Here is a 144179-nt window from a genome sequence, read left to right on the forward strand (position 1 = left end):
AGCAGCTGTTCCTCCGCCCATATCGAACTGAAATCCCTGCCTTACAGTTGGTGCCCAGATGGACTCCTCCAATGCCCCTTAAATCTCTGGTACATCCCCGTGTACTTCATACTGTGTGTCTCAGATCTGCCAGCTCACAGTCAATGGGCACAGCGTGTAATAAAGTTAGAGTGAGGGGGAGGGGGAGGGAGAGGGTTAAGGTTAGAGTTACAGTTAGGGTTAGGGTTAGGGTTAGTGCTAGCGTTAGGGTTAGTGTAAGGGTTAGACTCAGGGTTAGGGGTAGGTTAGGTTTAGGGTTAGTGTTAGTGTTAGGGTTAGGTTTAGAGTTAGAGACAGGTTTATGGTTAGGGTTAGGGATAGAAGGGTTAGCTTAGTGTTTGGATTAAGGTTAGGGTTAGGTTTAGAGTTTGTGTCAGGGTTAGTTTTTGGTTTAGCATTCGGATTAGGGTTAGGGTGATGGTTAGATGCCTGGTGCACAACGTTGAGGTTAGGGTTAGGGTTCGGGTCAGTTTTTAGGTTAGGGTTAGGGTTAGGGTCAGTGTTAGGGTTAGAGTTAGGGTTAGGGTTTGTGTTATGGTCCGTTTTTGGGTTAGGGTCAGTTTTTGGGTTAAGGTTAGGCTTAGGGTTAGTGTTAGAAGCCTGGGTTAGGGTTAGGGTTACGGTTAGGGTAAGAAGGGTTAGGGTTAAGGTTAGGGTTTTGGTTAGGGTTCGTATTAGAAGCCTGGGGCCCAGCATTGTGGTTGTCTGACGCACGCCACTGAGTGCCAGATACCTGTTCCCAACCAGCAGCTGGAAATAACTAGCAACATGTCATTTGTGGGGAAGATAACAAGAAACATGAAAGATAACCCTATCCTTAACTCTAACCCTACCCCTAATCCAGAACCGAACCCTAAACCGATACCAAATCCCAGCACTAACCCTAAACCTACCCCAAGCTTAGCCCTAGGTCTAACACTAGCCTGAATTAGCACCCTAGCCCTAACCCTAACCCTAAACCTAACCCTAGTGCTAACCCAAAACCCATGCCTCTCCCTTACCCTCGCCCTAACTCCAACCCTATCCCTAACCCTAGCCCTAATTCTAACCCTAACCCTGTCCCTAAACCTAACCTTAGCCCGAACACAAACCATAACTCTAACCCAACTCCTTACTCTAACCCTAGCCATAACCATAACCCTACACCTAACACAAGCCATAACAGAACCCCTGATTCTAAACCTCGTCCTAAATCTAATCTGAGCCATAAATCTAACCCTAGCACTAACCCTAAACCTAACTCTAACCCGAGGCCTGACCCTAGCCCTAGCCCTAACCCTAGCCCTAACCCTATATCAAACACTAGCCATAACTATAACCCTAGCCCTAACACTAAGCCTAGCCCAAACCGGAAACCTAACCCTAAACTGATCCCCGACCCTCGCCTTCACCCTAACCCTAAACCTATCCCAACTCTAAACCTCATCCTAGACCTAAACCTAACCCTAACCTGAACCCGAGCCCGAACCCTGAGACTGACATTAACCCTCACCCTAACCCTTACCCGAGACCTAACCCTTACCCTAGCACTAACCCTTACCCTAGCCTTAATCCCAACCCTAAGTCTAACCCTAGCCCTAAACCAAACACGAACACATGCACTAACCCTAACACTAATACTATCCCTAAACCTATCCCTAAACCTAACCCTAAAACCAGTCCAAAACCTTGCCCTTACTCTAAACCTCGCTCGAACCCTAACCCTAGCCGTAACCCTAACCGTAACCTTAACCCTATAACAAGCCTAATCCTAACCCTAACCCTAACCCTAACCCTAACACTAACCCTAGCCCTAACCATAACCTTAACCCAGCCCCAGCCCTAACCCTAACTCTAACCCTAACCAGAGCCCATTTCCTAAACCCAGCCCTAACTCTAACCCTAATCCTAACCCTCTCCCTTCGCCTAACCCTACCCCTAAAACTAAGCATAGCCCTAGCCCTAATTCTATATTTAGCCCTAATTCTAACCCAAACACTATCCCTAACTCGAGCCCTAACTCTATACATAACCCTAACCCTAAACCTAATCCTAACCCGATCCCTAAGCCTAGGCACAACCCGAACCCTACCGCTAAATCTAACCTTCACCCTAACCATCACCCTAAACCTGCACCGAGATCTAACACTCACCCTAGACCTAACCCTTACCCTAGATCTAACACACTCCCTCACCCTAACGCTCGCCTTAGCCCTAATCCTAACCCTAACCCTAACCCTAACCCTAACCCAAACCCTAATCCTGGCCCTAACCCTAATCCTAACGCTAACACTGGCACTAACCCTTACCCTAACCCTATTCCTAACCCTAAAGCTAACCCTGGCCCTAACTCTAACCCTAACGCTAACACTGACCCTAACCCTATCCTGAACCCTCGCTCTAACCCTAACCCTAACCCTAATCCTGAGCCAGACACTAAACCTCATCCTAACCCCCACCCATTACCGAACCCTCACCCTATGCCTAACCCTTATCCTAGTCTAGATCCTAACCCTTAATCTATCTGTAACCTTAAAGCTTGCACGTACACTATCTCTAACCCTAACATTAACCCTAGCCGTAACCTACCCCTAACCCTATCACTAACCCTCGCGCTAATCCTAATCTTAGCCTAAACCCTAAACCTAAGACTCACCTGAGCCCAAACACTAAACATAACACTAACCTTAGCACTATCCCTAACCCTACCCCTAACTCTAACCGTTGGCCTAACTCGACCTCAGCACTAACATTATCCCAAACCCTAAGCCTAACCCAAGCCCTAACTCGAAACCTAGCCCTAGCCCTAACCCTAACCCTGACCACATCCCTATACCTAAACCAAACCCTAGCTTTCAAACTAACCTTATCCCTAATCGTAACCCTAACCCTAACCCTATTCCAAAGCCTAACCCTAGCAATAACCTGAACTTTAACGCTAACCATAACCCTAAACCTAACCCTCGCCCTACTCCTAATGTTACCCTAACCCTAACCCTAACCCTAACCTCAACCCTAATGCGAACTCCAGCCATAATCCTAAACCTAGCCCTAACACTAACACTCACCCTAACCCTAACCCTATCCCTAAACCTAGCCCCAACCCTAACCCTAACTCTAACACCAACTTTATCCCTAAAGCAAGACCCAACCATAACCCTAACTCTAACACAAACCCTAACTCTAACCCTAACCCTAATTCGAACCCTAGCTCTAACCCTAACCCTACCCGCCCCTAAACATACCCCTGGCTCTAACCCTAACTCTATCCTTAATCCTAACCCTGATCCTATCCCTATCCCTAAGTCTAACCCTCACCCGAACTCTAACCATAACTCCAACTCTAGCCCTTACTCTAACCTTAACCCTATCTGTAACCCGAGCCCTAACTCTAACTTAAGGCCTAACTCCATCCTAAGCCCATCCCCTAATCCTAACCCTAACCATAACCCTAATCCTAACCCTAGCCATAAACCTAAACCTAACCCTAACTTTAGCCCTAACACTAACCCAAGCCCTAATCCTAACCTGAATTCAAACCATATTCCTAAACCTAACCCTAGCCCTAAACCTAAAATTAAATCTAACCCAAGTCCCAGCTCTAACCGTAACCCTAACCTGCGTCCTAACACTCTACCTAATCCTAGCCCTAACTCTAACCCTAACCCAGATCCCTAACCCTCGTCTGAACACGAAACCTAAACTTAATCCTTGCCCTACCCCTATACCTATCAGTAATCCTATACCTAAACCGCACCCTAATCCTAGCCCTAACCATTACTGAGACCGTTCCCTAACTGTCACCCTCGCACTAAACCTAACCCTATCCATCGCTCGAACTCGAGCCCTAACTCTAACCCTAGCCCGAACACTAAATCTTTCCCTAACCCTAACCATAGCCATAACCCTAGCCCTAACTCTCACCCTGGGTCACCTCCATTGCAAGCCCAAAACCTAGCCCGAAACCTAACCCTAACCCTAGCCTGAACCCTATCCCTAACAATAAACCTAACCCTAGTCCTAACTCTAACCCTAACACTCAGACTAATCCTAACCTTAGCCCTAACACAAAGTCTCACCCTAGCCCTAACCCTAATCCAAATTCTAACACTAACCGCATTCCTACCCCTAAACCTAACCCTAGACCTAACTCTAAACCTAGAACTAACCCTAACCCTAACTCTAATCCTAACCTGATCCCTAACCATAGCCCTAACCCTAACCCTAACTCTAGCCCTAATTCTGACCCTAACCAGATCCCTAAACCTAACCCTAGCCCTAAAACTAACCATTACTCTAACCCATGTCCCAACTCCAACTCTAGCCATAACCCACACCCTCACACTTGCCCTAGCTCTGAACCTAGCCCTAATTTGTACATTAGCCCTAAGCCTAACGTGAACCCTAAGCCTAATTCCAACTCTGACCCCATCCCTAAACCCAACGCTAGCCTTAATCCTAAAACTATCCCTAATACTAACCCTAAACCTATTCCTAATACAAACCCTAACACAAACCCTATCTCTAACCCCAGTCCTAAACCTAAGCCTAAACTAACACTGCCCCTAACACTAACCCTAGCCCTAGCCCTAACCCTTCCGCTAACCCGAGCCCTAACTCGAACCCTAGCCCTAAGCCAAAGTCTAACCCCAATTCTAACTGTAATCCATCCCTTGTCCTAACTCTAAGCCTAGCCCTAACCCTAACTCGAACCTGAGTCCGACCCTAAGCCTTTCACTAACCCTCATCCTAACCCTCACCCTCACCCTAGCCCTAACCCTTACCCTAGCATTAACCCTTACCCTAAAACCTATCCCGAACCCAAGCCCTATCACTAACGCTAACACAAACCCTCACCTTAACCCTATTCCTGAACCGAAACAATAACCCTAACCCTAGGCTTAACTCTAACCTAGCCCTTACCAAACCTTCACCCTTGCAATTTCAGAGGGAGAGGGTACAAACGGAAGTGACAATATTTCTGTTGAATACAGGGAACTGTGGAGCTATAAGGAAGGAGCTGGCCAAAGTTTAATGGTGCAATACTTTAGCAGGGATGACAGTGGAGGAGCAATGGCAGATATTTATGTATATAATGCAGAAGATGCAGGATCAGTTCATTCCAAAAAGGAAGAAAGATCCTAGGAGGAGGCAGGGGTGGCTGTGGCTGACGACGGAAGTTAAGAAACATATAAAGTTAAAAGAGAAAAAGTACAACGCAGCAAAGCTAAGTGGGAAAACGGAGGACTGGGAAGCTTTTAAAGAACATCAGAGGGTTACTAAGAAGGTAATACGCAGAGAAAAAATGAAGTATGAAGTTAAACTGGCCAAAAATATAAAGGAGGATAGTAAAAGCTTTTTTAGGTATGTGATAGGCAAAAAAATGGTTAAGACTAAAATTGGGCCCTTGAAGACAGAAACAGGGGAATATATTATGGGGAACAAAGAAATGGCAGAAAAATTGAATTGATACTTCAGATCTGTGTTCACTGGGGAAGACACAAGCAATTTCCCTGAGGTTACAGTGGCTGAAGGATCAGAACTGAAGGGAATTTATATTTGCCAGGAATTGGTGTTGGAGAGACTGTTAGGTCTGAAGGTTGATAAGTCCCTGGGGCCTGATGGTCTGCATCCCAGGGTACTGAAGGAGGTGGCTCAAGAAATCATGGATGCGTTGGTGATTATTTTCCAGAGTTCGATAGATTCGGGATCAATTCCTGCGGATTGGTGGCTAATGTTATACCACTTTTTAAGAAAGGTGGGAGAGAGAAAGCAGGAAATTATAGACCAGTTAGTCTAACCTCGGTGGTGAGAAAGATGCTGGAGTCTATTATAAAGGATGAAATTACGACACACCTGGATAGTAGTAACAGGATAGGTCAGAGTCAGCGTGGATTTATAAAGGGGAAATCATGCTTGACGAATATTCTGGATTTTTTGAGGATGTAACTCTGAAGATGGATGAGGGAGATCCAGTAGATGTAGTGTACCTGGACTTTCAGAAAGCTTTTGATAAAGTCCCACATAGGAGGTTAGTGAGCAAAATTAGGGTGCATGGTATTGGGGGCAAAGTACTAACTTGGATTGAAAGTTGGTTGGCTGACAGGAAACAAAGAGTAGTGATAAACGGCTCCATTTCGGAATGGCAGGCAGTGACCAGTGGGGTACCGCAGGGATCAGTGCTGGGACCGCAGCTTTTTACAATATATATTAATGATATAGAAGATGGTATTAGTAATAACATTAGCAAATTTGCTGATGGGACTAAGCTGGGTGGCAGGGTGAAATGTGAGGAGAATGTTAGGAGATTACAGGGTGACCTGGACAGGTTAGGTGAGTGGTCAGATGCATGGCAGATGCAGTTTAATGTAGATAAATGTATTGTTATCCACTTTGGTGGCAAGAACAGGAAGGCAGATTACTACCTAAATGGAATCAATTTAGGTAAAAGGGCAGTACAAAAAGATCTGGGTGTTCTTGTACACCAGTCAATGAAGGTAAGCATGCAGGTACAGCAGGTAGTGAAGAAGGCTAATAGCATGCTGGCCTTCATAACAAGAGGGATTGAGTATAGAAGCAAAGAGGTTCTTCTGCAGCTGTACAGGGCACTGGTGAGACCACACCTGGAGTATTGTGTGCAATTCTGGACTCCAAATTTGAGAAAAGACATTCTAGCTATTGAGGGAGTGCAGTGTAGGTTCACGAGGTCAATTCCTGAAATGGCGGGACTATCTTATGCTGAAAGACTGGAGCGACTGGGCTTGTATACCCTTGAGTTTAGAAGACTGAGAGGGGATCTGATTGAGACATATAAGATTATTAAAGGATTGGACACTCTGGAGGCAGGAAACATGTTTCCGCTGATGGGTGAGCACCGAACCAGAGGACACAGTTTAAAATACGGGCTATACCATTTAGGACAGAGATGAGGAGAAACATCTTCACCCAGAGAGTGGTGGCTGTGTGGAATGCTCTGCCCCAGAGGGCAGTGGAGGCCCAATCTCTGGATTCATTTAAGAAAGAGTTGGATAGAGCTCTCAAGGATTGTGGAATCAAGGGTTATGGAGATAAGGCGGGAACAGGATACTGATTAAGGATGATCAGCCATGATCATATTGAATGGTGGCGCAGGCTCGAAGGGCAGAATGGCCTAATCCTGCACCTATTGTCTATTCCATGTGTGTTTAAAGTGATACAATGCTAATGGCCATGTTGATGTGTATTTCTATGTGTGTCTCTGTGTTTGTGTGTGTGGGTGTGTGTCCACCTCTGCCTGCATTGGGACACACTTTGTCCTGGAGGAAGTTTGAATGAATGAAAGAAAAAGTGATGATCAAAAACTTTGAGTCTCTCTCTCTCTCCCTCTCCTGTCTGTCCATCTTCTGTTAAAGTGATACAATGCTACCCTCTGCTGGTCGACATGTGCCACTGCAGAAGTGGCAGATATTCTTTTGCAAAGCACCAGTTCCTGTGAATCTCTCAAGTTGCACAGTTGTTTCATTCTTCAAACAATGTCTTTGGGGAAACAGGGCAGTTCTGTCCAAACTCATGTGATGCTGCCCTGAGATATGAGCAGAAGGAAATGAGCAGACCCAATGCTAGTCTCACCCACTCCACTCTGTGTGTCTCTGTGTGTTTGTGTGTGGAGACAAAGAAACTGCAGATGTTGGAATCCAAGGTAGACAAGCAGGAAGCTGGAAGAACACAGCAAGCCAGGCAGCCTCAGGAGGTGGGGAAGGCAATGTTTTGGGTGTAACCTTTCTTCACAACTGGATGTGGGGGTAGGGGGAGTGGCAGAAAAAGGGGGTGCGGAGGATGGGGGATGGGGGATGTTTTGGATGGGGAGAGGGGGCGGAGTGGTGAGGTAGTGGTGGGTGAACACAAGTAGAGGGTACAGCTTGGTTGGATGAATGAACCCTGTTGGTAGTTGGAAGGAAGATTCTTACTTTGATTCATTTTGGTTCTTTCATTGTCAAAAATGCAAAAAGAAAACAAGAAAAGTGCATTATTTTTCAAACAGAGTTGTACTTTTGGAGATTTCGGAGAGGACTACACATGCACGTTTAAGCTTTTTTTTCTCAATAATTCACTAAAAAATGATACACGTGGAAGTAGAGCTTTAGTTTAACAGTTCGAAAGAGATTTCTTTTAACTCACTGAAGAGAGTTGTTATTTTGAACAGAGTTCTGTTTACAGAGTTTGTGCAGTGGTCTGCACGTGGATGGCTCTGGAGTGAGTTTTGTTTTTAATCAGAGGATTGAAAGCTGTCCGCTGGACGACTTGAAAAGGATTCGTTTTTAATTCATTTGATCAGCTAAGCTAAATAAAATCAGAAGATTTATATGTTTGATTTATTTTATTGTTTGCATGCTTAATAGGTCAGGAAAGTAAGTTTATTTTATATATAAGGTGCTACTGAAAGCGACTTCATTTTCAGCTTGATGTCATTGAGGGCATACACGAGACAGAGAGTCAGATGTCTGGTAGAATTGGGACATTTGTTGCACACCAGGATCAGTCAGGTAGATCGGTGAATCTCAGGAAAGGTAAGAAGTGAGTTCAAAAGTCTCCTGGAGCTTTTCTTCTCTCAAGCAGACATTCCGTTGTGGGTCCTGTTGAAAGGGATAGTCTCCCAGAAGAAAACAGAAGAGACAGTCAGAACTTGAGCATGAAGAGTGGATCGTATGTGAGACAGGGTTTGACAAAATTTAAAAGAGCAATTGTTATCGGGGACTCTCCTATCAGGGGCACAGACAGAAGATTCCACGGCAGTGAGCATGAATCAAGGACAGTATGTTGCTTTCCTGGTGCCAGAACTAAGGTCATCTCAAAACATTTGGAGCATATTGTTCAAAGGGAGAGTGAAAAGCCAGAAGTTATTGTAGTAGCGACATACTTATGGAAAAGCTTAAGGCCCTAGAGAGTGTATATAAGAGGTTTGGTAGAAGATTTAAAAATAAAGAAATTCAAAAGTAGCAATCTCTGGTGTCAAACTCAAATGAGGGAAGGAATAAAAGAATAAAGGAGGTAAATCAATGGCTGAAGAGGTGGGGTGATGTTCAGGGATTGAGGTTCTTGGATCTTTGGGATCTCTTCTGGGGCAGAAAAGACTTGTTCAAAAAGGATGAGTTTCAACTGAACTGGAAAGGGACTAATATCTGAGTGGGGAGATTTGCTCGTTTTATTCAGGGACAATGTAAACTATTGGTGGTGGCGGGGTGGGTTGGGGGTGGTGATGGTGGGGAATGGAGGGATCCTCATTAGCAGAGTAAATAGAAAGATAGATGAGGATAGCTCTGAATCTGAAAAGAACAATTTAATTAGAAAATTACACACAAGAGCAAGTCAGAGAATGAATGAACACTGAAGAATTAAATTGCATTTATTTCAGTGCAAGAGGTGTTACAGGTAAGGACGGTGAAGTCAGGGCATATTTGAAAACAGGGATTGGAATGTCATATCTATTACAGAAACTTGGCTGAGGGATGGGCAGGATTGGCAGCTTAATGTCCCAGGTTTCAGATGCTGTAGGGAGGATAAGAAAAAGGGGCAAAATAGGTCAGGGAGTTGTGTTTTTGATGAAGAAAAACATTACTGCTGTAACGATAGAAGACATTTCTTAAAAATGGTCCCGTGAAAATACATGAATTGAAAGTAGAAATAAGAAAGGAATGCTTACCTTGCTGGGATTGTACTATACAGCCCAGAAATCACCTCTCAGAGGCCTGTATCCTGTCACCAAGTCACCCTTTATTTACTCATGTACAGTACACTGGCTGTGGCTACCCAGCTCGGAGGCAGCCCCCTGAACTGAGGAGATTCTCATCTCCTGGTTATAGTTTTTTTCCCTTAAACCCCAACACTACCGCCTAACTGCAGTAGTGCTTATTTTTTTCCCCAGCACCCATGGTGTGTGTGTGCAGGTGTGAGACACAGTGAGAGACACAAAGTGCACGAATCTTTATTCAATTTCCACCACCAGGAAGATAGGAAATCTCCTGGTTATATTAGTCAGCAAGGACTTTCCTGATTGGCCCAGATGAACAACCCCAAACAAAGATCTCATAGTCAATGAGGTCAACCTGGTTCCAATCACTACAACCCTTCAATCATCAGGGGGAACTGAGGAACAAATATGTGGAGGGGTCTCATATATGTGTTAGTATAATAAGGTTGTGATAGTGGTGATTTTAATTTTCCAACATTGACTGGGACTACCATAGTGTTAATGGTCATTATTTTCCTGTTAGAGTGAAAGGTAAGGCTGGTAGGATTAGAGAACAATGAGTGAATAAAGATATTAAGGTTCTAGTCAAAAATTTAAAAAATCATAAATTAGATAAAGACAACTGGGTTTAAATGAATCTCCTGGACAGTATGAAGAGTGTAGGGGTATTGTTAAGAGATTAGGAAGGCAAAGAGGGGATATGAGGTAGCCCTGGCTGTTCTGATATAACGTGAGAGTTCCGTTCCCGTGTGATCCCACGTTATTTGAAAATCAGGTAATAGCCGCATCATTTAAACTAATGGGGCCAGAATCACCATTATAGCCAACACAGGTAAGGAAAGTTCCTGTTCTACAAATGATGGTTCAAATTCTTCAATCGCGTTATCACCAATTTGAGTTGAAGAGACCCCCATTATAGCAGAACCGGCTGTACATTAGAAAAGGAGGGCAGCTGTAGAGAGAGTTGGGCTCCCTTAAAGATCAAAGAGGTTATCTTTGTGTCCAACCTCAGGAGATGGGAGACATATTAGATGAATATTTCATGTCATTTCTTTACTGTGGAGAAAGTGATGGGAGCTACAGAACTCAGGGAAATCAATATTGATGTTTTGAAAAAATTCATATTACAGAAAAGGAGGTGTCTTAGAGACATAGAGACGTAGAGCACGGGTACAGACCCTTCAGTCAAACCTGTCCATGCCAACCAGATATCCCAACCGAATCTAGTCGGCCAGCACCTGGCCCATATCCCTCCAAACCCTTCCTATTTATATATCCATCCAGATGCCTTTTAAATGTTGCAATCGTACTAACCTGCACCACTTCATTGGGCAGCTTATTCCATACACATACCACCCTCTGAGTGAAAAGGTTGCCCCTTTAGTCTCTTTTATATCTTTCGCCTCTCACCCTCAACCTATGCCCTCTAGTTCTGGACTTCCCCACCCCAGAGAAGAGACTTTGTCTATTTATCCTATACATGCCCTTCATGATTTAGTAAATCTCTATAAGGTCACTCCTCAGCCTCCGACGCTCCAGGAAAAACAGCCTCAGCCTATCCAACTGAAATCCTCCAACCCTCGCAACATCCTTGTAAATCTTTTCTTAACCCTTTCAAGTTTTACAACATCTTTCCAATAAAAAGGAGAACACAATTGCACGTAATATTCCAAAAGTCGCCAAATCAATGTCCTGCACAGCCACAACATGACCTCCCACCTCCTGTACTCAATACTCTGACCAATAAAAGAGAGCACACTAAATGCCTTCTTCACTATCCTATCTACCTGCGACTCCACTTTCAAGGAGCTGTGAACCTGCACTCCAAAGTCTCTTTGTTCAGCAGCACTCCCTAGGACCACACCATCAAGTATATAAGTCCTGCTAAGATTTGCTTCCCAAAGTGCAGCACCTTGCATTTATCTAAATTAAACTCCATCTGGCACTTCTCAGCCCATTGGCCCATCTGATCAAGGTCCTGTTGTAATCTGAGGTAACTTTCTTCGCTGTCTACTACACCTCCAATTTTGGTGTCAAAGTAGGACTCTTTTCTTTAGAATGTAGGAGACTGAGTGGGGGACCTTATAGAGGTGCATAGGATCTTGAGAGGCATGGATAGGGTGAATGCACTAAGTGTTTTCATCAGGGTTGGGGAATTGAGGACTAGAGGGCATCAGTTTAAGGTTAGAGGGAAAGAATAAAATAGAACTTGAGCGTCAACATTTTTACCAAGTGGGTGGTACCCATATGGATTTGTTGAGGTGGTTACATTAATACCATCTAAAAGGCATTTGGACAAATACATGAATAGGAAAGGATTAGAAGGCTATGGGTCAAGGGCAGGGAAATAGTTAGTGTGGATGGACATTTTGGTCGGCATGGTCCAGTTTGGGCCAAAGGGTCTGTCTCCCGGCTGCGGGATTCTAGAACAGTAAGTGCAAAGTCAACAAGGCACAAACGAAGCACAGTTGGGATGGGGTTCATGGCTTGATCAAGGTGGATGTCAGAGGTCATTCTCTGAAGTGTTTAAACTCAGTGAGTTGGATTGGCTGTAAGGTACCTAAGCAGAAATTGAGGTGCTGTTCCTCCAGGTTGTATTGAAATTGAGTTCTATAGAGTCATGGAGTTATACAGCATGTCCAACTCATCCATGTTGCCCATTATCTCAAAATAAACTTTTCCCACCTGCCTGCTCTTGGTCCATGTCCCTCCAAACATTTCTTATACACGTCCTTATCCAAATGTCTTTTCAATGTTGTAACTGTGTCCATGTCCACCACTTCCTCTGGAAGTTCATTCCACACATAAATCACCTTCTCCATGTAAAACTACATTGCCCCTTGTGTCCTTTTTAAATCTTTCTCCACTCATTTTCAAAATAAGCCCCCTCGTCTTGAAACCCACCACCTCAGAAAACAACACCTGCTGTTCACCTTATCTATACCCCTCATGATTTATAAATCTTTATAAGGTCGCCCCTCAACCCCTTATACTCCAGTGAACAAAGTCGCAGCCTATCCAACTTCTCCTTGTCATTCAAACCATGCATTCCCAGCAACATCCTGGTAAAACCTCCTTGAACTCTCTCCAGGTTCATAACATCCTTCCTTTAACAGGGGGAGCAGAACTGACCACAGTACTCTAGAAGAGGCCTCACTCGTGTCATGTACAACATTGACATGATGTTCCAACTTTTAAACTCAAAGATCTGAACAATGAAGGTAAGCATGCTAAACACTTCCTTAACCACCCTGTCCACATGTGATGCAACCTTCAAAGAATCGTGTACCTGAAGCCATTGGTCTCCCTTTTCTACAACACTACCCATGGCCCGACTTTTAATTGTATGTGTCTTGTCCTTGTTTGTTTTACCAAAATGTAATATCTCGCATTTATCCAAATTAAACTCCATCTCCCACTCCTCAGTCCATTGACCCACTTGATCAAGATCCTTTTGTAATCTTAGATAACGTTCTTCACTGTCCACTAAACAACAAATTTTGTTATCATCAACAAACTTATTAACTATGTCTTCTATATTCTCATATTTTCTAAGACATCCAGCAGTGATGGAAAAGGATAGACCAGATCTAAAAGTTGAAGTTCTAAATTGGAGGAAGTCTAATTTTGATGGTATTAGGCTCAGTGGTTAGCACTGCTGTCTCTCAGCGCCAGGGACCCAGGTTTGAATCCAGCCTCGGGTGACTGTCTGTATGGTGTTTGCACATTCTCCCTGTGTCTGCATGGGTTTCCTCCGGGTACTCCGGCTTCCTCCCACAATCCAAAGACGTGCAGGTCAGGTGAATTGGCCAAGCTAAATTGCCCACAGTGATAGGTGCATTAATAGGGGAATGGGTCATGGGTGGATTACTCTTCGGAGGGTCAGTGTGGACTTGTTGGGCCAAAGGGCCTGTTTCCACATTGTAAGGGATCTAATCTAAAAAACAAACTTTCAGAAGTTGACTAGGGTCAGATATATGCAGGTAAAGGGATGGCCTGGAAATGGGAAGCCCTTAGAAATGAGATAACGAGAATCCAGAGACAATATATTCCTGTTAGGGTGAAAGGAAAGGTTGGTAGATGGAGGGAATGCTGGATGACTAAAGAAATTGAGGGTTTGGTTCAGAAAAAGAAGGAAACATATGTCAGGTATAGACAAGATAGATCGAATGAATCCTTGGAAGAGTATAAAGGCAGCAGGAGTATACTTAAGAGGGAAATCCGGAGGGCAAAAAGAGGACATGAGATAGCTTTGGCAACTAGAATTAAGGAGAATCCAAATAGTTTTTTACAAATACATTAAGGACTAAAAGGTAAGTAGGGAGAGAATAGGGCCCCTCAAAGATCAGCAAGGCGGCCTTTATGTGGAGCGACAGGAGATGGGGAAATACTAAATGAGTATTTTGCATCGGTTTTTACTATGGAAAAGGACATGGAAGACATAGTTGGTGAAATCTTGAAAAATGTCCATATTAAACAGGAGGAAGTTCTGGATGTCTTGAAACACAGAAAGTGAATAAATCCCCAGGACCTGGTCATGTGTACCCGAGAACTCTGTGGAAAGCTAGAGAAGTGATTGCTGGGCCCCTTGCTGAGATATTTGTATCATCGATAGTCACAGATGAGGTGCTGGAAGACTGGAGGTTGGCTAACGTGGTGCCACTGTTTAAGAAGGGTGGTAAGGACAAGCCAGGGAACTATAGACCAGTGAGCCTGATGTCGGTGGTGGGCAAGTTGTTGGAGGGAATCCTGAGGGACAGGATGCCCCTCAGGTTCTGTTTTATTCTTTCCCTCTGACCTTAAACTGCTGCCCTCGAGTCCTCAATTCTCCAACTCTGATAAAAACACTGAGTGCATTCACCCTATCCATGCCTATCAAGATCCTACGCACCTCTATTAGGTCCCCAACTCAGTTTCCTACACTCTTAAAAAAAATGAGTCCTAGCTTGACACCAAAATTGGAGGTGTAGTGGACAGCAAAGAATGTTACCTCAGATTACAGCAAGATCTTCATCAGATGGGCTAATAGACTGAGAAGTGACAGCTGGAGTTTAATTTAGATAAATGCAAAGTGCTGCATTTTGGGAAGCAAATCTTAGCAGGGCTGATACATTTAATGGTAAGGTCCTAGGGGGTGTTGCTGAACAAAGAGACTTTGGAGTGCAAGTTCATAGCTCCTTGAAAGTGGAGCTGCAGGTAAATAGGATAGTGAAGAAGGCGTTTGGTATGCTCTCCTTTATTGGTCAGAGTATTGAGTACAGGAGTTGGGAGGGCATATTGCGGCTGTACAGGACATTGATTAGGCCACATTTGGAATATTGCATGCAATTCTGGTCTCCTTCCTTTCGGAACAATGTTGTGAAACTTGAAAGAGTTGAAAAAAGATTTACAAGGATGTTGCGAAGGTTGGAGGATTTGAGCTAAAAGGAGAGGCTGAACAGGCTGGCGCCATTTTCCCTGGAGCGTCGGAGGCTGAGGTGTCACCTTATAGAGGTTTACAAATTCATGAAGGGTATGGATCGGATAAATAGACAAAGTCTCTTCCCTGGGTTGGGGGAGTCCAGAAGTGCAGGGCATAGGTTTAGGGTGAGAGGTGAAAGATATAAAAGAGACCTAAGGGGCAACTTTTTTACTCAGAGGGTGGTACGTGTATGGAATGAGGTGCCACAGGAAGTGGTGGAGGCTGGTACAATTGGAACATTTAAAAGGCATCTGGATCGGTTTATGAATAGGAAGGGTTTGGAGGGATAAGGGCCAGGTGCTAGCAGGTGTGACTAGATTGGGTTGGGATATCTAGTTGGCATGGACGAATTAGACTGAAGGGTCTGTTTCTGTGCTGTACATCTCTATGACTCTTTGAATATATTGTCTAACCTCTCCCTATAACTCAGACATCGAGTTCAAGCAACATCTTTGTAAATTTCTTCCGTACTTTTTCCAGTTTAATAACATCCTTCCTATAACAAGGTGACCAAAACTGAACACAATACTCTCAGTGCGGCCTCACCAACGTCCTGTACAACTGCAACATAACTTCCCAACTTCTATACTCAGTGCCCTAACTGATGAAGGCTGGTATGCCAAAAGCCTTCTTCACTGTCCTGTCTACCTGTGACTTAATTTTCAGATAACTGTGAACCTGATCTCCAAGATCCTTCTATTCCACTACACTCCTTAAGGCTCCACTCTTAAACATGAAACTCCTATCTTGATTTGACTTTCCAAAATGCACATTTATCTATATTAAACAGCATTTGTCATTTCTCAGCCCACTTCCCCAGCTGGTCAAGGTCCTGCTGCAATTTCTGATAACCTTCCTCACCGTCCACGATGCTGCCTATTTTACTGCCATCAGCAAACTTACTAATGATGCCTTATATATTCTCATTCAAGTCATTGATATCGATAAGAAACAGTCATAGGTCCAGCACCGACTCCTGAGGCACTCCACTAGTCACAGGCCTCCAGTCCAACAAGCATCCTCCCACTTAATAAAGCAGACCTAGTTTCTCCTTTCCATCCCGAATACTTATAGCTCTTTATCATCTCTATTGTTCCATTGTCATATTAGCACTCCCTTTGTCTTTTGTTCTTGCCCCCCCTCACTAACTGTTACACTCTTTCCTCCTCACCCTCTGTCACAGCACAAAAGATTCATTTATCTGACATGAAAATATTTCTCAAGTTGGTTTTCAGAGAAATACTGAGCAAAATTATCACCAAGTTAAAAAGATTATTCTGAAGGATATCAATTTTTTTTTCAGGAAGGTTAGGGTTGGTGTTATTTAAATGAGGGAAGGATCTTTGTACAAATGACAGAGTCAGAGATAATGATAATCCGGGGTGGCTGTAGTCATTGCAGGAATAGTAACATATTAAACTGCCAAGGAATTTAAGCATGGGTATATCATTCGAACTTAATTGATGGGAAGAGGAGAGAACAATGTAAATGATCAGGGGTGGGGAGAATGGTATAAGGGCCCTCTGGCAGGATTGAATATAGGCTGTAGATTTCCAGATCAGCTGAAATCTGTTCAATATTGAAATCAGCAACCTGCCAGGGAAAGCACATGAAAATTTCAACCTGCAAGTGATAAATCTAATAGACCATTTTAGATTACTTACAGTGTGGAAACAGGCCCTCCGGCCCAACAAGTCCACACCGACCCTCCAAAGAGCAACCCACCCAGACCCATTCCCCTATCACTATGGGCAATTTAGCATGGCCAATTCGCCTAATCTGCACATTGTTTGGACTGTGGGAGGAAACCCACGCAGACACAGGGAGAATGTGCAAACTCCACACAGACAGTCACCCAAGGTAGGAATTGGACCCAGGTCTCTGGTACTGTGAGGCAGTAGTGCTAACCACTGTGCCACCATGTTTACAATACATAGGAGTATTATTCCTTTCACTCTTTCCATGTCAAGTACACCAGCCAACACATTAGAAATGGCTTAAAATTGTCTGGAGATTAATGTTGAGCAGAAAGGACGTAGTTCATTATATAAAGTCAGAACCATTGATTATGTATTGGTTGAAATATGTCTGTCACAAAGTAATATTTCTCTGTAGTATAATATGTATTCTGTAAATAAATCCAAACCTTGTTTAACACTGACAGAGATTCGTACAAAATGCCTCCCAGAAGTCACATGACTAACCTTGTGGATTTCAGCTGGCGTTAGCAGCAGACTGTACTTACCTCAGGAAGGAATCATAAGAGACTTTTTGAAATTCAATGAACAATTCCAAGAGTCATCAGAAACTCCCTGATTATGATCCCCTAAGGACGTGAATTATACTTCATAGCTCACCGTGACTGACAATGGGAATCAACCAAGTCAAAGGCTAAGCCAGTTCATAAACGGCAAATTACCTTGACAACAAGGTGATGTAGGCCAACTCAATTCCAATGTCAGAGGTCAGACAACGTCAGTTTACAGCCCAATAGGTTTATTTGAAATCACAAGCTTTCAGAGCATAGCCTCTTCATCAGGTGAAGCGCTGACTTCACCTGACAAAAGGACTACATTCAGAAAGATTTTTATTTCAAATAAATCTGTTGACTATAACCTGGTGTCGAGTGACTTCTGATTTTGTCCACCACAGTCCAATACCGATACCTCCACATCAACCCAATTCCAAACAGAGAAACGTGGTCCACCTATTTCTGGAAAGCTGCCATTTTAAGTCTTGTAAGGACAGGTTGTGACCAATCATTTTGAGTAAAATCCTCCAAAGGAACTCTCTGTCACTCCATTAAGGAGAGGGATCTCAACCAAAGGGTGGACATGGAAGAAGACCGTAGAAACCAACGGTTGTTCTCCTGGGAGTGTCCAGGCAACCTGCAAATATCTTAGCCATAGAACTAGTGATGAACAGAAACCTCCCATTATTCCAAACTCTGTTACCCTGCTCAGTGCCTCTGAACAGGCAAAGACTAATTCTTCAACTGCAGAATCCAGCACAACTGCTGAAGCAGCTGACCTCAAGTTTTCATCCCCTTCAATTCAGAAAGAGACTCTTTAAGGAAGCAGAAGTTCTGCAACAATCTTAAAGACTGATCTTCCTCTCATTTTCAAGGGTCATGTTTTATCCCAAACCTGTGTGTCTGTACTGGTATTAACTTTAGAGTGTCTACTCTAGTAACCTATGACAATGTTGGTGCAATAAACTAATCTTTATTTGGTTTCAGACAAATCCTTTGTTGTTAGTTATGTAGAAATGAAAATACTGGAAACCTGAAAGGGTGCTGAATGAGTAATACAAATGCATCGTTCATAGGTCACCCTGAGGACTCAGTGTGGGCATGACCCAGTGTCCTATTCAATTATAATTCCTATGGAATATCTTGCTTTATGATGCAGGAGGCAACAGTTAATTATATTTCATCACATCGTTCCCACATCAGTTCCGCATGATTTCATTTGTTTGTTCACTTAATAAACATTAATAACTATGTAAATGACATGTCACTGGAGATTTACCTCCTGTATAAATACAGGAATCCTCTCAATGTATCAACTGGGAGAAGCTGTTGCCTGTCACACCAGCAGAAACTGTCACATCTCACAGAAAATGCATGAACCAACAATAATCCATTGGATAGAAGATATTTACTACCCTGTTCTTGCAGTTGTTGGAGTCCTTGGTAAGCATCTTAATCACTTCACTGAAGCAATCACTAGTGATGGGAGTGAATGTGGAAGGTGGGAGATTGGGTGGTAATCAAGTGCACTGCTTTGTCTTGAGTGGTGTTGAGCTTCTTGAGCATTTTTGGAGTTACCCTCATCCAGGAAACTAGATGCTGGTGATGTGGTTGATATAGACTTCTGAAAGTCAATTAATAAAATTCCCGGACAAGCTTATGAGCAAAGATGTAACAACGTGGAATAAGAGATACAGCAGCAAAATGGATACAAAACTGGCTGAGCCAGAGAACAAATGAGCAGTGTTTACTGAAGCATTTCAGGACAGAAGAAAAATATATGAGCACCCGAGAGGTCAGTGTTACTTATTTACAATACATTAGACATATTAGCAAGTTTTGAGAAGATTTGTAGCTCAGGTTGATGATTAAGTATGTAAGTTAGCTCGGTTTCATCACCATACTGGGTAACATCATCAGGGAGAGTCTCCGGTGAAGTGCTGGTGGTGTGTCCTGTCTCTCTATTTATAGGTCTTGGTTTCTTAAGGTGGGCGATGTCATTTTTTAGATTTAGATTAGACTTAGATTACTTACAGCGTGGAAACAGGCCCTTCGGCCCAACAAGTCCACACCGACCCTCCGAAGAGCAACCCACCCAGACCCATTCTTCACCTAACAGTACCGGCAATTTAGCATGGCTAATTCACCTAACCTGCACATTTTTGGACTGTGGGAAGAAACCGGAGCACCTGAAGGAAATCCACGCAGACACGGGGAGAATGTGCAAACTCCACACAGACAAGTTGCCTGAGACGGGAATTGAACTCGGGTCCCTGGCGCTGTGAGGCAGCAGTGCTGACCACTGTTTCTGGTTCTTTTTTCAAGGGAAGGTAGATAGGGTCTAAATCGATGTTTTTATTGATGGAGTTCCGGTTAGAATGCCATGCCTCTAAGAATTCTCCTGCGTGTCTTTGTTACGTCTGTCCTAGGATGTGTGTGTTGTCCCAGGCAAAGTTGGGTCCTTCTTTATCTGTACATAAAGAAACTAGTGATTATGGGTAGTGTCTTTTGGTGACCAGTTGGCATTCATGTATCCTGGTGGCAAGTTTCCTGCTAGTCTGTCCAAGGTAGTGTTTTTTTACAGTTCTTGCATGGTATCTTGTAAATGGCATTAGGTTTGCGGGTAGTATCTAATGGATCCTTAGGTGTGTTGGTAGGTTTGTGGGCTACCATGATGCCAAGTCTGGAAGTCATTTCTGATATGTCTTTGATGTAAGGTAATGTGGCTGTAGTTTTATTATTATTATTATCAGACATATAAATATTCTTTTAAATATTAATGACTGAGATCTTGGCATTCAGACCCCATTTCAAAATCTGTGATTGATGCACAACTTGAGAATGTTGTGAACTGTGAGAAGGATAGTGTAGAAGTTCAGAAGAACATAGATTGGTTACTGTGATGGGTAGTCAAGTTCCAAATGAAATTGAATGTAGGAAAGTGTGAAAGAATACAATTTGCTCGCAAGAACATGGCAAGACAGTGTAAAATAAAGGCTTCAGCCTGTACTGGATTATTACATCCAGTTCAGCACACGATCGGAAAAATGTTAAGGCATCGGAGAGAATGCAGGCTAGTCCCAGGGATGTGAAAATTCTGTTGCATGGATACATTGGAAATGTAGTGACATTTTACAAAATAAAAGAGTTTTTAGAGGAGATTTGACAGAGGTACTCCAAATCATGAGGGATCCAAACACAATGCAAAATGACAAACTATTCCAATTAGTGGGATGATTGAGAATATGAGGGCACATATTTAAGGTAATGAGCAAAATAATCTGGAATGTGCTGACTGACCACATGATGGAGGCAGCTTCAGTTGAGGTGTTCAAAAAAGAGTTGCCTTGTTATCTGGAAAGGAATAATGTGCAGGACTTTGGGACTCGGCAAATTGCTCTTTTAAAGAGCTGCAATAGACACAACAGACTGTGACCTTTTCTGTAACAATTCTGCGATTATGTGGCTCTGTAACTGTTGTTAACCAAAGCTTTGAAGATTGGGGATCTAGTGCAAATAAACCAAGTTCAACCAGAGATCAGGAGTGATCGAGCTGAATAAGATCAATGGGTTGCATCCCTTGTGTGATGATGTTATTCTTAAAACCTCTAACATTCTCATCTTTAACCATTTCTTTCTCTACATATTCCAGTTAACTCAGTGGCTATTATCATCTTGTCACGTGGAATTTGTGGACTCTCCAGATGTATCACCCACTACCTGGTCGCCATGGCAGTGGCAGATCTATTGGTCGTTTTCACTGATGTGATACTGCTTACAGTGATTCCATTTTACTTCCCAGGGACTTACCTGGACACTACACCAGCACATTCTCTTCTACTTGTTCTGCTTTATGCAGCCACAGATATTTCTGTCTGGTTCACAGTCTCCTTCACATTTGACCGGTTTGTGGCAATTTGCTGCCAGAAGATGAAAGCAAAATATTGCACTGAGAAAACTGCGGCTGTGGTTATAAAAACAGTGAGTGTGCTGTTTTGCTTGGAAAACATTCCTTGGTACTTTCTGTATGAACCTGAATACATAATTGACAATGTACCTTGGGGCTACATCCTACCAGTGAATTTCTTCAGTGCAGCTGCTTGGGTAGCATTTGATACCCTCAATATCATAATTACCCCTGTCCTCCCATTCATTCTGATTTTACTGCTCAATTCTCTGACAGTCAGACACATTTTAGTGACCAGCAGAATCCGCAGGAAGCTACTGGATCACAGCAAGAGAGAGAATCACACTGACCCAGAGATGGAGAACCGCAGGAAATCCATCATTTTACTCTTCACCATCTCAGGTAGTTTTATATTGTTATGGATGACAAATGTTGTGTATTTCCTTTATTGGCGAATTGCAAAAAATTCTTACTACACAGGTCCCCATGATCCTGCATATATCACTGAACGATCTGCCTACATGCTGCAGCTTTTGAGTACCTGCACCAACACCTGTATTTATACAGTGACCCAGACTAAATTCAGAGAGCAGCTGAAGAATGCAGTCAAATACCCATTCACTGTAATTGGGAAATTACTGAAATGATAGATACAGTTCATCTTAAAGCTATATTTCTATCACTGTCTTCGCCGACAGTGCTTCTCACTTATTTCATCTCCACACATTTCATCAGAGCATTGACATGATTTTAACCTCTAGAAATGACCATCTCCTTTGGAGATTATCCACCTATGACCATCAGGCTTGTGGCTCTCAAACCTGCAGAGCCACATTTCAGTCCAAACCAGATAGCCCTGACTGATCATCAACTGAAATTGTCCTTATTACATCAACCGTAATTCCTGCTGTACTGAAAATATTTTACCTCTCCCTGCCCATTCTCCTCCATAACATATTCAAGGCTGATCCAACCCCTTTGGTTACTGCAGGGAGTGGAACAAGGTCAGTCTGGTGGACATCATAGAATATGAGTTCCCTCACTGGAGTTGTTAACATGCTCCAAACAGGGAGTCCTGGCTGACAAATATAAGGAGGAGTGTCAGGGGTTCTGTTCACTCTAGGAGTTGGCTCTGAGATAGCTGGGGCAGTGTCATGTACTTTGCACGTGTAAATAAAGATGATTTGGTGATGGGACACCCGTGTAGTTATTTCAGTTATTTTCACTTGTTCCAGTTTCAAAGACTTTGCTTCAAAATCCTCTTTTCACTTTCGATGAGGTTGGAAAGATATTTTCAAGAGATTTTAAACCATGAGATAAGAAAACATAGGAGCAGTGGAGGCCATTCAGCTCATCGAACCTGCTCTGTCTTGAAACGAGATCTTGGCTGATCTGATGATCCTCAACTCCACCTTCCTGCTTTTCCATATAAGCCTCGATTCTCTTCCTGATTAAAACTCCAGCTATCCCAGCCTTGAATACATCATGAGCAAAGCTGAACAGCCCTCTGCAGTAAAGAATTCCACAAATTGTCTACACTCCAGAGAGTAGTTTAATGTTGTAACAGAGACTAGACCAGCATCAGTACATGATCTTCAGGAATGTTCATCTTCTGCTGGTGTCATTGGCTGGGAATTCAGAAACAATATTGTTCCCTTTGAAGTAATCCCTTCTCTTTCTCCTCGTCCAATATTCCTCTTTACTGCTGCCATTGCAGTGAGAGGTTTGTTTAACTGCTGCTGTCCTGGCATTTTGTTTTCCCCATACTGTCATGGAGAGTAAGGGCTGGGCACCTGCTGGCTTACCCATAGGAGATAGTACAACAGCTATAAAGCCTAACAGAGGATTTACATTGACAGGTCACACAGCTCAACCTCAGGATGTCCCGAATCCTTCTTCATCCACACAGTACATTTGAGGTGCAGTCAGTGTTGGACCGTAGAATGTAAAAGAGTCACTTTCTACACAGCAAGCTCTTCCAGACAGCCATTAGTTAATGGGTATCAAACCTGTCTTAATTTTTGTTGCTTGAGTGTGTTACAGACAAGTGTCAGCATTAGGACTGTGTTAAATTCCTAGTGTGGATTTTACACTGATTTGAGAGGTGAAGACACATAAAATATGAGGCATCACCATCTTCATGCCCACCCTGAGCTGTTCCTTATTAGGTGGATGGGTGTTGCGTACTGACAGTGGTCATTTCAGCTTCTTAAACCTCTTCTGGCTCTGAGTCCCCTCATCCCAGATGCTGAGTTCAAGGAGGAATTGTTCAGAGAGGTAACCAAAGTCTTTGGTTAGAGGTGGGTTTTAAGAAAAGGTGTTTAAAATGGAAATGGTGGCAGAAAGACCAAGAGATTGAGGAAGGAAATTGTAACAGTCCCAGTGTAGGTGAACGATGGCTCAGCTGCCAAAGGTGGGTCAAAGGGACCAGGGGTGGGGGTGGGGTGGGAGGGGTATGGTGCACGAAAGATCTAAGTCACACCAAAGGGACATTTTGGACTGAAGTGTAAGGTATGAGGTGACAGAGATAGGTACATTAAAACTGCACAGAGCATGTAGATGTCTAGTTTCAGTTTGAAGCATTGCTGGACCAAAGTCCAGTGTAGGTCAGCTGGATAGTAGTCAGAAGAGCGAAGGACAAGGTTTGAGGGTATTAGATTAGAATACTTACAGTGTGGAAACAGGCCCGTTGGCCCAACAAGTCTACACCGACCTGCTGAAATGCAACCCACCCATACATTTACCCCTTTACCTAACACTACGGGCAATTTAGCATGGCCAATTCACCTGACCTGCACATCTTTGGACTGTGGGAGGAAACCGGAGAACCCGGAAGAAACCCACGCAGACACGGGGAGAAGGTGCGAACTCCATACAGTCAGTCGCCTGAGTCGGGAATTGAACCCGGGTCTCTGGCGCTGCGAGGCAGCAGTGCTAACCACTGTGCCACCGTGCCACCCGTATGGGCTGGACAGCTGCTGCTGGGAAGCATTGCACTAAACGAGCTCAAATGCTCAAAGCCAATGGAAAAAGGTTTCAGTCATCATTAGATTGAGGCAAGAGAAAAGGCAAGAGGTTCCCCAGAGCTGAAAGCAAATACCCCAATGGTGGAAATGATAAGGGATTAGTGGCATAACTCAGATAGAGTGGCAGAGTTGGGAACAGACTCCATGAGTGACCAGGGTGGAGAATGGTGCTTGTGGTAAAGGTTTTGCTCTTCTCAATGTTTATCTGGAGGATATTTTATATCATCCCAGACAAAGACACATTGGCATCATAGGCACAGGACACCTGTCATTGTATCTGTCTGACTGAGGTGAAATTGGGAACGTTGGACATGGGAGCAGAGGTAGGCTATTCTGCCCTTTGACCCTGCTCCACCATTCCATAAGATCATGGCCTATCTGGTGATGGTCTTAACCCCACTTTCCTGTCTGCTCCTATAACACTTCACTCTTCTGTCCATCAATAATCCATCTCCCTCTGTGCTTGAATAAATGCAATGGTGCTGTTTCCACTGCTTTCTGGTGACTTTCTGGGCACCTGCTGTCTTACCCACAGGAGTTAGTACAACAGCTACACAGGCCAACAGAGGATTTACATTGACGTGTCATACAGCTCAACCTCAGGATGTCCCGAAATCCTTCTTCATCCCCACAGAACATTTGAGGTGTACTCAGTGTTGGACTGTAGAATGTAAAGGAGTCACTTTCGACACAGCAAGCTATTCCAGACAGCCATTAGTTAATGATTCTTACTATCTCTGTTTTAGAGGATTACCTGTACAGATCCGATTGGGGTTAGTTCCTTAGATGTCCCTATATAATCTTCTGGTATTGGGATGGTCTTCTGCAGAGCCAAAAGTGCTACGTTTCTTTCTGGGAGTCTGCTCTCTAAAGATGGTATCATATACTAAGTAGGTATCCTCCAGTCCTGTCTGGTAGCTGATATGCTCCCATTGTGAATGGGTCAGTCACCTACACACAGAAGCTGTTGTTACTTGCACAGTCCAGGGTACCACAGTAAAACTGCCTCTCGCTGGTCAGGAAACACCATTGAGTCAATGACACCAAGAATGATTTGAAGGCATCCTTTAATTACAAGACCCAGAATGTGATTTTGTTCATATTTGTCAATACAAGAGCGAACTATACAGTTTCTTGACTCCACACAGTAAGACCTAACTACTCACATGGGAGGGATCATTGCATGACACAATGGACACAATTTTTCCTAAGAACCTCAAGGGTGGTTCAGTGTCTCACAGTGCCAGGGACCCATGTTCGATTCCGCCCTCGGACGACTGTGTGTGTGGAGTTTTCACACTCTCCCTGTGTCTGTGTGGGTTTCCTCCGAGTACTCCAGTTTCCTCCCACTGTCCAAAGATGTGCAAATTAGGTGGATGGGCCATATTAAATTGCCCATAGTGGTTCCGGGCAGGCTGTGCTTTCGATGGTCGGTTTGGATTCAATGGGATGAATGGCCTGCTTCCTTGCTGTAGGATTCTACTCTTGGCTATTTGGAAAGATCCCATTTGGACAGTGTTCTATGGAATGATTGTGAAGAATCTGATCACCATTTTGCTTCCCCCTTTCTCTGGGTTGGGTCATTGTCAACTCTCCCCTCTCCTTGTGTAAGGTTATGAGGTTCAGTCAATAAAGTGACTCTAATATTGGTTCAGGAACTGTCCCAACTGACATTATTACTATTTATTATTGTGGCATTTTTATTAAAAGCAATTGATGAAATTCATAGTTTTGACACTATTTTGTTCCTAAAATTTGAAAAATGACACTACAAAATATTTCAACTTAAATAACTTGGAATGTGCAGTCAAAGTAAACTTCCCTCGACATCACAAACAAAATCCCTCTGATTGGACATCCTCCTCAGAGAAGTGTAAACTTTAGGACCACATCTTTTCTCTTCCATGATCACAAAGTGAGCTTTCGGATGATTGTCTTCATTTCTTTGTTCAGTTAACTGTAACTGATATGAATGATGATGTAACTGGCATCTCACTGATGCTGTCCCACCTTTATCAATGTGTGACTGCTCTCAATGGATCTGAGAATCAGGTGGAGTCTCTGGCATCAATAAAACCCAGAAAACATGTGAACCAACAATACTCCATCAGAGTGAAGACATTTACTATCCTTTTCTTGCTGTTAGTCGGTAAGGCAATTAACCATTTAATATCAGTGAAGAAGTCTTCACATAAAAATTTAATCATATTATTTTGAAATTCATTTCCTTTTTTAAAAGTTCTGTTTTAAAACTTCAAGTGGTGATCACAGATTTCAATAGCTGGTCCATGAGGACCAAATCTCTTCAACTGTTCAGTCCTCTCCAGTTTTAAACCCAACATTCATCAATCATCAACTCCCTTCTTCCATCATCTCACCTTCCTGCTGCTGTGTCTTCCAACTTTATTGAGGTTCAGTCAATTGGAGTTTTAAAAATCAAACCTGCTTCAGTAAGCATTTGTTCCCTGATCTACTCTTCCCCACAACCTAGCACTCTGCAGAAGAGTTACACCCAAAACGTCGACTCATTCACCTCCTGATGCTGCCTGGCTTGCTGTGTTCTTCCAGCTTCCTGTCTGTGTAGTTCAGGTAATGATAGCAGATTTCCATCTCTAAAGGATAATAATGAGCAAGATGTGTTTTTAAAACATTCAGTAATAGTTGTCATGGTCATCATGACTGAGACTCACTCGTGTTATGCATTTTAGATTAGATTAGATTCCCTTCGGCCCAACCAGTCCACACCGACCCTCCGAAGAGTAACCCACTCAGACCCATTTCACTCTAACCAATGCAGCTAACACTATAGGCAATTTAGCATGGCCAATTCACCTGACCTGTACATCTTTGGACTGGGGGAGGAAACCAGAGCACCCGGAGGAAACCCATGCAGACACAGGGAGAATGTGCAAACTCCACACAGACAGTCACCCAAGGCTGGAATCAAACCTGGGACCCTGCTACTATGAGGCTGCAGTGCTAATCACTGAGCCACTGTGTGTTAAAAGCAATCTAGATTTCACCAGCTAAAACTTCTCATCGATCAGCAAAACCCTCTTTTCCCCTTTTCCTCAGGTACGTATTTAATTCCACTGAAACTCATCCATACTATGTTGCTGGTTCCCACAATGAGAAAGTCACTCCCTCTCCCTGTCTACTCCACAAAGCCCACAATAATATTAACACAGTATTGTGAGAGACATTTGTGGGGAATGTTGCAAACATGAAATGGGATCTGGATAGGTCATGATCAAATTGATACCATCAGGTCTGAACAGCCAAGACCTCCCCTTTACCATCGTCCTCTGACCCATTTTAACATACAGTGGCTCAGTGATTAGCACTGCTGCCTCACAGCACCAGGGTCCCAGGTTTGATTCCAGCCTTGGGTGACTGCCTGTGTGAAGTTTGCACATTCTCTCCGTGTCTGCATGAGTTTGCTCCGGCTTCCTCCCACAATCCAAAGATGTGCAGGTCAGGTGAATTGGCCATGCTAAATTGCCCATAGTGTTAGGTGCATTAGTCTGAGGGAAATAGGTCTGGATGGGTTACTCTTCGGAGGGTTGTTGTGGACTTCTTGGGCCGAAGGGCCTGTTTCCACACTGTAAGGAATCTAATCTAATCTAATTATATGTAGGACTAAGAGGTGCTTGATTTAATGTGATGAAGCAATTCAATGATATGGCAGCTTAGAGGAGCGAACCTATTTTCATCAAAGTGACAATCCAGAAAAGTTTAAATATTTAGACTATCAAAACTGCCCTTGAAGGGCTTTTTATGAACAGCAAGGATATTGTGTCTTCGAGAGTGAATACAGGGAAATGACTGACAATGTAGATTATCTATCAGGTGTAAGAATAGGGGGACAGCTCAGAAGGCTGAATTATTTATAACTCTGCATTCTTATATTGTTTTCTGAGACGTCTGTCTTTCAATGCTGATGCATAATCCTATTGGTGTAATTGCATTTGTTTCAGTTAACTTAGTGGCCATTCTCATCCTGACACGTGACAGGTGTGGACTCTGCAAATGTATCACCCACCACCTGGTGGCAATGGCAGTTGCAAATCTACTGGTCGTTTTATGTGATACTGTTCACAATGATCCCATTTAATTTCCCAGGGATTTACCTGGACACCACTCCTGCAGTTTCCCTTTCACATGTCCTGCTTTCTGCAGCCACGGACATCTCCGTCTGGATCACTGTCAGTTTCACCTTTGATCGATTTGTTGCAATTTCTTGTCAGAAACTGAAGACAAAATATTGCACAAAGAGAACTGCAACTGTGGTTATTACAACAGTGAGTGGGGTTCTGCTCGAAAAATATTCCTTGGTATTTTATATATGAACCTGAATATGTCATTGATGATGTGTCCTGGGGGGGTATTGAGTCAGAGAGATTTTTCACAGAAACTGCCTGGATAACCTTTCATACTCTGAGTATTATTTTAACTCCTTTCCTCCCATTCATTCTGATTTTACTGCTCAATGCTCTGACAGTCAGACACATTTTAGTGACCAGCAGGATCCGTAGAAAGCTACTGGATCACAGCAAGAGAGAGAATCACACTGACCCAGAGATGGAGAGCCGCAGGAAATCCGTCATTTTACTCTTCACCATCTCAGGCAGTTTCATATTGTTATGGATGACAAATGTAGGCTTTTTCTGTTATGGATGAATTTCATACATTTCAGGTTACACCGGTCCCCATGATCCTCCGTATATCACTGAACAATCAGGCTACATGCTGCAGCTTTTGAGTACCTGCACCAACACCTGTATTTATGCAGTGACCCAGACTAAATTCAGAGAGCAGCTGAAGATTGTAGCCAATACCCATTCACTGATTTTACTGCTCAATGCTCTGACTGTCAGACACATTTTAGTGACCAGCAGAATCCGCAGGAAGCTACTGGATCACAGCAAGAGTGAGAATCACACTGACCCAGAGATGGAGAGCCGCAGGAAATCCATCAGTTTACTGCTCAAGGATGCCTTTATAAAAACAGGGTACAATGCTCAACTCATCAACCGCCAGTTCCAACGTGCCACAGCGAGAAACCATAACGACCTCCTCGGGAGACAGACACAGGCTGCAACTGACAGGGTACCCTTCACTGTCCAGTACTTCACAGGAACCAAACGACTACGTCATATTCTTTGCTGCCTAAAACACATTATCGATGAGGGTGATCACCTCACCAAGACCTTCCCCATGCCTCCACTTCTCACCTTGAAACAACCACCAAACCTTCAATAGACCATTGTGCGCAGCAAACTGCCCAGCGTTCAGGATAACACCATACAACCCTGTTCCAGCAGCTGCTGTAAGATGTGTCAGAGTATCGATATGGATAACTCCATTACACATGGGGACACCTCCCACCATGTACCGCAGCGAGAACTCCTGTGACTCGACAGCATTGTCTGTCTCATACGCTGCAAGCAAGGATGCCCTGTGTCATGCTACATTGGTGAGACCAAGCAGAGGCTACGGCAATCGATGAATGGGCACTGCACAACAATCACCAGGCAGGATTGTTCCTTCCCAGCTGGGGAACACTTCAGCGGTCTGGGACATTCAGCCTCAGAACTTCAGGTGACCATCCTCCAAGACGGATTTCGGGACAAACAACAATGCAGAGTGGCTGAGCAGAAGCTAATCGCAAAGTTTGGTACCCATGGGGATGGCCTCAACCAGGACCTTGGATCCATGTCACACAATAGGTGACCGCACTGCCCAATAAACACACACACGCGCGCACACACATGCGCACATACACACAAACGCAGACCCTCTCTCATACACAAGGTCTCCCTCTCTCATGTGCACAGTCATCCCTCACACGCACCCACATACGCACCCTCTCACAGACACATGCCCCATCATACTGACACACACACTTAACCAAGCTAATACACACACATATGCACACACACTCTGTCATATGCACTCACATCCATACACACACACTCACATGCACACTCACTCTGTCGTTCCTACACATGCCCAAATATAAGTGTCTGGGGTGAATTTGTTTTTGCAAAATTGCATTTTATTTTGTTCAAAAACTGCATGAATCCATGTAAAACTCTGTAAAACTATGCAGAGGGCTTGTCAGCCCTTCCTGATGAAGGCCTTATGCCCAAAACATCGATTCTCCTGCTCCTTGGATGCTGCCTGTCCTGCTGTACTTTTCCAGCACCACACTCTCGACTCTGATCTCCAACATCTGAAATCCTCACTTTCTCCGAGAGGGCTCGATAATGGGTGGCATGGTGGCACAGTGGTTAGCACTGCTGCCTCAGCGCCAGAGACTCGGGTTCAATTCCTGCCTCAGGCGGCTGTCTGTGTGGAGTTTGCACATTCTCCCCGTGTCTGCATGGGTTTCCTCCGGGTGCGCCGATTTCCTTCCGGAGTCCAAAAATGTGCAGGTTAGGTGAATTGGCCATGCTAAATTGCCTGTAGTGTTAGGTGTAGGGGAATGGGTCTGGGTGGTTGCACTTCTGGTGGGTCGGTTTGGACTTGTTGGGCTGAAGGGCCTGTTTCCACGCTGTAATCTAATCTAATCTGACTCAACATTGAGGCACAGAAAAGCTATCTTGCAAATGTAATTTAAAAGAAGTTCTGGAATTTACAACTCAAAGAACAGAAACTAGCATGTCCCATTTTAAAAGATGCAAGATTTAATCTAAAGTTGTTTAATGTATCACATCTCTGTGACACTGGACTCCTTTGGCGATATATTCTGTGATCATGATCTTATCCTCCACAATCACCTGATGAAGGAACAGCGCTCCGAAAGCTAGTGCTTCCAAATAAACCTGTTGGACTATAACCTGGTATTGTGTGATTTTTAACCTTGTCCACCCCAGTCCAATACTGGCACCTCAGAGTCACATCTTCACCATCTTAGGCAGTTTTATCCCGTTATGGATGATAATGTTGTGTATTTCTTTTATTGGTGACTTACAAACACTTATTACGACACAGGTCCCCATGATCCTGCGTATATCACTGAACGATCTGGCTACATGCTGCAGCTTTTGAGTACCTGCACCAATACCTGTATTTATGCAGTGACCCAGACTAAATTCAGAGAGCAGCTGAAGAATGCAGTCAAATACCCATTCAGTGTAATCGGTAAATTACTGAAATTATTGAAACATTATAAAGTACTTTCTATTCAATATTAACTATTCTTTAGCAATCTATTTATTTAGAAAAAACTTTATAACAGCTCCCTGCATCTGTATTTTCCCATGTTCTGCAAATGGAACTGTCCTCCACTTAGCACAAGGAACATCTTCACAGCTCAGTTAATTTTATTTGGATCCTAATTGCCCAATATTTTCCCACCTTCGTCTCGAGCTCTTCCCATGCTTCCTGCCCCCTTTACACTTTCTCGTTTCTCGGTGCACATTGTCACTGCCTTGCCATGTCACTGGGGGCTGAGAACCAGGAGGGTTATCATTGCTGACAGCAGGGTCTCAGTCTCATCAATGGAGGGGGGCAGCCTTTGTTCAGGGCGTCCTGGCTCCATCAATGTAGGGTACTCTCCGATACCTGTCCTGGTCCCGCTCGGGTCAGTCTGAGGTACAGAAAGGGGGAGTTGCTGAATGGCCAGCAGCCCTCCACCCATCTTGACTCTTTCTGTCCTGTTTTCCTCCCTGGGATGATAGAGCAGAGGGTAACGTGGTGGGTGACAGTGTGTGGCACCACAGTCACTGTCGGTGTAAGGGGGGATGTTTCCCGAGCGACTGAGTGGGCACCACAGAGGGCAGACAGGCTTCATGGTGTCGGGGAGATTGGGGCGAGTGAGGGGGAATGGAGATGATGTTACAGGCAACAGTGAGGCCCTGGTACAACATGAGCCTGGGAGGGAGGTGGGTTCAGGAGCAGAGCTAGAGTGGGGGTGGGGGGGGAGGAGTCGGAGAGATGATAGTGACACCCCCACTAGCGGAGTGGAGAAGGGACCTTCCTTTCTTCCGACAGACGGCTGAGACTGGACTGACCCGGGGTAAGGGCTGCGGGAACAGCCTGGGACCATAGCTGAGCCTAGGAAAGGAGGGAATTCGGTGTCTGAGAGATTTACTCTGACACGCACGCATACGCACACACACACAAGTAAACACACAGGCAAACACAACCACAATACACACAAACAAACGTACATACAACAATCAAATCCCCCAAAACTTCTGGATCTCATTTCAACCTGTAACTCACTCTCAGGCATCAGTTATTTTAAATATAAATAATGTCAAAATGCCCCTGAGATATTATTCTGGATATAAATTTCCTCGATTCCTACGAATAGATTCCAATCTGTAACTCACTCCTGGGAATCCGATACTCTGTACAGACCACTCTGAACTCATCAATTAGATTCCAGTCTGTAGCTCATTCCCGGATATCCAATAATTTGTGCATAAACCATACTGACCCTCTTGATTAAATTCCCATTTGTAATTTGTCTCACATTATATGTTATTTTATACATATCCCCGATCACCTCAATTACATTCCAGCCTCTAACTCACTCCCTGCGATGTACTATGCTGTATATGAACCGACTGAGACCATCAATGAGGTTCTAGTGTCTAACTCAGTAGTTATGGTTAAATGTTCAACCAGGAGCTGTAGCAAAGAAAACTGCTGTTTCATTTCTGCTCCATTCCGTTTCTCCAAAATAAAAATCAGACTCTGAAATTCTGTCAGTTTTATGCAGTGTAACAGCTCAATAAGACAGCTCACGACCACCTTCTTAAGGACTTTGCTCTGTAACTAAGCCCATGCTGTCCCTGTCCTGGGAGTGTTTGATGGGGACAGAGTTGAGAGTGATTTATTCAATATCTGACTCCATGATGAACATGGCCTGAGAGTTCCAAACGGCTTTCAGAGTATTGTTAGATTGTTAGATGATGATCCCAGCTCTAGACTCCAGAAGCAGCAAGAAATCTATCTCTTCATCTAACACAGCACTTTCCATTATTATGTTGAAAATTTCAACCATCTCAGATCCATCTAAATTCCAGGGACAACCCTGAGTTTGTGCCATTTCACTCCCTCACCACTAAACCCTTGCTGTCCAACTAGCATTCTGGGGAATCCACACTGCACTCAAATGGACATGCACTCCCACCTCTCCACTCTCCCTTACCTTTCCCTATTTGGAAAATCAACGTCATTGCCATGCTAACATGAAATGGCTGCCTTCAACAAACCTAAAATGGCTGCTGACTGACTGACACATTCAGAATCATTCGTCTTAGTTTTGCTATTAACCATAAATGCATCCTGGACAATAGTGTTTTATAATTGTCCACCAATTTATACAGAAACGTTCTGTTTCTCGCTTTTTTTCCTGACGAACATGAATGACATCACCCCATTTGTCTTTATGTTCTATCTGCCGATGTTTTAAACGTACTGCACATGATATAAACAGTAAAATATATGATATGGTTTTATGTAACAAATTCTATCACACTCAGTATCTTCATGTTGCAATGTTAATATATCCTGTCAGAAAATTGCTCCTCACACAGGGGAACTATGTCCTTGGGTCTGGAAGTATGGACTGGCCTGGGAACAGGGAGTTTGATATGTCACTGAGTTTGTTTGCAAATCTCTGCCACAAACAGACGGAACATAGAACATTACAGCACAGTACAAGCCCTCAGACCTCAACGTTGCGTTGACCAGTGGAACCAAGCTGAAGCCTAACTATCCGACACTATTCCATTTTCATACATATTTTTATCCATATTATACCTCTCCACACTATATTCCATCTGCCAATTACTTGCCCCACTCAGTGAAACTGCCCATATCTATTTACAGCCCCCTTGGCTGTCCCCATCGCCATTTCTCCCACCCAACATGGTCTTGTCACAGAACCTGGAGACACCACATGTGTTCCCTTTGTCTAACCCATTGATATCGATTGTAACTGGCTGCAGTGTTAGCTGTAACCGTCTGGCACTGCCCACTAGTACCACTCACCAAACTGGAAATGACCCTGCTTACCGTCCACCAGACAATCCTCTACCCTCTGGGCCACTGCAAACACTGTTACACTCGGTACACAGTCTGCCTTAGCATGACAATGTTATATATACAGTCAGAGAGCTGTCAAAGATGGGAATGGTGAGAGGCACAGAGAGGAGCACAGAGGCAAGCAGAAACAGAGAGAGATAGACAGGGACAGAGGGAGACAGGAAATAACAGACAGAGACTGAGCTGGAGAACTGTGAGGGCTCACGGAGCCAAAAAGCTCCCTGAATGATGACACCATATTCAGATTAAAATACAATGCACAATTGTTCAGGTTGTGAAATGTCTGTATTACTGATAAATTCTCAGAGTCAAACTGGCTTTTAAGCATTCAACAACAAGATGAAAGCCCAGGTCTCCCTGGCAATGTGCTTGTTTTAACATCGGTTCTGTTCAGTTTATACGGCCCCTCCTCAGACTTTTCCAGCTCCACATTCTTGATGTACAGCATTTGTAATCCTCACTTTCTCCTCAATAACATTCATGCCATACAAGTGCAAAGCCATAAAAATCTCCAAAAAGGGACGATCTAACCAACTGTCCCTGACACTCGGTGCATGATTATTCCTAAACACATACTATCAGTAGCCTGAGGGCAGCCAGAGACTAGATCAGCTATGTAAACTCTGTGAGTAAACTCCTGTAAAACCTCTCTTTTACAGGAAAGGTTATGAACCGCGGTGATTCTCCAATATTTGTATTGGGCCTTTGCTGATACACAAGTCAAGCGTGCCTTTTATACTGGGAGAAAGCAGACTTACATGGGACATTTTCTGCTCTTCCTGAAACTGGCAACAGCTCTGTGATTCCATGCATGAGAAGTAAGTGCAATTACAGTTCACCTTTTAGTTCATTCTTAAAGCTTACTTCCAAAGCAATCGATGTTCTGCATGGCTTCATTTTTATTGCCCTAACTAATGGGTCTAAGTCAGGTGAATCGTAAAAATGTTGAAAACCTGAAAGAGTTTGGTTCTAATTTTAACGGAAAGTGTCAGGACAGGCACACAATGTGTTCACAGGAGGCAGGTTGACGATTTAATTGTCATAGTGCTATAAAGAAGTGGGATATCTCAGAATTATGTAACTATTTCAAACTCAATCTTATCCAAAGTTGATTCCCAGACTTTGGAAAACCTGGCAGGTGAAATGATAAGGTCTGCTGGTTTGGATCAGTGCATTTTCACAATCCTGCAGTTTAACTGCTTCATTTACTTTCCCCACCATTAGGCAAACCATAATTCACTCATGGGATATGTTGTCACTGGCTGGACCGTCTCCAGTTGCTCTCGAGAAGGTGTTAGCGAGCTGCCTTCTTGAACCGCTGCAGTCCATGACTTGCAATGTCATTACAAAGGGTGTTGACTCTGAAGGAACGGTGATATCCTTCCAAGTCTCTGCCAGGATGATTCAATGTCTTTAGTTGTATCCCACCAGTTGTCAATATCCTGCACTTGGTTCCAGGGCTGTGACACAATGTGACAACCCACCAGGAGACTCAGAGACAGTCAATTCAAACATTTACAAAGAAAGTCTGCCTTAGACTGTTTAAGTCAATGCTCGAAAAAGGCAACAAATGCTTATTCCTAATGCTGATAGTTCTCGTATAAAGGGTGTTTCAGCAGCTATAACATCACTGGAGAATTAGGGAAGGGTACTTTTGAGAATGTTTACTTCTGTTCACAAAGTGCGAATCCAGTGGTGATCATTTTGCATGCTTTGTCCTGCCCCATGCCCCAATGTCAGCTGCTGTAAGTACTGTATAATTCCTGCAGGACTGCATCACTCTCATACATACCATTTGCATTTCTAATTTGTTCTTGTACCTGCATATCACACAATCTACTCTTAGATTATCATTGTTTTTGCAAAAATGGAGGGGCATAGTGACAAGAATGTCAGCAAGAACCTGGTCCTGATGATAAAATTGCAATGTCTTTTTTAAAGTGCCCCCCCCTCAAGAAACAGGCAAAAGACAATCAACCACAGCCCCCTCTTCTGCAACTACGACTGTGCCTGAATCTGTCCCTGCATTAACAATATTTTTCAACGTAATGTGTTAATGTTTTTAATAACTATGATTTAAACCTTCATGAATGGTGTGCTATACTTTGTGTTAGGCTTTTGGGTGATCTTTGAGTGATCGTGAGTGCCCTAACCCCACTTTTCCCATTGGCTCCATTATTTCTATTAAGCAAGGTTTCACTGGAACGCAACTCCGGCGTTATAGGAGAACTACCTGTGGACCCATTCGGTCACAAACCCAATTTTCACTCTGGAGGATTGTCTGCCTTAAAGGCCAAAGTGCTGCTAAATGTGGCCAGCTGACAAAAAAATAGATCAACAGACAGAAACGCAAATGGACAGGTCACGTAGAACAAAAAGTAAACAGACTTTTAAAACAAAACAATATTTACCCTGTCAAATGCAGTGTAAAGGTGACCTTCTGTGCGATAAGGTTGGTGCACACTGTAGGGCCTCATCAATGTTTAATACAAGAGCACGTAGCATTGATTCTTGGAGTACAGGAGGCCATTCTGCCCACACGTCCTGTGCCAGCTGCTTACAAAGCTATCCCAATTAGTTATAGTGTTGGTCTCTGCCTGATGTTATGATTACAATCTTAACCTTCTTGATATTTTCACCATCCTCTCAGAATCCGCTACCTCTGACTCATGGATTGGAAACTGTGCTACTTCTGGCTCGTGTCTTTTTCACTGGTGTGGGAGATCCCAGCTCCTGGGAACAATAATGAAGGTGATCATTACAAAGTCCATGTTTGTCTTTTACTGAAATGCAGTTTGATCCAAAAACAGCCCCACATTCAGGTGACAATGTTTAACTCATGTAACCTTGGACACTAGAATAATGTGAAGAGTTCAAAGCTAGAATTCATGTGAACTGAGGAATCGGCTCCTTAGTATGAAATATCTCAGCTGGACTTCTAATCCATACTCTTCAGCATGTGGGGACATCAGCAGTATTTAATGTTGTTGCAATTGTTTTATTGCATTACCGTGCCTGGGAGATCTAATCAAAAAACCTTAGCTGTGTGGACAGCATTGTAAAACATTACTGAGTAGTGACTGGTTATATTCTGGAAGTACCTGGGACAATGAAGGAAACTGATTCAATGATAACCATCAAAATGAAATGAGTATAGATGTGAAAAGGACAGGGCATCTGAGGATAGAGCAGAGAAATAAGACAACAGTAATAGAATTATTCTTTCAAAGAGCTAGCACAGTTAGGAGGAGCCTGATGGCCTCCTGCTGAGCAGTACATTTCTAAATTTCTGGTACATAAATCTGAATATTAAGAATAATGTCTAGGCTTGCTTTCATTTCAAAATAAAAAACATCTTTGTGTAAATGTAAGATGTAATACATGGAAAACACGGAGAACAGGCTATTTGGATGCAGAACTGGCTCAATGGTAGAAGACAGAGGGTAGTGGTGGAGGGTTGCTTTTCAGACTGGAGGCCTGTGACCAGTGGTGTGCCACAAGGATCGGTGCTGGGTCCACTGCCTTTTGACATTTACATAAATGATTTGGATGTGAACATAGGAGGTATAGTTAGTAAGTTTGCAGATGACTCCAAAATTGGAGGTGTCGTGGACAATGAAGAAGGTTACCTCAGATTCCAATGCGATCTTGATCAGATGGACCAGTTGGCTGAGGAGTGGCAGATAGAGTTTAATTTAGATAAATGTGAGGTGCCGCATTATGGAAAAGCAAACCTTAGCAGGAGTTATATACTCTAAATGGACTTTAGCAAGGAGCTCAACAAGGTCACATGGTAAACTGGTTAGCAAGTTAGATCATGTGGAATCCAGGGAGAGCTAGCCATTTGGACACAAAATTGGCTTGAAGAGAGGAGACAGAGGGTGATGGTGAAAGGTTGTTTTTCAGACTGGAGGACTGTGATCAATGGTGTGAAGCAAGGCTCAATGCTGTGTCCACAGTTTTTTACCAAATAGAATCGGTCGGCAGGAACTCAGGCACCTCGTTGTTTCGATTTACCTCATTGTTTCAATTCTCTGAGAGTAGCCAGCTTCAGGTGGAAATACTTTCAGACCAGCTTTATGTGGAAATTTGAATTACAGAGAATCTAACCAACACTTGAGCTTCTGCAATGTTTATGTACTGATTCAGCCAAATTCACCTGGCTGATACAAAGCTAACCCTGTGATAGCCCCTTAAGGATTTTAGGAGTTTCTTTGGTCAGAGGGTTTTAGGATTGTGCTACATGTTGTTCTGAGAAAGGAGTAAAGTCAATCACATTTAAACAGGGAGACATGGTGCACGTAGAAGAGTATGCAGGGATAAGGTGTAAAGAGCTGATCAGTATGATAAAATGTATACATGGTGCATAAACACTGATACAGACCTGCAGGCAAGATGGTATGGAGCTCAGCTACAGATTCTCAGGCCTCCCAATAAACATACATCGAAACCTCACAACTGCTTGGGAGAACAGAGTTGCAACTTACTTTGGAATGCAGTTGCCTGGAGGAATCCACAGTAAACTAACCTACTGCGCATACTGTCCTTTCTCACCCCTAGTTGCAACCATAAAGCCATATTGTCAACCATTGCTCTGATTCCCAACCTAACAAGTCAAACTCAGAGTGAGGTGGACATAACATATCAGCAGATTAGCACAACGAGTGCCAACAGTGGTTTTAGACATAATTGTTTGTGAAATATTTAGTTCAATGACCACAATCCATTTAACTGGCTTATGACAATTCTGCATGGATTCAGAATTGGCTTGCCTATAGAAGACAGAGGATAGTGGTGGAAGGGTGTTTTTCAGGCTGGACATCCATGACCAGTGGTGTTCCGTAGGGATCCGTACTGGGGCCTCTGCTGTTTGTTGTAAATGACTAGGATGAAATTGTAAATGGGTGGGTTAGTAAGTTTGCAGACAATACAAAGCTGGGTGGGATTCTGGATAGTGTAGAAGGTTGTGAAATTATACAATGAGACGTAGATTAGTTGTAGATATGGGCAGAGAAATGGCAGGCGGAGTTTAACCTGGGTAAGTATGAGGTGCTGCACTTTGGGAGAGCAAATGTTAAAGAAAAGTATAACAGGGCCCTTAACAGCATTGATGTCCAGCGGGATCTTGGGGTTCAAGTCCATCGCTCCCTGAAAGTGGCCATGAATGTAGATTGGATGATAAAGAAGGTGTAAGGCATGTTTGTCTTTCTAGTTCGGGGAACTGTATACAAGAGTCAGGATGTCATCTTGCAGCTTTATAAGACTTTGATGAGGCCACACTTAGAGTATTGCATTCAGTTCTGGTCAGCACAATACAGGAAGGATGGGGAGGCTTTGGAGAGGGTGCAGAAGAGATTTACTAGGATGCTGCCTAGATTAGAGAGAATGAGCCATTAGGAAAGGCGAGAAAACTTTGGGTTGTTTTCTCTGGAGCAACAGAGGTTGAAGGGAGACTTGATGAAAGTCTATAAAATTATGAGATGCATTAGATAGAGTTGACGGTCAGAATCTTTTTTTTCCAGAGGTGAAGTGTCTAATACAAGGGGGCATACATTTAAGGGGAGACAGGCTACGTTCAAAGGAGATGGGAGGGGCACTTTTTTCGCACAGAACACAGTAGGTGCCTGGAACACACTGCCAGGGCTGGTAGTGGAGGCAGACACGGTAAAAAATCATAGACTCATAGAATCACTACAGCGTGAAATCAGGCCCTTTTGCACACCTACCCTCCAAAGAGTAACCCATCTAGACCTATTCCCCTACCCCATTATCGTATATTTACCCCTAACTAATGCACCTAACATACAGATCTCAGAATGCTGTGGGCAATTTAGCATGGCCAATTCACCTAACCTGCATATCTTTGAATTTACGGGACTTTTGGTTAAGCATATGAATGTGCAAGGAATGAAGGGATTTGGACTAATGATAGGCAGAAAGGATTTGTTTCATTTGGCGTCACGTTTGTTACAATACTGTAGGCAGAAGGGCCTGTTCCTGTGCTGTACTGTTCCATGTTCTGTGTTCACAATATGACACTGTTAACAAGTGTACCTTGAGGGTTGTACTTATAGCCCGTTATTTATTTCAGCAACTTGTGATAAACCATGGTTATCAAATAAATGCCCTCTGCATGTAGGATCCTGATGATTATGTGGGACGCTGCAGTCGTTTAAAATATAATTTTCTTCATCAGGAGTTCCAGACAATTTCCGATTCATTTTTGAACAGAGTAACAACATTGAAGATTCAGAATGGCTGGTGGAAGAACAAAAGTGAGTAGTCAACAGTATTTGCATCTTGCACAAACTGGTTTCAAATCCATTTCCACACATAATAGAAAGAATTTTGACAAGTTGGCTGATCTATCTAACAAAACAGGAGTATGTACGTGCATGCATCCTTACCTGCCCAGGATGGAGATAAATGACAGTGAAAATATGGGCCGGTGCTCATGTTATTGTGGGTGAATGTCAGTCACAGAGCCATACAGCAGAGAAACAGAAAGATCAGTCCAACTCATCGGTCCAACATATCCAACCAGATATCCTAAACCGATTTGGTCCCATTTGACAGCACTAGGCCCATATCTCTTGAAACCCTTTCTATTCATATACCCATCCAGACATATTTTTAAACTTGTAATTGTACCAATCTCCTCCACTTCCTCTGGCAGCTCATTCCATGCACAATTCACCCTCTGCATGTAAAAATTGCCCTTCTGGTCCCTCACCTTAAACCTATGTCCCCTAGATTTGGACTCCTCTACTCTGGGGGTAAGATCTTGGTTATTCACCTTATCTATGCTCCTGTTGATTTTATAAATCTCAATGAGATTACCCCTAAGCCTCCAACGCTCTATGGAAAACGTCACAGTTGTATTGAGATGATTGGAGGAATTTCACATCACCCCTCAATCTTAAAGTTGTCCTCTCACCTAAACATGGCACCATCTTATCACCTGATATTCCCGGAAGGACTTGCCACTCACCAGATGCCCATTCCAAAGGCTGACATTCCGGCAGCTAAGGTCACTGTGTTCCTGGTCGGGCACTGGCATTCCGAAGCTGCCCAGTGTGTCAAAGGACAGTTTTCCTGAAGATGCCTGAGAAGAGGAAGATGGGATTGTGATTCTCTGACAGGGACCTGAATTCAGCCTGGTCTGAGTTCATCATCCCACCAAGGCTTATACTATCCTACTCTCAAGGCTACATGCAGCATCTTCGCAACTCACTCTGGTTTGACCCCTCAAATACCAACATCACTGACTCCATGTGGTCCCTGTGATGCCTACTCAGTTGCCAGGGACACCTCACCACACCTCACCAGCAGCACTATCAGTGGTTTCCCTCAGCCATTTACAGCTTTCACCTCAGTTAGCCCCATCCTTCTCTCCCCATTGCACATAGCTATAAAAATGATGTTGTGAAACGTGAAAGGGTTCAGCAAAGATTTACAAGGATGTTGCCAGGATTGGAGGCTTTGAGCTATAGGGAGACGCTAAATAGGATAGAATTGTTTTCCCTGGAGCGTCAAGGCTGAGGGGTGATTTTACCTGAGGGGTGATTTTATACAGGTTTATAAAGAGAAACATGTAAAGGGTAAATAACCAAGGTCTTTTCCTCAGGGTTGGGGAGCCCAGAACTAGAGAGCATTGGTTTAAAGTGGGAGGGAAAGATTTAAAAGAGATCGAAGGGACAACTTTTTTAATGCAGAGGGTGTTGCATGTATGAAATGAGCTACTAGAGGAAATGGGGGAGGCTGGTACAATTATAACATTTAAAAGGCCTCTGGATGAGCACATGAATAGGAAGAGTTTAGAGGGATATGGACCAACTGCTGTCAAATAGGACTATGATTTATTTAAGATATCTGGCCAGCATGGACAATTTGGACCAAAGGATCTGGTTTCTGTGCTGTACATCTCTATGACTCAATGAGAATGCACTTCAAGGTCCTTTTTGCCTGTCCAAATCTATTCTCCCCATCTCTCCCAAAAGGGTCTTTTCCACATTTAACCCTCCCCAAACACTGGTCTCTCAAGATTGGTCCTACACCTTCCTGGTGACTAGATAGATGGTTCCCTCCTTTTATAGATCCAGCTGGTGTATTAAGGTAGACTAAATTTGGGATCATGAAAAAATCTGGGAAAAATATAGGAAAATCCTAAATTAGTTCTCATGTATGTGAATGACCAGGGGGCACAGTTTTAACAGAAGGGGAAGGAGGTTTAGAGTAGATGTGAGGAAAAGTCTTCATTCATCCAGAATGTGGTGGGAATCTGGAACACAATGCTTTCACAGAATGGTCAAATCAAACACCTTCACAACCAAAAAAAAGTATTTAAATGTACATTTGCAATGCCAAGTGCTGGAAAATGGGATTAGAATAGTTAGGTGGCTATATATGGTCAGCATATACTTGATGGGCCAAAGGGCCTGTTTACTGTGCTAGAGATCTCTATGATTTTATACTGAATGGCATGAGGATTGAAGTTGCTCCTAGTAGACTGAATGAATCTCAATAGGAAAAATAGGGATTGTCCGTTCCAGTCTAAGTACCTTGTTATGGACCAGGCTGACCCCCCCCCCCCCTCAAAACACATCAAGAAGATAGCCCAGACCCTAACTTTCCTAGTTGTTATAAGCAGGTGTGAAGTGGATATTCCAGGAATGATGCCCAACCACTCTGTTTTAAACAAAACTGAATTTAGTTTACAGATGAACAAAACCAAACTTAGAACATAACTATTTGAAAATCAGTCGACTCTCTCACAACTTAATGATGATGTTCCAAATACTTGCACCAATCCCCATGAACACCCCCTAGCACAAAAAGGTAAAATCAAACACAGGTTCTTACAGGAGGGATCTCAGAGAGAGAGAGAGAGAGAGAGAGGGTCGACATGGAGCTGTTTCTTTGACCAGCAGCCTCAAAAACTGACTGCTTTCTAAAACCAAACCAAACCAAACCAGAGTAAAGCTGAGCTGGGAAAGCTGGCCACTTCTGTGGAGGTGCTGGTGTTGGACTGGGGTGGACAAAGTTAAAAATCACAAAACACCAGGTTATAGCCCAACAGGTTTATTTGGAAGTACAGAGGAACCTCAATTATCCGAACGAGATGGGCGGGCACTATTTCGTTCTGATGATTGATTATTCAGTTAATTGATTTCCTCTGGGGCTTGGAGTTTTCTGTGAAATCTGCTCCCCGTTCAGGAGACTTGGCAAAAGCACACTGCACACAAGCCCCCGGCCACCCGCCCACCCCCAACACCATTCAATACCGCCCCACGTGCGCGCCCCCCCCCCCAACCCTGCACCGCAGTCCTTCACCACTGTCCAACCTCGTCCGTGACCCCACTCCCCCATCTGACCCTCCCCACCCTTCTGATGGTGGTGGGGGGGAGGGGGGGGGTAGTTGGGCAGCTGGATTGTACACCAACAGTAAGACTGCTGCTGCCGTTGTGCGGTATGTCTCCAAATAGAACGTACACACACACACACACACACACACACACACACACACACACACACACACACACACACACACACACACACACACACACACACACACACACACACACACACACACACACACACACACACACACACACACAACATTTTGACAGTTTCCACCTTTGCCCTGTACAGGACGATGTAGGAGAGATTATCTGTGGAAGGAGTCTTCAGGGTACATGCCTGTGTAGAACTCCAGAGAAAGTGTGCGGGGACAGACAGTGGGCGGGACAACAGTCATTTGGAGACGGTGCCTAAACTCTCCGAGACTGTTCTCAGCAGCATTTCAGAGAACCAAGTTCATTTATAATTATTGTACCTGTAAACAAAAGATGTGATCAGGGTTGAAACAGCTCTTTGACATAATATTTCTATCGGGACCTTGAGATCCCCTTCGGATAATCCAATATTCAGATAATTGATATTCGGATAATCGAGTTTCCTCTGTACTAGCTTTCGGAGCACTGCTCCTTCATCAGGTTGCTGTGGAATAGGATAATAAGACACAGAACTTATAGCACAAGATCACAGTGTCATACATGCAACTGATATGATATATGGAAGAAACTTGGATTGCTGTTTCATCTTTCATCTTTTAGAACGGGTTGCAAGTTTCAGTTCATTAATATGTAAATCCCAGAAATTTTTTCGAATCACGTTCTCAAGATAACGTAAGGTTTTATAAAAAAAAGTTACATCTCCACTCAGACAATACATTAAAGGTGCAAGGTTAGAGTCTCTCTGTATCCCAATCTTGAGGCATGCTGGTTCTATTTCCAGAGAAGAAATTTATAAAATGTTACATGGATTGACTGCCTGCAGATTATGTGCTTTTTGAACAAAATAGAATATATCTGAAATTATAATTCTGCAAATGCAAATTCACCTATGGACTTATATGTGTTTGTGCATGCATGTGAGGGAGAGAGAGAGAGTGTGAGAGAGAGAGAGAGTGTATGTGTGTGTGCATGTTTGTGTGTTTGCGGTGTGAGAGACAGTGAGTGTGTGCATGTGAGTGTGCATGTGAGAGTGGGTGTTTGCTTGTGTTGTCTCCCAGAGAGAGAGCGTCTGACAGAGAGTGTAGTATATGAGAGAGGGTCTGCATGAGTGTGTGAGCATGTAAGAATATGCATGTGTGTGAGTGTGTGTGTGTGAGAAAGTGTATAGTGTAGTGGGGTTACTTGTAATGTAACATGAACCCAAGGTCCCAGTTAAAGTCATGCTCATGGGTTCCAGACTTGGCTATCAGTCTCTGCTCAGCCAATTAAAAGTAATCTAGGTTTATGGAATCTATTGTATTAGTCGTATGCATGACCCTGTGATCTTGTGTTATACATTCTGTATCTTATGATCCTGCTCCACAGTTACCTAATGAAGGAGCAGTGTTCCAAAACCTAGTATTTTCAAATAAACCTGTTGGACAAAAACCTGGTGTTGTATGATTTTTAATCCTTTTCATTTTACGTTTGTTTTTTATTTGAAAGCCTTTTATCTGAGGTAGTATCTGTTAGCTATAATCAAATTGCTTTTAAACCCCATCCAAACCAGACACATTGGGATCTATGCATTTACGATCCCTTTGAAAAAACAACCAAGGACAACTTATCCTTGTTAAAGGAGCAACATCATCACATGTTCCCCCTTTAAAGCAAAATGAACCATCAATATCCAAAGATGGCTTCATTTCCCACAATCCAAAGATGTGTAGATTAGGTGAATTGGCTATGCTAAATTGAGTGTTTAGGGATGTGTAAGTTAAGAGCGTTAGTCAGGGGTAACTGTAGAGTAAGAAGGTAGGGGAATGGATCTGACACAGTTACTCTTCAGAGGGTCAGTGTGGATTTTTTGGGCCATTGGCCTGTTTCCACACTTTAGGGATTCCATGACTCTACACTGTCAGTATACTGCAAAACCCCATATACATTACATTGACCATAAATATGTAAACATGTATGACTACATTCTATTTCAGTCCGTTTAGTCCTACCACCAAACGCCTCAGTTTCTCATCCACGTCTCGACAATGCATCAGCAATCACATTTTCCCATCCTGCCACATGCACAATTTTCACAATAAATGGCTATAACAGCAAGCTCCATCTAAACAGTCGAGAATTTTGTCATTAGATTTCTCCACAAGCTTCAATGGGTTATGATCAGTGTATATGATCGTCTCAAATACATTACTGGTAACATAAACATTGAAATGTTGTAATGCTTACACCAAGCTGGAAGGTTCCTGTCAAATATTTGTTGATGCATGTTCAATTTCCTGGAAAAATATCTGATAGGTCTTTCTATCTTTTCATCATCTTCATGTAAGAGGACAGCACCGACACCAACATCACTTGCATCTATAGCCACTTTGAATGGCTTTCCACTGGGGCAGTGGTTAACACAGTTTTCAGTCTATCAAATGTCTTCTGACAGTCCACTATCCACTGAAACATCTTACCTTTCTTTAGCAATTCAATGAGTGGAGTAGCCACACTGCTAAAATTTGGTGCGAATGTCCAATAAACTCCATTCAATCCCAGAAATTGTAATACTGCTCTTTTCAGTGATGGTATGGGAAACTCCCCAGTTACCTTTGTTTTTGCAATCCATAGGGCCATTTGTCCATGACCAATAACATGGCCCAGGAAGGTGACTTGGACTTGGGCAAATTCACTTTTAGCCAGGTTTAACAACAAGCCTGCCTCCCAAAGTTGATCAAACAATTCTGATAAATGTTGCAAATGTTCCTTCCATGTGTGAGTAAAATTCATCAGGTTATCTATGTTTACAACAAAATTAGTTAATCCGGAACTGACCTTCTTGGTTAGTCTTTGAAATGTGGCTGACGCATTTTCCATACCAAAGGCATGACTTTAAACTGATACAGTCTATTTGGCATTATGAAAGCTGAAACTATATTCGCTCTTTCAGACAAAGGTACCTGCTGGTATCCTCTGAGCAAGTCCAATGTAGAAATATAAGTTGTTTTTCCCAGCTTATCAGCACAGTCTTCCAAACATGGAATTGGATATGTATCAGTCTTTGTAACTGCATTGACTTTGTGATAGTCCACACATAGCCAATGGCTACCATCTGGTTTTGGTTTAGCATGTGTGAGCTCCAGTCACTGTAACTCACTTTATTTATGTCGTTTTGGAGCATGTGTTCAATCTCCTTTTGAACCTTGCCAACTTTAGAGGGATATGCCTATAAGAATGTCGCTTAATCTGAATAGCATCTCCTATATCTGCATCATACTTAATCAGGTTAGCACTTCCCAGCTTATTTCCGTGTTTCAGTATGTAAGTTAATTCGCTGAGCTTGAAGGTTTGTTTTCAGATGTTTTGTCACCATACTAGGTGACATCATCAGTGAGAATCGCCTGTGAAGTGCTGGTGGTATGTCCTCCCTCTCTACTTATAGGTCTTGGTTTCTTAAGGTGGGTGGTGTCATTTCCGGTTCTTTTTTTCAAGGGAAGGTAGATAGGATCTAAGTCGATGTGATTATTGATGGAGTTCTGGTTTGAATGCCATGCCTCTGAGAATTCTTGTTTGTATCTTTGTTTCACCTGCCCTAGGATGTGTGTGTTGTCCCAGTCAAAGTGGTATCCTTCCTTGCCTGTATGTATGTATGGTAGCCACTAAAAGACTCGACCCACTATCACTATTTTCTATATATGCAGACAAAGAAGCACATCACTTTGACTGGGACAACACACACATCCTGGGGCAGGTGAAACAAAGACACACAGAAGAATTCTTAGAGGCATCGCATTCTAACCAGAACTCCACCAATAAACACATCGCTTTAGACCCTATCTACATTCCCTTGTAAAAAAGAACTGGAAATGACATCACCCAATTGAAGAAACCAAGACCTATAAATAAAGAGGAGGAACATACCACCAGCACCTCACGAGAGACTGTAATTGATTATGTTACTTAGTCATGGTGACGAAACATCTGAAAACAAACCTTCCACCTCAGCGAGCTAACTTACAGACTTATCATCAACCTGAGCTACAAATCTTCTCAAAAATTGCTATTTTCACATAGTTCCCCATGTGATAGTAATAACTCTTTCAAGTCATTTCGATTTTCCTTTGGAAGTAAACTCAATAATGTATCCCAATTTTTGTCAACTTCCTCATTGTCCAATTTAATTTGAGGAATGTCCAATTCAGAATCCTCTGAATTTGGTTCTTCACTCTGTGCTGTAACTGGTAACACAATTTCCTTTTTGCTTTCCTTCCCTGTCAAAATGTTGTTTGAGCATATACACATGACACACTCAATGAGATTTTTTTCTGTCTGAAATCTTTTTTAAATAGTTGACCTAACCCATCCTCGTTTCAAATTGATAAGATGCACTAAACCTTGCTCTTAAAGGTTCATCTATCACTTGAAGTAACACAGACTCCTTATCTCTGATAACAAAATTGCAAGTTTTTGATTTTTTTGTCTGCTTCCCGTTTTATTGAATACTGTGATACTTTTAAATGTGTCTTGCCAATTCCCTCATCCTATTTAATGATTTCCTAAAATTTGACACAAAGTCCAAATATATCGTCTCTGAATTATGACTTACCAATTTCTCCTTAATCAATTTTAGTGGTCCTCTCACTCCATGCCCAAAACCTAATTCAACTGGACTGAATTGAGTAGATTCACTTGGTGGCAAAATATACAAATGGAATTCCTTTATCCCAAACATCTGGATAATCTTGACTATAAGCCTTCAACATGATCTTTAATGTCTGATGCCACCTTTCTAATGCTCGTTGTGACTCTGGATGGTGTACAGTAGATTTGAATTGTTTTATTCCTAAGCTGTCCATAACTTCCTTGAATAATTTTGATGTGAAGTTTGACCCTTGATTTGATTGTATCTCTATGGGTAGTCTGTAACGACTGAAAAATTTGAGTAACTCCTCTACAATTCTTTTAGCTGTGAGATTGTATAATGGCCTCTGGAAATCAAGTGGACACATCTATTATTGCTAACAAATACTGATTCCCACTTTTTGTTTTAGGTAGGGTTCCTACGCAATCAATTTCGGGCTCTTTGTAGAATTTTTTCTATATTTCCAGGTTGGGATTAGGGTTATTGGACTCAAAGGCTGCGCGTGACAGTTGTTAGTGTCTTTTATTCTGGGTGTTGATTCTGGTTAGCTTAAACACTGCTTTGGATAGTCACTAAGTCACAAAGGGTTTTCTGGGTGTGGAAGAAGTGACTTTGGGGGGTTTTACAAAAGGTGAATAAGGCCAAGCAGCTGGAATTGGCAGTCAAGCTGGAGTTGGAGCTGCCTCCTTCTGCGAGGAAAGGAGAGATAATTACTGCCATAGCTCAGCATTGAGATTTGCTGGAAATGCCATCAGGATCTTTGGGGACAGCTAAAATTTAATTAGAAATGAGGCAGTTTGAGTCTGCAAAGAGCCCGAAATCTGTTATGGACCAGGCCAGACCCCCTCAAAACACTTGCATGTGTGTCTATGTGTGCATGTGTCTCTGTGCGTTTGCATGTGCACTTGTGTGTGTGTCAATGTATTCTAACTTTATAATGTATTCTGTTCTCTTTTGTTTGTGCTTCATTCTGTAATCTTACAAATAAATTCCGTGTTATTTGAAACTAAGTAATTGAGCCAGCTACATCATTCCTAGAATATCCACCATCCACCTGCTTAAAACAACTCGCAAAATTAGGGTCCAGGCTACTTACTTGATGTGTTTTGAAGGGATCTGGCCTGGTACAAAATAATTTGATGATAAATTCATCATTCTGATAATGTTGGTGATCCAAAGTTACTCAGATAATCTATGTTTCAGGCGTTTTGTATTCTTAAGGATTTTTCAATATGATTGTTTAAGCAGGGGCATAGTTTATTGTTCTGGTCAAATAGATCCCTGACACTCTTGAGAGCACACAGTACTGTGCTGACATCTCCTTAACTGCAATGAATTCTAGTACAAAACCCCTATAGAAAATCTATGGGCAAAGTCTAAGATAACAGTCTTCAGAGCAATATCTTATGCAATTTGTATTGGCAGTCACACAGAAAGCCACACACAAACAAACATGGACAGAAATATTACAAGTAAACAGATCTAGCACACACATCAGGCACCAGATACAGGTACAATCAAGTGCACAAACTTAACCAGCTTCAGAGACATTCTTTCCAGAGACATTCCTGGAAAGTTACACAGGCAATATATATAGAGAAAGACATACACGCATACCCAACACCCCTCATGTACACACAAACACAAATACACAGAATCAGATACATACACACACATGCATACCCACACCCACCAAAACACATGCACACAAACCGACACACACACACACACACATAGGCATATACAGATCCTCACACAGCATAAAAGCAACAGACTTACATGGAACACACAAACAAAACCAATTGCGCAGAGATCAGATATATGCATATTTATGTCCTTGAAACAAATTACATTTCAGAAAACATTTACTTTGCCTTTTATTGTTTTCCAGCAAAGCGCGCCAATTACTGAACCATTGGAATGATGCAGGTGTGACCGGGGTATCAAAGGTACAAAGATCTGGAATCAAATGCCATGAATACATTAATTTATCTATCATTACTTTCCACATGAATTTTAAGAAGCATGCGAGGTTTGGAAAAGGAGGAAATCTGTCACTGTTCTTCTGGACAATTAATAATGTGGTCAGATTATTCAGGTTCAAGGTATATAGACAGATATGAGGTCAATACGGAAAATATTATCCAGGTCATTAGCACAACACTGATATTCTATCATTCAACCTGCTCTCATGTTCAGAGAGGAAGGATATATTAAGACCTTAATTTAAACACAGAAACATACATGGTCATTCTTGAAGTGTGTAAACATAGCTCACTTGATTTGGAAATCATTATTACCTGCTTTATTTGACCTTTTAATGAATCAGTTCTGAAGAACTGAAAGCTTTGACAACACAATGGTCACTTTATTCAACAGCAGACACATCCTTGATGTAGAGATAAAATGGAAGTTGTCAGTGGAGTGAATCTACTTTGCTGATATAAAATCAGAAATGCTATAAAACGATTTGAAAAATTCTTTCCATCAGGAGGCTTTGGGACACAAACACAACAAAGACACAGACAGATACAGACTAAGAGAGACCCTCCACAGTTTCCTAAACAGCCATTCCCCAGAGCCAGGCATACACCAAAGAGCAGGAGATCCTCCCACATGCTGCTCCCCTCAAACATTCATTGGATTAGGTCTGTGTGTGTGTATGTGTGTGTGTGAGGGGGGGGGCGGGGGATAGTAAGGGGGAAGGAATTGGATGGATGACATGATGCCAGTGCCAGCTGAGGTAAAACACAGACTGGAAGTTAGCTACTCCATTCAATACACTGTTAGGTCATTTGCACTCTAGATTATTCCATAGACTCTCCCTATTTGTCTGTATCCCCATATCCCCAACTCCAGGTAAACAACAACAATTTCCAGGAAGTTGGAGAAGAGATCGATGGCTCCTTCCCAGACGGTAAGGATCACACAGTGATCCTCAGGATGGAATCTGATCAGATTGTGCAAGATGCAGCCGATTGGATCTACAACAAACTGAAAATCCAGGCCGGGGAATACAGGACCCTGCTAGAGTGGAACGGACAAGGCTTCACTTATCTGAAATCGACATCCCAGGGAAGTGTCCCTGAGGTGACCAGCCGCTCAAAGCTGGTGGTCATTGGCCACGGCTCAAGCCAAGAGGTCACCTTGGGAGAGCTGACCGCCCATCAGCTCTCTGAGGCAATCCTCGCTCTCCGTGGTGCTGAATCACCACTCTCCTTCCCCAGCAAATCGGTGCAGTCTCTCAGCCTGGTGGCCTGCAATGTTGGAGCGGGCTCTGAAGGCGAGCTCTTCGTCCGCGATCTTCTGATTGACTTACGGAACCATGGACTGGAGGTGGGCTCCCTGTCAGCCCGGACCACCAAGGTCAGCGTCCTCCCAGATGGCACCAAAGTCACATCAGATTCCGGTGAAGACTGGCTCCGGCATGAAGCCAGTCACCGACGGCGGGTGAGGCTGGGTGAAGATAACCAGCTTGAAGACCTTGGTGATGAGGATCTGTACTGGGCACACACACTCGACCCAGACGAAGAGATCCACCCTCTGGTAGACTACCCAGAATATTTAATTTGGTCCCATGATGGGGAACGATACCTGATCCCGGACACAAAATTGGATGAGATCATTCAGGAGAAAAGCATTGAAATATTTGAAATGGCCAAGGATGTGGAGTTGGAGCAAGTTGCGAAGACAAGAGGGTCTGGTCAGAATGAAGAAACTGTTGAAGTGAGAGTATTCCGGAACTTTCCACAGTATCTGGCCAATGTAAAAAAACTGATCGAGGAAAGTCAAGACCTGAGATTCGAGCTTCTCGAATCAGAATGGAATAAGGTGGAAGTGAGGAGGGCATGGGAAAGGCTAGGGATTCCTCGCCTGGACAAAAACAATATGATTGAAATATGGGGCAAGATTTTCGAAAACAGTGTTCCAAAACCTACGGAGGCACTGAAGAAAATAATACACAGGGCCTACTGGAATGTTATGACCAGAATGAGGAATGAAAACCGATTCATACAGTTTGGTGAATTCACTTTGAAGATCAATCTCGAGAACTTTTACATTGAGCCGTACATCCTCCCGGGAGGTGAATTCCCGAGGGGAGAATTTGATCCGACCTACAGGGGTCTTTTACGGAACATGAATGCAGCCCAGAGTTTCAAGCAGAATGCCATAGCCTGGGTGACTGGAGAGACGGATAAGATCAGTCAGAATGTCAATGAACATGATGCAGTGATAGTGGCGGCAACTCACTTAGCGGAGGTGGTGAGGGATCCCAGGATGGTGTTAATGAACTCTCTGCTTGGTGATCTGCTCCGAAATGCCCGGGTTTACCGCAACCCCATGGCCGGTGGGGGTACCTGGGGGACTAACCATGCCAAACTTGGCCTGGAGGCAGTCCCGTTGGACATGGTGAGGGATCGATCCCGGGGAGTCTTGAGAAACTGGATGGTGAGAAAGTCGGCACATTTCAGACTGACGCAGAGCAGCCACAACCTGCCGCCGGAGCCTGATCAGAATATTTTGGACAACTTCCTCAGGGACCAGGTTTCCAACCACCTACCGAAAACTCCAACAATGCAGAGTCAACTCCGGCAAAGTCTGAGCCGGGATATGATCGACTACATGAGCCAATTGGAAGACTCGGTGCTGGGGAAGAGCCTCCGACCAAGACTGGCTTTGAAAATGGCCGAGGATAGACGGTATTTAGAGAGGGAGGTAATGCAAAGCATGAAATCGCAAGAGGAGCTGGACAGGGTGGAGTATGAGGTTGTGCGTGACTCGGCCCACTTCGAAAAAGGCAGTTTAACTGTCGAAATCCAGAGCAAAAGTGACCCTTCTATCGTGAAGGAGCTTCAAATCCCAACCAAGGTGGAGAAGCTGGCATCGGAGGAGCTGCTGGATGACCATTTCCGGAAGCTGGACCAGGTCTCAGAGGGTGAGGGTCAGGCCATGGAGAGAGTTAACCATGCCCTGGGCATCTATGGCACCCTCATGGGTTTCCAGGGAGCCCGAGCATTCCTGGAGCAAGGCCGCGATGTGGAGGGTGGCATCATGCTGGCACAGGGGGTCCATGGGCTGGGCGAATTGGCGGGCATCAACCGAGCCGTTTCGGGACTTCTTGAGGACTCTGCCAGCCGTGCCCTGACCAGTATCGCTGCCCGGATGGAGGGCAAAGCAGCCGAGAGCCTCCTGGGACAAATGTCCAAGCTGGGGAAGGTCACTGAGGCACCAGTGCTCTCCACCGCTTTTGCCGCCTTCAACATTTACGAAGACGTGGCGAGGGAGAGCCCGCTCGGATATGCTGACGCAGCACTGGATGCTGCCATCTTACTGACGGGGCTGGCCGGGCCAGAAATGGCCCCTGTCACCCTGGCTCTGACCATCATCAGACTCGGCCTGGACCCTCTCTACTCGGAGATTAAGGGCAGCCTGGACTCCTTGCCCCCGGGGGCATCGACTGGTCAGCGCTGCCTCGCAGTTCTCAAGGGCATCGCCCTCGCTTTCCGAGACATCGCCCAGAGTCTTTTGGATGTGGTGGGTGAGTTCTCCCCGTGGTCTCTGATTTACAGAATCCCAGAGCTGGATGAGCAACATCGCAAAGATATGAAATTCATCGAGGAGCTGAAGAGTGCTGAGAGTTATTTTACAGTCACCGAGTACACCCAAGCTGATGGGTGCCATGGGATGGTTAATTTCTTATCCGGGAAGGATTCTGCCTTTGGGGGGGCACTGGACATTGAGCTGGATGATGCCAATTGTATGACAGTCCGGATGCCCGATCCAGTAGGTTCCGGAACCATTGAGAGAAAGCACTGTTTCCCCACTCACTGCTCCGTGAACGACCTGGTCGCCGGCATGGGAGAGACCCAACGAGTTCACTTGATCGAGAAATCGGTCACTCTGCTGTTCTTCATCCACGTGCACACCCAGGAGGTCATCGGATCCCTGACTGAGGACCGCAGCACACTACACGGCTCTTACACCGGCAATTCCCGGCCGAACCGCTTCTACACCGTCCAGGAACTCCCCAAGGGAGCCAAGCTCACATACTCCCTCTCCGACTATTACTACAGTCTCCGGGGACGGGACGGTGGGGATGCCTTCTACCTCGGGCCCCAGAGGAGCAGCGTGCAGGGAGGCAATGGCCAAGATCTGTACTTCATCCCCGAGTGGGGAGGAGTGACCGATATCGATAATCACGCAGAGGACGGTGCGACAGATTGGCTCCTCTTCAATGTCTCCTTCGGTCAGATCTCCGCCAAGAAATCCCAGCACCACCTGAGACTGTTCTTCGGCAATCAGCATCAAGTGTGGGTCAAGAACTGGTTCCTGGGAGACGAGTACCGACATATGAAGTTCAGGAGCAACGATTACGTCACCTTTACCATTGGTGATGCCACCTTGAACAACTGGATTGAACTCCAAGCGATCTCTCTCGACTTCTCACCCATTGACTACAAACCAGAGACTGTAGACCTGAGTGAAGTGAGTTGGAGGTCCGTCATCTCAGTGATTGGCACTAAACATGGGGATACCATCCGCGGCAATGATTTGGGCAACGTATTGCGAGGTGGCCAGGGTGCCAACTACCTGGAGGGGCGTGACGGGAGGGACATCTACGTGATCGAGGCTGACAAGGCCTGCGACACCATCAATAACTGGTCGAGCGATGAGGAATGGGACACAGTCCATCTGCCTTCCGATCACCAGAACCTCGGTGTGACCGTGAGGGACAACGGCGACCTCGAGATCCATGACACGGTTTCCCAAGCGGGGGCCTGTGTGATTCTCCAGAACTGGCGAGGAGGTTGGGCCTGGCAGCACATCACCTTCATCAGCGGCGACTTTGTCATGTTCCAAGTGTCAAACACCTCTTCAAGGCCGGAGATCAAACCAATGCTTGTAGACTTCAGCGGCCGAGAGTCCGGTGTGGAATTTCACCTGGCCACATTTCCCGGGAACCAGCAGATCATGACAGTGTTGGGATCTCGCCACAATGACCGGTTATACGGGAATGAGAGAAACAATGTGCTGAGTGGGATGGGGGGAGCGGATTTTCTGAAAGGGGGAGGTGGCAGCGACACCTACATTATCGATTGCCAATGGACCTGGTTGTTCCCAATCACCATTGACAACGAGGACACAAAGGAGACGATGGATTTCCTTTTGCTACCTGAAGACTTTGAGGATTTAGTGTTTGAACCGAGTCCACCCGACGCTTACCTTCGGAACCGAAAGCAGCCCCCCTGTTTAATCATCCTGACGGACTGGTTCAAGGATGGGGCACATCGCCACTTGATGTTGCGTAGTCAGGACGGTGTAGTCTTTACGCTCCCGGATCAATATATTTCCTGGCCACTGTTACCTATTTACATCCCACCGCCTGGTATCTCCTACCACAACCTCATCCCTCAGGTCTTTGCGGTGGACAAGTCCAACTCCAAGCTGCACACCGTGCTTATAGATGCCCGGAACCAAGCGTTGGCTCACGCTGTCAAACTAATTGGCTCCTCCCAACAGAACTGGATCTATGGCAACCAGAGAAACAATTATATTGACTGTGGTCCAACATTCTGCCATGCAGAGGGGGGCAATGGTAGTGACACGTACGTCCTGACTAAGGGCACGTGCACCATCAACAATTACGCCGAGGACCTGCTCATGGATCAGATTCTGGTTCCGGCAAAATTCACCCAAATCCAGGTGTGGAGCATGTGGACACACATCCACCTGAAAACCCCGGGTCTCTCCTGTACCCTGTCCAAATATCTGCAGGGGGAGGCATACCAGCACCTGGTGGGACGGAGCAGTGACGGGGTCTGGTTCACTTTCACCGAGGATGGGCTGCAGACTCTCTATGTGGACATGGCACTGCAGGGCAGCCAGCACCTGAACCTCTCGTCCGTGCCCTCCCTGGACAAGGTCATCTCGGTCCATGGCCAGCGCCAGCAGCGCAATTTCATCATCGGCAATGCGCTGCCAAACGCCATCATCGGGGGCTCCGACACCGACGTGCTGGAGGGACGTGGAGGAGACGATACCCTCCAGGGGTCAGCTGGGGAGGACTATCTGTCCGGGGGTCAGGGAGCCGATGAAATCCACGGCGGTGAAGGCACAGACTGGATCCTGGGTGGTGCCGGCAACGATATCCTTTACCCTGGACCGGGGGCAGACCGGGTTCACAGCGGAAGTGGTTCGGACACCATCTTGTTTGCGGGAGATCTCGAGAAGGGCCAGGGGGTGCTGGTGAACCTGGAGGTTGGCTTCGGCCTCGGGGCGGATGCCGACGGTGATTTGTACTACGCAGTGGACAACGCCATCGGCACCGGTTACGCCGACGTGCTGATCGGATCAGGAGGGGACAACATCCTGAGTGGGGAAGGGGGAGATGACCTCTTCCTCCCTTTGGATGGTCGGGACACCCTGAAGGGCGGAGAAGGAGCCGATGTGTACCAGCTGGATGGCACGAGAGGCCTCAAGGTGATTGACAACTACGCGAAAGATCGGAAATACGATACCATCGTCCTGGGCAGTCGGCACACGAAGGACAACCTCTTCCTGGACAGACAGGGAATGCAGCTCATGGTGACGCTCTTAAACATTCAGGAAGGTGACTTTTCCGGCTCACTCCTCATCAGAGATTGGTTTATGCGGCCGGAGAACCGGCACATCATCGTGCAACTTGACAAATCCTATAACATGGAGGATCTGGTCTCAGAAAAGGTTCATCCCCGGCCAGCAAATCGGTTTGTCCTCAATTTCAAAATCTTCTATGAAGGAAGGAAGTAGCCACACCCGTTAAAGCCCCATGTAAGGCCGACTGAATTAACTGCCCTCGATCTTCCACGATCCAGAACAAACTTAATTCAAGTGTTAAACCGAGACAGAAAATCACAACTTGAATCATGTTTTGAAATGTTTTTGAATGATGCTTGAGATCGTCTGCACAAAAATATCTAGCTCCAAAGAATCTGAACCATTTATACTGAAAAACACTGGCTGTTAGCATATCAGTCAATCCCAATTGGCCTTGGAATCTGTGGGGATCTATTGGCTCAAAGCCGCACACTTTCAACATTTCCGTTTTGTTTGTAGTCAGCTGGAACCTATGTATGTATAGAAATCACTATCTGCAAGTGTAACTAGCTCAGCTCATATGTATAATATTTCCAGTTAAGACCAAACAGTGTGTCTCTTTGGCTGTTCACATGAGACACAATACCGACTGTAATGAGTAAACTTGAGCTTACAGAAATCACAGCAGTGTGTCAATCAATGGATGTGGTTATGATTGGACAACTTTTACTGAACAACACTGAATGTGCTCAAAAGTACACCGAAAATATGTCCTACCTTACCTGTCTTGTTCACAACATGACTCTCTCATGCATGATTGTCCAGGCTTTGCATCATCCCTGTATTAGATAAAGTTTGGGTGACAACAGTTCCCTCAAGCATTCTCCATGGTAACACCTTGATCAGTCACAGCTGACTTACTAATAGTTCAGTGCCATTTTCTCACGCAGCATTAACTATTTCTTCTTTCGAAATGTAGTATTCTGAGATCAGTCCTGAATACAAGCAAGATATGAATCATTACTGTATTTTTTATTTTTAGCTACTTTCAATTTCTGTACAAACAAGTAAATATTTGTAGACCTGAAACAGAGATACAATGAAGAAGAAATTTGGATTATCAACAGCATAGTTTCATTCTAAATGAATATTTCAAGTCTTAAACATCTTGTTTTAATTAATGCTGAAGCATAGGCAGCATCTAGATCCCTGGTCCTTTATCCATGGCAGAGCCTTGGTCAAAGTGTTGACTTGACAACTGACCAGCACCTGCATTTCTCCTCTCAGAAAATTTGCTATAATCATTTGAAATTGTGCACTGTTGCATTTATCCTGATAAGTGAAGAACAAATAGTTTCAGCAATATGTCTCTCCTCACAGTACTTAAATAAAATCTATAAATCTTCAAAACTGTTTCTGAGAAATTGTTGGTTACTTTAAGTTGTTATTGTCATGGCCATTTTGGCTTATATTACAATATCTTCAGGAAATGATCATTAGAGCAGTTTTGGATGGTTTGACATGTATCCTTCTGCAATGGTAAAGGACATTTTGAAATATTGTTGAGATAGTCAGGAGTATATTGATGGAATAGTTAATGAAGTTAGTAGAATACTGCCATTTATATTATCCTCTAATTTGCAGCTACCCTGGATCACGTGATCTCACCGTACTAACCAGTCTACATTACGGAAGTTTGTCAAATGCTTTAGTGAAATCCATACAAACAGTGTCTACCACTCTGTCTTCATCAATCTTCCTTGTCACCTCTTCAAAAAACTCAGTTAAGTTCATGAGAACCATTTCTTACAGACAAAGCCATGCTGACTATTCTTAATCAGTCCTTGCCTTCCCAAATGCGTACAAATCTTGCCCCTCAGGATGCCCTCCAACATCCTACCCACTGCTGATATCAGGCTCACTGGTCTATAGTTCCCTGGATGTTCTTGTCTACATTTCTTGAATAAAATCTCGTAACTCTATTAGCCATCCTCCAGTCTTCCAGCAACTCACTTACAACTATCAATGATACAAATATCTCAGCAAGGCACCTGGTAATCTCTTTCCTCGCTTCCCACAAAGTTCTGGGACATACTGATCAGGTTCCAGGGATTTATCCATCTTTATGCATTTTAAGGCTTCTAGAACTTCAACTGCTGTAATTTAGCTACTTTTCAAGGTATCACTATTTATTTTCCCAAGCTCTCTAACTTACATATCCTTCTCCACAGTAAATACTGATGCAAAACATTTGTTTGGTATCTCAGCCATTTCCTGTGATTCCACACTTAGAGGGCCTTGGTGATCTTTAAACATTGATAACACAATTTGTGTCAAGCAGCCACTTCCCAGCATTAACAGATGAAAACATGAAATTAGCTTATAATATCAACTGACATATTCTGAGGAATGATGTACATTTGTTTAATAATCTTATGTTCACTTCCACCAGATACTTCTGTTCAAGTTTATAATTAATAATTTGGCTGTCTCTCTCTGCGCCTGTGGTTCAGTCACTGTCTCGCTCTGTCTCCCTCTCTCTCTCTCTCTCTGTCGCTCTCTCTCTCTCTCTCTCTCCCCCTGTCTGTGGCTCTCACTCTCTTGCATTTGTACTGAGGTCCCTCAGACTGGAAGATGCTCATAATAAAAAATGTTTGTATTCCCTCTGCATTATGTTTTTACAGTTATTTGTAAAATAACTGTTTTGTAAGGAGACACTTTATTGCACTGTCTGCAATTTGTAATCTACTCTCAAAAGAATTCAAAAGTGGAGGAGATGAGACTAGTACTGGGTATGTTCATCTCCTTCTTCTTGTATCTCAGGGGCAACATCGAATGCGATCAGACAAAAACTGCTCTGTTTCTCCACAGACATTGTTTAAAGAATAAAACAACTGTGCAGCCTGAGTCATGCTCCCACGAGGAGGTTGAGCAATTCATCAACTTCACCAACATATTCCACCCTGACTTTAAATTTACCTGGACCATCTCTGACACCTCCCTCCCTTTCCTGGACCTCTCCATCTCCATTAATGACGACTGACTTGACACTGACATTTTTTTCAAAGTCATCGACTCCCACAGCTACCTGGATTATACCTCTTCCCACCCTACCTCCTGCAAAAATGCCATCCCGTATTCTCAATTCCTCTGCCTCTGCCTTATCTGCTCCCAGGAGGACCAGTTCCACCACAGAACACACCACATGGCCTCCTTCGTTAGAGACCACAATTTCCCTTCCCATGTGGTTAAAGATGCCCTCCAACGTATCTCATCCACATCCCGCACCTCTGCCCTCAGACCCCAACCCTCCAACCATAACAAGGACAGAACGCCCCTGGTGGTCACCTTCCACCCTACCAACCTTCGCATAAACCACATCATCCGACGACATTTCCGCCACCTCCAAACAGACCCCACCACCAGGGATATATTTCCCTCCCCACACACTTCCGCCTTCCACAAAGACCGTCCCCTCCGTGACTACCTGGTCAGGTCCACGCCGCCCAACAACTCACCCTCCCTTCCTGACACCCTCCCCTGCCACCGCAGGAACTGCAAAGCCTGCACCCATACCTCCTCCCTCACCTCCATCCAAGGCCCCAAAGGAGCCTTCCACATCCATCAAAGTTTTACCTGCACATCCACCAATGTCATTTATTGTATCCATTGCTCCCGATGCAGTCTCCTCTACATTGGGGAGACTGGACACCTTCTCACAGAGCGCTTTAGGGAATATCTCCAGGACACCCACATCAATCAACCCCACCGCCCTGTGGCCCAACATTTCAACTCCCCCTCCCACTCACTGAGGACTTGCAGGTCCTGGGCCTCCTCCACTGCCAGTCCCTCACCACCTGACGCCTGAAGGAAGAACGCCTCATCTTCCGCGTCGGAACACTTCAACCCCATGGCATCAATGTGGACTTCACTTCCCCATTTCCCCTTCTCCCACCTTACCTCAGTTCCAACCTTCCAGCTCAGCACCGTCCCCATGACCTGTCCTATCTGCCAATCTTCCTTTCCACCTATCCACTCCACCCTCCTCTCTGACCTATCACCTCCATCCCCACCCTATTCACCTATTGTACTCTATGTTACTTTCTCCCCACCCCCACCCCCTCTCATTTATCTCTCCACCCTGGAGGCTCCCTGCCTCTATTCCCGATGAAGGGCTTTTGCCCGAAATGTCGATTTTCCTGCTCCTCAGATGCTGCCTGACCTGCTGTGCTTTTCCAGCACCACTCTAATCTCGACTCTGGTTTCCAGCATCTGCAGTCCTTGTTTTTGCCTAGCCTGAGAGATTGTCAGGAATTGATGTTTTCCCAAAGAAAATCTGCTGCTTGGGTGGCACGGGGCGGCCACAAGATGGTGGCATTGTACCACTTTACACACAAGAGGGACAGAGGGTGGCTCTGAGCCTTTGATCATTACTTTTCATGAATTATTTGTTTGTTCATTCATTCAAACTTCTCTCCAGGCCAAAGTTTGTTCCTTTGCAAGCAGAGATACACACGCTCACACACACACACATGCTCACACACACACACACGCTCACACACACACACACACACATGCTCATACACACACACACGCATACACACGCTCACACACACACGATCACACACGCGCGCACACACACACACACGCTCACACACACACACTCTCACACATGCTCACACACACACAGTCATACACACAGACGCTCATACACACGCTCACACACACACGTGCTCACACACATGCTCACACACACACATACGCTCACACACATGTGCACACACACGCTCACACACACGCGCTCACACACATGCTCATACACACAAACGCTCATACAAACGCTCACACACACACACGCTCACACATACACATTCACACACACATGCACACACACACACATGCTCACATACACACACACGCTCATACACACGTGCACACACACATGCTCACATACACACACACTCTCATACACACAGATGCTGACACACACGCTCACACACACACGCTCATACACACACACTCTCATACACACGCTCACACACACATGCTCACACATACACGGGCTCACACACACGTGCACACACACGCTCACACACACACTCACACACACACACATGCTCACACACATGCTCACACACGCACATACATGCACACACACACTTGCTCATACACACACACGCTCATACACATGCTCACACACACATGCTCACATACATGCACACACACGCTCGCACACATACACATGCACACACACACATACACACGCACATGCTCACACACACACGCACATACGCACACATGCACACACAGGCACACATACACATGTAGAGACACACATCAATGCTATCAGCATTGTAACACTTTAATCACAAGAAGGGCAGACAGACAGCCAAATGCTGTGCTTTTCCAGCACCACCCTAATCTAGACTCTGGTTTCCAGCATCTGCAGTCCTTGTTTTTACCTAAACCTGAGGTGGGGAACCTGCGGCCTTCAGGCCATTGTGTGTGGCCTTTTGAATAAATCCACACTTTGCAGAACAAATCTTTTATTTTTTATTAATATGTTTTTTCATCCTTTATTATTTTTATTTTAATCTTAAAATGAATGTATTTAAAATACCAGAGAGATAAAAGAAAATTCAACAAAATAATCCTCACAGACTGACCGCCACAATTAAAAAATTGGTAAGTCATAAGGGCTATTTCGATACTTGCTATGCTCATAATTTAGTTATAATGCGACTCTAGAATGTACGTTATCTTCCCCACCTGACTGGCGCCACTACCGCCTGAGGCTGGTTGGTGAGAGCCTGTGGGTATCCAGTACGCCAGTGTTTATCAACTTATGACAACAGTGCACGTGGCTTTCCATTTGAAGTGAAATTTGAGAATAGTTAAACAGTCTAACCGTCATCGTCAGTTTTGTAACATGCTAAAGTTGGATGATGAGGTATTCAGCGTGGATTTGCCGTATCATTCTAAAGTGCATTGGCTATCGCAGGGTCAGGTGTTAGCACAAATTTTATCTTTACGAGAACAGATAATTAAATTTTATGAAGAACAGAGTCAGCAATATGAATTAGTGAAAGAAGATTTCTGTGGAAATGCTGCATTTCTGTGTGACATCATGTCAAAGCAAAATGACTTGAATATTTCTTTGCAAGGTAAAACTAGGTCTATATACGGTATGTGGCAAAAAAAAATCCAAGCATTTCGAAAAAAGCTATCTTTTTTCAAAACTCTTCTTCTTCAAAAGGAAATTTCGGATGAACATTTTCCCCAGTTAGTAAAGGTCATTGATGAACAGGAGGATTCTTGCGAGTCATTAGAAGAATACATAGCTGTTATAGAATTATTAATTGGAGAATACAATGAATGGTTCTCTGACTTTGAGAATCACACTCAAATTAGCATTTCAACCTCACCTAGTTGATGTCTCCAAGGCTCCTAAAGAACTACAGATGGAATTGATTGAGGTCTCAGGAGATGACATTTTAAAGTCCTTATTTGACGCTAAGAAAGATCCGATTGAAATATGGAAAGATGCAACAGAATACCCACGCCTTCGGCAACATGCACGAAAAATGCTTTCTTGCTTTTCAACCACTTATTGCTGCGAATCTACATTCTCCTACTTAACCAAAATCAAGACGCCCTTAAGGTCACAAATGACGGATACCCATCTAGAGGATCAGCTAAAACTGCAGACCTCCGTGCTGCAACCAAATATTCAAATGCTTTTCTACAAAAAGCAGTCACAACAAAGTCATTAAAAGGTTAGTTAACTTTAGAATTAACATTTTTTTCTTTTTTTTAGTTAGTACATGGTAGTTAGATTTTTACAAATTAATGAGAATTTTGAAGAATATATAATTGAAGTTTCTTGGATGCGGCCTTATTAGATTACAACTAACATCATGCAGCCTTCCAACATGAAAAGGTTCCCCACATCTGGCCTAGGCAGTCAAATGCAGGTAGGGGAGAGGGGTTTAAGCCCATTTCAATGGATCCTCCACAAAGTAAGAGACAGTGTACACTAGTGTGTGTGTGTGTGTGTGTGTGAGTGAGAGTGTACACCAGTGTGTGTATATATGTATGTGTGTGTGAAAGAGAGAGACAGAGAAAGAGAGAGAGACAGTGTACATCAGAGTCTCTGTGTGTGAGAGATAGTGTACAAGCAAGCGACTATTTCAAGATCTACAAGGGAAATACAACAAAGACTAAGTCTGGATATTAGCAACGTAATTTGACTCAAAAGGGAATATGTCAAGCCTTGGATATTTTTTTGAATACATATTTCTTGAAGTAACAAATATATAAGCAGCCTAACTCATTTAGTCACATATATAGGCTGTAATGTAGTTTCAAAACACAGTAAACATGGAAAGAACAAATTTGGCCTTGTAGGGGTCAACAGTTTGAAATGTATAGGATTGCATCATGTTAAATTCTTCTTTAACTGGAATAGAATTAAGTTCAGATGAATTGTTTTAGGCCGATGAGATTGAGACATGTGTTAGGATTAGTTGCACTTTAAATCATTGAAGGAATATTTTAAGGCATGAGAGAAAATGAACACATATGGGATTTTCAACATTGATAAGGGAAATGAATAACTGGGCAGGATGCCTCCTTTAATTTATTTACCACCACTGAACAGAATTCATCACTCATCAGAACTCAATCTCCTAAAAACAATCCTAAGAATCATTCTAGAATTAAGCTGCAAAATATAACAAGCTGGATGATACAGTAAGTTATGGAAACAAACACATGCAGATAGCATCTTCAATTCAATTTATTGAAATCCTGTCAGCAATCCAATGGAAGCCATTATAGTACAAGGAAGAAAAAGGATTGTCAGAAACCCCTAGCATGATCAGTGATTTATAATGTGTCCCGCATACCAAGTATTAAAAGTTGCACAAGTGCAACTTCTTGGACTACTGCTAATTTCTGAATGTAAAATGAAGTACAGAATTATATGAAAGCAATTTTTTGTTAAAATGAAGGCATTTTGTCACATTGCAGTCAATTGTCAGTGACTCCTGTGAAGACATGGCCTGCATTAACGGTAAAAGATCAACACTGCAGCCTCTGTCACCTCCTTTGATGCACTCCATCCCACATGTGTGCCAACCCCATTCCAGTCGAAGGCTGTGAAATCTCCACACTGCCTTGGCGATGCCTCAGGGAAGTATCCTCCACCCCCAATACAGACCTAGACATAAACAATATGAAATATTTCAACAATTACATTCATCAGCATTCTGATGGGCAAAAACACCAGGAGATGAACTATTGAGCCGCACGCTGGACTGCACTGATTCAGAAAGCTGCAGTTACAATCTCCCCACAAGCAACAGCAGCTATAACATGGGGAAATGTGTGGTTATGCACTTTGCCTGCAAGGAGCTGAGCATTATTTAAGTGAGGTTCTCCTCTGGATCGTAATCATTCTGTGATTCTGTTTACTCACTCAGACTGTCCTCTCACTTTTCTATCATCCCTATTTTCTGCAGTTCTATACTTACATGTTCTGAATTGCATCCATTGTACTTCACTCCAGAACACATCGCCAGTGCTGCTTTTTCATTGTTGAATACCCTGAATTGCACATATCCTGGTTCAAATTCGTCTGCAAACACATAACAAATCACACAGCTATTTAAGCACCGTATAGAAAGAAAAATGTCAGAGTGTTTGAATGTCACAGTTTAAAGAGTCGCAGTTAGAGAGGAGAAAGATATTAACTGATGGTTGCTGCTGTTGCCAGAGCTGCTGAGGATTTTCAGAATTTTGAGTTGGGGGAGCTATGGTGACGAGGTGAGTCGTTTCAGAATTTGCTGTTTCTATCCCATGTGGCTTCAAGTGGACAGGGTCTGGGAAATGAATATTCAAGGATACACGTGTTATCGTAAGGACAGACTGACGGGCAGAGAGGGTGGGGTGGCCTTGTTGGTAAGGGACGATATTCAGTCCCTTGCGCGGGGGGACCTAGAGTCAGGAGATGTAGAGTCAGTGTGGATAGAGCTTCGAAAGACTAAGGGTAAAAAGACCCTCTTGGGAGTCATCTACAGGCCCCCAAACAGTAGTCTGGATGTCAGATGTAAGTTAAATCAGGAGCTGAAATTGGCCTGTCCAAAGATGTCACTACAGTTGTTATGGGGGATTTTAACATGCAGGTAGACTGGGAGAATTAGGATGGTATTGGGCCACAAGAAAGAGACTTTGTGGAGTGCCTCAGAGATGGATTCTTAGAGCAGCTGGTGCTGGAGCCGACCAGGGAGAAGGCAATTCTGGATCTGGAATCGTGTAACGAACCAGAATTGGTCAGAGACCTCGAAGTGAAGGAGCCATTGGGAAGTAGTGACCATAATACAATAAGCTTCAATCTGCAATTTGAGAGGGAGAGGGTACAGTCGGAAGTGACAGTACTTCTGTTGAATAAAGGGAATTATGGAGCTATGAGGGAGTAGCTGGCCAAAGTTCAATGGTGCAATACCTTAGCAGGGATGACCGTGGAGGAGCAATGGCGGATATTTCTGTGTATAATGCAGAAGTTGCAGGATCAGTTCATTCCTAAAAGGAAGAAAGATCCCAGGAGGAGGCATGGGCGGCCGTGGCTGATGAGGGAAGTAAAGAAACATATAAAGTTAAAAGAGAAAAAGTATAACATAGCTAAGATAAGTGGGAAAACTGAGGACTGGGAAGCTTTTAAAGAGCAACAGAGGATTACCAAGAAGGAAATACACAGAGGAAAAATGAGGTACAAAGGTAAACTGGCCAAGAATATTAAGGAGGATAGTAAAAGCTTTTTTAGGTATGTGCAAGGCAAAAAAAATGGTTAGGACAAAAATTGGGCCCTTGAAGACAGAAACAGGGGAATATATTACTCGGAACAAAGAAATGGCAGAGGAATTAAATGGGTACTTCAGATCTGTGTTCACTTGGGAAGACACAAGCAATCTCCCTGAGGTAACAGTGGCTGAAGGACCTGAAATTAAGGGAATTTATATTTGCCTGGATTTGGTGTTGGAGAGGCTGTTAGGTCTGAAGGTTGATAAGTCTCCGGGGCCTGATGGTCTGCATCCCAGGGTACTGAAGGAGGTGGCTCGGGAAATCGTGGATGCGTTGGTGATTATTTTCCAGAGTTCAATAGATTCGGGGTTGGTTCCTGAGGATTGGAGGGTGGCTAATGTTATACCACTTTTTAAGAAAGGTGGGCGAGAGAAAGCAGGTAATTATAGACCAGTTAGTCTGACCTCAGATGCTGTAGTCTATTATAAAGGATGAAATTACTGCACATCTGGATAGTAATAACAGGATAGGACAGAGTCAGCATGGATTTATGAAGGGGAAATCATGCTTGATTAACCTTCTGGAATTTTTTGAGGATGTAACTATGAAGTTGGACGAGGGAAATCCAGTAGATGTAGTGTACCTGGACTTTCAGAAAGCTTTTGATAAAGTCCCACACAGGAGGTTAGTGAGTAAAATTAGGGTGCATGGTATTGGGGGCAAAGTACTAGATTGGATTGAAAATTGGTTGGTTAATAGGAAACAAAGGGTAGTGATAAACGGCTCCATTTCAGAATAGCAGGCAGTGACCAGTGGGGTACCGCAGGGATCCGTGCTGGGACCACAGCTTTTTACAATATATGTTAATGATATAGAAGATGGTATCAGCAATAACATTAGCAAATTTGCTGATGATACAAAGCTGGGTGGCAGGGTGAAAAGTGATGAGGATGTTAGGAGATTACAGGGTGACCTGGACAAGTTAGGTGAGTGGGCAGATGCATGGCAGATGCAGTTTAATGTGGATAAATGTATGGTTATCCACTTTGGTAGCAAGAACAGGAAGGCAGACTACTACCTCAATGGAATCAATTTAGGTAAAGGGGCAGTACAGAGAGATCTGGGTGTTCTTGTACACCAGTCAATGAAGGCAAGCATGCAGGTACAGCAGGTAGTGAAGAAGGCTAATAGCACGCTGGCCTTCATAACAAGAGGAATTGAGTATAGAAGCAAAGAGGTGCTTCTGCAGCTGTACAGGGCCCTGGTGAGACCACACCTGGAGTACTGTGTGCAATTCTGGTCTCCAAATTTGAGAAAAGACATTCTGGCTATTGAGGGAGTGCAGCGTAGGTTCACAAGGTCAATTCCTGGAATGGCAGGATTACCTTACACTGAAAGACTGAAGCGACTGGGCTTGTATACCCTTGAGTTTCGAAGATTGAGAGGGGATCTGATTGAGACGTATAAGATTATGAAAGGATTGGACACTCTGGCAGTAGGAAATATATTTCCACAGATGGGTGAGTGCCGAACTAGAGGACACAGCTTAAAAATACGGGGTAGACCATTTAGGACAGAGCTCAGGAGAAACCTCTTCACCCAGAGAGTGGTGGCTGTGTGGAATGCTCTGCCCCAAAGGGCAGTGGAGGCCCACTCTCTGGATTCATTTAAGAAGGAGTTGGATAGAGCTCTCAAAGATAGTGGAATCAAGGGTTATGGAGATAAGGCAGGAACAGGATACTGATTAGGAATGATCAGCCATGATTATATTAAATGGTGGTGCAGGCTCGAAGGGCTGAATGGCCTACTCCAGCACCTATTGTCTATTGTCTATTTTGCTCATATGCAGTCTGGGTGGTTGCATTCTCACCTCCCCTGTTGCAATCTCACCTCACCTCTTCTGAACTGAAGTTAATAATGAGTCTAGAGCTGAGTGGCCCTGACAAAAAGCGAGCGATGCATTGTCGGTTCTTGTATCATGACATCGTGATTTGAAAAAATTAGCACAGGAACAGGAATTATCCTTTAGTCTGTTTAGCCATTCAATGAGATCATAATTAAAAAATAACTTGCAAGAACTGTAACAAACACGACATTGAACAAACAGGCAGAAAACTAGCCACCAGGATATATGAACATCAACTAGCCACAAAATAACATGATCCACTCTCACTACATACGGATGAGGAAGGACACCACTTCGACTGGGACAACACGTCCATCCTAGGACAAGCCAAACAGAGACACGTAAGAGAATTCCTAGAAGCATGGCATTCCAACCGGAACTCTATCAACAAACACATTGACTTGGATCCCATTTACCATCTCCTGAGAAAAAGAACAGGCAATGTCATCACCACAGGAAATAAAGTCACCACAGGGAATGACACTACCAACCCAAGGAAACCCAAACATATAAATAGAAAGCCGGTTACATCATCAATGCTTCATGTGAAGGCTCACTGAAGATGTTACCTAGTGTTGTGATGAAACGTCTGAAAACGAACCTTCCAGCTCAGCGAGCAAACCTACATCCAAGAGATCAGGACTCCCACACAACCTGAACATCTATGACTTGCACTTGGAGTTTGCAGCTGCTTCTTGTTTTGGGCATAACAGGCTCCAAAGTCCAAGCTCTCTGTTTTGTTTTTCAAATGTTGCACTAAGCTTTTGGTAACCAATGAAGGTTTTGTTGCTAGAATAGAATAAATAAAGAATTGCACTTACTGCGACTCAAAGGCCCATACAATTGCTGTATCTTCTCATCACTGCCGAAGTCATAAGTGATGTGACTTAAGGGCCCGTTATCATCTGGACATTTCCCTTTGTTGTATTCAACAGGGTATTGCTGAAATTGAATGCATTGTTCTACTTGATATCTTGCTTTTATGTGACCCTTCCTCTTGTTTTGCCCATTTCTCCCACAATTCTTCCTCACCTTGCAGTTCTATGCTCCACAAGCATCATCTTCCTACACAATCCTTTGCAATTTCACATCCTCCATGAAGATATTACTGCTTTTTCTAATGAATCCCCCATTCTCTCCTGATTATCAACTTGGTCCAATGGCAATTTGGTGTCTGTGAGTCAGAAGGTGATTGGACCAAGTTCCGTTGTCGGGGCTTGGCCACTTATAATGCCATTTCAATGTAGTACAGAAGTTTGGTCACATTGAGAGAGGATGTCAAATTGTTTGAAGGACATCTTTTGCTAGATTTTGTTTCGAAAACAAAACATTCTCAGCAATTCAGGGGAATACAGACCTCACACTTGCATCTACCTATCGCCTTCCCAGTTACCTTCCCCCTACCCAACCCCACTCCCCTATTTACCTCTCAGCCCCTTCCCACCTCCCCCCCCCCCCCCCCCCCATGATTCAATTGAAACAAAAGCAGGATAGACACAACAGTGTCCTCATCAACATTTATTCCTAAAGTTCTCAAACAAAGTAGTTCATCCTGTATCCCCTTGTGGTTTCTCACTGTGGCTGTGGTTCCTAACCACAAAACAATTTAGTATAAAACCAATTTATTGTCTGTGGGAAAATTAAGGACAGGTGGGGTTTGTGGGGATGGGGAATAACACAACTTTCAGGATTCTTTAATTTTTCAACATTTTAAGTTTTTGGTTACACAAATGTTTTTGTTAGAACCGTGAACTGAAATCTAAGCCATGCAGTTTTGAGTGCTTTTTGGGGGCAATTTGCTCATTCCCCTTCTATGTGTTCTTTTTAAACGTTGTGTTGGGTGTCAGCTAATCACTTTTGAAGACAATGTCCATTAACATTAGAATACAGTATTTATTTAAGTCCCTGCATTCGACAGTTAAAGTTGAAAAGTGTGGTACTGGAAAAGCACAGCAGGTCAGGCAGTGTCTGAGGAGCAGGAGAGTTGATGTTTCGGGAATGAGCCCTTTGTCAGGAATGTGGTGGGCGAGGGGAGGAAGGGGGCTGAGAGATAAATAAGGGGAGTTGGTGTGGGGCTGGGTGTAAGGTAGCTGGGAAGACGATAGGTAGATGCAGGTGGGAGGTAATTGAGATCAGTCGGTGGGGAAGGTGGAGCGGATAGGTGTGAAGGAAGATGAGCAGGTAAGACAGTTCAAGAAGGTGGAGATAAGTTAGAGGGTTGGATCTGGAGTGAGGTGGGGAAGGGGAGATGAGGAAACTGGTGAAATGGATGTTGATGCCGTGTGATTGGAGGATCCCTAGGTGGAGGATGAGGCGGTGGGTGGGTTTGGTTTTGCAGTGCAGTAGGGCCAGGACCTGCATGTCCTTGGGGTCGTGGGAGGGGGAGTTGTTCTGTCTCTCCAGCATCTGCAGGCCTCACTCCCTCCTATATTGCAGTTAACCCAGGGAAAAGGTCAGTTAACATTGTTCACCATTTTCCCCATTATCTCACTGAGTAAACGCCAAAAATGTAATTGGTAGTAAAACATTTTGGGACATTCCGATATTATGAAAAGAATCATAGACATGCAAATCCTTTTTAAAACTTAAATTTATCACTATTCCTTGTTAACCTGATACTCAGGTTGATTAGTGAGATAGGCAGATGGGAGCACAGTGTCCAGTCATAACTCCTGGAGTGTGCTCCTGAGAGGGTCAGAGGAACATAATGACTGAGTACAGTCATTACTGAGAATGACTCAGTAGTACTTCTCAGTACATTTGAGAGGTGGAGATAGTCTCTATTAAAAATTGCCTGACTTATGTTTGCAGACATGCCCATTGAAGAAAAACACAAAATTAACCTTGTCATCACCACCACTGCCCTGAAGTCGACATTGTGAGATTCTGTCAATTATGTACATTATTGGACTCTGTTCAAAACTATCCTCGCTTTTTTAGGCTCACAGCCATTACGAGTCAGTATTTTAGTAAATTAAACATTTTTGACAAATTAATGTCTGTAGGCATGAGAATTTTAAGAGCAGAATTTTCAGTTTATTATAAAACTGACTGTCAAGGGAGGTAAATTAAATGAATTAGTTTGGTTTATTTAAAGAGATGATTTTCAGTGATTTTACATCAGATTACCATGAGCAGGAGCTGAAGGAGAAAGAGAGAAGAAGACTCGCTTATTAAATTGTTTAGAGTGTCCAATTAAACCCATGTTCAGCTGTTTTCATAATGTTGTCCCAGGTTACAATCCTTAAACACATCAAATACTTGTGGAAGAGTGAAATAACCAATTATGTTTAATTACCACGCCAATTCCACCCTCGGGTGACTGTGTGGAATTTGCACATTCTCCCTGTGCCTGCGTGGGGTTCCTCCTAGTGCTCCAGTTTCCTCCCACAGTTCGTAGAATTGCAGGTTAGGTGAATTGGCAATGCTAAACCATCTGTAGTATTCAGGGGTGTGTAGGTTAAGTGGATTAGCCCCGGGATATGCAGGGATAGAGTAGGGGATGTGGGTCTGTGAGGGATGTTCTTCGAAGGATCAGTGTGGACTCGATATGCCAAATGGCCTGCTTTCACACTGTGGGGATTCTATGAAATGCGGTCACTGCTGAGATACTCACATGGAACAGCTGATACAAGTTTCCTCCGTACTGCTGTAGAAAGTTGGTTTCGGTGTGATAGCGGAGGATTGCTGCATCTTTCCAGCTGCTTCGCGGTGTGTCATTGGGTACGTGCCAAATTGATATATCTGAGGCCTTTATGTCATAGTAACCTGGGTTCTGATCAGAAATAATAACAGATTGTCAGTGCAGCAGTGAGTAGAGTTCACCAGCATCACAAAACCACAGAGGACAACCTCATTAATTAATGTGGGAGACTCATTCTTCTTCAGATAAGTTCTAGCCCAGTGTTACAGAATAAGGAAATTTGATTGCAGCGATATCATATAATATGCAAATTGGCCTGTAGCCTGGTGTTACTCCCCACCAATGTCATCTCATAGAGACATAGAAACACATTTTCTCTTCCTTGGGGGCAACCAACTAACCAAATCAACATTCAAATGAAAAATGCCACAACCTCTTCATACATAGGGCTGTAAAATTGATTGGCAGTTCAAACGATACCTTGTGGTCTTAAGTACAAACCACTGACTTCTGACATCTGTCCTATATCTATCACCCCTCAACTTAAAGCTATGTACCCTCATGCTAGCCATCAGCATCCAAAGAAAAAAGGCTTTCACTGTCCACCCTATCTAATCCTCTGATCATTTTGTATGCCTCGATTAAGTCAGCTCTTAACTTCACTCTAACAAAAACAGCTTCAGGTCCCTCAGCCTCTCCTCATAAGACCTTCCCTCCATACCAGGCAACATCTAGGAAAATCTCCTCTGAACCCTTTCCAAAGCTTCCACATCCTTCCTATAATTCAATGACCAGACCTGTACGCAATACACCAAGTGAGGCCGCAACTGAGTTTTGTACAGCTGCATCATGACCTCATGGCTCCAAAATTCAATCCCTTGAGCAATAAAAGCTAATGTACCCTACACCTTCTTTACAACCCTATCAATCTGGGTGGCAATTTTCAGGGATCTATATACATGGATATCAAGATCTCTCTGCTCATCCGCGCTACCAAGAATCTTACCATTCGCCCTGTACTCTGCATTCATGTTACTCTTTCCAAAGTAAATCACCTTTTCCACATGAAACTCCATTTTCTACCTCTCAGCCACATTCTGCAGCTTATCTATGTCTCTCTTGTAACCTACAACATCCTTCCGCACAGTCCTCAACTCCACTGACTTTAATGTCATCTACAAATTTACAAACCCATCTTCCTACTCCCTTATTCAGGTCATTTATAAAAATGACAAACAGCAGCGACCCCAAAACAGATCCTTGCAGTACCCCACTAGTAACTGAACTCCAGGATGAACATTTCCCATCAACCACCACCCTCTGTCTTCTTACAGTTAGCCAATTTCTAATCCAAATGGCTAAGCCGACCACAATCCCATTCCTATGTATTTTCTGCAATAGCCTACCGTGGGGAACCTTATCTCACGCTTTCCTGAAATCTCAAAGAACTCAGTAAGGTTTGTGAGGCACGACCTACCCTTCACAAAACCATGCTGACTATTCCTAATCTAATTATTCCTTTCTAGATCATTATAAATCCTATCTCTTATCATTCTTTCCAAAACTTTGCCCACAACAGGAGTAAGGCTCTCTGGTCTATAATTACCAGGGTCGTCTCTACTCCCCTTCTTGAACAAGGGGACAACATTTGCTATCTTCCAGTCTTCTGGCACTATTCCTGTAGACAATGATGACATCAAGATGAAAGCCAAAGGGTCTGCAATCTCTCACCTAGCTTCCCGAGAAGCCTAGGATAAATCCCATCCAGCCCAGGGGATTTACCTGTTTTCACACTTTCCAGAACTATTAACACCTCCTCCTTATGAACCTCAATCCTATCTAGTCTGATAGTCTGTATCTCAGTATTCTCCTTGACAGCATTTTTTTATCCTGTGTGAATACTGCTCATTTAGCGCCTTTCCTATCTCTTCGCACTCCATGCACTACTTCCCACTACTGTCCTTGACTGGCCATAATCTTATTCCTGACTTCTTTTATTCCTGACATACCTATAGAAAGCTTTCAGGTTTTCCTTGATCCTACCTGCCAAAGACTTCACATGCCCCCTCCTGGCTCTTCTTAGCTCTCTCTTTAGATCCTTCCTGGCTAATTTGTAACTCTCAAGTGCCCTTCACATCTCGTCTTTATATAAGCCCCCTTCTTCCTCTTGACAAAAGCTTCAACATCTTTAGTAAACCACAGTTCCCTCACTCAATCACTTCCTCCCCGCCTGACATGTACATACTTATCAAGGACATACAGCAGCTGCTCCTTGATCAAGCTCCACATTTCAACTTTGCCCATCCCCTACATTTTCTTTCCCTATCCTATGCATCCTAAATCTCACCAAATTGCATCATAATTTCCTTTGACCCAGCTATAATTCTTGCCCTGCGGTATATACCTATCCCTTTCCATTGCTTAAGTAAACATAACCGAATTGTGGTCACTTTCACCAAAGTGCTCCCCTATCTTCAAATCTAACACCTGGCCTGGTTCATTACCCAGTACCAAATCCAATGTGGCCTCACCTCTTGTTGGCCTGTCTACATACTGTGTCAAGAAACCATCCTGCACACATTGGATAAAAACTGACCCATCTAAAGTACTCAAACTATCAAATTTCCAGTCAATATTTGGAAACCTAAAGACCCCATAACAACTGCACTGTTACTCTTGCTCCTATCCAGAATCACCTTTGCAATCCTTTCCTCTACATCTCTGAAACTATTTGGAGGCCTGTGGAAAACTCCCAACAGGGTGACCTCTCCTTTCTTGTTTCTAACCTCAACTCATTCTACCTCAGTAGACAAGTCCTCATCAAACATCCTTTCTGCAACTGTAATACTGTCTTGATTAACAATGTCACCCCTCCCCCTCTTTTACCACCTTCCCTGATCTAACTGAAATATCAAAACCCTGGAACTTGCAACAACCAGTCCTGTCCCTCCTCTATCCATGTCTCCGAAATAGCCACAACATCAAAGTCCCAGGTACCAACCCATGCTGCAAGTTCATCCACCTTATTCCGGATGCTCCTGGCGTTGAAGTTGATATACTTGAAACTACCTTCCTGCCGGCAGGGCACTCCTGCAAACTTGAAACCTTATTCCTGACCTCACTACCCTCAACCTCCTGTACACTGGAGCTGCAACTCATGTTCCCATGCCCCTGCTGAATTCATTTAAATGCTCCCAAAGATCATTAGCAAATCCACCCCTCCACCAGGGTATTGGTACTCCTCTGGTTCAGGTGTAGACCATCCCATTTGTAGAGGTTCCACCTACCCCAGAATGAGCCCCAATTATCCAGGTATCTGAATCCCTCCCTCCTGCATCATCCCTGTAGCCATGTGTTCAATTACTCTCTCTCCCTATTCTTTGCCAAGCATCCAACCTATATACCTGTAGGCGGAAAATAAGTCCCAGAAGTCTCTGCACTCTGGTAAGTTTTTAAATGGAGAATTTACCTTCCTGACAGCTCCCTGGTTTCCAATCTCACCATTCCCGCTGCAGAAATGAAATGAAGGCCACTGCCAATGACAAGCATTGTTTTAAATAAAGAGATTGCACAAAAGCTCATCACCTTCAGGTCATCACTTGTCGCTCCTTCTGGACAACCAAATGTCGCAAAATTGGACCATGACCTGTCTCCTGCTGGAGAACTGGCATTACCCCCTTGCTGACTGGACCAGCGGTCCCCAGTGGTGCATTTCCCAAGTATGTTGTTCTCATGGACACTTGCAATTAGGGTCCAACCACCTCCATCAGTGGTCATGTCACAGAAGGCCTGGTAGAGTTCACCATTACTGGTTATGAAGAGATGGACGCCATCTGTATGAAGAGGACAATATTATGCAATTCAGTCGAATGAGCTTTTGAGAGCATTAGATGGTTAGAACTAACATCATAATGGGAAGGACACTTTGGATGCGATTTCCCTGTGAAATAAACGAAGTATTGAATCACTGAAAGGAAAACTAGAACTGGATGTAGATGACAATGTCAATTGCTGTTAAAATAGTGGCTTATAAAAAGAGTCTCTCTCATAATAAAGGATTGCATTTGTGCTATAGACTAGAATGTCTCGAATCACTTCACAATTGATATAAGTCTAAGTAACAATTAGATGTAGGCGTGTAATTGTCCTTGCCTGATTTTCTTTTCTCGAAACCTTCTACCCAGCTGAATTAATAAGTCTCAGTCCAATAACTGGAAAATGACTTCATTTACTTAATATTTTCCTGTTCTCACAAAATTTCTGTCTCCCAAAGCTGGGTTCTGCAACTTGCCTGAGGAGTCAAGAACATCCACTCTGTGCTTCTTCATTGAGGGTTCCAATATTCACACACAATTGAGTCAGGTTGAGGTATTTTTCTGACCTTGTTGCATTGGCAAGAAACATGATGGTGTTTGCCACTTATCTGAAGAAAGGTTTGGACAAATCACACACAGTGCCCGACTTAATTTCCCTGACACATCTTTAGCATTTAAGTTTCACAACATCAAGGGGAAGTCCAAACATTATCTGTTCTCCATCATGGCATCACTACAGAAGAGTTTCACTTGTCTGCTTTATTGCAACAAGGTCTGGACAGGCTTGGACTGACAAATGGTAAGTAACATTCATGCCTGACAATGAACATGTCCAATAAGAGACAATTCAACCATCAGCCCTTCATATTCAATACAGTTACTATCACTGAATCCTTCATGATCAACATTCTTGTGGGGGGAGTATTACCACTGGTCAGAAATTCAACTGTGTACTCATTAGAGAAATGCTCTAAAGCCTGAAGCTCCAAAGCCTGCCCACAAGTCAGGAATGTGATGGAATATTCCATACTTGTCTGGATGGTTGCTGCTCCAACAACACTCAAGAAGATTGGCACCATCCAATACAAAGCAGTCCACTCAGTTGGCACCACCTCCACAAATTTCCACTTCCTTCACTACTGACACTCAGTACTAGCAGTGTGTATACCATCTACAGTATGCATTGCAGAAATTCACCAAGGGTCCTTCAGCAGTACCTTCCAAGCCCACAAACGTTTCTATCTAGAAGGACAAGGAAACACCTCCACCTGCAAGTTCCCCTCCATCCTTCAGTGTTGCTGGGTCAAAATCCTGGAACTCTATCCCAATTGTACTGTGGGTCTACAGATAACACGTGCTCTGCAGCCGTTCAAGCAGGCAGATTACCACTACCTTCTCATGGGGCAACTAGAGATGGGGAATACATGCTGGCCCACATGCCACAAGCGAATTTTAAAAATCATTAATTTGCCTAGTTGTGATCCCTGCAATCCATAACCTTCTACCTTTCTCTAAAGTGCAGTTACTGCTTGTATATTTCATACCAAAACTCATATCTTCACATTTCTCTGTGTTAATGGTCATTTGCCATAACTGTTCCATCTTCAGGTTTTCAAAATAATTTCTCTATCCCACCTCAATGAATTTCATCCTTGCTATTTAGCAGTTTTATTAATGGTTTCCTGTGATTTTATTGCACTCCTCCTCTCTTTTGCTGATTTCGTTATACACTCATTGTGTTCCCATCTGTATATTAAGGAATTGTGTTCCCGTTTCCAAAGTCCAGTTGAGAACAGGAGTGGTCTGACGTATTAACATGTTTTCTGTCATGTAACAAGTATTTACTTCCTCACTCTGCTTTGCTTTCATTGACGCAAAAACAAGTCCCCATAATGTTATTTGAACGAGGGCAGAGTCCACAGTGTCCCACCCAACATTCGCCCACCAACCCAAAATGAAAACTGATTAACTGGTCACCCGTCTCATGTTCTGTTTGATGGGACTTTGAATGCACCTTTGCTGTAGTACTTATCCATGTAATAACAGTGAGTGCTCTTCAAGAACTCTCCACCGGCTATAAAACCTATTGGGGCATCTTGAAAGTGTGAAGTGTGCTGCATAAATATACATTTGTTCGCTTTTTCCAGTAGTCAGTATGAGTTACAAAGCCTACACATTACTTGGTGCTTTTTCTGGTGAGTAACCAGGCACAGGAAGACTGGTTATTTTTTGCTTGTCACTAAGGCACTAAATAGAAACGTAGCCATGCTGACTATATCTTAGCTTAATGAGGCAATTGTACTTTTTGCTGAAAGTGTTTACCTTTGGTGAAGTGGTATTTCTCTTTGAGTTCCAGGCAGCTCCTGGTTAAATTATAGTGGTGATCGTGTTTATCTGGACAGCCATTGTCGTTGACTTCAAAGTCACCCATGACATTAACAATTGCAATGTCATGGTTTCCAATGCCGATTTCATCTTAACCGAAGAAAAGATATAGTTTGCATTACTGCTGATGAAAGACACAAAAAAGACATAGCTACATAGAGATGGAGACACAGAGAAAGGGACAGAGTAAGGAATGAGAGGGATACAGAAAGAGACAGAAATTAAGAGGAAGGCACAGCAGCAAACAAGAATGATGCAGAGAGTAAAAGAGCCTTTAAAAAGAGGCATTGGATAGTTATGGAGAGATGAATAGAGGGTAGGACCCAGAGATGAAAAGGAAAACAAGAGGAAAAGAAGGAATTACCAATGGAGACAAAGAGATGGTAAAGATGCAGGAAGTGGGAAGAAAAGGGAGAGACACTGTGACAAACGTCATATGCAGTGGGACAGAGTGAAAATCGATGCATCTACGCTGTAGAAGACAACAGAGCCAGAGACTGATTTAGAACATGAGGGCGAGAACATAAGAAGGGAGAAGCAACAGAAATGATGAAGCCACAGAATGATAAAAGGAAAAGGGAATAAAGGAAGAGATTTATCTTGTATTGCAATTCAGAGACACTGCTTGTCCTCGGGCACATTGCTGAATTGATTACAATCCTGTATAATACATCTGTGTCATACTGCATAGAAACAGATCCTTCAGTCCCACCATGCCCAGCATAATCCCAATCTAAATCAGTCCCACTAGCCTGTTCCTGACTTACACCCCTCCAAACCTTTTCTATTCATGTATCCATCCAAATACCTTTTAAATGTTGTAATTGTATCTCCATCCTCCACTTCCCCCGGAAGTTCACTCCACACTGAAATCATCCTCTGTGTAAAAGATTTGCCTCTTATGTCTCTTCTAAATCTCTCTCCCCTCACTTTACAAATGTGCCCGCTAGTCTTGTAATTCCCCACCTTAGGAAAAAGACACCGTACCATCAATTCTATCTATACCCCTCGTTATTTTATAAACTTTTATCAGGTGACCTCTCAACCTCATATGCTCCAGTAAAAAAAGTCTGTGGACAGTCAGTACCCTCTTCATCAAACAATAAAGAGATGTCGCTCCAGAAATTTCTGGGGAAGGGATATGAATCCTGGGGGATGAGGGAACCCCCTGAGGAAGGATGAAATGGTACAGGAGAAAGTGAGGACTGCAGATGCTGGAGATCAGAGCTGAAAATGTGTTGCTGGAAAAGCGCAGCAGGAAAAGCTGCACATCAAATGGTACAGACCAGGATCCAAGTTGATCTATACAATCCCGCCCATTACATATCCCAGTTGAAATTCACAAACTGAAAGACCAAAACATAACAAATTCATTACTTACCTTCATGATGTGTAGGGGATTGCTCAGTGCTGGCAATAACAAGGAATAGAAGAAGGATGACCTTCATTTCTTCACAACAGCTTTTCTGTGAGGGGCTATAATTCTGGGATCATCATTAACAAGATAAGGGAGGAGGAGAAAGTACATTACCTCAGCTGGCATTTTGAATATTGTATTAATGAATTAACTCTACATTTTGGAATGAATGAAGTCAGTTCCTGCCTTATTGTAGAAAATTGCTGATGGATAATTCTGAACATCAAAGTCAAACTAGGAATACTATAGCAAGTAACTCACCTCCCATCACCCCTATACCTGTCCATAATCTAAGGCACAATTTGAGACTGTGATGGAACACATCTGGCTTGTCTGAATGAATGCAGCTCAAACACTTAAGAAACTTGACACCATCTAAGAGAAAGCAACCTGCTTGATTGACACCTCATTTTCCACCTTAAATAGTCTCTCCCTGCACTGGCAATGCATAGAGGCAGCAGTATGAAGCAAAACAACAGCTCCTTCAACAATACCTGCCAGATACACAATGCCTATCTTGAAGGAGGTATAGGAGGATCACCACTGGAAAAGCCCCTGTGAGCCATTCATCACCCTGACCTGAAGTTATAATATTGTTCCTTTATTGTTGATGAGTAAAAACCCTTGAAGTCCTTTCCCAGCGGCACTATGGCTGTAGGAGTTCAATCACACTGTTCAATATCACCTTCTCAAGAGCAGTTAGGGATGGACAAGAAATGTCCCAAAAACAAACATATAAAACAAAACACTGTCAAATCAGGTATAGAAGAAATACAGAGGGAAATAAACATTAGGATAAGAGAGAAAAAGAAAACAAAGAAAAGTCAGCAATTTCTGTTTTCAATGCTGTCTAGACAAGATTTATAACCAGGACCAACCAGAGTCCAGACTTATGTCAGAGATGTTCACTGCTGTAACTAAAACATCTCTTTGTTAAAAAGTCACAACCTATTCCAGGAAATTCAGATCATTCAATGAAATGAAAGGAGCAAGAGTCACTTTCAGGAGATTGATAGTGAAGAAACACATCTTCAACAGCAATCTTTTGAGTTCTGCATTTAATTCCATATCAAACCTTGCTTGAATACAGTGAGGACCTTAAGCTGTAAACATATTGTTAATAGCAAATCTTTCACCATTATTACATTAAGCAGCACCTTTCCAAAATATCATTATTTATGACATATTGATTAGATTAGATTACTTACAGTGTGGAAACAGGCCCTTTGGCCCAACAAGTCCACACCGACCCGCTGAAGTGCAACCCACCCAGACCCATTCCCCTACATTTACCCCTGCGCCCAACACTACGGGCAATTTAGCATGGCCAATTCACCTGACCTGCACATTTTTGGACTGTGGGAGGAAACCGGAGCACCTGGAGGAAACCCACGCAGACACGGGGAGAATGTGCAAACTCCACACAGTCAGTCGCCTGAGGCGGGAATTGAACCCAGGTCTCTGGCGCTGTGAGGCAGCAGTGCTAACCACTGTGCCACCGTGCCGCCCATTGCTCACACATGAATATGGATATTGACCCACAGAGTTCAATCTGATTCTGGGACCTGCTTTCTGGAGGCCTGGTTTTGAAAACTCCTTACCTGTCTCAACAGCTTGATAGCAAATGCATCTACATGGCGTATATGGGGGACTCTTATATTCTCCAACACCGTCACCATCTAACAATAGAAAGCTGACAAATGGATTGATGTAAAATGATATTGTAATCTCCTGAAATAACAATATCTAGGACACTGGGAGATCAGTTTCTTAACTCTGTAACCCAAACCTGAATATTGTTTGACCTGATTTAGATACTGAATACAATGACGAAAATATGATATCAACATCCTGTGTTTGTATACAGTCTTTATCACAGAAAACTGCCCCAAGGAACTTCACAGAAACTTTTTCAGAAGAAAAAGTGGAGGGAATAAAGATCAAAGACCAGAGCTTGGGAAGACAGCTAGATTTCCAGGACAGTCTTCAAGAAGGAGAGGAGATGGGTGCATTATGTTTCTTGGGTGGCTATCCTGCTGGCCACTTACAAGGGGCAAGGCAATAACAGTGTCGCCAATTTAAATTCATATATCACCTGTCAGATATAAGACACTTCACAGGATTGTTAAAAACAAATTTAAAATTGAATTGTTTGAGACTATATGAGGTGGTCAAAAGGTTTGGTCACTGGAGGAAACTTCAGAACATAGGACTTCAGTATCTGAAAGCACAGATGCTAATGATGGAGGGATGTGCAAGAGGCCAGAGTTAGTGGAGTATAGAGATCTCAGTTGGAATCTGCCACAGGTATATAAAAAAAGGCAAGGCTTTGGAGAAGATTGGAATCAAGTATGAATTTTACAATTGTGGTTTTGCCTAGCTAATGGGAGGCAATGGAAGGAAAACAAGATGTGAGCTGAGTTGTATCAATAGTTTCATATTTGTTTTTCAGCACGTTGAGGGCTGCAGGTATCCCGTTATAGCGACATCAAATTGCAGCTGAAGTATATAAAGTCTAAAGTACAACTGATGAGATAACAAAGCAAAGTAAAATCATAATTGGCTATCAGCAATAAGGGATTGGAGTCACTCCTGCATTTTATTGAAATAGTCCAGGGAGATCATGAGTACAGGGAGAAAGAAAATAACAAAATTGTATGCCACCACAAGATCAGTGTGACTCAAATTTCTAAAGCAGTGGGACATGTCTGAGGAATTCGAGAACAACCAGCTGAAGGGCTGAGGGACATAGTTGAATAAGAGCTTCCCAGCTACTTAAATATTGACAACTGAACTGGTGATTCTGGGTTCCAACTATTCTTTCCCTGATCCAGATCTTCCTCAGGGCAGATCAGTAAGAGGTGTCTATAGTTAGAGTAAGAACACAGAACATAGAACCATACAGCACAGTACAGGCCCTGCAGCCCTTGATGTTGTGCCAGTCTTTTATCCTACTCTAAGATCAGACTAACCTACATACCCTTCTTGTACTAGATTCCATGTGCCTTTCCAAGAATCGCTTAAATGTCCCTAATGTGTCTGACTCTATTATGGCTGCCAACAGTGCATTCCAGGCACTCACCACTCTCCGTGTAAAGAACCTACATCTGACATTTTCCTGAACTTTCCTCCAATTACCTTAAAATTATGCCTCCTTGTGGTAGACATTTCCGCCATGAGAAAAAGTCTCTGGCTATCCACTCTATCTATGCCTCTCAACATCTTGTATACTCTATCAAGTCACCTCTCATCCTTCTTCGCAGCAATGAGAAAAGCCCTAATTTCCTCAACCTTTCTTCATAAGACATGCCCTCAGTAAATCTCCTCTCCTCTCTAAAGTTTCCACAGCTTCCCTGTAATGAAGCAACCAGAACTGAACACAATATTCCAAGTGCCGTCTAACCAGGGCTCTATACAGCTGCACCATAACCTCACAGCTTTTAAACTCAATCCCACTGCTAATGAAAGCCTTTGCCTTCCTAACAACCCTATCAACTTGGGTGGCAACTTTGAGGGATTGATGGACATGGACCCCAAGATCCCTCTTTTCCTCCATACTGCCAAGAATCCTGCCTTTAAACCTGTATTCTGCATTCAAATTTCCCTGTATCCCATGCCTTCTTACTTTCTGAATGAGTAAGGCACACAAAATCTTGAAATCATTGATAACTTGAGAAAACAATCTGTTGAATCTCTATTTGTTGGGTGTTTTGGGAGAGGGTAGTGCAGTTGGAATGTTGTTGGATAATCCAAAATCCCAATCTAATGATCTGGGCAATATGAGTTTAAATGGATAAATTCAAATTCAATTTTTTTAAAAATTCTGGAATTAATTGTCATTAATTAGTATCTGAATCACTAATATTCTTCAGTGACAGAAATCTGCCATCCTTATCGAGTCTGTCTTAGGAGAGTCTACAGATTCACTGAAACACATTGCTTCTTAATTGCCCTCTGAACTGGACTGAGCAAGAAACTCAATTCAGGGCAATACATAATGGACCTGTCTGTGCTATTTGTGAGCAGTAAAGCACCTTTAGAAGATGGTTGTGTTTTTGGAGATCAATGATCTCAGCTCCAGGCCATCTCTGCAAGAGTGCCTCAGAGCAGTGTCCTAAGCCCATTCATCTCCAGCTGCTTTGTTGATGATCTTCCCTTCATTAGGAGGTGAGAAGTGGGTAAGTTCACTGATGTATGTACGATATTCAGAATCATTCCCGGCTCCTTGTACTAAAGCAGCCCATGTCCATATGTCGCAAGACCTGGTCAACATCAAGACCTGTCAGTGGCAAGTGACATTTGTTCTACAGAAATGCCAGGCAATGACCATCTCCAAAAATCTCCCCACTATTTCATTCAAACACTCTCTACTGGCTTAGTTATATGCATCAGCAGGACTCAGACCTCAGCACAGTTAAAGTGAAGATTAGTCCCAATAGTGTAACACACCCTTTCCTCAGTATTGGGGTCACCAATGAATCATTGCTTTGACATCAGGTAAGGTCCCACAGCAGTTCTCCTGCAATACTTACCAAGAAAATGATAAATACTGTTCTTGTACCATGAAATGACATTTAAGGAGGGAGAGTGTGCTGATTAACACAGACCACAGAATTTGTAAGTTCAAGCAAGGGTCAACTCGATGTAGTTGATTATGACATGATCAGGTTACAAATGTGTGAGGCTCTTATACAGATTTTCAGAAACTCTCATTGTATATAGTCACAAGCATTCCAAAGGCAGGGCTAATTTGAGTGACTATAAATGGGTGTTTAAAATTAAAGCTTCAACAATAATAACTTCAGATAATTACCAAGCACAATATTGTCTGTACCTTTCTAAATCTGCTTGAAGAATAAAGGACAAACCCTGTTCTGAGTGGTTTTCTTCACATAATCACATATTTAATTTCCTTTTCATTCATTCCTGGGATGAATATATCGCTGACAGGGATTGTCTTGTTTATTAGTTATTGCTTATCCTCAACTGTCACTGATGGAGGGTGGGGGAAGGGGGGGCCAGGTGGAGAGCTGAGTCGAAAGTGTGTGGTGCTGGAAAAGCACAGCAGGTCATGCAGCATCCAAGGAGCAGGAGAATCGACCTTTAAGGAGCTCTTCATCAGGAATGAGGCTGGGACCCTTGGGGTAGAGAGATAAATGGGAGGGTGCTGGGGCTGGGAAGAAGGTAGCTGAGAGTGCAATAGGTGGATGGAGGTGGGGATGAAAGTGATAGGTCGGAGAGGAAGGTGGAGCGGATAGGTGGGAAGGAAGATTGGCAGGTAGGACAGGCCATGAGGGCGGTGCTGAGCTGGTAGGTTGGAACTGGGATAAGGTGGAGATGGGGAAATGAGGAAACTGGTGAAGTCCACATTGATGCCCTGGGGTTGAAGGCTTCTGAGACGGAAGATGAGGCATTCTTCCTCCAGGCGTCAGATGGTAAGGGAGTGGTGATAGAGGAGGCCCAGGACCTGCATGTCCTCGGCAGAGTAGGAGGGGGAGTTGAAATGTTCGGCCAGGGGGCGGGTGGGGTTGATTGGTGCAGGTGTCCCAGAGATGTTCCCTGAAGAACTCTGTGAGAAGGCATCCAGTCTCCCCAAAGTAGAGGAGACTGCATCAGCAGCAACAGATACAATAAATGACATTGTTGGATGTGCAGGTGAAATGTGGAAGGCTTCTTTGGGGCCTCAGACAGAGGTGAGGGGGCAGGTGTGGGCGCAGGTTTTGCAGTATCTGCGGTGGCAGAAGAAGGTGCCAGGAACTGGTGGAGAGCTGCCTTCTTCATGCTGTAGTTGATGTGGCATAAATAACCCAGGGTGCAGTTGAGGAGTGAGTTTTCTGACTCGGAACTAGCAGTACTGAAGGAACAGTGAATGGGAAAGTGTGGTGTTGAGGGGAACTTGCAAGTGATGGTGTTCGAATGTGTCTGAAGATCATGTTCATCTCTATGGTAGAGGAATTTCGAAGATGCAGAGTTGTGTTGAGATGCTACAGTGCATCTTGTAGATGGTACACACCCCTACAACTGTACTGTGTTTGGGAGGGTATTGAGTGCTGAGGAGCCATACGGGACTGAACAAATGGGTATCTTTCTCCTGGAGCGGGTTGAGCTTTTGAGTGTTGCATCTTCACTCAAACAGAATGCAGAGTATTTCAATATACCTGTGACTAGTGCTTTTTGGATGATGGAAAAGCTTTGGGCAAACGACAGTCACCCAAGGCTGGAATCAAGCCCAGGTCCCTCACACTACCAGGCAGCAGTGTTAACCAGAGCCACCAGAATTGCATTCAATGTGAATTCTCATACTTGCAGAGATAGCTGGGGAATGGGAGCCTCAATTAACTGCTCTGTTTAAATGCCCGAGTTCAGAGACGAGAGGAAACAGGGACATAATAGGCTAAGGGCAGAGGGTATAACAGATTCTAGCATTCAGTGTGCAGCAGACTGATGATGAATGTGTTCAATTGTATCAGAGAGGCAAACCCTGCTCCTGATCTCAAAGTTACCTGAGAACAAGGATTTATATTTGTTAACCCTCAGGTTAGTACCACCTGCTTAGATATTAACAGAAACAGTATCAGTTTAACTTACAATATTATCCTCTTTTCCTGTTTTAATTTAGAATCTAGATCCCACATTTTGATTCAAAGTGTCCCAGAGAGTCTCGCAAAGTGTTTAGGAGGTCCCCTACATTGCTACAACAACAGATACTGCCAAATGGTAGCTGGCTGTTTTCGTAGTGAGTGTCCCTACACAGAGCACTCAAAATCAATGCGAATATCATGTTTACTCCCAAGTCATTGGTGTTTTGCACAAAGACATCATTTCACAACACGGTAATATTTGTTTCTAAATAGTATGCACTAAATCTCTTCTTACTTTTCCTGTTATAGACCAACGACATGGAAAGTTTATAAGGCTGTCAGCCTGGTGAGCAGGCTGAACTGACCTCAATTTTACTGCACTAAATTTAGATGAGAATCCTGCTGTTTGTTACTATCCTGTGGCCCCGGCTGAGGAGGTCAAAGAGGAGTAGGAGGACATGAGACCATGGGGCAAGCTGTGCTTGGACATCCTGCTCATACTTTCTACCTTGGCAAACATGGAATGATGATATATCAAGTATTGGGAAGTTAAGCAGTACAAGGAACTGTGTTCCAAGCTCAGCTCAAATATACTTAGCAAACTGAGAGCATAAAAGATGTATACTTTGCACGATGAATCTTGACGGCAAACTGTGAGGAGCCAGGAAACTTTCTCCTTTGACATTCTGCTCAACGTTTGTTCTGTATTCATTGCAGTGAACTCTTTCACCTTTCTCTCTATAGGAGTTATAAATGGGCTACCCAGCCCTAGCCTCTTTCTCTTACTAATTTCTGGGATGTGGGCTGGGCCAGCATTTATTGCCTGTCCCACTTGCCCTTGAGAAGGTGGTAGTGAGCTGCCTTCTTGAACTGCAGCAGTCCACCTGCTGTGGGTGGACCCACAATGCCATTGGCGAGGGAATTCCAGGATGTCGACCCAGTGACAGTGAAGGAACGCTGATATATTCCCAAGCCAAGACGGTGAGTGGCTTGGACAAGAACTTAAAGATGGTGATGTTCCCATGTATCTGCTGCCCTTGTCCTTCTAGATGCAAGTGGTCTTGGGTTTGGAAGGTGCTGTCTGAGGATCTTTGGTGAATTTCTGCAGTGCCTTTTGGAGATAGTACACACTGCTGTGACTGAGCATTGGTTCTAGACAGAGTGGATGTTTGTGGATGTGGTACTAATCAAGTGGCATCAAGTGGAAATCACTTTTTCCTGGATGGTGTCAAGCTTTTTGAGTGTTGTTGGAGCTGCACTCATCCAGGCGAGTGGGAAGTATTCCATTAGATGCCTGACTTGTGCCTTGCAGATGGTGTACAGGTTTTGGGGAGTCAGGAGGTGAGTTACTGCAATAATGGAGCCTCTGATCTGCTCTTGTAGCCACTGTGTTTATGTGGTGAGGCCAGCTGAGTTCCTGGTCAATGATAATCCCCATGATGATGATACTGAGGGATTCAGTGATGCAGTAATAACATCATTGAATGTCAAGGAATGGTGATTAGGTTTTCTGCTATTGGTAATGGTCATAGACCGGCATTTGTGTGAGCTGAATGTTACTTGCCACTTGTCAGCTGAAGGCTGGATATTGAATAGATCCTGTTGCATTTGAACATGGACTGCTTCAGTGTCTGAGAAGTCGTCAATGGTGCTAAACATGGTGCAAACATCCCACTTCTGACCTTATGATGGAGGAGTGGTCATTGATGAAGCAACTGAAGATGGTTGGGCCTCGAGGAACTACTGCAGGGTTAGCCAGGAACTGAGATGACTGACCTCCAACAACCACAACAATCTTCCTACACATCAGGTATGACTCCAGTGACCAGAGAGTTTGTCTCCTGGTGCACGTTGATTCCACTTTTGCAAGGGCACCTTGATGCCACACTCAGTCAAATGCAGCTCTTTTGTCAATGTTTGAACCAAGGCTGTCATGAAGTCAGGAGGTGAGTGGCCCTCATGGAACCCAGACTGGGCATCACTGAGCAGGTTATTGCTGAGCAGGTGCTGCTTGATAGCACTGCTGATGACACTATCGATAGCACCATTGCATCAATTTACTGATGATCAAGAGTAGACTGATGGGAATGGGAATTGGTTGGGTTGGATTTGTCCAGCTTTTTATAAACAGGACATACCTGGACAATTTTCCACATTGTCGGATAAAAGCCAGTGTTGTAGTTATACTGGAACAGGTTGGCTAAGGCAGAAGCTAGTTCTGGAGCACTAATCTTCAGTCCTATCACTGTAATGTTTTCAGGGTCTATAGACTTTGCAATATTCAGGGTCTCCAATCCTTTCTCGATATCACATGGAGTGAATCGAATTGACTGAAGACTGGTATCTGTGATGCTGGAGACCACTGAAGGACGTCAAGATGGATAATCTACTCAGCACTTCTGGCTGAAGATCACTGCGAATGCTTCAGCCTTATCCTTTGCACTGACGTGGGACTTTTCCATCATTGAGGATGGGAATATTTGTGGAGACTCCTCCTTCTCCAGTGAGTTGTTTAATTATCCACCACCATTCAAGACTAGATAGGACAGAACTGCAGAGATTAAATCTGATTGATTGGCTGTGGGATCATCTTAGCCCTGTCTATCACTTGCTGCTAATGTTGTTTGGCATGCAAGTAGTCCTGTTTGGTGGCTTCGCCAGGTTGGCACCTCATCTTCAGATATGCCTGGTACTGCTCCTGTTATCGTATCCTGCACTCTTGTCGCTAATAAAAAGGAACAGAGGTGAGAGCATATGGGGGACTGGCCTGATCCTTCACTTTCAAGTTTCAAGGCACCCCCACCTTGAAAGCATTTTTCACTAGCTAAATTTTGAGTGTGTGTGTGTGTGTGTTTATCGTGCAGTGGGATCACCTGTCATGTGACATGAACCCAAGTCTCTCTCTCTCTCTCCCTCTCTCTCTCCCCCCTCCCCCTCCCCCTCTCTCCTCTCCTCTGGCTTGCTAGCTCAGATCCTGAAGCAAATGTTAATTGTTTGGCCAAGGCTTGGTTTTGCTTTTGGGTTTATCTGTGCGTTGGCCTGGAGTCCCTCTGTTGTCCTAAATGAGGCTATGCCATTGCCTTTAACTCAAGTGGTATTCCCCAGGTTCAGTCAGACTGCTGGGGGTGTCCATTTCCATCGGAATACCCTGCAATCCCTGTGCTCCACTTGCCACCTTTTTCAATGAAAAAGCCAGTGCCTGTTTGAAATCCAGGCACTTTTGCAAGATTTCATCATTAATCCCACGCTCATCACCACTGAAATAACTCCTTAAAACCTACCTCGGTGATCAAGCCTTTCCTCACTAGTCCTCATAGTTTTCTCATATAAAAATGAAAACAAAAAGTGCTGGAGAAACTTAATAAGTCTGGAAGCATCTGTGGGGCAAGACAAACAGTGTTAATGCTTCAAGTCCGACATGACTCTTGTTTGGAAGTCAGTATCTTTTTACACTGTTTGGTGTCAAATTTTGTTTATTAACATTTTTTTGCGAGGCGTCTTCAGGATAGGTTCCAAAAGAGAGAAAGAATTGGATTCACAGCTCAACTTTCACAGCCTCGGGCCATTCTAAAATGATTTACAGTCTGTAAAAGTGTTTCTGAAGTTTGGCAATCGACGTTGGGTATGAATTGCAGTTCACGTAGAGCCAGGATCCATAAACAGCAACACAGTCATGACAGAATCACATGGCAGTGTCAATTGCTGGGCAACTATTGGTCAGCACACCTGAGAGAACTCTTCAGCAGTGACACGGGATCACTTATATTCATCTGGGAGAGCAGACCATCCTAATCTCATCTGATGGATGGAGTCCTTGAGTGTGTGGCAATGCCTCTGTGCTACATTGGAAGGCCAAGCTTGTTTTGAGTTCCCATCCCTGGAAAATAACCTTGAAGTCACAATGCACAGACCCAGAAGTGAGAAAACTCCCGACTGAGTCATGGTTCAGAAAGAGGGGGTTAGCAGTCTTTAACGATGCTGTCTAGACTCTGCTAAAAGTGACAAAGCTTAGGTGAGGATACTCTTTCAGCAGGAGCTAATTGAACTTACAGTCCCTACAGGGCACTCAAATGAAATCGAAACTTCAAAGCAATTATCAACTTTACATCAAAGTATCATTTTGGGTGATGACACTGTGCCCCAGATCCAAGTGATCCCAGACAGTCTGAGCATGCTAGTGGGCAATGTGTGATTCCACAAAATGTGTGCAATGGTCTTGCACAATTTTAAGAGTTGGAGTCCCCAATGTGGATTTATTTTGATGGGTCCTTAGTTGGACGTTGCTAAACAATTTAATTGCTCCAAACCAGACATAGGCAGACTTTCTAGGGTGTGTACTTTCCTGGATACTGGCCTATGAGTTTTCTCACTCCATTTAGCTCCAGTGGGGCTGTTTTGCTGCCTCGAGTCCACATTACAGCAGCAACTACAATGGCTTGCTAGCTCAGATCCTGAAGCAAATGTTAATTGTTTGGCCAAGGCTTGGTTTTGCTTTTGGGTTTATCTGTGAATTGGCCTGGAGTCCCTCTGTTGTCCCAAGTGAGGCTATGCCATTGCCTTTAACTCAAGTGGTATTCCCCAGGTTCAGTCAGACTGCTGAGGGTGTCCATTTCCATCGGAATACCCTGCAATCCCTGTGCTCCACTTGCCACCTTTTCCAATGAAAAAGCCAGTGCCTGTTTGAAATCCAGGTGCTTTTGAAAGATTACATCATTAATCCCACGCTCATCACCACTGAAATAACTCGAAAGAGGCTGGTTTCTCGTCACCAAGTCTCCCCTTCTTTACACAAGGAGAGTCCTTGACACTGATCCAGCTTTCTCAGAGCCAGCTGTCAGGGTCAACAGAATCTCTGACACTCCTGTATATCTCTGTCAGCTAGGGCTCCCTGATTGGACCAGATTGACAGCCCCATTCAGGGAATTCATATTCGATGAGGTCCACCTGTTTGACTTTATTCCAATCACTGCAAGTTCCAAATGTCTACCACTGTTTGTGTGCCCTCCCTGTAAAGTTATTTTTTTGTTTGAAGATCTCAGGGCCTCTCTTTGATAGTGTGGCCATACAACCAGGCTCCTCACAATTTGTCAACAGTCAAACAATAAAGGACACTGAGCCTGTTAATCAGTCAGGGTGGGTCCAGTGACTGAAACCTGCTGTTCAGAAATCAAATGTCTCTCTCCTACTTGCCCTCTTCTCTCTCTAGCACTCCAGAAGGTGAACCACTCCTTTACACCCAGAACCAACCACTGGGAAACCGTTCTCTCTGCTTCTACACAGACACAGCACAAAAATCTTATCTCTGTGCTGAGAGGAGAACTCGAATTTTAAAATTAAGGCTTTGTTTAACCTGGAGTCAATTTAGTTTAGTATGTTAGGGGAAACAAGAGTTGCTGCTTGTTAAAACATGGGCAGTGAAGCTTTGAAATGCCTCAAGTTTATAGATGATAGGATGCAAGACTAGCTAGAAACATGTTGGGGTAGCACAGTGTGGAGGGAGAGAATGCACTAACAAAGGTCCAAGCGGCGGTTGAGCTGAGTTGTGGCACAGTCTGTGAAGGTTACAAAGATGGAGGTGGGTGATCTTTATTGGTGACATAACTGTGAGCAATGTAGGAATTTCTAAGTTGTTCTGGATCATTCTGTGCTCCTGTCTCTTGTGCTCTCAAGCATCGGTCTCAAACAGAGGAAATTGATATTTTGAACATTTGAATGAATCACCTAGCAATGAAGGCTTTTGCTCAAAAGACATTGGAGGGCTGCTGTGTGCAGAAGCATGGAACCCTGGCATGAGGAAATTTTGCAAACATTCAGAGTCACACTGTTAGGAGAGGTGTCCCAATTCCAAAATGACTCTCAAACCTGACAGCCTTTCTCAAACTTAATTTATCAGACTTTTAAAATCATTTTTAAAAAAATTGTTCAACATCTTAAATGTATCTTCACACTTTTTAATGTTTCTTCCAACGTTTACAATGTTGAAGTATAAATGACTGACACAATTAATTAGACTTATTAGATATTTAAACATGCATTATTTTAATATGCTTCATGTGCCTTTTGAAATGTTACAATTGCATGTCTTCTTATGTGATTCTGATGATTTTTTTAAACTATGAATCTGCTTGGATAGCTTCCACAGCAGCTTACTTTTGACAAATGGTGTTGAGATAACTTTTGCCCATTACACCATGTAAGCCATACTTGACATCCACACTAGAGGATGCTGTAGTGCCATGCTGAGGCCAACACTTGTGCCAGGAATTGCCAGGAAATTGAACTTTTCTCCAGACAGTTTTCCTACCACAGAACCCTCTGCAAGTCTCCATAAAAATCAAAGACATCAGATGGTTCTGATGAAATCAAGTAGAATACTTACTCAACAAAAGTCAGACTATTAAATACGTTGATTAACACCTCAGCAACTATTAAACGACAACTGTAATTAAATCACACACTCCCACTTACACCACCGTCACCATTAGACTTGTTCCCCATTCTAATCCCACCCCACCCCCTGTCTACCATCAGATTCAAGCCCCCCACCAGGCCCAACTCAACTCAAACTCAAATCCACCCTCACCCTCACCCACTGCAACCATGACTGGACCCAATCCTGATCCTACCGTCCGATCCAACCAGACACGAAACCCCACCCCCACCCACCCCCGCCACTGGCCCTGAACACCTCTCCACACTCCTAGTTTGGGTTTGACCTGACCACCTTCTCCCCCTGCCAGAACAAACCCCCTGAATTCCAGACCCAAACCCCCAAACCTGCCATGCAAAACCTCACAAGTGATCTGGGACCACAATTCTTCTCAATCCTCTGGGTATCAGCCTAATCTTCTCAAATCCACTAGGGACCCAAGACTAATCCTCTCGAATTCTCTGAGACACCATGCTAATCCTCTCTAATCCTCCGGGAGCCCTGGCTAATCTTCTTGAATCCACTGAGACCTGAGCCTAATTCCCCCGAAAATCTGGCTCATTGTTTTTTCAAGATGGATAATCTGTAGGCCACTTTAAACCCACTCTGTGTTCTGAGGGCTTCAGCCTTCTAAAATATATATCAGAGTTGGAAGGAGGTACTGAAGACGTGATTACTAAAATAGGTAGAAAAATTAGTTGTAAGGAGAACATTGGAGGCTATGAAAAGGATATAGGATTGATTAAGTGAGTAGGCAGAGATCTGGCTCGTGGAGTTTAAAGCATGGAAATGTGAAAGGGTCAATTTTGGCACTAAGAATAAAAAGCAAGGATATTATCCAAATGGTGAGAGATTTCAGAGTTGCCAAGGTGCAAGAATCACAAACATTTATTCTGCAGGTCCAGCAAGTAATTAGGAAAGCTAGCAGAATGTTATTATTTATTACGAGGTGAATTGGATGCAAAAATTGGGAATATATGTGTCAGTTTTCCAGGACACTGGTGAGATCACATCTCAGCACAGATCTCATTGTTTAAGAGAAGATATGAATGTGTTTGAAGCACTCAGAGAAGGTTAATACACCTATACCTGGAAAAATGGGGTTGCCTTCTAAGAAATGATTGTGAATGGATAACTTGGCTCTACTGGAGTTTTCAAAAAGAAGAGGCATCTTGATAGAAGTACAAAATCCTGAGACGTTTTGACAGAGTTGATGTGGAAAGGATCTTGCCTCTTGCTGGAGAATCTAGAACTAGGGTTCACCATGTAAAAATAAGGGGCTACCTATTTAAGGCAGAAGTGAGAATTTCTTTTTCCTTAGTAACACGAATCTTTGGCAATCTATTCCTCAAAAGATAGTGGAGGTGGAGTTTTTGAATGGATTTAAGGCACCAGTGAATAAATTGGCAAAGGAAAGGTTTTAAAGGTTAGTGGAGGTAAGTGGAAATGTGGAGTTCAGATTACAGTCAGATAAGTCATGATCTTATTATTACATGGTTGAGCAAACTTGAGAGACTACTGATGTCCTTAAATTGTATGTTCGTATGACTAACCTCTTTTCAACTCATCTGCTGCAGAAATCCTTAAACTTTGAAGAGACCTTACTTATCTCTAGATTTGAATATTTCAATACTCTATTGGGTGACCTCGCATTTTCATCTTGTGCAAACTCAAGCTGTTCCAAAACTCTGCTGCCCAGGTATTGTCCTATTCAGTTAGGAGGAAGTGAGAACTGCAGATGCTGGAGATCAGATTCAAGAGTGTGGTGCTGGAAAAGCACAACAGGTCAGGCAGCGTCTAAGGAGCAGGAGAATCGATGATATGGGCATAAACCTTTCATCAGGAATGATTATGTGGCCGCCTCATTCCCGATGAAGGGCTGATGCCCAAAAAGTCAATTCGCCTGCTCTTCGGTTGCTGCCTGACTTGCTGTGCTTTTCTAGCGCCACCCTCTCAACATTGTCCTATTCACTTGTTAACCTTAGGTTGGCTCACAGTCCAGCAACACCTCAACTTGAAAATGACCATCTTTTGTCACATCCATCCCTGGGTGTTGCTCTTCCTGATTCCTGAACCTTTCCTTAGCACTACAATAAAGGTTCTCAATAAACAGGATCAGGAAACATTCCAGTAGGAACTGTGCAGACTTTGTTCCCCTGTAATGGCTGGATAGGATTTTGTTGCAGAAAACTCTCGAGACTCGGACCTTGCGAACTGATTAGTTTATTACACGATATATCATGGGGAATTCATCGTCCTAACTGACTCAGTGTTATTCCAAAGTACATCAGGATAGTACAGGATTACATAGAGAAAACAGATGGGAGCTGCTCGTTAATTACACAGTTTGGAATGCTTACAAGTTGGTACTAAATTAGAGGTTAGTCATTAAGTTCAAAATTAAAACACTATTATGCATTCCACAAGTGGACAGAACAAATGGTATCACCACCTGTGCTAGTTACACAGATTGCTAACAATAAGCAGAGATATCCCTAATTAACTGAATGACCATAAAGTGGCAATATCTCATGAAGGAAGTGGGACTAATTTGCAAGTCTATGTCAGCTTACTACAGCCTGCGCTGATCATTCAGCAAAGGGAGGAAACTCTATCTTGGCACCTTAGGAAGATAAAGCCTACCGTTCACATTACCTCATAATAAGGAATGTACAGCCAGCAAAGTTCTGGCCAGGGACACAAAATGGTTTCTCATTCGGATTAGGAAAATGGCTTCCAGGCAAAAAATATTAACTCTTCCCCAACAGATTTATCCTAGGATTCTCTGGGAAGCCTGGGAGATTGCCGAGCCTTTGGCTCTGATCTTTATGTCATCGTTGTCTACAGGAATAGTGCCAAAAGACTGGAGGATAGCAAATGTTGTTCCCTTGTTCAAGAAGAGGAGTAGAGACAACCCTGGAAATTATAGACCAGTGAACCTTACTTCGGTTGTGAATAAAATGTTGGAAAAGTTTATAAGAGATAGGACTTATAATCATCGAGAGAGGAATAAGTTGATTAGGGATAATCAACATGGTTTTGTGAAGGGTAGGTTGTACCTCACAAACCTTATTGAGTTCTTTGAGATGGTAACCAAACAGGTGGTTGAGGGTAAAGCAGTTGATATGGTGTATATAGATTTCAGTAAGGTGTTTGATAAGGTCCCCACGGTAGGCTATTGCACAAAATACAGAGGCATGGGATTCAGAGGGATTTAGCGGTTTGGATCAGAAATTGGCTAAGTGAAAGAAGACAGAGGGTGGTGGTTGATGGGAAGTGTTCAGTTACTAGTGGTGTACTGCAAAGACCTGTTTTGGAGCCACTGCTGTTTGCCATTTTTATAAATGACATAGATAAGGGCATACTAGGATGGATTAGTTAAATTTGCGGATAACACTAAGGTCGATGGAGTTGTTGCAAGTTACAGAGGAACATAGATAAGCTACAGAGCTGGGCTGAGAGGTGGCGAATGGAGTTTAATGTGGAAAAGCGTGAGGTGATTCACTTTGGAAGGTCCAACCGGAATACAGAGTACTGAGCGAAAAGTAAGATTCTTGATAGTCTCGATGAGCAGAGAGATCTCGGTATCCATGTACATAGATCCTTGAAAGTTGTGACTCAGGATGATAGGGTGTTAAGAAGGCATACAGTATGTTAACTTTTATTGATAGAGGGATTGAGTTTCGGAGCCATGAGGTCATGTTGTAGCTGTACAAAACTCCGGTGCAGGCGCACTTGCAGTATTGCCTACAGTTCTGGTCGCTGCATTATAGGAAAGATATGGAAGCTTTGGAAAGGTTTCAGAGGAGATTTACTAGGATGTTGCCTGGTATGGAGGGAAGGTCTTATGAGGAAAGGCTGAGTGACTTGAGGCTGTTTTCATTAGAGAGAAGAAGGTTGAGAGGTGACTTAATTGAGACATATAAGATAGGGTGGACAGTGAAAGCCTTTTTCCTCAGATGGTGATAGCTAGCATGAGGGGGCATAGCTTTAAATTGAGGGGTAATAAATATAGAACAGACGTCAGAAGTAGTTTCTTTACTCAGAGAGTAGTATGGGCGTGGAACACACTGCCTGCAACAGTAGTAGACTCACCAACTTTAAGGGCATTTAAATGGTCATTGGATAAACATATGGATGAAAATGGAATAGTGTAGGATAGATAGGCTTCAGATTGGTTCCACAGGTCAGCACAGCATCAAGCACTATACTGTTCTATGTAAGCGTTGTGTGCAATTTTTTAAGGAAACACACATTGGGAAAAACTGATGCCCCACAACAATAACATTTTAAAATGCACATTGCTTATCGTCCACTGAGATTCCTACCTTCTTGTTCATCCTTGAGTTTAATTGCTTCACCTTTGGCAATTTGGTTTCAGCTTGCAAAGCCTGAAATTCTGGAATCTATCTTCATCTGGACTTATGGTCTTTGCTTCTTGAATGCTCTGCTCCTTTAAAGCACTCCCTCAACCTTACCTTTCTCATCAAGGTCTTCCTCATCTTAAAATATCCTGTGATGAGGTTCAATATCAAATTTTGCATGATAACACACCAGTCCGCTAAAATAAAGATACAATATCAATTCAAGTTAAAAAGATAGAGCACTCCTGGTAATGAGGAAATGGTTCAACCCATTGTTTCTGCCAGATAAAAACAGTGCCATCCACTTAACTGCAGGGCTTTTGATCTGTAGCCCTATAGTTGTTGGTACATCAAGTAAATACTTAAGCATTGTTTGAACTTGCAAAGAAATTTGATTCAGTTTAATGGGGGTAGGGGGAGGTGTTGTGGAAGAATCACTCAATGCTCTATTTAAAAAATTACCAGGAGACGCAGAAAACCCTTCATGAAATTAAACTTTAATCTTGCAAAATAAAAGTTGTGGGAGCCAGCAAAATGTCTTCCGGACTCCCCACAATTGTTCCCCTGCAATTTATACAGTTATTCTTCCCACACTTATCTGATGGCATTAGTATACCCAATCATGCTGGCTTGCTTTGCCTTTCTAACCTAATAATCGCCTGCTACACTAGTTCTCTCGATCACATTTAACCTATCGCATTACAGCACCGTCATCTTCAGCATTAGCTCATCTCCCAGTGATTTAACTAACCTATCACAATGCACTATCATTATCTGTTACTGGAGTCCTGTAACATAATCCCGGGCATACATTGCAACACTAAGTCAACTACATAACTTCCACAGTTAACTACATAACTTTCTTAGAGGTTATGGCCTGGTGGTATTATCTGTTAAGCCAGAGACCAAGGTAATGTGTTGAGGTTCTGGGTTTGAATCCCACCATTGCAGATGGTGGAATTTGAATTCAATAAAAAGTATGGAATTAAGAGTCTAATGATTACCATGAATGCATTGCTGATTGCCAGGGAAAGATCCATTTGATTCACTAATTTCCTTTAGGGAAGGAAACTGCCATCCTTACCTGGTCTGGCCTACATCTGAGTCCAGACTCACAGCAATGTGGTGGACTCTGAACTGCCCTCTAGGCAATTAGGGATGGGCACTAAATGCTGGCCGAGTCAGCAAAGCCCTCCTGCTGTAAATGAATTACAGAAAAAAAAATTCAGAATTGCACCTCCCTTTGGCTGAACAAAAGCATCTCAGCAATTCTTCTCTCAATCTGCCATCAATTAATTTAAATCTGTGCTCCTTACTTATTGATCTACCAGTTTAAGCCCTTACATCCATTCTATCAAGGGCTTGATCATTTTATGCAGCTCAAATAAATCTCCTCTCAGGTGAGTCTATTTCAGAGGAAGCAAGCCCAGGTTCAGAGACGAGTTGACAAAATGAGGCCACGGGTTTTGTAGATGAGTGGAATCCATTACCTTTGAAGAGACCTGTCCACTGGAAGGTTGGGGGTAAGAACTAATGTTGGTTCTGACCCTCATGTGCCTGTGAGACCTGACCCCGCCCCTGGAAATCTTCCCAGTATTCAAGACACAGCCACTAAGGCCCCAGTGAAGAGAGGCTGAAGCTGCAAACTCCATTAAAAGAGGTTGAAGCATTGGGAATCCAGCAGCTCCATTAAGGCATTCCTCAATAGAGTTTGAAGTAACTCCACAGAGGCTGGGATCCCATCGCCATGTCACCCTTTATTTACCCATGGAGAATTCTGATTCAGCTCCCTCAGAACCAGCTCTCAGAGTGAGCAGAACCCCTGACACTCCTGTTGTGAGTGGACGGCACGGCGGCACAGTGATTAGCACTGCTGCCTCACAGCGCCAGAGACCCAGGTTCAATCCCCCCCCTCAGGCAACTGCCTGTGTGGAGTTTGCACATTCTTTGCGAGAGTTTCCTCTGGGTGTTTCAGTTTCCTCCCACAGTCCAAAAATGTGTAGGTTAGGTGAATTGGCCATGCTAAATTGTCTGTAGTGTTAGGTGAAGGGGTAACTGTAGGGGAATGGGTCTGGGTGGTTTGCGGGTTGGTCTGGACTTATTGGTCCGAAGGGCCTGTTTCCACACTGTAAGTAATCTAATCCTGTTTTTTTTTCCTTTTCTTTAAACAGGATGCCTGAGACTCCTGTTTTTTTTTCCCCACTTTTCTTACACTACTGCCTGACAGCAGTAGCGCTTATTTTTCCCCAGCACCCATGTCATGTGTGTGCAGTTGTCTGACACAGTGAAAAACAACAAGTGTGTAAATCTTTACTTATATTCCACCACCAGGAAGAAAGGAAACACCCGAGTGGCCAGTTACAAGCAGTATCATTTTCAATGGGCAATGTTGTGCGATCAAACAGTGAAGGGGAAGGCAGGGATTAAATCAAAATAGAGTTGGAAGGGGAAATAATACACTTCACTTACATTCCTGTTGATTGTTTTTCTCTTTCTTTTCGGTGCAGGTGGGGCCCAGGTAGCAGCAGTGGTAGCAGTCCCCCTGCAGTAGCAGTGCTGGGGTGCAGGCGAGCTCCAGGCTCCAGTAGTCGGAGCAGGCCCAGGTAGTAACAGCAGCAGCAGTGGTGGTGCTGCCTGTGCAGCTGAGCACAGCTTCAAATTAACAGAAGTAACAGAAAGAAGAGCCAGAAAACAAACAATCACAATAACCAATAAAGAAAAGAAAACAAAAATTCAAAATAAATTCATCCTCAGTCGGAACACACCAACAGGCAGTAAATAAGATACAATAACTGGGTGGTTCCAGGCTGTTCAGGAGTTCCTCTCCTTTTCTCTATACAGAAAAGTGGTGAGTCCTTCACACACACTGATCCAGCTTCCTCGGAGCCAGCTCTCAGAGTGAACAAAGCCCCAACGCTCATGTTCTTTTTCTTTTCTTTTTAGAGTCCTGGACACTGATCCAACTCCCTCAGAGCGAGCTCTCAGAGTGTCAGGATGTTGAACACCCTTTTTTTAAATTTTCCCTCCACACTACCACCTGACAGCGGAAGTGCTTATTTTTCCCCAGCACCCATGTCGTGCATGTGCAGGTGTCGAACACAGCGAAAAAATAACAAGTGCGTAAATCTTTATTTATATTCCACCACAAGGAAGAAAGGAAACGTCCGAGTGGCCAGTGATAAGCAGTGCACTTTTCAAAGAACAATGTCGCGTGATCAAACAGTGAAGGGGAGGGCAGGGATTAAATCAAAATAGAGTTGGAAGGGGAAATAATACACTCCACTTTCACTGCTGTTTTTTTTTTTTATTTTTCTTTTTTTTGCTGTGTGATCAAATCTCCTGGTTTTTTTTTCCGCTAACCCCCACGCTACCGCCTAACTGCGGTAGTGCTTATATTTTTCCCCAGCACCTATGGTGTGTGTGTGCAGGTGTGAGACACAGTGAGAGACACAAGGTGCAAGAATCTTTATTCAATTCCACTATCAGGAAGATAGGAAAATACCCGCGTGGCCAGTGACAAGCATTGCCCTTGACAAAAGGGCAATGCTGTGTGATCAAACAGTGAAGGGAGGGCAGGGATTAAATCAAAATAGATTTGGAAGAGGAAATAATACACTCCACTTACACTGCTGTTTATTTTTTCCTTCTTTTTTTAAATTAACCCCCACATTACCGCCTAACCGCGGTAGTGCTTATTTTTTCCCCAGCACCCATGGTGTGTGTGTGTGTGCAGGCGTGAGACACAATGAAAGACACAAGGTGCACAAATCTTTATTCAGTTTCCACCACCAGGAAGACAAGAAAACACCCGAGTGGCCAGTGACAAGCACTGTCCTTCTCATCACAGGGCAATGCTGTGTGATCAAACAGTGAAGGAGAGGGTAGGGACTAAATCAAAACAGAGTTGGAAGGGAAAATAATACACTCCACTTACACTGCTGTTTTTCTTTGCGTCGCTCTGGTTTTTTTTTATATATTAACCCCCACACTACCACCTAAGTGCGGTAGTGCTTATTTTTTCCCCAGCACCCATGGTGTATGTGTGCAGGTGTGAGACACAGTGAAAGACACAAAGTGCACCAATCTTTATTCAAATTCCACCACCAGGAAGATAGGAAAACACCCGGGTGGCCAGTGACAAACACTGCCCTTCACATCAAAGGGCAATGCTGTGTGATCAAAACAGTGAAGGTAGGGAGGGTAGGACTAAATCAAAATAGAGTTGGAGGGAGAAATGATGCACTCCACTTACACTGCTGTACATATCTGTCAGCCAAGGTTCCCTGATTGGACCAGATTAACAGCCCCAATTAGGGAACTTTTATTCTATGAGGCCCACTTGGCTGACCTCGTTACAATCACTACAGAGCTCAGAGTACAAAAACAAGTTATTGTAGTGAACATGTCTAAAAGGACTAATAATGCTTCAACTACAGTATTTTAACCAATCTTGGATATTCACATTAGGAAGATTGTGGAGGCACGAGAGAGAGTTCAAATATAATTTACTGGAAGGCTTCCAGGGATGATAGCCGTCAGATATGTTTGCACATTAGTGATGAGGAGTTTGAAAGGAGATTGGATGGAAGGATTCAATATCTTGAAGGGTCCAGACAAATCAATTAGGCAACTTTTTCTCTTTAGGGCTGAGAAGCAAGTGGATATCAGTTTAAGGTGATTGACAAAAAAAATGAGGAAAATGGTTTTCATGTAACATGTGATTAAGGATTGGAATGTTCCAACTGAGAAGCTGGAGGGGATAGAGTCAATCAGACTTTTGAAGGCAAATTTGGTAATTTGATGAACATTTACAGGGCTGACGAGAGTAGTAGGGGTGAGGGACGAATTGAGTTCTTGCAGAGACCCCAGCAGAATGTGTCAGGCTGACTGACCCCTCCCCGCGCTGTAATCAAGTCTATCATTTTTACAATGCTCCGAAGGAAACAGCACTTTGAGAGTTGTTATAACCTGAAATGCCAAACAAAAGATGATGAATGTAATTTATTTGCTTAAAAATTCTTTTATTTCATTCCTGGGCATTTAGGTTTCAAACGAACAGACAAAAATAAAATTTCACACCAAAATCACAATGGCACAACATTAACTGCATTTAATGCAGTTTAACTCACACTCAACTCAGTGTTACATACCAACGGGAAAAGTGTAGGGTTAAAATGCAGTTTCAGAATTCCAGTAAAAGAAAGATTTGTTTCCTTTATATATAGTGCACTTCACCATTTTGGGCCTTTACAAATCATTTTATACCAATGAATTACTTTGGGAATATAGCCATTGCCATAATGTAGAAAATTCAGGGATAAAGTGGCCCTGTACCCATAGGAGTTTAGAAGAATGAGAGGTGATCTTATTGAAATATATAGGATTCTGAGGGGACTTGACAGGATAGATGGGAAAAGACTGTTTCCCCTTGTGGGAGAGTCTAGGACTGGAAAAGGCGTTGTGCATTTAAAGCAGAAACGAGGAATTTCTTCCCTGAGAGGATGGTGAATCTGTGGAGTTCTTTATCACAAAGGGTTATTGAGGCTGGGTTGAAAGGCATAATCAAGGCCAAAATAGACAGATTTTTAATCAGTATCAAAGGTTATAGGAAAAAAGGCAGGAAAGTGGAGTTTGGGATTATCAGATCCACCGTTGAATGGGGCAGCAGTCTCGATGAGCCAAATCAATGAGCCTAATTCTCTTCCTACATTTTATAGTACCAAGGTCGAGAAAGCTCGTATAAGTTGTAATGAGATAAAAGTCAGGGCAATGTTGTTTGAAGGATAAGTGATTGTCAGGATGCTAGGGATCATACTTAAACTCTTTCTCAAAACATTTCCATTGAATCTTTTACACCTGAAAAGACAGGGAAGACTTGGTTTAATGTCTTGTCCAAAGGGCAGTGCCTTCAGCAGTACGAAGTTAAGGGTTTAGTTAATTCAGTGGGATGGAAAGCTGACGTCTGATACACAATGATACCAACAGCATGGGTTCAATTTCTATACTGGCTGAGGTTACCATGAAGCACTCTCCCTTTCAACTTGCTTCCTTTCCTGAGCTGTGGTGATTCTTAGGTTAAACTGCCCCAGTTGTCTCTTTCTCTCTCTCTCTCTCTCTCTCTCTCTCTCTGCAATGAGATGGTAGTATTGTAGTGCATTTCCTATCACGCCCTTAGCCAAGAGTTTGTGCTCAAGTAGGACTGGAATCTATAATATTCTGATAAAGACATGGGTATTAGCAATGAGTCAGAACTGATGTAGTCGTAGTTGGGCTGAAGTTAAATATAGGAAGGTAGCTAAATTGAGAACACTACCCTCATTTTGCAGTTGTGTTGATTTCCTACACATAGGGAGAAAATGTGCAGAGAAAGTCAAATGTTGGGATGCTCAATATTTTTCACATATATATTTGAGAAGGTGTAGTCAACAAACAAAAATGCTTATATTTCCACAAAGTCAACCCTAGCTCCTGGAGTGAAATGGGGCAATATTTGAGAAGCATGGGTTTGGGGGGCATAATTTGGAGGCAATATTTGAGGGGCACAAATTTGGGGTCAATATCGATGGGGAAGAAACCTTGGAGTTGGGGGAGACCCTTGGATGGGGGAGCAGGGTATTTCCAGGCCAGGGGAGAAAGACAACAGAAGAGGCTGACAGAAAACAGAGAGAGAGAGAGAAAGGGTTGAAAGAGAGAGAGAGTGAACGAGAGAGAGAGAGAGAAGAGAGAGAGGTTGTCCTATGGAGGGAAAGATAAACTAGACTGGGCCTATATTCTTTCAAGTTTAGAAGAATGAGAGGTAATTTCATTCACACAAGCAAAATCTTTACAGGGATTAACAGCTTAGATAGAGGAAATACTTTCACCTGAGTTGGGATTTCTAAAATCAGGGGATAGCTTTAGAAAAATGGGCAGACTATTTAAGACTGTGGTCAGGAGGCATTTCTTTCCTCAGAGGTGAATTTTTGGAATTCTCTGTTGCAAAAGACTATAGCAGTTCAGTCATTAAATATCGTCAAGACCGAGATCAACGTATTACAGAGATAGAGCAGGAAAGTAATGTTGAAGTGGATGATTAACCACAATCTTATTAAATGGTACAGCAGGCTTGAAGGGCTGCCCATGTTCTTAAATAAGATCCATCTTTCTACAGAGCAGACAAGTGGGAGAAACTTCATCAAAGAGTCAGCACTGACAGGATGGCTTTCTTCTGTGCTGTACAGTTCTTTGATTCTACATCAAAGCATCGTCTATCGTCACTGGATTCAACTTGCTAAGCTTGTACACATTGATATTTTTGTCCTCAACTCTGTGGACAAGTTCACAGTTGAAATACTTAGGCAAAAGCTCCTCATGGAAAGAGATAGAGTGGTTCCCTCTGCGCAATTTGGTAGAGAGGTAAATGATGGTCGATTCATAGCACAGATGCAGCAGAGTCTTTAACAGCAAGGGGTAGACGAGGGAGGTGTACACAATATCTGCACCCAGGATGAAATCATAGTCGGTTGGAAAGTTGATATGGTCTTTACCCCAGGAAAGAGCACAGACCTTTGAACGATGCCTACAATCAGCAGGGATGTTAGCAGAGACGTTATGTTCTATCTGGCTCAACACATTCTCTTTGTCTGTGATAGTAACATCTCCACCTGACACGAAGAATGAAACATTGTCAGTGCCCATTTATGTGATAAATCAATTACCAAACCTAACTGGTCACAGAGAGAAAATGTATGCATTGTATGTCGGCGTCATGGAGACTGGCACACAAGGTCGGTTATACATAGGGTTTTGAAGCATAGAGTCTGTGCCGTGCTGGGATTGTGATGTCAGGGCAGCCAAAATGTGCTGTAATCAGACCCTCTTATCTTCACAATGCAGCTTTGCATTTCAACTGATTTAGCTAAACACAACCTACTTTTGGGTGGCAAAAAGCCAGCCAGCCTGGAAAACCAAGCTATTAAATCATTCTTCAAGTGATGAGCAACCAGTAAACATAAACTTACAGGAGGACATATTTGAGTTGACACAGTGCTCCATGTGTCAACTGGTATGTGGTTGGAAAGGACAACAAAATGCACAACAATGGAAAAGAGCAGGAGAATTGGGGTGGCTGGATGGCCAACAAAAATCCAGCACAACCTAATGAGACAAATAGTCCCCTTCTATAAAATATGTATTTATTTTACGAATTTTTTCCCAGTCCAAAAAAGATCTTTATCAAAAGAACAGGGTAGTGCTATTGCATGGCATTTCTGGCTTTCTGAAATTAAAAGCTTTCAAAACAAATCGTACAGAAATTATTGTCAGACAGCAGAGCTCAGTTACTGCTGCACTGTCATTTGCCCTTGTGCATTACTGTCGTGTATATTGTCTGCAAGTGATAATGTGGCAAAAGCCCTTTAAAACTACAGGATGTTTTGGTTCTGCTGTATCTAATTACTCTCTTCAAAAACACAGGGTAAAATTAACCAGGAAGGAATCTGTTCAATACACGTCCTTGAGGTACTCAGCACTCAAATGTGTTCTCAGGAATTCAGCGTTTTGAAGTTATTCAACAGCAGATAGAGAAAACAATTTAAATATTCGCATATTTAAGAACTAATGCTGGTTTGTTAAGTCTCTTGCAATTAAATACCATGATCTTGGTCTTACGTTAAAAGGACATAGAAAACAATTTACTTAAGTGCTGACAGTTGTCCCCAGCTGTCCTTGTCACACTATATTTTTAAATAGGTTGTAGTGTAACATTACTGCAGGTGTTATTAATATCTACTGAGAAAACATCCCTGCAAAGCTGGGTTCAAAGCAAAGCCAAAAACATTTAAAATGCTCAAAGTAGTATTTTTCTATCTCGGCAAAGGGCCTGCTCAAATCAATATCTTTCCCAACTAAAAGGAGGCATGTGTATGTGCATATCTGTGCATGTGTCGACTCCCTACATTGCAGTTTTTCTGTCAAATTATGTGAGCCATGAATGCTAATTGCTGACAGGCTGTTTCCTTTATTTATTGCACTGTGTGCAACTTTGCAATCCCCTGGTCATTTCAATGATTTTAAAATATTGTCAAGTAGTGTTACCACTAATTACATGATAATGCTTATGTTTTTAACCCTGTCTGTAATATGACCTAGTTAGAAGTAATTTGAGGTGTTATTGACCCTGAAGGTTTTAAAAGTGACTAAATGGTCAAAAAGCGAAAACACCAGCAGGTATTTAGTGACATGTGCAACACACTATGTGAATAATTAGCACCTTGATGAAATTGCAGAGGCTATGGGAGAGTAATCAGTCAGACCCTCTGGTTGAAGCCAGCTTGTTGGACTGAATGTCCTTCTCTGACAGCTGTTTTTTGTCATTTTTGCAATTTATTGCCCTTGAATGATTCAGTAACCCTATCAGCTCATCAGTAACTGATGTCAAATTGTTTCTAAAACAGAGGAGAATAGAGCCACACCAACAAAATCCACTTAGCAGACACCTCCAGCTTGCCAGGATCAAAATCAATGCATGAAAATTCACAACTTAGCAGTCTTAAATGACAATGAGGAGAAAGTGAGGTCTGCAGACGCTGGAGATCAGAGCTGAAAATGTGTTGCTGGAAAAGCGCAGCAGGTCAGGCAGCATCCAAGGAACAGGAGAATCGACGTTTCGGGCATAAGCCCTTCTTCAGGGCTTCTCAATATACAGAGCAGGCCATTTAGGACTGAGACTGAAAAGTTTTTTCATTCAAAGGGCTGTGAAACCTGTAGAGATCTCTACCCCAAAGGCTGTGGAGACCAAACTACAAGAAGTAGATAGGTACATTTTTTAGATTTTACAGGCAGCAAATGGTATGGGGAACAAGTGGAGGTATGGAGCATTAAGATAGAGAATCAGCCATGATATATATGTGTGTATGTGTGTGTATCTGTATGTGTATGTCTGTGCGTGGGCATGTTATATGCAATATACATTTTCTTAACCATTGCACATTATCTTTCATATTGATAATCGAAGTTTACAATCATTCTTTAACTCACCCAACAGAATAGCTAGGATCCCCACAATTCCAGTTCCAGACCCTAGTTCAAGCACCTTCTTCCCAGTAAAACTTATCTTCTCTTGTTCAAAATACCGACAAAGCACCAGGGCCTGGAAAGAAAAATCGGACTGTCACTGTAGAATAAATTAGTTGAGAAGATGATGAAAATGGTTACAGTAACTGTTAGTGAGAGGTAGGGTGGAGAGTGTTGGGAATGTGAATATAGACATTTCCCTGTAGACATTAATGAAGCTGGGAATGGGAGTCTTGCTTACCTATCAAACACATGCATTTCGAGCAGCTCCATGATGCAGGACTCTGTGCTCTACAATCTGTTCCCCAGGAAGCACGCCGAGACAAACATCAACTGCATCTAGAGGACCATCAATTTGGTGAAAGATGCTCTTTGGTCTGCCCGAAACTTATGGTCTTCCAGAACTAGGAGCCCGATCGAGTGTTGCAGACTGGCACATTCCAAAGGTCCAGGACTACGTGCTGAGGAACACACTAAAGCTTGGGGCAGCTGCTGTCAAGGCACAGTGGGGAAAGACCACTGTCTGAGGTCTTCCTGCTAAAGATAAATGGGGGTCCATTCAGTTATCTGACCTCCCAGTGTCTCAAATACATGTAAATTTTAATATTATATGTATAAGAGAGGCCTTTAGATTTTTGGATCGAGTCAAAGTCCAGTGTTTTGTTTGCTTACTTGCCACTGTAGAATACTGAACTACATCTGTGACAACGTATTCTTTTATAAATAAAGCATATTTTTGAAATAAAAAAATCAAACTTGTGCGAGATATTATCAAGCTGGAGAGGGTTCAGAAAAGATTTACCAGGATGTTGCCAGGTATGGAAGATTTGAGATATAAAGAGAGACTGGATAGGCTGGGACTTTTTTGACTGGAGCATAGAAGGTTGAGAAGTGACCTGACAGAAGTTTATAAAATCATGAGGGGTGTAGATAGAATTGATGGTAGTTGTCTTTTCCCTAGGCTGGAGAATTTCAAGACTAGGGGACACATCTTCAGGTGAGAGGAGAGAGATTTAGAAAAGATGCGAGGCAAATATTTTACACAGAGGGTGGTTCCTGAGGAAGTGGTGGATGTGGGTACAATTACAACATTTAAAAGACATTTGGATGGATACATAAATAGGAAAGGTTTGGAGAGGTCTGGGTAAGGAGCAGGCAGGTGGGACTAGTTTAGTTTGGGATTATGTTTGGCATGGACTGGCAGGACTGACAGTCTTCCATGCTATAAGACTCTATGACTCTATTTCCCAGTGGATTAAGAGCAGCATAACGATCAAATAGGCACCATTAGCATTGCTGGGTTAAAGGACAGGAATGAGCACAGTGAAGAGGAGGCCAGTGTTGAGAGGTTAGGGAAACTGCTGAGTTAGTTATAGCTTTACAGTGAATATGTAAGGCTATAAGATTTGAAAACTGGAAGGATATAGTGATGGTGCTGGGTGGAGTGGATGTTGGAATGGGAAGAGCTGCTGTCTCATCAATATCAATGAATATGGACAGAGAGGATGCACAACTAAGTTATGGAATTAGTAGCAGAGTTGTGGCTGAGCTGCTATTTAGTAGAAGGAAAAGTCAGAAACAATCTGACCTAATGGTGACAAAGGTGTGTATGAAGATAGGAAAGGAAGCAAGTTATGCTCTGCCTGATGCAATGAAGTAATCCTTCTGGAGGAGGTGAGCAAGGCTCAGCTTGTGAATGTGGTGTATCATCTAGCTTAGCCTAGGCCAGTGTCCAGGAGGAGATGTGCTACTCTTCAGTTCAAAGTATAGGTGCATGTGATTATGCACAATAGCCTGTGTGCAACAGTACAGGTTGTTTAGAATAGAAAAATAGTAAAATGGCAGGACTATCCTCTGAGGAGAACTTGGTTTGACTGTGCTTTTATTTACTAGGATGAGAGGTGTTCTGAATTCAGTAAGACACACATTGTATTGATAATGGATCAAAATGATGAAGCGTTTAGTCTTCCTGATGTTTAGGTAGAGCGAGCTAAGATTTATGTTTAACTCACTGCCACATCTCTTTCAGGCAAGTTAAGATTGTTTGTTTCATAATAGTTCCCTCGGATGGAGAGATGATGTTTCAAGTGGAGATTCATTTAGTGTCACAAGAACTTTGAGGATCATGGATTTAATTTTTGGGTCTGAACCAAATTGCATTATCTCAAACCTAGTCACAACAGGGATTTTACATTTCTTCTAAGCACCACATGGTTGATGAAAGGTAAATCAGTCAAGCCTCCCATTGTTAAATCAGTAACTAATTCAGGAATATTAACAAAGCAGGGGGTTAATCTCAATATTGGCTTGGCCATTTATGGAGGAAATCACAAAATATTTTTGAAAATGGATATAGATTCAATTAAACTTCTCAATTCTGAGTTCATTGAATCTTATTAAGGCATTCTATCAAGAGATATGGAGAAAGTTGGTGGAAATGAAATTAAGGAATTGGACCAGCTACAATCTAATAGAACAGAGGAACATAATTGAGTGCTGAATAGGCTATTCCTCTTCCCATTTCTTTTCAATATGGTCAATGCGGATAAGTGTAAGTTAGTTGAAGTATATTGCAATCCCTTACAGACATTTGATTATAACAAGTACGGAAGAGTCGAACGAGGATCATTTCTTCTTGCCTATACAATGGAATTGGCATCCAAGGCCAAGTGACTTACAGCATCCCAGACAGAGGCGGAGAATCCCAAATCGCCACCAAAAAATCGAGCGATGTTCAAAATGTGTCCGCAGAATTGGAACTGCTTCTCAGAGATGAAAGGCTGCGGAAAGAGCCATTCAATTGTTTGGGCAGTGCGGCCAGTATTTTCCTGGCACTGGAGTTTCACCATCCTCTTGAACCTTTCCTTGAAACTTTCCCGGTTGCTGGTGGCTGTTTTCTCATCGTTTGGGAGATTCTGGCCTGAAGCATGGCTCTGACTCGGATCAGTGGGAGCTTGACTTGAGTGAGCCTGTCTGATTGAAAAAGAAGAAACTGTAGTCTGGAAGAGTCGTAAACCACGGGAGTGTTAGAAAATTAATAGACATGGTGAACCCAAGTTCTTAATCAAGCCTGCCCCACTTTCATGATGTCAAGGAAGCAGCAAGGATAATCTGATCTGACCACAGCTTTCAATGTTTCCAACATCACTTCTCCACTCCTGACCACTGCCATAACTTCCCTCCATAGTGGAGTAGAAAAGTAAAAAAAAGGAAAAATCAGGCTGAATAACAAATAAATACGCCGAAAAATTCCTCTCTTATACCTGTCTGTCACCACCCACAGATCAAAATCAATCCAAGAGATCACTTAGAATACATGCTATCCAGAAAGACAATTTCAGTCACTTTCAATATGAAAGCATCCCTGCACCAATTAAGAATGAGTCCATTTCTGTCTTTAAAGTATATAGGCCATCAGCACTCACTACAGACATCTCACATCCATTCCAGAGGATTGCCATTCACTAGGAGTGGAAAAAGGAATAACTAACCACTCAGTATATCCCTACTCTTAAATAGCTCTAATTCATTTCCACTGACCACTGAACTGAAATAATCTATTAATAGGAATGGTATCCAGTTAGTGATTTTATAGGCCTTCACCAGGACAGATAGTTCCACTGTAAATCAAATCAAGGTCAATGGACCAATATAGTGAGCTAGGTTTCTTCATATTGGTAACAAGCTTTCCTCAGATCTTCTCCAAAACCACTATCTCACCAAAACTGACCAAATCAAAGAAAAAATGGTGCTACTTTGATTTGTTTGGCAAAATTCAATTACTAGAACACAATATTTAACTATAACTTTCCTACTTTGATCATGAATCTCTTGTGATCTATGCACAATAACACCAAAATATCTTCTCCCTTTCAGTAATTTTCCCTGAAAGTGATGCATCTTTTCTATTTTGACCCCACTAACAGTCCCAGCATTAGGTTTATGTAATTTAAATGTCATTTGCAAATGTGTGGTCCACTGCTGAAACACAACTAATTTTTTTTCTTTGCATTGATTGTACTCCCCTACTGTCTTAACCTTTGCACAGTGTCTAGTTTACTTCTTTGTTTTAAAAAAGTCAGTAGAACACTAAAGTCAAGACCCACTATGTCATGTACATCAAGCTTAATTAACATGGATCATCAATGCGACATTTGGAAAAAAACTTGAGAATTTGCTAGCAGCCTTTCAGTTCAATAAAGTGATTGTCAAATGTGAAGTGTCCACAATTTTCCCAGTAGAACTTAAAAGTTTGTGAGAAATTATACAGTTTGTAAAAAAGAACAATCACATTTTGAAATTAGACATAACTCATTTCTCAGTAAATATGTTAAATTTTATATTAGACAGCTTAAAAGACTTATTTATTGTTTTAAAGACACATTTTGTTGAAGCTTTTCATTTTATACTTATTGCTGATTGGTTTTCAAATGGTTTATATTTAGTAGAGATGTTGCAATGGAGAATGCACCAGTTAATGATGACTGCCAATTAAGTCTCAAGCTTTCTTTAAGTATTAGTTTAAATTTTATACCAGTTAGGTTCTTTGTAATTGGTCAAGGCATTGTCACTTGCCACAGAGTTAACTTGTCAACCAATCAGCACTCATGTCTCATGCAATATATTGTTTTCCTTTTACTATGGTATTTATTGCAAATTGTTTTTGAGTACCAGATAAAAAGCTTTGATCCTGCCCAAACTGGCCATAAACAGGTCCAGGTAGCGGGCCGTGGAGGGGGTGGTTATGGCCAATTGCCTGCCCTCTGCTGAGGCTACGTCTGAACCTGGGTATCCCTGGATAAGGAGCACACGGTGTCTACCAACTCCCTTGAGCTGTTCAGGGAGAGTGGACACTGCGGTGAGTGGAGTGTTTTATTTTGCCCTCCAACTCTATTTTGATTTAATCTCCACCCTTCCCTTCACTTTTTTGATGGCACAGCATTGCCTTTTGATGAGAAGAGCACTGCTTGTCACTGGCCACCCTGGTGTTTCCTTTCTTCCTGGTGGTGGAAATCAAATAAAGATTTGTACACTTGTTGTCAAAAAAAAGAAAAAAAAAGCTTTAATAAAATGTGCCTTTTATCAGCAAGTCTTAAACTTTGTCCAACCAAACGATTGAAGTTCTATTGGTAGTTCTGGCCTGCTGTACCTTTATCTGAAAATAAAACAGATTATCAGGTATACATTGAGAAGAATGGTAATATGAGTGCTAAAACTTCTATGTAGGTCACATAACCTCATCAGTTTTTGAACTGTCACTCTTTGCCTGCATTCATTCAGCAAATACAATAAGAAGTGATCAGGTTTCTTCATTGTTAGAACTGATTGATGAAGTGATATATTTCAATTTGTGGAGCAGGCTCAAAATCAGGCTGTCGCTAAGGCCTACATCTTATAAGAGAGATCAGAGACAGAAGCCAACTGAGGCGCAGAGGGGAAAATGAAAGGGTCCAAAGGTTGCCATGAACGATTACAAGCAATGAGGCAACCACACAAGGAGGGTCAGAGATATAAAAATATGAATGAAAAGCTCTTTGAGGGAAATCAAAAGTCAGACTGAGGGACTGGAGCATTGAATGGATAATCCATAGGCTCAAAAGAGGAATCAGTGAACATAAAGGAAACAGAAACATTCATAAACAGAACTGACAGGAACAAGAGGAGAAACAGACTGAAAAACAAGAATCAGAAACAGAAAAGGGGGAAAACAAACAAACAAATATACTGAAAAATAGAACAAATGAAATATTCAGAGGCAGAGCACAAATTTCAAAGAAACAAGAGGAGACTCAGAGAGTTTAGGTGGAGTATCAAAGGTGGAAGAAACAGAGGTCTGAGGATTCAGGCCAGAGGCAGAGAAAGGAGTTTGAAGTGGTAAAAGGAGAAAGAGAGGCAAAAAGAGTCAAACAGAAGCATTGATGGAGGAAGCAAATCAAAGAATTGAAGACAGGAAAATTGGGAGCAGAAACAGCAAAGCAGTCATCAGTGATTAGAACAGAAATTCAGAGGCACTAAGAGGACAAATGTAAGGTCCAAACAAGAGAATCTGAGACTGCAAAATTAGGTTTTTGAATCAACTAATAAGGAAACAGAGTCAGCAAATCCAGAACAGAAACTCAAATGGGAGAATCAGACAAACAATGGAAAACGGTGGGGGGAGTGGTTTAAAATTAATCAGATGCTATGAAAGGAGTAGGAGAGGTTTTAATTTACTTGGAATTCATTCATTTTCATCAAATTAATCTTTGGGCCCAGAGTTGACAAGCAGAATTGGGGAAATCAAATGGACAATAGATAACTAAATGGGTGGCAATGGTATAAAGGTGGTTTTGGCAATCCACGCTTTTAAATTTTGGGGACATGGGTTTGAATCCCATCATGCAGAGAGTGAAATTTGAATTGAATACAACATAGTCTGGTGGTGGCTGTGTAAACACCCACCTGCAATTAAACTCGGTATTTGCAATTCTCCTGAATTATTTTAATCTAGAATATCTGTATCCATAAAATTTCTGAAGGTTTACACTTTGGAATCATTCTTAGTGAGTGTGAAAATCCTCCAGTGCCTCAAGTGTGTGGCATCAAGGTCTAATGCAGAAAACATTCTTCCAACCAAACATTTGTACAGGGTATTGCCAAAATCATCAACAACCCATAACTCCAACGCTTCGCAAACAACTCTATGCCTCATACTGGCAAATATCTAAGTCTAACTATCTATAACTTATATATCTAAGAAATGACTGATCACGATGTTGGTGTCATCTTTGGTTCCGAGGTAGCTTCCAAGCATATACCAATGCTATCACTACATCTGCCTATGTAACATTGTCCAACTTCCCGAGGCCTCGACTCATCAGGTGCTGAAACTCTCACCTATGTATTTGTTATCAAAATCTTGAGTATTATCTTCTAGGCGGCAAGGTTCTACCATCCATCAATTGATATAATTCATGATTCCCCTGACCATGCACCTATTTGACATGAAGACCACTTCATCCTTTATGCCTGTGGTCGCCAGTGGCAACTGATTAAACAAATGTAAATGTTTCTCCTTACTTTCAACCATTTCTACTGAATCACCCTTCCCCACCTCTGTAATCTTCCTAGACCCTTCAATTTTCAGAGATGCCTGCACTCCTCCCATTCTGTCCTCTTCAGCACACCCAATTTTAATCTCTCCACTATTGGTGATCATGTTTTCAACTGTCTGGGCCACCATAAACCTTTTCAGTTTGAACTCATTTAAGAAACTCCTCATTGAAGAAAAATTTATCCATCGTTCCTAGTGCCTGTTATGTTGTTTAAGAATGTTTGAGAATTGTTTTATAATAACCATGGGAACATAAGGAATATTTTGTTACATCAAATATACTACACTTTGAAATTTATCTCTTGGATTCTGGGTGTCCCTTTGGATCCTTCAAGTCCTATTTTGGATTTTTGCTTCTTTTTGCTTTAGCTGTTTCTGATTCTTCCTCTTGTCACTGTTAGAACATAGAACAATACAGCACAGAACAGGCCCTTCGGCCCACGATGTTGTGCCGAACATTTGTCCTAGCTTAAGCACCCATCCATGTACCTATCCAATTGCCGCTTAAAGGTCACTAAAGATTCTGACTCTACCACTCCCACAGGCAGCTCATTCCATGCCCCCACCACTCTCTGGGTAAAGAACCCACCCCTGACATCTCCTCTATACCTTCCATCCTTCACCTTAAATTTATGTCCCCTTGTAACACTCTGTTGTACCCGGGGAAAAAGTTTCTGACTGTCTACTCTATCTATTCCTCTGATCATCTTATAAACCTCTATCAAGTCACCCCTCATCCTTCGCCGTTCCAATGAGAAAAGGCCTAGCACTCTCAACCTATCCTTGTACGACCTATTCTCCATTCCAGGCAACATGCTGGTAAATCTTCTCTGCACCCTCTCCAAAGCTTCCACATCTTTCCTAAAGTGAGGCGACCAGAACTGCACACAGTACTCCAAATGTGGCCTAACCAAAGTCCTGTACAGTTGCAACATCACTTCACGACTCTTGAATTCAATCCCTCTGCTAATGAACGCTAATACACCATAGGCCTTCTTACAAGCTCTTTCCATCTGAGTGGCAACTTTCAAAGATCTATGAACATAGACCCCAAGATCCCTCTGTTCCTCCACCTCACTAAGAACCCTACCGTTAACCCTGTATTCCGCATTCTTATTTGTCTTTCCAAAATGGACAACCTCACACTTGGCAGGGTTGAACTCCCATCTGCCACTCCTCAGCCCAGCTCTGCATCATATCTAAGTCTCTTTGCAGCCGACAACAGCCCTCCTCACTATCCACAACTCCACCAATCTTCGTATCATCTGCAAATTTACTGACCCACCCTTCGATTCCCTCATCCAAGTCATTAATAAAAATTACGAACAGCAGAGGACCCAGAACTGATCCCTGCGGAACTCCACTTGTAACTGGGCTCCAGGCTGAATATTTACCATCTACCACTACTCTCTGTCTTCGACCGGTTAGCCAGTTTTCTATCCAATTGGCCAAATTTCCCTCTATCCCATGCCTCCTGACTTTCCGCATAAGCCTACCATGGGGAACCTTATCAAATGCCTTACTAAAATCCATGTATACTATATCCACTGCTCTACCCTCATTCACATGCTTGGTCACCTCCTCAAAGAATTCAATCAGACTTGTAAGGCAAGACCTACCCTTCACAAATCCGTGCTGGCTGTCCCTAATCAAGCAGTGTCTTTCCAGATACTCATAAATCCTATTCCACAGAACCCTTTCCATTACTTTACCTATCACCGAAGTAAGACTAACTGGCCTGTAATTCCCGGGGTTATCCCTATTCCCTTTTTTGAACAGGGGCACAACATTCGCCACTCTCCAGTCCCCTGGTACCACCCCCGTTGACAGTGAAGACGAAAAGATCATTGCCAACGGTACTGCAATTTCCTCTCTTGCTTCCCACATAATCCTAGGATATATCCTGTCAGGCCCGGGGGACTTTTCTATCCTCAAGTTGTTCAAAATGTCCAACACATCTTCCTTCCTAACAAGTATCTCCTCTAGCTTACCAGTCCGTTTCACACTCTCCTCTTCAACAATACGGTCCCTCTCATTTGTAAATACTGAAGAAAAGTACTCATTCAAGACCTCCCCTATCTCTTCCGACTCAATACACAGTTTCCCACTACTGTCCTTGATTGGACCTACCCTAGTTCTCGTCATTCTCATGTTTCTCACATACGCATAAAATGCCTTTGGGTTATCCTTGATCCTATCTGCCAAAGATTTTTCATGCCCTCTCTTAGCTCTCCTAATCCCTTTCTTCAGGTCCCTTCTGGCTATCCTGTATCCCTCCACTGCTCTGTCTGAACCCTGTTTCCTCAACCTTATGTAAGCCTCCTTCTTCCTCTTTACAAGACATTCAACCTCCCTCATCAACCAAGGTTCCCTCACACGACCATTTCTTTCCTGCCTGACAGGTACATACATATCTAGGACACGTCGTATCTGTTCCTTGAAAAAGTTCCACATTTCCACGACATCCTTCCCTGACAGCCTATGCTCCCAACCTATGCTCCTCAGATCCTGTCTTACAGCATCGTAATTACCCTTCCCCCAATTGTAAAACCTACCCTGTTGCACGCACCTATCTCTCTCCGTAACTAAGGTGAAAGTCACAGAATTGTGGTCACCATCACCAAAATGTTCACCCACTAACAAGCCCTTCACTTGTTCATTACCGAGTACCAAATCCAAAATGGCCTCCCCTCTGGTCGTGTTCAATGTTCTTCTTGGATCTGATAAGCTTCCTTTGTAGTTTCTAACTCATTTCAAATTGTTGTTGCAATAATCCAGAAAAAGAAAATGCAGGTTACTTGCTGTTATGTCCACTGTGCTAATGTAAATGTAGTATACCTGTACAACTTGGACTGCAGCAATTCAAAAAGGCAGCTTCTCAAGGGCAACTAGGGACAAGCAATAAATGGTGTCCAGCCAGCAACACCCACATCCCATGAGTGAATTAAAAAAATGGATGTGACTAAATAATGCTCAAGTGACTATTTTACATAGCAGGAGACATTATTCGGCTGCAGAGACATTGCCAGGAATGGAGGGTTTGTATTATAAGGAGAAGCTAGATAGGCTAGGACTTTTCTCACCAGAGGGTAGAATGTTAAGAGGTGGCCTTACAGTGTTTTATGAAATTATGAGGAGTATAGATAAAGTGAATGCCAAGTGTCTTTTCTCTAGGGTGGGGGATTTCAAGACCAGGTAGCATATTTTTACGGTGAGAGGAGAAATATTTTTAAAAAGACACGAGGGCCAATTTTTCTTTTATACAGAGAGTGGTTCATGTGTGGAATGAACGTTCAGAGGAAGTGATAGATGTGGGTGTTTAAAACACATTGAGGTAAGTACATGAACAAGAAAGATTTCAATGGATATTGATCAAGTGCAGGCTAGTGGTACTAGTTTTGTTTGGGTTTATGTTCAGCATGGACTGATGTGTCTGTTTCCATGCTGTATAACTGTATATTCTTATGATGGAATGACAGCCAGGAAGTCTCATGGGTCAACTCCTTTGATCTATTGAAGTTGATCTCAAGCAATGATTTTACATTTGGAATGATGGAAATATGCCTTTTGTAATTAATGAAGACATAGAGTCATAGAGATGTGCAGCATGGAAACAGACCCTTCAATCCAACCTGTCCATGCCGACCAGATAGCGTAACTCAATCTAGTCCCACCTACCAGCACGCGGCCCATATCCCTCCAAACCCTTCCTATTCATATACCCATCCAAATGCCTCTTAAATGTTGCAATTGTACCAGCCTCCACCACTTCCTCTGGCAGCTCATTCTATACACGTACCACCCTCTGTGTGAAAAAGTTGCCCCTTAGGTCTCTTTTATATCTTTCCCCTCTCACCCTAAACCTATGTCCTCTAGTTCTGGACTCCCCAAACATAGGGAAAAGACTTTGTCTATTTATCCTATCCATGCCCCTCATAATTTTGTAAACCTCTGTAAGGTTACCCCTCAGCCTCCAACGCTCCAGGGAAAACAGCCCCAGCCTGTTCAGCCTTTCCCTATAATCACTATTCATTTAAGCCTCAACATTTATTTTTGTTAAGCCACTTAATAGTTTATTAACTGATGACCTCTGTCCTGTGGATTTCCCATTCTGTTCAATGAGGGAAGTCAAACACACTGCTCAAGTCGTGGCAGTTGCTTGCCCAGATTGTGTCATTAGTTGCAGCAACTTGAATTCTGAGGTTTGAAGCTTCATAAGCATCTGTTCTCCCTATGGTGCATCTATGAGATTGCAGGATTCATTGCCAACATGTTTATAGATGCAACCACTCTGCAGCAAAAGGGTATGTTGGTAGACAAGGAATGGGGGACCAAAATTGAGTCAAGGAGGACCAGGCAAGTATTCTGATTTAAATCCTGGTGACATTAATTCTTCCTCTGTGAAACACAACTAGAGTCACCATAATTCCTGATGAAAGGCTTTCGCCCAAAACGTCGATTTCCCTGCTCCTCGGATGCTGCCTGACATGCTGTGCTTTTCCAGCATCACTCTAATCTTGACTCTAATCTCCAGCATCTGAAGTACCCACTTCTGCCTAGAGTCACCATAATGGTTGGCCCACCAACTGAAGGCAGATTAGGAAAATGGCGCAATATGGAATACTTCAACTAAGAAAAGAAATAAGCATTTCTGTGGCTGCAGGTGTGAATCCTGGACAGCATTATCCTGCCCAGAGTCAAAGAAACAACTTCAGAGCAATCTGAGGAAGGGGAAAGTAGTAATGAACCATTGATCATGGTGCAAGTTGAAATCAGAAAAATGGCAGACCAAACTTTAGCAATGACCTGCATTTAAAAGAGGAGAGTATTTTTATATACCTGAGCTATATTTTCACAATGGGCAAAGATAGTACCAAAAGATGAAAAAAAAGACTAGAAAAGTAAGATGAAGCAATAAATGAGTGCATATGATTGCTGTCACGTATTAAAACTGAGAATGCGGACATCGCTGACTAATCCAACATCTGTTGCCCATCTCTAACTGCCCTGTAGAAGGTGGCGGAGAGCTGTGTTCTTGAACCATTGCAATTCATCTGGTGTGGGCATATCCATCATGCTGGGATGGGGCAGGCAAGATCACGGCAGGCTGAATGGCTTCCTTCTATGCTGTCACCATTTCTATAATTCTTTGTCCGCGTTAAGTGGAAAGAATCATTTGCTGCAGATCACATGTGTTTTCTGTGCAATCGAAGAGATGGTGGGACTAACACGCAGTGTGACCTGAGTCATCTCCACACACAGTAGCCCTCAGACTGCCGATGAGAGTGGTCATCAATGAAGTGCCAAGGCTAGTCCCCAGTTATCCCAATGGAGAAAATCCCTTGAGCGAGTATCTAACCAATTCCGAGTCACAGTACTCAGCTGTGAAGGAACTAAACTGAAATATCATCCCACTAAAGAAATCAGACATCGAAGTGTGACATTATTTTGTTTGCTCCATCAATAGCTTCCATTACACTCTGGTTGATATCTTCATATCAATGATTATAGACATATTTGCCTCCTTTCCATCTTACCACATAAGATGATGGGGGAGATGGGGCGCATGGGGAGATGGTATTGCTAAGCTTTCCTGTTGTGCTCTAGTCCCACTCTTCTTTAGTATCCATCAGTCGACTTCTCGCCAGATTTAGGTTGCGCTGTTAATCCTTAAAATGACTAGAAAATGTGTGTGCTTTTTTTTTCCAATTGAAAGCTAGCCCCAAGAAATTGGGAGGGATGAATGGCATTGAACAGGTAACAGAGGTTTTAAAGGGCTATGGAGGTGGGGCTGGAGAGTGGGACTAGCCGGGTAGCTCTTTCTGGAACCGGTACAATTATAGAGTCATAGACTAATACATCACGGAAACAGACTCTTTGGTCCAACCAATCCGTGCTGAACATTATCCCAGACTAAATGAGTCCCAACTGCCTGCTCCTAGCCCATATCCCTCCAAACCTTTCCCATTCATGTACTTACCCAAATGTCTTTTAAATGTTGTAATTTTACTCACATCCACTATTTCCTCAGAAAGCTCATTCCACACGTGAACCACCCTCTGTATAAAAAAAATGCCCAACATGACTTTTTAAAATCTCTCTCCTCACCCTAATAATGTACCCCCTCGCCTTGAAATCACCCATCCTCGGTAAAAGAAACCTACCATTAACTCGACCTATACCCCTCATGATTTTATATAAGGTCACTTCTCCTTCCTTCTATACTGTTAACCTCTATGATTTTATATTAGACCCAGGTCGCTGTACTGTCCGGTGAAGCAGAGCAAAGATCTTGGACCGAGCAGCTTGTTGAAATGTAAAGTCATTTTCCTCATGCTGCAGAAAATCTTCGAGTAAATTGTATTGATTGAATTTAGATAATTGTCCAGTCCTTCTATTCAATTCTCCAGATGGGCCGAATGGCCGAGTCAGACATCTGTGTGATTTTTTTTCATTGACGTATCGTGCTTTGTTATTTTTGTTTATCAAGCGACAGTGCACAGTCCAGTCCCATACCCCATCATTTTTCTGATCCTGCAGCAGTCCAGGAAGCAGAAACTCCAATTTCTTTTGTCCACAGCGGCCTAGGAAGAGCAGAACATTGTGATATAGCTGAGTCACCACTGTTGTCTGTCTACCTGAATCTGCTAATCTCTGTTTAAGGACAGCTTATAACTGCTGGCATGTCTCCTTCCACCCAGATTCAGAGACCTCTAACTCCATCCATGTGGGACACGGGCAGCTGTCAAACACAACTTTCTGTGGCTTTATGTCTGGATCCAGGCCTCCGCTGTGATATATCAGTCTTAATTTAGGCAAACCCACTCTCCAAAGCATATTTTTGTTCCTGGTTCATTTTCCCTTTCAGGACGCTCCATTTCAGTAGTTTCCGCGCATAAAGGGAATGAATTCGAGTCTCCAGTTTAAACAAGACCAGCTCCAACATGGCCCTTTCCATTCTTTATGCTTTCTCCAAATTGTCATTCTTTTTGGGCCTCACTTGAAATCCGGGTGTAATTTGTCGGCTTCAGCTTTTCAAAAGCGAAGATACAGGGTAGGTTCTCCTATCAGCGTTAAATTTGCATCCATTGTCCACTATCATCACGGCTCCTGACTGCCTGGTTTAATGTCCACTTGATTTTATTCTTAAGATTCTACAATGTCAGTTGTCAGTTTCTGAAAACATGCCCCTATCGGTCGAGGGTGGTCCCTAACCATCCAGTGTTCTTGTACAAAGTAAGCCTTCACCCATGACGCACAATTTTAACCAGAATGTCTTCTCTGGGCAGTAGTTACAAAGGAAACGTTAACAGATACAAAAAAAAGATGGCCCTGAGTTCGGAAGGAGAGTCGTGTTGGACTGGAAATGTTAACTTTCTCTTTCCGCAAATGCCGCAGGACATCCTGAGTTTCTCCACCACCTACTGTTTATATTGGTTCTGGTGATTGGTTTGGGTTCGCTAACCAGACCTGGGTTCTGCGCATTTTTCTACCCTCTTACGAGATATTGAGATCAAAGAGTCTTAAGATCAGAAGACGTTGGGCCCATCAAGTCTGTTCTATCAGTCAATGAGATTATGACCGATCTGATAACCCCAACTCGACCTTCCCGCCTTTCCCTCACAACCCTTACTGATTAAAAATCTCAGCCTTAGATATATTTAATGTCATAGAATCTATGTTGTAAAGAGTTCCGCAGAATAACTACCCCCACAGAGAAGATAAATTCTTTTCATCTCTATCTTGTGCAGGTAAACCCTTATTTTGAGATTCTCTGCGCCCAGACTCTTCCACAATGGGGAAAACAGTATCTCCGCATCTACCCTGTCAAGTTCCCAGAGTCTTGCATGTTTCAAAAACGTTGTGTCTGATCCTTCTAAATTTCATATGAGTATAGGCCCAAAGTACTCAACCTCTTTCATTATCAACCTCTTCTCAACAAAGAAAGTTTCTCCATACCCAGTATTAACCGAGTGAACCTTCTCCAGAATACCTCTAATGATAGTTTATCTTTCCCATACGTAAGGGCGCAAAACTGTTCACTATATCCCAGCTATGATCTGGCTAGTGCCTTGTATCGTTTTATTAATTGCTTCAAAGCCTAATTTCTCTCCGGTTCCATAGCCTCTGCAAGTTGCTGGTTAACCTAGCCAATACTGCCTTCCTTATTCTTTTGCTTCTGAGAAAACGTGATACGTGTTATCCATATGCAACCCCTCTATTTTAAGACTCCACACCTGATGAAATAATGACCAACATTCCACTTGCTTTCCCTAATACCCACTGAACTTGGATAAACCTTTTGTGATTCATGCACAATCCCTCTGTTGTGCGCCTTTCCGCAGTCTTTCTCCATTTAAGTAATATTCAGCACCTCCATTCTTCCTATCAAACCTCACATTTTATCTCATTGCATTCCACCTGTTCTGATTTTTCCCATTCTTCCTCAGTGATTTTGAAGTTCCAATCTTATTGCTTAACATTGGCAGATGAAATTTTACAACTGAATAATTTTTGTGCTTGTTCTCTAAGGGTGGTCAGAATCTGACAGGATCAGTATTGAAGGAATACCTTGATGCTGTCATAGAGACCTAGTTAGTGGGGAACAGCTTGAGATCGGAAGGAGTAAGACCGATCTACCACCCAAATTCTCCTCAGAGACATTGTTACAGAGACAACCAGTCTACCTTATACTCAGTTGTTAATACAAACTAAACAGCATCCTGTTCAAGGCAAGAATGTCTTCTAAGTACCGAAAAGTGGCTTTCATCCACACCACACTAGACCAAGCAGCTCTTGTAAAGCCCTGCCCTGAAAGAGGATGTTGCAGCAAACCCTTCCCAAGTTAAGCAAAAGGACAGGCAGCCTCATACAACAGGGTGGGTGTCGGCAGTGAGGTCTGCTCCACAAGTTGGGTTGATATCACCAAGAGGTTGCAGATTCAATGCAATGAATAAAGAGGCCTCTGAATAATCTGAAGTTGTGCTCCTTGGTAATCCAAAATCTTGTCCCGAGACAGATATTCCATCCTGTATCAGTAAATGTTAAAGAAGGATTAGCCCTTAATGCACAGTCCCTATTCTTGTCTCCAACATTATCAGGACAATGTCCGTTAGAGGTCACCACCACCACCACCAGACAGGGACGAAGTCTCTCTCCCCAAATGGAGGCGCAGTTTATTCATTTTCCCTTGTGTGATAAGTAATATATTCTAGTAATACCCTTCGTATACAGAGTGCATAAATATAAAACGCGTCAAGTTTTGTCACAGAAGCAAAAGAAAAAATAAGGCAGTATTGTTTCGGTCAACTAGCAGGTTGCAGAGACGATGGAAGCGAAGAGAAAGTACACTTTGAAGGAATCAATAAAAAAAATTGCACTTTCCCAGTGACTTCCGCACCAACAGGGAACCTTCAAAGTGTTTTACACGTAAACTAAAAATATTGTTCCAACGCAGGGTGGCCTATTACTAACGAGAGCACAGAAAGTCCCTAAAAGCCTTTTGTTTCGTGGTGGTTTCAGTGGAATGACAGCACCTCGGACAGTTCACCGCATTGTGTTGGGAGCTTTTTATCCTCATGTTTCTGTGCTAAACCCTGAAGCCTATGCCTCTTGGTGATAGGGCGAAACCATCCCACCCCCAACCCCACTCTGCACTTTAGAGGTTAATTGTATGAACCTCGTCCATCACTTGTGGCGAGAAGGAAAATGCACAACAGAAAAGGGAGGGATGAGAGATGTGAGTTGTGCATTATAGCATTTAGTGGTGATTGGAAAGTGAACATCACGGCGATGATACAGAGCCATTCCCAGTCTAAGTTTGACATGCAGTTGCACTGGATAATCATTGGATTTCAACTGGAAGGCTGTACTCCCTGGTGGCAGTAACCAATGGGTTGTCTGGGCTGGCTGGCGTGGACTAGTTGGACCCATGTTGTTGCCATTTTGTATGATTCTGATTCTCGTTCTTTAATGTCTAAGTACGGCCACTGTAGTTAAAAAATGCGACTCAGCCAAGCACGGCCACAAGTCATAAAGTCCTAAATAATGAGCTAAAGATAACTGACTCAATAAAATACTGTGACCAGGCAGAGCAGGTGCCAGATGTATTCATAGACTGCAATGGTTTCCATTTCGTCCAGCGCTGCAATAGCAACTGGGCTTAGATTTTACAAGGTCTTTAATGTGAACATGTCCCAGTGCCCTTAACAATAGTCATTTAGTGTAAAATCTTTCTGGCACCAAGACATACAAGGATACATTTGACTGAAAGAGGTGAAGTGGTTTAGGGAGGGAATTCAGTGTCTGAGCTAAGGGAGCTGAAAGCAGCGCAGACAATAAGACATTAAAACACGATCCTAGAAGTTGGAGCGCATACAGCTGTAATGTTCATTGTTGGTGATTTAGAGAGTCATTGCAGGACAGATACCAATAAAACATTACAGTTCCATCCAGTTAGAGAATGTGATCGGGTGGTATATTCTTGAATGCTGTGGACAGATTGAGAAGGAGACAGGGCTGTTAATCCTGGTCATTGTCACAGCTTCTAACAATGGACTTTTAAGCATTGCCCTGGAAACCTGATTGGAGGGAGTTGTGGGAAACAACGGCATGAATTTGAGGAAGCAAATTCCGTTGAAGGGCTTTGCAAAGAGAAGGAAGGTTGGGCTAGGGGCTATCATAGAGGTGCGTTGTCCAGATAAGGGGGATCGAGAGCAGTTTTTGGGACAGTATCAGTTGAGAGTCAGTCAGTGAGGATCAAAACTGAGGGGTTGATTGCGTCTCAGGCACAGGTTATTGCTAAAGTTGGAAGAGAGCCTGGAGTTCAGGACAGGCGAAGCAGGGAGGGCGAGAGTGAAGGTTGGCCGAAGGGCAAGGGAATGAAGTGGTTGAAAGGATGTGCTCTATTTCCGTGATTATCGGGTAACCAATAACACTGAAGAACCAGCCAGCTCCGCTCAACATTTCGAGGTACCAAGATATTTGCTGGTCAGGCAATCCTTGACTGATTCCAGAGCATTTGTTTTTTTTTAACACGACATCTCAAGCTAAAATTGCATTGGTAGAAAAGTGCAGAGTGTTTTCCAGTAATTTGTAAAAAAAAAAGTGAAGTTATTGCTTTCAGCTTTAATATTGGTCCCATAACTTACAACCTGTGGTCTTTGGCCAATGTTCCGTTGTAGTTGCTTTACCCAATTATTTCAGAATGAGCACTGGTTTATTCTCCCTGTTAGGTGTGCAGTTTGACCATGAACACTAAGTACGGACCACGTAATGGCAGCAATCTGCTTCCTAGCAGGTAGTTCTGACAACACTTATAGAATGGGGAAATGGGGAATCAGGCCATTCGCCCCACCCAGTCTATACCGACCTTTCGAAAAGCATCTCACCCAGATCCAATCCCCTACCATCTTTCTATAATGCATTTCCCCATAGCTAATCTATCCAACCTGCACATCCCTGGACACTATGGACAATTGAGCATGGCCAATACATCTATTTTTAGACTGGGGGAGGAAACTGGAGCACCCGGAGGATGCTGAAACCTTACATTTGAAAAGATCTTTTGTCCGTCAGCTCCTAAACTAGCATTCTCCTTGTTATAACAAGCTGACAAGTATTGTGAGCTTGCAAAGATATTTTAAAGTTATGAAGTTCTTTTGCTCTCACATTTAGACATGGCATTTTCTTGCCCAATGAACGGCAAAGTGACTCACCTCCAGTTTCTGCGCAGCTTGACTCTGATGATCACTCACCTCATTGAAAGCTCGCCGCCGGCCGGAACACCTTCCTTCTCCCATGAATGAGAAACTGGAGGATTAAGGCTTCGGTTTTCCCCGTTAAAGTTGGGGAGGGGGGAGAGGGGGCGTGGGGGGGGGGGAGGGGGGGAGAGGGGGCGTGGGGGTGGTGGGGTGGTACAACGCTTTATCTCCAGGATGGCCGCACATTGTGTACTTAAACTTACAAAATTAGACTCCGAAACATGCTGTTAAGCTCCAAAACAGAGTTGGACAGCATTTTTTTTAATGAAGAGAACGGGTTCGATGATTTTGCCTTGTCTCTCAATAGGTTGCAATATCATCTGGAAGCGAGGTGGAGGGATGTCAAGCCTGGACCAGTTAGCAGTCCGTTGGGGTGGGAGAGAAGTGAGGAGGTGGTGGTGGCATGTAACTGGCCATACCTGACTCAGGCAAATGGAGTCGAGTCAGAGACATCTTCGCCTTGCTTTGCCCCCTCTCCCCCCCCCCACCCACCCCATTTATTCACTTTAAGTGAGGTCAAAGCGTGGCAAACACACTCGCCGGCAAAAGGGATGCTATACACGGGATCAACGCTCGATCGCCAGCTAAAACAAAAACAAGTCCGTGCAGCGGAGGGAGAGTCCAGTGGATTCCACTCGGTGTGTGCTGCCTCCTCATTTACCTCATCCTTCTACACGGCAGCTGAAGCCGGCTTGTGGCGTCCTGGCAGCGTCACAGAGATGCTGACCTGTGTCCCACCAAGAGATTCTGGTTGCCTGAAGATTTTAAAAAAGATGCAGTGGACAATTCTGCGTTTCTTCCCCCTACCCCTCCGCCAATGTCCTGTCGCCTCGCCTGCAGAAGCCCGGCTGATTTTTGCGACTGAGCTGGCATTAATGGCTTTTAAGTGGTCCTCAGTTATTTTTAGTGTGCGGGGGCGGGGGGGGGGGGGGGGGGGGGTCAATGCTTTTAAACTAAATTCCAGCCATGGCTATTTTAATTCGGTCATGAATCTGTTTATTTCAAATGGGTTAATGATTGCAAGCAAACTAGGGTTGGCAGCGTGTTAAACTAATAGTTTTGCCAGCTGCTCTATAAATAGCACACTCCTCTAGATTTACATCTGAGGGGTTGGAAGTGACCGAGAGTCACTTCCAAAGATTCGGGGGAGGGGAGAAAAAAAAGAGAGGATCCTATGCTTTAACTAGTGGTGCATCATTGTTTCACACTCTCTCTCATTCGGGCTTGGTACCGGCGTTCACATAAGTTCTGCCCTGATGCAGTTCTGGCTTAACTCTGCCTGACGTGGCGAGGCATTCTGTCCCAGAGCGACACACTTCCCGCAATGGAGATGAAAAACCAAAAGGAGCGGACCCTGTCCCATAATTTCAACAGACCGCCGCACCCCTCCTCCATTCCGCCTTCAACTTGGCCGCATGCCCAATTATCTGGGCTTGAGATGGCATTCCCTCACGAGAAAGGCTGTTAGCCTCATTGATTTACGGCTTCTCTCCAACCAACAATGATCTGAATTTAATGTGTGCGCCACTCCCAGATAGTGTTTTGTTTTAATCACACACTTTGTGTAAGGGTGGGTATCAGTATGTTCCGGCCGGTTATATCACAGGAATTGCAGTTAAAAATACAATGAACCCTCATGTTATTCCCTCTTCTTCCATACCTGCCAATTATTGACTGGCGATTGCTATAGTGTCCTGCAGATGGTAACGTCACGGTAGGTGTCCGACATTGGGTTAGCGGGAATCTAAGAAGCAGAATTGCCCAGTCTGCATCTTGCAGCATTTTCGAACGTGCATTCCAGGGTTATTGCGCAAATTTCTGATCAAATATCCACCACCTGTTTGGATGCTGAGTCCAACAGGTATTTAATACGCAGTAAGGGGTGTCAAAACATTTTAACACATGAGTTGGGGTCGGCCATTTGCCTGTTCTACCATTTAGTAATCTAATGGCTAATCTTCTACTGGAACTGCGCATTCCTCAATACCCTTATTCTGAAAGCTTATTGACGTCTGTCTTCAATATACTCAGACTGAGCAGCTATTGCTTTCTACGGCAGAGTATTGCAAAGATTGACAGCTCGACACAGAACTATCACGGAACTAAATGACTAATAGCTCAGTCTGAGATTGTGACCCTGTGAGAATCCCCACAATTAACAAACAAAATCAATATCCACTTTGCTAAATATCTCAGGAATTTTAGCTATTTCAGTTAGACTATCTGCCGTCCTTCTGAACACAAGGAAATATGGGTCTAGACTACTCAATCTTTCCTGAAGGAGAATCTCTTTATCCTAGGAACTAACTGAATGTTTAGTCATTTATACAGAAGTCAAGATGATCTAAATACAAACATTTTCCAATCTCTCATCATTCCAAAAGCTTTCCTTGATTAATCGCCCCCCAACCCCACCTAAGTTTACCTTCCATGATGATTGGCTGGTGATCCTGGGATTTTATTCATTAGAGTTTAGAAGGTTGAGGGGAGATCTAATAGAAATGTACAAGATAATGCATGGTTTAGAAAGAGTGGACGCGAGGAAGTTGTTTCCATTAGGCGGGGAGACTAGGACCTGTGGGCATAGCCTTAAAATTAGAGAGGGTCAATTTAGAATGGAAATAAGGAGACATTTCTTCAGCCTGAGAGTGGTGGGCTTGTGGAATTCATTGCCACAGAGCACAGTGGAGGCCAGGATGTTGGGTGTCTTCAAGGCAGAGATTGATAAATTCTTGATCTCGCAAGGAATTAAGGGCTACGGGGAGAGTGCGGGTAAGTGGAATTGAAACATGCATCAGCCATGACTAAATGGCAGAGTGGGCTCGATGGGCCAAATGGACTTGCTTCCACTTATGGTTTTATGGTCTTATGGTCCTACCTAACTTTGTAGTAACAGAAAGTTATGTTCCTGCATTCCCCTCATCAAAATCATTCTTATAAATTAGAGATAACTGGAGTAGAAATGTTAATCTTTGTGGTATTCTACGAGATACAATCTGCCATTTTAGAATGGTCTTGTTTGTTCCTACTCTCTATTTTCTGCCAATTAATCAATCCTCAGTCCACAGTAATACTTCATCCTAGCCCTACATTCTAATATTGTGTAACAAACTTTTGAGTAACACTTTGGTGAATTTCCTTTGAAATTCCAAATGCACTACAACCACTTAACTCCTTCATTCACCTTAACCAGGTTGTAGGTTGCATCACTAAAATCTCTAACTCAGTTTTTGAATCTGATTTTCTTTTCATCAATTTGTGTTGACTTTCAAATAGTATATGATGTGCCAAATCTTTCAGCTCCAGCGATTCATATATGCTAATCTCCATGGGAATTGCCTGTTTTATTTTAGTTTTCATTGGGCAATTCTCCTGCTCCCTGGGGTCCATCCCATAAATCTCTCTGAGCTGGAAGGTTTATCTTCAGACGTTTTATCAACATACTAGGTAACATCATCAGAGAGCCTCCGGTGAAGCACGGGTGGTATGCACCGCTTGACGATAAGGACAATATGGTCAAGCTAATGGATCTATGTCTTACCACCCACTTCACCTTCAAACCTACATACAAACCAACAGAACACCCATGGGATCTCCGATATCAGGGTTCTTAGCAGAGGTAGTAATGCAGAGACTCGAACAAACAGCTCTGCCAACCATCCAACCCAAACTTTGGGTCCGCTACGTGGATGACACCTTTGTCATCACTAAATGAAACAAATTAGAGGCAATGTTCAAGACCATGAATTGGCATACCCTTATTGGCATAAAATTCACTCAAGGGGAGGAAACAACAACAAACTGCCATTCCTAGATGTTGTAGTAGAGTGAACAGCCAATGGGGAACTTCAAACCAGCGTCTATAGGAAAACAACACATACAGACCAAATACTGAACTACAGCCATTACATTAAAACATTATTTCAATGAGCCACCACACTGCAGCACAGAGGAACTACGATGAGCAGAGGAGAATCACCTATACAGTGTATTCAAAAAGAATGGGTACCCAATGAACACAGACTGCTGATTTCTCAGCAACAAATCCAAACAAGCAGACAAAACGCATTCAAAAACCTTAGCCACTCTCCCCTACATCAAAGACATCATGGAAATGACTGCCAGACTACTCAGACCTCTTGACGTCCTGGTAGCCCACAAACCCACTAACACACTAAAACAGCAGCTAATGAACTTGAAATACCCTTTGCAGACAACAAGTAAAACTAATGTCAGTTAAAAAATACCTTGCAAGAACTGTAACAAACACTACATTGGATGACCAGGCAGAAAACTAACTACCAGGATACATGAATATCAACTAGCCACAAAAAGACATGATCCACTCTCACTTGTATCTTTACATGCAGATGAGGAAGGACACCACTTCAACTGAGACAACACATCCACTCTAGGACAAGCCAAACAGAGACACACACAAGAATTCCTAGCAGTGTGGCACTCCAACCAGAACTCTATCAATGAACACACTGACTTGAACCCCATTTACCATCCCGTGAGAAAAGGAACAGGAAATGACATCGCCACAGAAAATGCTATCACCAACTCAAGGAAACCTAAACACATAAATAAAAAGTGGGCCATATTACCAGTGCTTCACCGAAGGCTCGCTGATGATGTTACATAGTATAGTGACAAAATGTCTGAAAAGGAACTTTCCAGCTCAGCGAGCAAACTTACATCCTTAAATAGATCTTGTCCCTAAGGTAAGGGAGTTCAGAACCAGAAGGTATATTTTTAAGGTGAGAAGAGAAAAACTTAAAAGGGACCTGAAGGGTAACTTTTTCCACATAGAGGGTGGTTCATATGTGGAATGTTCTGCCAGAGGAAGTGGTGGGTGCAGTTACAGTTAGAACATTTAAAAGACATTTGGATAGGTGCATGAATAGAAAGGTTTTAGAGGGATATGGGCCAAATGCAGGCAAATGGGACTAATTTAGTTTGAGAAACCTGGTCAGCATGGACAAGTTGAATGGATTTGTTTCCATGCTATATAACTCTGTAAATCCCATTTACTAATACTGAACCATTGATTTCCCTTTTAACACCATGACTGCCTATCCTGACCCCTGAGTAGTCATTAAACCTGCATCCCACCCTACCATTGACACCAAATAACCTCCTAGCCACTGTTAGAAGCTGATTAGTTTCTGGCACACAATCATCCCACCAACACATGAACTACAACCCCAATCCCACATGTACATCACTTCCTTTTATCCCTGATATCCAAATGCCTCCACACCACTGTAACTACCACCTCTGACTTCTCAATGAACCATCACTGAACTCAACCAACTAGCAGAGTCAAGGCTAGAGTGGTGCTGGAAAAGCACAGCAGGTCAGCCAGCATCTGAGGAGCAGAAAAATCAATGTTTTGGGCAGGAGCCCTTCATCAGGAATGAATCATTCCTGATGAGGGGCTCCTGGCCAAAATATGAATTTTCCTGCTCATCGGATGCTGCCTGACCTGCTATGCTTTTCCAGCACCACTCTAATCTTGACTCTGATCTCCAGCATCTGCAGTCCTCACTTTCACCTCAACCAACTAGCAGCTCTCCCTGACCTTCCTACTATACCACTGACCATGAGACAAACCAACTTTCTGACTGACCTCTTATCTGATCACCTACCCTTCCTGAACACTCAATATAACCCATGATTACCTGTGCTGAGCTGACCTGTCTATCCTTTATCAAACAACTACCTGCCCTCTAACACGACAACCTTCCAGATCCAAGCTTAATATCTCTGACACATTTACTACTTCATCTACCTACTCACTTACCCCTTATTTATCTTCCACCCTACAGAAGTATCACTTCACCTAACTACCACCTTATCTACTTGACTTATCAACCTACTACCAGAACCACATACCGCCTCACCCAATTGCAAGCAAAACTTAGCCCACCCAACCACACCAACCCCACCTTCTTCCTCAAACACCACAGATACCTACCCATTTAACTCACTTACCCAACCTGTTTATACATTTACTGCAGCCGCCAACTCACCTTTCCATCCTGCCGATTCGTAACCTCACCCATTCACTAATATGCAACCATTAACTAACATGCAACCATTCACTACACTCAAACTGGACCCTTAAATTTTTCATACTGCAACTAGTGCCATAAGAATGTCTTGCCTCTTCCCCACCTAACTCATAAGTATTAAGAAAATCCCCACCAATTTACACCCGACTTCACATTCTAGGAAAATTGGTCTTGAAACCGAGAAGAAATACAGAGCAGCATGAAGTCTGGGAAAAATTGAAACAGATTGGCAATTCAAAAATTAATGGGTGCTCTTCAGAGGATTTTCGAAGTGTCCATTCCTACAACTCTAAATTGGATTACAGTATTTGTCCACTGCTGCTGATATGTCAAAGGACCTATCTTCTATTGTTTCTCTCTTCCTCCTTTCTTACATAACACCTTATAAAGATTCTGATTCTTGGAAAGTGTCTAAAAGTCATGGAGGTGAAAGATTTCATCTCGCATTCATCAGGACAAATGCAAGAATGCCAAATTTCAAATTATACTACAGGAGAAAATAATTGGTCAGCAAGTCAACTCAGATGAGTTGAGACGTGGAATAAGAAAGCAACAGAGAAAGATAAAATCCCCATGCTCCTGGGCAATTTAAGAAAGTTTCAATATTTAAGCGTTTCCTTTGGTTTGCACAAAATGGCTTGCTCCATAAGTCACTTCGAGCAAGTGTGTGGGAGTCACATTACAAGCTGAAATGAATACCTTAAGTTGATCTGTAGTTCGCAATTAGTACACTTAGGATTGTTCAGCAAATGCCCTCCAGTTTCAAGATCACATGCAACAACATGTATTTTGCTTTGGGCTGTAGAACACATGCTGGCACAGTGCAGTCTTCACTCTGCCTGTTGCAAAGGACCAAAGAGTTTGATCCAACCAGCCTATTGTTTGAATGTATGACCTACATGGTTGGCATTGCAACAACATGGAATTTCATGTCTGAATTTATTTAATTGCATGGTCAGCAAAATGTCCTTTTTATGGACAGCAGCATCTTGTTACTGGAAAACATTACACATTTAGCCACTGCATTGTAACATGAAATGGATCCCTGAAACTGTTGCTCAGATTTTTGAAATATTTTGCCTTTTTAGGGCAATTGGAAGTAGAGTAGGCCCTTCTCATATCTGAAATGGATGGCCTTGGGCCCATTTTTGAGTCTGCTGTGATCATTCCAAATTTGGCATCCTTACATTTATGCTGATGACTGTCAGATGAAAATCTTTGGCATTTGTCTCTCCATTCAATACTTTTCAAGTTTTGTACGGCCAAGGGAATGCAAATTGAATGATCAAAACATAGAACATAGAACATAGAACAATACAGCACAGAACAGGCCCTTTGACCCACGATGGTGTGCTGAACATTTGTCCTAGCTTAAGCACCTATCCATGTACCTATCCAATTGCCGCTTAAAGGTCACCAATGATTCTGACTCTGCCACTCCCACAGGCAGCGCATTCCATGCCCCCACCACTCTCTGGGTAAAGAACCTACCCCTGACATCCCCCATACCTTCCACCCTTCACCTTAAATTTATGTCCCCTTGTAACACTCTGTTGTACCCGGGGAAAAGGTCTCTGACTGTCTACTCTATCTATTCCCCTGATCATCTTATAAACCTCTATCAAGTCACCCCTCATCCTTCGCCGTTCCAATGAGAAAAGGCCTAGCACTCTCAACCTATCCTCGTACGACCTATTCTCCATTCCAGGCAACATCCTGGTAAATCTCCTCTGCACCCTCTCCAAAGCTTCCACATCTTTCCTAAAGTGAGGCGACCAGAACTGCACACAGTACTCCAAATGTGGCCTTACCAAGGTCCTGTACAGCTGCAACATCACCTCACGACTCTTGAATTCAATCCCTCTGCTAATGAACGCTAATAGGCCTTCTTACAAGCTCTATCCACCTGAGTGGCAACTTTCAAAGATCTATGAACATAGACCCCCAAGATCCCTCTGCTCCTCCACCTTACTAAGAACCCCACCGTTAACCCTGTATTCCGCATTCTTATTTGTCTTTCCAAAATGGACAACCTCACACTTGACAGGGTTTAACTCCATCTGCCACTCCTCAACCCAGTTCTGCATCATATCTAAGTCCCTTTGCAGCCGACAACAGCCCTCCTCACTATCCACAACTCCACCAATCTTCGTATCATCTGCAAATTTACTGACCCACCCTTCCACTCCCTCTTCCAAGTCATTAATAAAAATTACAAACAGCAGAGGACCCAGAACTGATCCCTGCGGAACTCCACTTGTAACTGGGCTCCAGGCTGAATATTTACCATCTACCACCACTCTCTGACTTTGACCGGTTAGCCAGTTTTCTATCCAATTGGCCAAATTTCCCACTATCCCATGCCTCCTGACTTTCCGCATAAGCCTACCATGGGGAACCTTATCAAATGCCTTACTAAAATCCATGTATACTACATCCACTGCTCTACCCTCATCCACATGCTTGGTCACCTCCTCAAAGAATTCAATAAGACTTGTAAGGCAAGACCTACCCCTCACAAATCCGTGCTGGCTGTCCCTAATCAAGCAGTGTCTTTCCAGATACTGATAAATCCTATCCCTCAGACCCCTTTCCATTACTTTGCCTATCACCGAAGTAAGACTAACTGGCCTGTAATTCCCGGGGTTATCCCTATCCCCTGTTTTGAACAGGGGCACAACATTCACCACTCTCCAACCCCCTGGTACCACCCCCATTGACAGTGAAGACAAAAAGATCATTGCCAACGGCTCTGCAATTTCCTCTCTTGCTTCCCACATATTCCTAGGATATTTTCCGTCAGGACTGGGGGACTTGTCTATCCTCAAGTTTTTCAAAATGCCCAACACATCGTCCTTCCTAACAAGTATCGCTTCTAGCTTACCAGTCCGTTTCATACTCTCCTCTTCAACAATACGGTCCCTCTCATTTGTAAATACTGAAGAAAGTACTCATTTAAGACCTCTCCTGTCTCTTCCGACTCAATACACAGTCTCCCACTACTGTCCTTGATCGGACCTACCCTCGTTCTTGTCATTCTCATGTTTCTCACATACTCTCGTCATCCTCATGTTTCTCACATACAAAACTTGATGAAAACTGTATAGGATACAGGTCTTCAAGTCAAAGTAATTTAGTCACATTTAGACCATTAATTTATGTCGTACTATTTCTCCACTGATACTGAAAGATTTATGGTTAACATTGTACAAACTCACAAGTCCTTTGGGTCTCATCATTTCAAGAATGCAGTAAGAGCAAAAATTCTAGAACCTGTGCTGGAGCAGAAAATTAGGTTCCTACACAAAGTTCAGTGTAGGTGTATCTGCATCCAAAACACTGCAGCAGCTCAATTAGGTGATTCAGTACCAATAGCCATAATGAATGGACAATAAATGCTAGCTGAGAAATTGATGGGCACATGCCAAGAACGAATATAACATACATGTTCAAAAAATAAAACAGAAAAACTACTAAAATGTTAGAAATAAGTCTCAATGGGTCTGGTATTCAAGAAAGTTGAACATAGAACATAGAACATAGAAGAATACAGCGCAGTACAGGCCCTTCGGCCCTCGATGTTGCGCCGATCCAAGCCCACCTAACCTACACTAGCCCACTATCCTCCATATGCCTATCCAATGCCCGCTTAAATGCCCATAATGAGGGAGAGTCCACCACTGCTACTGGCAGGGCATTCCATGAACTCACGACTCGCTGAGTAAAGAACCTACCCCTAACATCTGTCCTATACCTACCCCCCTTAATTTAAAGCTATGCCCCCTTGTAATAGCTGAAGTTATGCTCAATGGTCTGACATTGTGGTTAAGTCATACCTGAATAATTGGTATGGAGGAAAGGTTGCACTGAGGTTGTTTCCTCTCAGGTTCAAAATGAAAATGACTGAAACATTACTTTAAAAGGTAATTAATAACTTAATGAGGTCGATAAGAGACTGGAGAGGGAATCCACAAAACAAAAATTGGGAGCAACTTAAAATTAGAGTTTGGTGATTTTCGGGAAATATAGGAGGTGGGGAAATACTAAATGAGTATGCTGCATCAGTGTTTACTGTGGAGTAGGATATGGAAGATTCAGTGGTTAGCATTGCTGCCTCACAGCACCAGGGACCCGGGTTCGATTTCAGTCTGGGTGGAGGTTGTGCAATCTCCCAGTGTCTGCGTGGGATTCTTCCGTGTGCTCTGACTTCCTCCCACAATCCAAAGATGTGCAGGTTAGGTGAACTGGCCATGCTAAATTGCCCATAGTGTTCAAAGGTGTGTAGGTTAGATTTATTAATTAGGGGGAATGTAGCGTAACTAAGTGAGATACTCTTCAGAGGATCAGTGTAGACTTGTTGGGCCTAATGGCCTGTTTCTACACTGCAGGCATTCTCTGATTCTGTATAGAACATGGGGAAATAAATATCGACATTTTGAAAAATAGGTGCTGGATATCTTAAAGTGCATAAAAGTGGACAAATCCCTGGGACCTGATCAGGTGTACCCTAGAACTTTGCGGAAAGCTAGGGGAGTTATTGCTGGGCCCCTTGTTGAGATAGTCACAAGTGAGGTGCCAGAATATTGGAGGTTGACTAACATGGTACCACGATTTCAGAAAGGTGGTAAGGAAAAGGTAGGGAACTACGGACTGGTGAATCTGATATCAGTGGTGGGCACGTTGTTGGAGGTGATCCTGAGGGACAGCATTTACATGTATTTGAGAAGGCAAGAACTGATTGGAGATAGTCAACATGGTTTTGTGCATGGGGGATCGTGTCTCACTAATTTGATTGAGTTTTTTTTGAAGAATTAACAAACAGGATTGATGAAGGCAGAGTGGTGGATGTGATATACATATGGACTTCAGTAAAGTGTTCAACAAGGTTGAACTGATTATCAAAGTTAGATCACATGGAATACAGGGAGTACTAACCATTTTGATACAGAACTGGCCCAAAGGTAGGAGACAGAGAGTGGTGGTGGAGGACTGCTTTTCAGACTGGAGGCCTCTCGCCAGCAGTGTGCCTCAAAATCAGTGCTGGGTCCACTGTTTTTAATCATTTATATAAACACCAGCACCTCCACATCACGATTTGGATGTGAATATAGGAGATTTGGTAAGTAAGCTCTCAGATGACACCAAAGTTGGTGGAGTTTTGAAAAGCAAAGAAGGTTAACTCAGAGTACAACAGGATCTTGATCTGATGGGCCAATGGGCTGAGCAGTGGCAGATGGAGTTTAATTTCGATAAATGTGAGGTGCTGCATTTTGGAAAGTCAAATCAGGACTGGATTTATACACATAATGGTAAGATCCTGGGGAGTGTTGCTGAACAAAGTGACCCTAGGATGAAGGCTCAAAGTTACTTGAAAGTGGAGGTGCAGGTAGTCAGGATAGTAAAAAGGGCATTTGGTATGCTTGCTTTTATAGGTCAGTGCTTTGAGGATAGGAATTGGGAGGTCATGTTGAGGCTCTACAGGACATTGGTTAGGCCACTTTTGGTATACTGCATTCAATTCTCGTCTTCCTGCTAGAGGAAGGATGCTGTGAAGCTTGAAACGATTCATAAAAGATTTACAAGGGTGTTGCCAGTGTTGGAGGGTTTGAGCTATAGGGAGAGGCTGAATAGGCTGGGGCTATTTTCCCTGGAGCTTCGGAAGCTGAGGGGTGACTTTACAGAAGTTTATAAAAAGAGGGTAATGGATCGGATGAATAACCAAGGTCTTTTCCCAGGGCAGGGGAGTCCAAAACTAGAGAGCATAGGTTTAAGGGGAGAGGAGACAGTTTTAAAAGGACCTATTGGGCAACTTTTTCATGCAAAGGATGGTACATGTATGGAATGGGCTTCCAAAGGAAGTGGTGGAGGCTGGTAGAATTGCAGCATTTAAAAGGCATCTGGTTGGGTATATGAATCCATAGGATTTAGAGGGATATGAGCCAAATGCTGACAAATGGGACTGGATTAATTTAGCATATCTGGTCAGCATGGATGAGTTGGATCATACAGTACATCTCTGTGACTCTATGATTGTATGATGATTGCCTAAATATCCTATTAGTGCTTTATTAATAATGAATTTGAGTATTTCCCTAATGATAGATGCTAAACAAATTGGCTTAGGTGTGGAATTTTCCCATGCTGACATGGCATGAGTAATGGTGAAAAATCTGGATATATCCCTGTGACAAAAAAAATGAAAATGTCAACATTGCGAATAAAGTTTGCAATTTTTCCCTCCAACTATAAATAGTGATTTCAGAATCTTGCACTTGAGCAACAGATGCCTTATTTTCATGCACTTGCATTTAATTAATAGCCCAACTCACCTTATTTAGACACCACATCTAATTCTTCTCTACTTTCCCAAGAAACTAGCTGGGATAAGTTCCTGAAATCTAAATCAGAGTGGGCAAGCGATGGCTTCAGCTCAGCAAAATCTTATCCCACCCAGAAACCAATTGCTTCTTCATAACAATATGCATTCATGCTCCATTGACAACACACTTTGTACATACATTCCTGAAGAAGGGCTTATGCCCGAAACGTCGATTCTCCTGTTCCCTGGATGCTGCCTGACCTGCTGCGCTTTTCCAGCAACACATTTCCAGCTTTGTACATACACTTTGGCAAAAGCAAAAACCTATCATCACTACATCATAATGCCTGTTCTCAAATCAACTCAGCCACCACATTATTCTTCCAATGTTTTACCTTGGAACTGAGGGACGCCAGGCTGTATACTTCTGCCGTGTCATTTTGTGTGTAGGGACAACCCATGCATATCTCATGCATCCACACAAGATGCATATTATGGCTCTTAGCTTCTTTTCTTGAACTCACTCTCTTCACTGATTATTTAGGGGTTGCCAAAGAGTTACTCCATGAGGAGAGGTTGATCTGCCTAGAACTGTGTTCACTAGAATTTTGAAGAATGAGAGGGGGTCTTGTAGAAACATATAAAATAATGAAAGGGATAGATATGATAGAGTCAGGCAAGTTGTTTCCACTGGTGGGTTAGACTAAGACAAGGGGACATAGCCTCAAGATTAGGGGGAGTAGATTTAGGACAGAGATGAGGAGGAACTGCTTTTCCCAGAGAGTAGTGAATCTATGGAAATCTCTGCCCAAGGAAGCAGTAGAAGCAGCTTCATTATATATATTCAAGACACAGTTGGATGGGTTTTTGCATGGTAGGGGAATTAAGGGTTCTGGGGATAATGCAAGTAGGAGTAACTGAGACAATGGAAATATCAGCCATGATTTTAATGAATAGCAGAGCAGGCTCAATGGGCCAAATGGCCTACCCCTGCTTCTATTACTATGAAACTGTGAAACTCTCTCTCCTTCACATTGCTTTCTTAGCATGCATTCACATGCTTAACAATGATTTAGTGTAGGTATCCCTGCATTCTTCGTGTGCAAGGTTTTTAATGCTCAGTTACAGGCTGCCTGCCCTCTGTGGCAAGCATTACTCTCCAGCACAGAGGGAGAGGCAGCCGCTTATACTGCCAGAGGGGTTGACATGCGGTTGTGAGGCACCATGTTCCATTAACACTTGACCTGCAGCATGCTTATAGGTTTATGTGGCAAACACACAGCTTGGGTTTCAAGCATGTGCCTTGTCTGAAAGTCAAAAGGGAGGCGTCCTTACTGGGTGCAGGGTAACTGCAACCAGTCTGGAGGTGTCATTACATACAGTCAGTCAGGGAGATCATCTGATTCCAGTCAAGGGGATTGATCATGGTAAGTAAGGCACTTAGTCCCATCAGACTCTGGGTATCTATATCTTGACAATCCTGGAATTGGATCATGGTCAATTCTGCAGGTCAAGTGCAACCAGTCCTGGGATTACAAGTAGGTCAGTTGCAGTTGTGTACAGATATTAGTCCAGGGTGGGCGAGTGGGGTTCATGCTGTATTTCCTACAATGAGACCAAGGAAATGAATATGGTGACAATGAATTAGGGAGTGTTTAGCCATAATACATAAGCAGGACAGGTGGTGAACAATCTCCCTTGAATGAGGGCACAGAGGATTAGTAATATGTAAGGATAAAGTGTCTGCGAGCCATTGAGTAGGCATGATGCATGCAATAGTGAGAGTTGGTCGTACATATAGTTTGGTGAGAAGTGTACATGATGCCAGAGTTTGATTGAGTCATGGTCTTTGAGCATTATGTCGCAGAAATAAGATGCTCCATTTTCCTTCATGGAGCACAGAAGATCATTGACCTTCTTCCTACACTGCTGACATTCTTCTTCACCCTGGATAGAGCAATCACCCTTCTGCAATTTGGATCCAGGCTGACTATGTGTGGAATAAAGACTGTACTCTTTTCAGCCACCTTATTTATCAATATATTCAGTGACCTGTCATAAAGTAGGGAGCTATCTTTCCTTTTCTCTGAGCCATGTCCCCAATGCTAACAGTCAAACACCACAGTGTGAGGGGCAATCTCTGACTTACGGAGCCTTAAGTAATTACAGCTGGGTTTTAGATATGGCACCCATAGCATGAACACTGGAATTCCAAGCAGGGCCAAGATCTTCTGCATTTCTGTCCATGCGATTCCCTAGAGGTTTACCCAAGAGCCTGGCTGCATAATTAATAAGATGAAGAGTGGAGGATTTCATGAGAAAAGTCACTCTGATCAGGTACCATGTATCTGTACTGTCAAAACACATGAACTGAAAATGGAAATATTCCATGCATAATTTTCTGATTTCATCTCTCTCCTTTCTTGAATAGGTGTGTTACATTTGCAGCTTCCAAGGCTGGCACCTTTCTAGCATTGTGGAATATTGGAAGCTCATAACAAATGCACCCAATATCTCTGTATCCATTTATTCTGAAAGCAGAATGTGCAGGTTATTATGTTAATGTTAGCATTCAATTAGCTATTCAGTACATTTTCTGTCCAATTATAAAACTTCTTTTAAGTCCTCCCTTCGGTTTTGTCCTTTGAGTTTCTACTACTTTCACAGTACTCTTACTTGTGAAGATAGGTGGAAAATATTAGTTCAAAATCTCTTCCTTTCCCTATTTCTCACCATTAGTCCTCCATTCCCACCCTCAAGGCACAGACATTCACTATAACTACTGGCTTCCTTTTTATATACTTGAAAATGTTCTTGCTGATGTTTTTATATGTTTGGCTAGTTTTATCTAATATTCTAATTTCACCATTCAAATTTAGTTCATTATTCTTTACACATTTCTAATATGTTCACATCTTTCTGGCCTACCAATAACCTTTGCAGTAGCATATGCTCTTTCTTTCATGTTGATGTCATTTTTTAACTCTTTTAGTTAGCCATAATTATGCATTCTCTCATAAAGTTTCTTTCTCAATGAATCTCTATTTGTTGAGAGGTTTGGAATATTTGATTGATTGTTTAACTCTCAAGTATAATACCTATTGACAAACCTGGAGTCAATAGGAATCAGGGAGAAATTCTCAACTGGCCGGTGCTGCTAGCGAGTGAGGGTAGGAATAGGAGGAAAGAGCAGATGGCTGAGGAGCTGGTACATGGGAGAAGGATTCACATTTTTGGATCATTGGGATCTTCTGTGGGGTAGAAGTGACCTGTACAAGAAGGACAGATTGCACCTGAATTGGAAGGGGACTAATATACTGGCAGGGAGGTTTGCTAGAGCTGCTCAAGGGGAGTTAAACTATTATTGTGAGGGGGTGGGACCCAGGAGGATAGTGAGAAAGGAGATCAATCTGAGACAGGTGAGAAAAGAAGCGAGTCAAAAAGTCAGGGCAGGCAGGGACAAAGCAGAGAACAAGGGAGGACTGATAAATTAAACTGCATTTATTTCAATGTAAGAGACCTAATAGGGAAGGCAGATGAACTTGTGAAGATAGGTTAGGATCACAGGACTGGGATATCATAGCAGTTACAAAAACGTGGCTCAGGGATGGACAGGACTGGCAGCTTAATGTTCCAGGATACAAATGTTACAGGAAGGATAGAAAGGGAGGCAAGAGAGGAGGGGAGTGGCGTTTTTGAGAAGGGAGAACATTACAGCTGTGCTGAGGGAGGATATTCCCAGAAATACTTCCAGGGAAGTTATTTGGGTGGAACTGAGAAATAGGAAAAGGATAATCACCTTATTGGGATTGTATTATAGACCCCCTAATAGTCAGCAGAAAATTGAGAAACAAATTTGTAAGGAGGTCTCAGTTATTTGTAAAGAAAAAGGGTGGTTATAGAAGGAGATTTTAACTTTCCAAACATTGACTGGGACTGCCATACTGTTAAGGGTTTGGATGGAGAGGAATTTGTTAAGTCTGTACAAGAAAATTTTCTGATTCAATATGTAGATGCACCTACTAGAAATGGTGCAAAACTCTTCAGAAATATGGCAGGGCAGGTGATTGAGGTGTCAGTGGAGGAGCACTTTGGGGCCAGCAACCATAATTCTATTAGTTTTAAAATAGTGATGGAAAAGGATAAACCAGATCTAAAAGTTGAAGTTCTAAATTGGAGAAAGGCTAATTTTGATAGTATTAGGCAAGAACTTTGAAAAGCTGATTGGAGGCAGATGTTTGCAGATAAAGAGACGCTGGAAAATGGGAAGCCTTCAGAAGTGAGATAACGAGAGTCCAGAGACAGTATATTCCTCCTAGGGTGAAAGAAAGGCTGGTAGGTGTAGGGAATGCTGGATGACTAAAGAAGTTGAGGGTTTGATTAAGAAAAAGAAGGAAGCATATGTCAGGTATAGACAAGATAGATCAAATGAATCCTTAGAAGAGTATAAATGCAGTATGAATATACTTAAGAGGGAAATCAGGAGGGCAAAAGGGAGGCAGGAAATAGCTTTGGCAAATAGAGTTAAGGAGAATCCAAAAAGTTTTTACAAATACAATAAGGACAAAAGGGTAACTAAGGATAGAATAAGGCCCCTCAAAGATGAGCAAGGTAGCCTTTGTGTGGAGCTGCAGGAGATGGGGGAGATACTAAACGAGTATTTTGCATCAGTGTTTACTGTGGGAAAGGACATGGAAGATTTGGATGTGGGCATAAAAGGTATGCTTAGTAAGTTTTGGACAGCGAAGAAGGTTACCTCAGATTGCAACAGGATCTTGATCAGATGGGCCAATGGTCTGAGAAGTGACAGATGGAGTTTAACTTAGATAAATGCAAGGTGTTGCATGTTGCGAAAGCAAATCTTAGCAGGACTGACACAGTAAATGGTTAGGTCCCAGGGAGTGTTGCTGACAAAGAGACCTTGGAGTGCAGGTTCAGAGCTCCTTGAAAGTAGAGTTGCAGGTAGATAGGTTAGTGAGGAGAAAGTGAGGTCTGCAGATGCTGGAGATCAAAGTTGAAACTTTATTGCTGGAACAGCACAGCAGGTCAGGCAGCATCCAGGGAACAGGAGATTCGACGTTTCGGGCACAGGCCCTTCTTCAGGAATGAGCAGAGAGTGTTCAGCAGGAGAAGATAAAAGGTAGGGAGGAGGGACTTGGAGGAGGGGAGTTGGATAGGTTAGTGAAGAAGGCGTTTGGTATGCTTTCCTTTATTGGTCAGAGTATTAAGTACAGGAGCTGAAAAATGTGTTGCTGGAAAAGCGCAGCAGGTCAGGCAGCATCCAAGGAGCAGGAGAATCGACGTTTTGGGCATAAGCCCTTAAGTACAGGAGTTGGGAGTCATGTTGTGGCTGTACAGTACA

General features: G+C 43.1%; 4 protein-coding genes and 1 pseudogene across 4 annotated transcripts; 3 read left to right on the forward strand and 2 right to left on the reverse strand.

The window, feature by feature from the left end:
- The first annotated feature begins 18827 nt into the window (after positions 1–18827).
- LOC148149476 (putative G protein-coupled receptor 139) lies at positions 18828–22011 on the forward strand. The gene is made up of 2 exons (XM_087989490.1): positions 18828–18900; positions 21110–22011. Exons 1-2 carry the CDS (start codon positions 18828–18830, stop codon positions 22009–22011), a joined length of 975 nt encoding a protein of 324 aa, XP_087845616.1.
- A 1748-nt stretch (positions 22012–23759) lies between these two features.
- Positions 23760–31589, forward strand: LOC148149477 (uncharacterized; annotated as a pseudogene).
- A 3532-nt stretch (positions 31590–35121) lies between these two features.
- LOC122554016 (uncharacterized) lies at positions 35122–58581 on the forward strand. The gene is made up of 5 exons (XM_087990148.1): positions 35122–35273; positions 37106–37206; positions 40652–40730; positions 50483–50540; positions 51451–58581. The coding sequence occupies exons 2-5, from the start codon at positions 37125–37127 to the stop codon at positions 57379–57381; spliced, it is 6150 nt and encodes a 2049-aa protein (XP_087846274.1). The 5' UTR covers positions 35122–35273; positions 37106–37124; the 3' UTR covers positions 57382–58581.
- A 6640-nt stretch (positions 58582–65221) lies between these two features.
- On the reverse strand, positions 65222–81755 carry LOC122553852 (intelectin-1-like). The gene is made up of 8 exons (XM_043698264.2): positions 81737–81755; positions 80100–80202; positions 78656–78808; positions 76104–76351; positions 72492–72650; positions 69697–69817; positions 65703–65806; positions 65222–65389 (listed from the first exon to the last, which is right to left on the reverse strand). Exons 2-8 carry the CDS (start codon positions 80164–80166, stop codon positions 65237–65239), a joined length of 1005 nt encoding a protein of 334 aa, XP_043554199.2. The 5' UTR covers positions 80167–80202; positions 81737–81755; the 3' UTR covers positions 65222–65236.
- A 21225-nt stretch (positions 81756–102980) lies between these two features.
- Positions 102981–127191, reverse strand: LOC122553994 (EEF1A lysine methyltransferase 3-like). The gene is made up of 4 exons (XM_043698480.2): positions 127080–127191; positions 110242–110536; positions 107528–107639; positions 102981–105153 (listed from the first exon to the last, which is right to left on the reverse strand). Exons 1-4 carry the CDS (start codon positions 127082–127084, stop codon positions 104741–104743), a joined length of 825 nt encoding a protein of 274 aa, XP_043554415.1. The 5' UTR covers positions 127085–127191; the 3' UTR covers positions 102981–104740.
- Between the last annotated feature and the right edge of the window lie 16988 nt (positions 127192–144179).

This window comes from Chiloscyllium plagiosum, unplaced genomic scaffold (genome assembly GCF_037043375.1).
Source record: "Chiloscyllium plagiosum isolate Xiang-an unplaced genomic scaffold, Cpla_swu_hap1 HiC_scaffold_8, whole genome shotgun sequence".
In the NCBI taxonomy this organism is placed as follows: domain Eukaryota; kingdom Metazoa; phylum Chordata; class Chondrichthyes; order Orectolobiformes; family Hemiscylliidae; genus Chiloscyllium; species Chiloscyllium plagiosum.

Excerpts from the sequence above, each read along its gene's own strand:
- LOC148149476 (XM_087989490.1), top strand. The coding sequence starts at position 18,828 with ATGCATGAACCAACAATAATCCATTGGATAGAAGATATTTACTACCCT. Across the intron at positions 18,901-21,109 it reads TGCAGTTGTTGGAGTCCTTG|TTAACTCAGTGGCTATTATC; the intron begins GTAAGCATCTTA and ends TACATATTCCAG.
- LOC122554016 (XM_087990148.1), top strand. The coding sequence starts at position 37,125 with ATGGATTGGAAACTGTGCTACTTCTGGCTCGTGTCTTTTTCACTGGTG. Across the intron at positions 37,207-40,651 it reads TCCTGGGAACAATAATGAAG|GAGTTCCAGACAATTTCCGA; the intron begins GTGATCATTACA and ends TTTCTTCATCAG. Across the intron at positions 50,541-51,450 it reads GTGTGACCGGGGTATCAAAG|GTAAACAACAACAATTTCCA; the intron begins GTACAAAGATCT and ends CCCCAACTCCAG.
- LOC122553852 (XM_043698264.2), bottom strand. The coding sequence starts at position 80,166 with ATGAAGGTCATCCTTCTTCTATTCCTTGTTATTGCCAGCACTGAGCAA. Across the intron at positions 69,818-72,491 it reads ACTTGTATCAGCTGTTCCAT|CAATACCCTGTTGAATACAA; the intron begins GTGAGTATCTCA and ends ATTCAATTTCAG. Across the intron at positions 65,390-65,702 it reads ATGGATGCAATTCAGAACAT|GTCTGTATTGGGGGTGGAGG; the intron begins GTAAGTATAGAA and ends GTTTATGTCTAG.
- LOC122553994 (XM_043698480.2), bottom strand. Across the intron at positions 107,640-110,241 it reads CCGCCTCTGTCTGGGATGCT|GCCCTGGTGCTTTGTCGGTA; the intron begins GTAAGTCACTTG and ends TTTTCTTTCCAG. Across the intron at positions 105,154-107,527 it reads GATCCTAGCTATTCTGTTGG|GTGGAGATGTTACTATCACA; the intron begins GTGAGTTAAAGA and ends TCTTCGTGTCAG.